Source organism: Asterias rubens, chromosome 13 (genome assembly GCF_902459465.1).
Source record: "Asterias rubens chromosome 13, eAstRub1.3, whole genome shotgun sequence".
Classification (NCBI taxonomy): Eukaryota; Metazoa; Echinodermata; class Asteroidea; order Forcipulatida; family Asteriidae; genus Asterias; species Asterias rubens.
In genome coordinates, this window is record NC_047074.1 from 7,601,408 (window position 1) to 7,745,225 (window position 143,818).

The following is a 143,818-nucleotide window of genomic DNA, read 5'->3' on the forward strand; positions in this document are numbered from 1 at the left end:
GAGTTTGCAGGTCTGCAGCACAAACAAGAAACAAATTATCATAATTAGTATAAAACAACAGTTAAATTTTGATATGTTTTCTGTACGTTTTGGCTTGGCACCATCAAGAAACAATTTACCTATCACCGTTGGAGAATTAACACTTGTTCAACTTGTACCATGTGTGGAATTTACACAATATGATTCCCGATGTTCCGACACATCTTGAGCTTCCTCCGAAGATCTTGCATCTGCCTCCCGGAGGCATTCATGGAGTCGAGCGTGTTAAAAACAGAAGCAGATTTTTTTCCAAATTCGTGGTTTGACCATCACGGCGTTCCTTCACTTTCGAGGAACGGGAGGATAGGAAGAAGCAAAATGCGGAAGAGATGGAATTTGTCAAGGTTCAATGGTCACTTGATTACGTCTTACATCGGCTCTTTCAAACTCTTGAAGGAGAATGGACCTCTGTGGGCTTATTTTCAGCAGTTCTTATATGAAGAATATATTGATCTTTCTATTGAGGATTCCTTTTAAGAGATCCTTGAGCACACCGAGCGAAAGGAACAGCGATAGGATGTCACTTCAAGAAAACGTCAACAAGTTGGATCCTCTGGCCACATGTCTAACCATCACACAGTATGGCTTCTCTTTCATCAATACCTCCACTCTTGATTCAACAAAAACTCACTATGATTAGACATCCAGGAGCATATCTTTGGCCGTACAGTTCAGAACTAGATTTTGGGGTGTTCTGGGATAAGCGAGGGGCTGAAACATACCAGAAACTTTGAATGTTCTCATTAGTTATGCCAACATATAATTTCAAATAGTCAAGTTCAAATACAGTCAACACCTTAGAATTTTTCAACTGTGCCACTCATGGTTTATTGATAACTAAGATCCAATTCAATTATAAATTATGAACAGTCGTACAATTGGCAAGAATGTGTCAGAATAACGAACACAAAATAAACCACAACAAGAACAATAATCAACATTAACCACTATTCAGAACATACACAAAAATAAACCGCGTTAATTACAATGATCAACATAATTAATCAATATTCAGAACATACAGAAAAAACAAAAAAACACAACAAGTACAATGATCAACATTGACCAATATTCAGAACATACACAAAAATAAACCGCAACAAGTACAATGATCAATATAAACCAATATTCAGAACATACTTTTGTTGTTGAATCATCACAAGGATGGCTGTCATGTGACAACACCTCGGTCTCACTGGAAGATGGAGCAACAGCTAAGGAGGAGGAGGGTAAACCCGTTTGCCACCCATGGGATTACGCGTGCAAGTACATGTAATATGCACCTTCTTAACTTTGTACTTTACTTGCTGTGCCAGTCTGTCACCTAACCCTGAATTTGTATAAAGAACAAAAGTCACTGTCATTTTCAATGGTTTGATCTCGTCCCCAAGGTGTGCAACCTATTCTGCTCTGGAAAAGAACATAGAATTTATAAGACAGAATTTAGTCTGTCCATCACTTCAATCAGCTTTACTATCATGATTTAAAACAAGGCAACAATTAACTGTTCTCAACTTGATTATTTAATATTCAGTCTTCATAAGCACATACATCCTTTTTTTAAACTGTTTTATTCACCCGTTTTTGTTAGGGTAAAGTGATCTGGGGTTTTGTATTGGAAATTCATTAAGATGCAAGGAGTTTTCCCTGTAGCGGCTTCCTTGTCTCGAATCGTTGAGGAAGGAATTGCCACTAAGTTCGCAGTTCTCCATAAATTATGTTAAACTCGCAAGGGTCTTGATAAAAGCTTTGTTGTAGATTTAGATTTAAAAGGTTTAGATTTAAAAGGCTTGTTCCAAAACAGCTATAGACTTCTATTAGCTTCAACATCTTCTAATTGTAATTTGGATTTCAAAGATGCTGCAAAAGTTGCTTTAGTTGCTCTCTGATATGAGCTTGAGCTGGTTGATCTCTGAGAAATATGAGATTGCATAGAGCGATGAGATTGTGAGATTGCATAGAGCGATGAGATTGTGAGATTGCATAGAGCGATGAGATTGTGAGATTGCATAGAGCGATGAGATTGTGAGATTGCGTAGACGTGATGTGAGTGCGTAGAGCGATGTGAGATTGCGTAGAGCGATGAGATTGTGAGATTGCGTGGAGCGATGAGATTGTGAGATTGCGTAGATCAATGAGATTGTGAGATTGCGTAGCGATGAGATTGTGAGTTTGCGTAGCGATGAGATTGTGAGATTGCGTAGAGCAATGAGATTGTGAGATTGCGTAGAGCGATGTGAGATTGCGTAGAGCGATGAGATTGTGAGATTGCGTGGAGCGATGAGATTGTGAGATTGCGTAGCAATGAGATTGTGAGATTGCATAGAGCGATGAGATTGTGAGATTGCGTACAGCGATGAGATTGTGAGATTGCGTAGAGCGATGAGATTGTGAGATTGCGTGATTGCGTAGCGATGAGATTTTGAGATTGCGTAGAGCGATGAGATTGTGAGATTGTGTAGAGTGATGAGATTGTGAGATTGCGTAGAGCAATGAGATTGTGAGATTGCGTAGAGCGATGAGATTGTATAGAGCGATGACTTCAAGTTTGTCTGTTTCAGCCTTGAGTATTCTCTGGCAGATCATCTTTGTAAGTCGGTTATGTTTCTTCCCCACCTTCTCGAATTTGATATAAAATGAACCACCTCTTGTTGTCAAAAGACAAAAAAACGTGGTCTGGTCGGTTGTAACTCTCGCATACCTTTGCAAGACAATATTTATTAAAGCTAGGATTCAATTGATCATCAACTTCTATAATTAAGTTATTATCTAAGGTTTTTGTTGTTGATGTTTTTTCAAATGAAGTTAATTGTTAGTTATTATGGCTTAAACATTGCAGGGATTCATGGTAGGTTTACAGCCAGTGCAGGTATGACGGGAGATTAATTTGGATTGTTTAAACAAAATTCCTTATGACTTTCATACACAGCACCAGACTGCACAGGGCATTTTGTAATTACTCAAACTAAAAAACTGACTTGGTAACGAACAATGTAGAGCTGTCGACAGTATAAAACATTGTGAGAAACGGCTCTCTCTGAAGTGGCATAGATTTTGAGAAAGAGGTAATTTCTCACTCAAATTACAGAAGTCTTTTATTCCTATCTGAAACTGAACCACACAAATTCGCCCAACAAGGGTGTTTTTTCTCTCATCATTTTCTCGCAACTGCGATGACCAATTGAGCTCAAATTTTCCCAACATAATCATAAAATAATATTGTATGATTATGTTGGGAAACACCAAGTGAGAAGACTGCTCTTTGACGTATACATTCATTCCCTATTGTGTCCTTTGAGAAATAATGCAATCTATTGGTGGCACTCTTTATTACAAATCGCCCTAGTTAAAACCACTGTATTACACACGTGTATGTTCATTTTATCTATACTGTATTCCCACAGTCATCTTTCTGTTTGTTACTGAATGTGTTCTGTAACTTCAGGTTTATGATTTATCTATTTTGGAAGTTCTGCATTCACATTAACCAGGCAGGCTTCTCGTGTCAATTTCACAAGGCGCTAAGATTCATCTTAAGATTTAGTTTTCAGTAAGGCCATAGTGATTTTATATTGTGATGTCAACTTTGCTTAGCAATTTACTGATTTAAATCTTAACATCAATCTTAGCTCTTTGTGATTCAAGCCTAGACAAGGCGTTTTCCGTTCTTCATTTTACACTTTAATAAAGTTTATCAAGTAATAAACCACAAGGTAAACTGACTATAAAATGTTGTAATGTTTAGGGCTTTAACAAAGACAAATTGTCTATAGCATAATTTGCAGGGAACCAAATCCTGCTCCAGAGAATTTGTCTTTGTTCAACTCCAAGTCGCATTATTGAAAAAAGGGAATATATTGGCAAAATTAATAACAAATCAATGCCTTTTTGATCCAAACATTTTATCATGTAAAAGGGTGTTTACAAATTATTATATGGGAATGTGACCGACCTGTGGCATCACATGTTTACAAAATAGCCACCAAGCCTGGACTTCCTGCAGGCACGATTTTTACACAGCCTAATGGAAGACAACTATAACATGATATTTTATGGAGATTGCACTTTCTAATTCTTATCAACTTTTGATATGTTGAAAGGGGCACGTTTTTACTTTCATAACACTTGGATTGATGTGGAAATTACGACACAAAATGTTAACTTCCCCATATGATCAGTGTAGTATCTTGCCTGCAGACAAGGCAAAGAACGCACAAGGTCACACTTATTGTAAACAAGTTCACATGGTCTCCAGCCAGCTATAATTATATTCCCTTTTTATACAAAATGTTAACTGATTTACCTCAAGTTTTTAAGAAGTAACGTTGAACAGTGAATGCTCAACTATTGATACTACTCCTTTTGACTGCAAAATGCTGGTGCAATGGCGCATTACTTTTCAAGCGAAAATAAATGAACCAGGTGTTTAACTTGATGAGTTTTTGTTGAATGCCTTCGTTTCAAGTTCGTATAAGAATCGTATCGACTTTCAGGCCGCCAATAGGAGACTTTCCAACACTAGGTGGCAGCAGACATACCGGGTAAATTTCCATTGTTTACGTAGTTCTGAACATGCGCATAATTCTGAGAACAATGGATTTACCCGGTAAGTCTGCTGCCCTCTATCGTCCCAGAAAGTCTCCCATTATCTCGGTCATCTTGGAGCCCATAATCATGTCTTGGAACTACACGGCGTTTTGCGCCTGCTGTTGCAACAACTGTTCCCCACATCGCTATACATGTATTCGATTCTGTAAATGTTCGACTTTTGGCGATCATGTATTGTTGTTAAAGGCAGTGAACATTATTGGTAATTATTCAAAATAATTATTAGCATAAAACCTTTCTTGGTGACGAGTAATGGGAAGAGGTTGATGGTATTTGAGAAACGGCTCCCTCTAAAGTGGAGTAGTTTTCGAGATAGAAGTAATTTTCCACGAATTTGATTTCGAGACCTCAAGTTTAGAACTTAAGGTCTCGAAATCAACCATCTAACCGCACACAACTTCGTGTGACTAGGGTGTTTTCTTCTTTAATTATTATCTCGCAACTTTGATGACCGATTGAGCTCAAATTTTCACAGGTTAGTTATTTTATGCATATGTTGAGATACACCAACCGTGAAGGCTAGTCTCTGACAATTACCAATAGTGTCCACTGCTTTTAAGAAGCTGTTATTTAAAATAATTGTTTTTGTGAATCTGATCCAAACTGTATATTATATAGTTTGAGTAATTATAATTATTGTAAAATGATTTGCATTGAAACGATTGAGGTTACAACTTGGAAATAAAATCTTTTACACCAGCAACCTTGTCCCCGTTTCCTACTATTTTGTCACATAAATTGTCGTATAAATGTCGTATTGGTTAACAGTTAGGCGTCACGTGGGTGTGTATAAACCTTTGTTTATGACCAGTAAAAAGTGTTGAAACATGGGCGTGACACCTGTTCTTATAAGACAGTTTCTTCATTCCTATTGGTCGAGAGCAACGGCTGAAACAGTTGTGCCACATCACGCGATACGTGCGACGCGCACAACATTCCCTTATAAGGAGTTGTTTAACCGAGGGCAGCGGAGGGCTTTACCATTTCATAGCTGGAGGGGTGTTGTGTTGAAAGAAATCATTGAACAATTAAATTTTTGCATTTTTTTTACTTTTTGACCAAAAAGTGTTGATGTTTTTGACCGAAAATGTATTTTGAATGGAATCAAAGTGTGTTGAATCGGTTTTCAACTAGTGGTTTAAACCCGCCGAGGCCTGGTTCTTGATAATATACCTCGACTTCGTCTTGGTAAAATTATCAAGAACCAGGCCTCGTTGGGATTAAACCACTAGTTGAAAACCTCTTCACCACACATTGATTCCCTTATTTAAAAAGAAAAAGCAATGAGTATATGAAAAGATGGATGCTACATAACTCAACAGTAATAAAATGTATAGAAATGTCTAAGATAATATCGATTAACGTCATAGTTAAATACACACCTATCAGATTGGAGTCGTTGTGAGGGCGTGTCCGAAACGACGACTTCGGCTACAGCTACGGCTAGATCGCGCGCGTCTGCCTATTCTTCAACACTGGTAGACGCGCTGATCTAGACGTAGCTGTAGTCGAAGTCGTCGTTTCGGACACGGCCTAAGAACAGCCCTCGCACAGCACAGCCCCCTCTCGCGTGATAGTTGCATGGGAGCTGTTTCTCTAGTAACATACATGCAACGACTTGTACAAGTCTACTGCATTGTACTCGGTCTGTGGTTGTGAAATAGGGGAATACCCGACGCACAGAAATCGTGTTTGATTTGTGACCTCGTTTTTCATGAACCACATGTGGTCGCTCCCTTTGTTGAACAGTACGGGTGTATAAATATAATCCATAACTTTACACAATGTGCTACAATAAAGCGGCAACCTACATATGGGAAGGAGGTGGTCCATGTCAATTGGTGTTTCATCAATGTATTGCGTTTTCCCATCCCAGCAATCAAGTACGTTTAACATTACTCATATTCGTAGATGTGGCACTATCTCATAGTTTGTCTCTGCTTTAGGGAACCATAGGCCCTACTCTTCACCTGCAACAGCCATCGTTAAGCTTGATAACTAAGCTGTCATTTTGTCCAGTATCATGATTTGCCTAATGTTGGAGTGTTTTTTAGAGTTTTTAGACGTTTTCAAAACAGCCATGCTATTGTGCTTTCCTTCATGGTGTCTATGGCACCTGTCATGTTTTCTTTGGAAGCGTTCAATGAGGCCATTGCTCTATCGGATCTTGAGCTCGGATCTGTTCTTCAGGTGTACCGTGATATATCATGAATACTGCCGTTGGCCCGTCACGTACCCACCTTCATCACACATGACTGTGGAAGAAACTAAGACGTTCTGTCAACAAGGTTATCTGGTAAGAGGACATCAGGGAGAAAATTTATCATTTATATTCAAATAAAGTTACAGATAAATTGTTATACCATTTAATTTTAAACAAAGTTTTATAGCTTTGTGATTAATTTTGAGGTGTGTCATGTTGCATGTGTGAGTGATTAACTTTTAATGGAGTTTACATGTAGTTATAAATACATGGCCCTATTTCATATAGCTGTTAAGCAGAAAATTCTACTAGGAAAATTTGTTCTGCTTTAGCAAGAAATGTGTGGGTTGGGTACCAGTCGCAGCAGTGTTAACTGTATGGTGTTTTGGCTGGTAACTTATTTTGTGCTAAGATTTGTTTGTGCTTACCTACATGCTAACAGGGCCCTGAGCAATACAATACATGTACCATTCAGTTACGTGCCACCTCCCTCCCCACAAAAAAAAGCCATGACTTTGCAAAATTTTGAACTGATTTATCATTCATATTTTGTATGTTTTAGAATAAGCATGGTAAAATTCAGTGTTGTTTATTGCGTAAACTTTTTTTCCCTTCAGAGCCAGGTCATAAAGATACCTGGATTCCTCAAAACACTGATCTTGAAGAAGTATGGGTACTTCAAGAATCTGCTATTTGGAGACAGGAATGAAATTGAGCAGAGAAGTCAAGCAAATTCACGGGAGAAGAGAAGTCGAGCAAATTCACGGCGGAAGAGAAGTCGAGCAAAACCACGGGAGAAGAGAAGTCGAGCAAATGAAGTTGAGCAGAGAAGTGGAGCAAATGAAGTGGAGCAGAGAAGTGGAGCAAATGAAGTGGAGCAGAGAAGTGGAGCAAATGAAGTGGAGCAGAGAAGTGGAGCAAATCCACGGGAGCAGAGAAGTCGAGCAAATTCACGGCGGAAGAGAAGTCGAGCAAAACTACGGGAGAAGAGAAGTGGAGCAAATGAAGTTGAGCAGAGAAGTGGAGCAAATGAAGTGGAGCAGAGAAGTGGAGCAAATGAAGTGGAGCAGAGAAGTGGAGCAAAAGAAGTTGAGCAGAGAAGTGGAGCAAATGTAGTTGAGCAGAGAAGTCGAGCAAATGAAGTGGAGCAGAGAAGTCGAGCAAAAGAAGTTGAACAGAGAAGTGGAGCAAATGAAGTGGAGCAGAGAAGTGGAGCAAATGTAGTTGAGCAGAGAAGTCGAGCAAATGAAGTGGAGCAGAGAAGTCGAGCAAAAGAAGTTGAGCAGAGAAGTGGAGCAAATGAAGTGGAGCAGAGAAGTCGAGCAAATGAAGTTGAGCAGAGAAGTGGAGCAAATGAAGTTGAGCAGAGAAGTGGAGCAAATGAAGTGGAGCAGAGAAGTGGAGCAATTGAAGTGGAGACGAGAAGTGGAGCAAATGAAGTTGAGCAGAGAAGTGGAGCAAATGAAGTGGAGCAGAGAAGTGGAGCAAATGAAGTGGAGCAGAGAAGTCGAGCAAATCCACGGGAGCAGAGATGTCGGGCAAATAAAGCGGAGCAGAGAAGTCAATTAAATCAATGGGAACAGAAAAGTCGATCAAATCAATGGGAGCAGAAAAGTCGATCAAATCAATGGGAGCAGAAAATTCGATCAAATGAAATCGAGCAGATAACATTCCAGTACCTACTGAACCAGCCAACTAGGGCAGCACTAGACACTCTGACGTACCGTCAAGGCTATCCGGTAATCAATATCATTATTAACTTTTCGGTTTAATTTAGAAGTGTTTTGAATCGAGACACTTTCGAGAGTCAATTTTCTCGATGTGTCATTGAGAGCATCATAAAGGTTTTTAAACTGAGGTTTGGGATTAGTGACGAATGGTGCAAGAAAGGGCGGGGTTCAACACCTCTCAGTAACTTCTAAAACAGATAGATTGCTCAATATTGGTTCCATTTCATCTCTGCAGTTTTTCACAACTTAATTATTTGATCATCTTTATTTATTGTGTTTTGTTTTGTTTTTACAGGGAAAGGAAGACAACATATATCTTTGTGAGAATTGGCTATTCTATAGCAACAACAAATGTGGGCGTAATGGTAAGTGTCTATCAGATGTTCCAGAAGGGGTGTCCAATGTTTTCCACTAAATACTAAACATGTACAGTATGAAAGGACATTTTGGTACCAGAAAAACCCAAGTGGGAGGCTAATCATCCTTACTCGCTAAGAGCTGAATTTCGAAGGACGGCATGCAAGGGTGCCTTTGACAACCAGCCACACCAACCCATTATGACCACGGAGCACAGCCAGAGATCGAAAGTGTTTTATTTGTTTTCCATGTTGGAGGAAACCGAATGGTCTGCAAAACATCTTGGCACACCATCCAACACTGCATCACAATTGAGTACGTCTTATTGTAGAAAACATTAAGACAACTCTCAACAACAAACACCTTGAATTATGTCCCAAAATGATGATCTTGTTTATTAGCTGTTGGTGTGTATTTTCATTTCGTCTCTGTTTTAGGATATGATTTTCAAGAGAGTTGAGATTTCTTTTCTAAATAATTAGACTCTTGTCATTACTAATTTTGTATTCATCCCTACCCTTCCCGAGGTATGTCTATCGATCAGGTTCATCACGTCTGGTATGGAGACTACAGTTTGCTTGAGACTTGCCATGACTTCATTCAGTGGTATGTTGGTAGTAAAGAACGGCCATGTGTGTTTGCATGAATTAAAAACTTGTTTTTCAAATATTTGTCAAAAACCACATTCAGTGATTATTAGCTGTGAAGGGGCCAAGATCTTAAAGCCATGGGACACTTTCGGTATAGAAAAAAAAAACGTTCACAGATTTACAAATAACTTACAGGGTTTACAGAAGGTAATGGTGAAATACTTCTCTTGAAATATTATTCCATGAAATGCTTTACTTTTTGAGAAAACATTAAAACAATATCGATTCTCGATATCGAGAATTACGGATTTATTTTAAACCCATGTCATGCAAGACACGGCAAAACGTGCGGAAACAAGGGTGGGTTTTCCCGTTATTTTCTCCCGACTCCGATGACCGATTGAGCCTAAATTTTCACAGGTTCGTTTTTTTTTTTTTTTTTAAAGAAGTTGTGATACACGAAGTGTGGGCCTTGGACAATACTTTCTACCGAAAGTGTCCAATGGCTTTAAAAGATGACAATGAAGAATTTTGTCAACCATATGACAGATTTACTGGCACATCATTCGTGTATCTCAGAGGGATTATTTGGGATTATGTTGAAAGATTTAACTTGTTCTTTTAGGCCTACTTACTTTTTTCAAAGCTATAGCTGGGCATTTGTTTTGAGAAATAAGATTGAGCTAATCACAGTTTTGAAGAAATCATCACTTTTCTGAGGACAATTTTTTAGATGATAACAGCAAGCAAACTAATACATTCAATCATTCACTCGATTTTATTTCTGACATTCAGACGTTTATTTCATGTTGGGATCCTCATTGACAGTAAATACAATTTAGTAAGACAATTTTAAACAGTAATTTGCAACAAACATTGGTTATGACTTGTTTTTATTTAGGTTGTTTCCAATTCGGGAATTATCGATGTACAATCATCGGGCTCAAGAGCTTCAACTTCACGAGGCAAAGGTAAGAAAGAAACAGTTTTTAGAAGATGAATATTCATTATAAATATAAATTGATTTTAAGTGTAACTTCTCTGATTTTGATCACTTGACTTTCACTTAAAGTGTTTTGATACCTATTTTAGATCAAGTTATTTGGCCATGACATGAATCCCTACTCTTTTGTGAATGGACATGATTGTATTACCTGATAGAAGTTTCAGCTTCATAAGTCGTCAACAGTTTTTGAGATAAAAAAGGTGAAAATCTCAGAACGATGTTTTCAGTAAAGACCAGTACTGTGAGAAATACTTGGTATCATGCCAAAAAAGTGTTCGTCTCCTGAGCCGAATTTGTTTTTGTGAAACTACAGCACCTAGGCAAGTAATATTTAAAGGGAAGTTTCTAACATTATCTTGGAACGGGCAATTTTAATGTAAATCTGTGGACATTGTATTTTGTGTCCTGCAAAAAATACATTATTCATTGAATCTATCTGTGCTTCTCCTTTGCATGTATTGTTGTGTTTATTTTGTATTTTGCCTTCTGTGGTTTTTGTTGTTATTTTAAATGTATCTTGTGATTTTACCTTTCTTCTTTATCAGAGTATTATGGAGAACCCTGCTGCTAGTCAACGAGTCTTGAAGTCATACCACATGATGCTTGATTTCTGGGGCATGAGTCTTGAGGATGAGAAGACTGGGGTTATTGTACGAGGAGACAACTGGGAAGAAAGGTTTAGAAATCTCAATAGGTAGGTTTAAGATCTTGAGAATAGTTATTGTAGGAGAAGACAACTGGGAAGAAAGATTAAGACATTTCAATAGGTAGGTTTTATATCTTTGAGAATAGTAATGGTAGGAGAAGACAACTGGGAAGAAAGGTTTAGATATCTCAATAGGTAGGTTTAAGATCTTTGAGAATAGTTATTGTACGGGGAGACACTGGAGTGAAAGATTAAGACATTTCAATAGGTAGGTTTTATATCTTTGAGAATAGTTACTGTAGGAGAAGACAACTGGGAAGAAAGGTTTAGACATTTCAAACGGTAGGTTTAAGATAATTATTTGAGAATCGTCATCAAATTTTGTAGTTTCATTTTGTATAAAACAATGGTTTGCTTTTGAGCCTACACCAAACTGGATGAGAAAATTATCAAACGGGCCTTAAAGGCAGTGGATATTATTGGTAACTATTCACAATAATTGTTAGCATATTAAAAACTTACTTGGTAACGAGCAAGGGAGAGCTGTTTAATGCATACATCATTGTGAGAAACGGCTCCCTCTGATGTAAAGTAGTTTTTGAGAAAGAATTAATTTCTCACTAAAATATTTGAATTCAAGCTTTTACCTGTTAGTCTGCTGCCACCCAGCGTCCTAGCGTCCTAAAAGTCCCCTTCTGCTTAGACTTGACCCAAGTCCCTATCTCGTGCCATTCGCCAGAAAACTGTTCTGTTATGCTGTGCATTTCCCAACCTGTTCCACACGCGTGAGACCACATATATATTAAGTGAGCGCGGACTGTCTGACTTGTTTGCTAGTTGTCACGATATGCTTGGGGACCTCTCACACGAGAACGGGACTTGAATCAATTTCAACAATTGCTCTGTGTTTTCTTCGGGGAAAGGTTTTTGGTACTAAACTGGGCCCAATTTCATGGCTCTGCTTGCCGTAAGCACAGAATCGGCGCTTACGGAAGCAGGGAATTATGTGCTTACGGCAAGCGTGTTTCACGGGTTAGCGGCGAATTTGGGCTTCAGCGCGTGCGTACTTAACGTTACTAGGCATTCTACGCTTTCAAGGCTAGCGCAGAAATTCGGCACTAGCACGTAAGCGGGGAATCGTGATCGTAAACGCAGAATTCGGCGGTAAGCAGAGCCATGAAATTGGGCCGTGGTCTGCATTTCTAATACTGCTCTCGTTGTTTTCCATACTAACAGATCTTCACACAACTATTTGAGGATAACTCGTATGCTGAAGTCTCTAGGAGAGCTTGGTTTTGAGCATCTGAAGTTCCCATTCTTGAGTTTCATCCTGTGTGAAGTCTTATTAGAAAAGACCTTGGCCAATGCCTCGGAAAGCTGCCGCCATTATTGGATCTACTTACTTCGAGATGAAGAAGAGAGTGGAAAGATAAGAAAAACTGCTCTGGAGTACCTTGGTTGAGCCGTAATGTGAAATATTAATGGTTGAACAGAGATACACGGCTGGAACAATTATTGCTCATGCTTATTTAGAAGAAGTTCTTGTTCTTTTACCGACTATAACCTCAAAGTTATATTTTCCCTGTGGTTAAAGGCAGTGGACACTATTGGCAATTACTCAAAATAATTATTAGCATAAAACCTTATTTGGTAAGTAGTAATGGGGAGCTGTTGATAGTATAAAACAGTGTGAGAAACGGCGCCCTCTGAAAGAAAGAAGTTTTAAGAAAGAAGTAATTTTCCACGAATTTGATTTCGAGACCTCTGATTTAGAATTTGAGGTCTCGAAATCAATCATCTGAAAGCACACAACTTCCTGTGACAAGGGTGTTTTTTTCTTCCGTTATTATCTCGCAACTTCGACGACCAATTGAGCTCAAATTTTCTCACTTGTTTTATTTGATGCATATGTTGAGATGCACCAAGTGAGAAGACTGGTCTTTGACAATTACCATTAGCGTCCAGTGTCTTTAAGCTTAAGAAATAAAACGTACATGGCTATTTCAATTACGAGCAACCTTTTAGTTTTGTAACTCGAATTTACTTAAATGTAATTATTTAGTACAATGTTTTGGGGAAATGCTTGTAATCCTTTGGATTCAGGTACTTACAAAAACACCGAATAGTGCGAGACATGCTTAGTGATAATATTAATTTGGTGCGTTTCGGCTCATCTGATTTTATCATCTATAAAGAAAACCTTAATTTACCATTCGTCTAATAATAGAAACAAAAAAAATTTACTTGGTTGAAATGTTTAAATGACGAAGTGAAACGATTAAATGTTAATTGTTCGTTGACCCCATCAATTTTGTTTAAGCATTCAACCGACCTGGCAAATAACACAATTTTGTGCGTTTGTTAAGGTTACCGTATAGTGTCTTTAATTGTGATGAACGTGTTTTAAAGTTCTTATCATTACATATTCCTCTTAACTTTTGTTATTTGTAGAAGTGTTATTATTTGTTTGCATGTAAAAGCGAATTGTATGGGGAAAAGATAATTAAACATTTTAAATTTAAAGATAAAGCCTACCTTAAATTTAAAGATAAAGCCTACCTTTGGTCTATGGAACCGTTCGTGAACTGTTGTGAAAAGTTCATTTCAAAAGGTGATAATTAAAGTCAACGGTCGACAATGCAATTGATAAACGCATAGTAATTGAGTTGTGAATAAATGCGTCTATTGTTGTGTATGAATGGTGAAGGGAATTCTCACGTACATAAATATTGCCTAATTTTCCCACCTCGCTTCGACAGATCGCATGTCATATCACTCCCTTCATTGAACAACCAGGCCTACAAAATACTGACGTAATAAACCTCAATATTATTACTCGAGGTACTTGAGGGTGTTTTTTCTTCCATTATTATCTCGCAACTTTGACGACCAATTGAGCTCAAGTTTTCACAGGTTTGTTATTTTGTGCATATGGTGAGAAGACTGGTCTTTGACGACAATTACCAAAGTGTCCAGTGTCTTTAACAGGTCGTCTGCGACTATATATGTGGCCCAGTGCTTTTAGCCTGGTTTCAAGGCTCGCTGCTCCCGTATAACACAAGAAAGACAGCTCCGCCGGTTGCATCAGTTTTTTTCGTCATACCAGTGGAAAGCCGTAGGTGATAATATGGCGGCAATTGTATCGTGTTTGTGTGTCCCCGTTGCCATGGAGCCAGTGAGAACCTCCGTTTATGCATAATAATACTGTGTTGTCAATAAACTCTAACAATGCGCACGTACCATTGAGGCTAGTCGGTCATTGCCATGTGGCGTGCATTCAAAGCCTGCAAGGTTAGCCTTCAGTTTAATACCCCGTCATATTATATACATGTACGTTGGACTGGCGTGTCGTTGCACTTAGCTTTGGTTCTTTATATAAAAACACTTCCCCATGATTCCTGGTGCGAAGCAAGATTAATTTTGAACTATGTACATGGTGGTAAGTCGGACATTTTTATTGTCCATTCCACGTCAAAGTGGGGATATATTTTTTATTATTATACTCTGTGCTTGACCTGGTTGCCAAAGCTAAGTGTTTTGTGTTGTTGGGAGGGGGGGGGGGGGCTGGTAGTAGAGAGGTAGTGTGGAATGGTTTAAAGGCACTGTACACTATCGAATCTAATCTAATAATTTGTTGTTGAAAGTGCTCCACATACAATGATCTCAGCACACTGTACACTATTGTTAATTATGCTAACAACTATTTTGAGTAATTGCCATGGCCTGGTTTAAAGGCACTGGACATTACCTAATCTTATCTAAATCATTTATTGTTGAAGTGCACCACCTTTACAATTATCTCATTACACTACCTGTAATGATGCTAGCAATTAGTTTGAGTATCAACCCTAGTGTCCAGTGCCTGTAACCCTTTGTAAATGTAGAACTTTGTGTACAATCAAATTTGTCGTCGTCTTTTAGATATCGCCGAAACTCCGGAGTGAAGAAGAGTTATGCTTATAGGAATGCACGTGCTATTAGTTGGCGCGGTAACGCAATTTTTGGGGACTATGTTTTTATGTGATTATGTTTGTTTACGCAACCGTAGGCCTAGGTCTTCGAAGTGAAATGTTTCTGAAAGCATTTAACTATCCAAAGCCGCTGTATTTAATTACCATTTGTCGGAGTCATTAAAAAACTTGTAAAAACAGACCCTTTTTAGTTAACCTTTTAACCGTAAACGCTCTGCCAAATTCAGGGTGTCAAAGATTACAGATTGATTTGTTCTTATTTGTTGTACTTTGTTGGTAAGCATGGATATTGTTGCTGTTTTGCTAAATTCACGAATATAGATTAGTCAGTCCGAGAGACCAGGCCTAAAGTAAAATAATGAAGAACAATGCAAACAGGAAAATATTCTGTATCGAATGAATGAACGAATCACCTTCGGTTTCCATCAGAGATGAGTTTAAAGTCAGTTTCTGTTTCACGAGTGTATTTCCTTAATTTCCGAATAGCGTGTAAATATAACACGCTTGTTTGTCTGACGTGTATGACCTGTTGGGGAAAGGTCACGCGAGTCAGTCTGTTATTTCGTGCCGAAACACAATTATTTTCTCAACACAACGTAAAAATAAACAATTCGCGCATTTTCCCCCTTATAAAATGACTATCTTAAAAAAGATATAGACTACATAAATCTTGCTTGTGACTAATGTTGTTTGTTTAAATTTAGAGAAGGAAATGTTTGGTGCCTGCTACAGTAAGGAGTATTTGAGTTCATGTATGAGCAAATTTTGTATTTCCGTTTACAGGCTCAAAAATAAATAGTGGAGATAAGTTTGTGGAGCGTGGAACCAGCAACTAGTGACTGATAATAAAGACTAGACTTATAAAGGAACGGAGTTCTCCCTTTTGGTTAAAACACAAAGTATTAGCAACATGACGAGCAAGAAGGAATTGGCAGAACTGGTAAAGGCAGATCCAACGGCTGTTGAGACTTACATACCACTGGTTCTTAAGGGGATAAGAAATGATGAAGACGATCTGAAGAGGAGTGATGAGTTCGGTGATGCACTTAAAGGTGCTATGCTGAATGAAGTCAAAACAAAGTAAGAAAGTTTACAACAAGAACAGTTTAATGACTTTTTCAAGTTAGAAAATAATATTTGATAATTCAAACTGCTTATGTCCAACCAACCAAAAGTATCTAACGGTCCTGTAAATATAGAGTTAATGGTGAGGCTGGTTTATACATTTTTTTGTTCGCTCTTAATAGTTTTCTATAACTATTTTATGTTATGTAGATGTTAAATTTGCATCGGGGATAATGAACAATAATTTTTGTTTTACCCATATACACCGATGTGTGTTAGCACTGTGTACTCGGTACTTATCAAAGCTCTGTGAAAAATACCACAGGTAGGCATACTCGGGAGGGCATCGAACCAATTTTATGTTAAGTTTACATCCATCATAGCTGAAAGACACATGGCGTTGTAGATTAAAAGCCATTGTGCCTTTCTTTCTGTTGTAAAGTCATTTTTGTTTCTAATAATGTTTACCCCGGTTGGGGAAGAAAAATGGATCGGAACTTGACCACAATGGATTAGGGAGTAAACTCGCAATTCTGATTTTTCAACTCTTTTTCAGGAAAAATAAATATGAGAACCAAATGGTGGATGTATGTCAAGCTTGCTTTGAGAAAAGAACAACCAAGTATTATGAGCTCGCCGCTGCGATGTTTGCAGACAAAAAGATTATAAACTGGAAGGTATGTCTGCTGGTCGAACAGGACAGGGGTGACACAAACCAAAGCAGTCAAAGCAACCCTTGACCCTTCAATAGTTATTTCAATTGAAAAACAAGATTTTAACATGTTGCAGCCCATGCTCTTGCTCATAAATGTTTCAGGGGACTGGGGGGCACTATTGGTAATTACTGATAACAATTGTTAGCATACAAAGTTACGTCATAACGAGCAATGGAGAAATGGCTCCATTCTGAAGTCACGTAGTTTTTGAGAAAGAAGTAATTCAACTCAAATAAAAGAGGCTTCAGCTTATAGGCTTTTAGTTAGGCATCTTAAAGCAATCAAATTTGTGGAACAAGGGTGTTTTTTCTTGTATTATTCTCTTGCATTTTCGATGACCAATTGAGCACAAATTTTCGCAGGTTCGTTATTTTATGCATATGTTGGGATACACCAGTGAGAGTACTGTTCTGTTTAATTTACCAAAGGTGTCCAGTGCCTTTAATAAATTACAGAGTTGCAGCGAAATTGTTTTCCTTTAATTGTCTTTTCAGGAACGCATCTCATTGGCGGAGAAGCTGATCAAAACATTGGAAGCTCCGGTGAAACTCATCAGAACTGAAAAGGATGATTGGTGGGGCAAGGACATCAAACCAAGTAGAACTGAAATCGGCAAGGCAATGATGTCATGTATCAAAAAAATGATGGAAGCATTTGAGTAAGTTAGTTCTTTTATTTCTTTGTTCTTAATAAACATCAAATAAAAACCAAAAAAATATTGGCATATGTGTGACACTAACTTTAAAAATGGTCTACATAATATGTTTGGTTTCGGGAATCTTTCGAATGTTTCAATCATTATAATAAATGTAGATGTATATAAAATAAAACTAACCCATGAACCTTTCATTTCAAAAGGTGTTCGCGTTTTTGATATCGGGGAAATCCGGAATGTTCGGCCATTTGGGAAGAATAGTCCCCGTTTTATTGTCTGTCCCCAGGCATCCCTATACATAAGCATCGGCTTCCAGATGATGCCTCAGCCTCATTAATAATAGCTTTGTTTATTGGTTATTCCTAAAAAAAGAAACATTGTTTGTACTCTGTTTTCATGAAGTATGGAAATAAATACAAGTTTGAATGAATGAATAGTCCCTAATAGGAATACACAATCTGATACACGTCTGGTAATAAAATTTTGGGAATAAGAAGTGATACATTTTAACCATAATCGCAGTAGGCCTACTTCGAAGTGAGATGTTTCTCAAAATGAATTATCCAAAGCTGTTGTATTTCTTTCCACGTAAGTTTTATTTATTGACACGAATTTTCAGAGTCATTACCAAACGTATACAACCATTTAAAGACATTGTACACTATCGGTAACTGTCAAGGACTAGCCTTCACAGTTGGTGTATCTCAACATATGCATTAAAATAACAAACCTGTGGAAAGTAAAGCTCAATCGTAATGAAAGAAAAAACACCCTTGTCACACGAAGTTGTGTCTTTCATGCTTGAATCAATTCGTGAAAAACTACTTCTTTCTCGAAAACTACATTACTTCAGAGGGAGCCTTCGGCTCGGGCCTTTATTACACGGCAATTCGTCCCTGCCGGCTTTAAACGGCCGTGTAAGAACTCGTCGCTACCCTTTTATTCCCTTATTAAATAACATTTAACTTTGTTTTCAGCCGAGACAAGATTTTGAAGAAAGTGAGCAAGTTCATTGTGGAGCTCCTTGCAGTCTTCTTCAAGGCACCAGACGATTTACAACTTGTTAAAGCATCGGCTTTTGCCTCAAATTCATCTCATCCCATTGCCTGGGAGGTTAGTAGCTAAATATCTGTAGTGAATTCCATTAACAGCTGCCAAGCATGTGTTAGCCTTTTAGTGTGTGCACTCGGGCAATTCCACTTCTGTGTGACCATTCTAGCTGGGAATGTCAGCTGCAAATGGTGAACAATGAACTCCAAAACCCCAAGTGTAGTATAAAGGCCTGTAGTAAAGTTCTTTTGTGTACGCCTGTAGAACAGGCCCTAATCCTTCTCCATAGTGTACTTAGGCACAGTAAAAACAAATGGGAGAAAATAAATCACACTCACTCTTCTCCGGCTTTTGATACAGACAGGTTGTATATCTCTAACTTGTAGGCCTAGTCGTAGTACATTTTGGGTGCGTTCGTTTAGCTTGGGTCGACCCGCCCGGTCTGCCCCCGGTGCGTTCGAATAGCTTGTACGTCATTCCATGGGCTCACCCGGGTCAGCCCCCTGTGCCCTGCTTGTGGAGTGGGTCACTTGGGGGTTGGCCCCAGGTCCATGACGTCGCTACGAGAGCGGTGAGTGATCGTTCGTTTAGCTCTTGTAATGTCAGGGGCTCACCCGAGTGAGCACCGCGGGGTAGACCCAGGGAAGCTAATCGAACGCACCTATTTTATTTACTAAGGTTCATAGCGTATGGTTATTTAAAGGTTGATTTGAAACTTAATTGATAGTCCACTACTCCTAGACAGCAACCTTTCAGCTTGAGGACACCATTCTATTTTTTTAGGATATAAAGTAATATCTCTTAATAATTAAATTTAAATAGTAGTTAAGTAATTATAATTGTGAGAACTAAAATATGTGAATGAAGACAAAGCTGACCAGCGCCACCAAATGAGGCCTAATTAGTAATTAATAGTTAAGTGTAATTAATTGGAATCGTATACCCTAAACATCAAAATAATTTTGTACATGTAATATCTTTAAAGTTAAGGAGGACTTTGGTAATTGTCAACGACAGTATTCTCACTCGGTTTGTTCGAACATATGCATATAATTTTGACTCCATTGGTAATCGAAGTTGCAAGAGAATATTTAAAGTAGATAAAAAATACTTAGGCCTATCTATTGTTTTCAGATGCCTAAAACAAGGCTTTAGGCCTGAAATCTCTGAATAATTAAGTGAGAAATTACCTCTCTCAAAAAATAAACTACATTACGTCAGGAGCCGCTTCTCACAGAGTTGTATACTATCAACAGCTCTCCATTGCTTGTTACAAGTATAAGTAAGTAAGTTTGTATGCTAACAATTATTGTGAGTAATTACCAATGGTATTGCCTTTAATCGATACTGAAATGTGGCGACCATGATGTATTTTGTCCTAAATAGGGGACAGAAAAGATCCTTGCTGAGATTTTACGTGTCATATGTGCATGGATAAAATCAGAAGATTTGGACTTGGAGTCTTCAACTGATGACAAAGCTAAAGCCATTGTTAGCACATTACAGTCGTCACTATCCGGCGCTGGGTAAGTAGATAAACTATGGAGTGTGGAAAATGGCAATGCCCTATATGTTTTTTTCTTCTAAAATTTGATGACACATCACCAACCTGTGAGCACTCTAATAATGGCATATTCAATCTTGCTCAAATTCAATTCAAGTAATCATTTTGTGACTGCACATTGCGTGTTTGCTCCCCAGACATAAAATACGGCAAAATGGCGCCTTTGTTTCATAAAGCTTAAACTTCTTTCTGCTGATTATTTTGTATATGGGCTATATCAGTGGTTTGTGTTATTGCTCCATTCTATGTGAACTTGTGAATCGTTTTGATATTCAGAGCACCATCAAAATATGCGAAAGAGTTGAGTGAAATATTCCAGTTTGTGCTGACACAGGATTTGGACGGTCAACCATTCACGGGATGGGGGCTCATAGCACAGACTATCTGCTCTGCATTCGTTATTAAGGTGAGTCAGTTACTTAGGCAATAAGACTGGTCCCCAAAAGACAGGTATTGGCTTTCCAGAACCAGTGATTTCATTTGATACAAAGATTTGATTGGATAAACGTGCATTGACGTAAAGCTTTCTATATCCGTGTTTTAATTGGTCGAAGGTGATGTTCGGCAGCTGCTCTTTCGGTCGTCTGCGCACGTCTTGTGCATTTATTTTAATATTTATACATGTACATGTACGTATGATTTGGTTGCGAATCTCCATGCGAAATGAATGTAGGTTAAAGGTGGTGGATGGGGATTAATGTAGGTCTCCCCATGCAGATCTCCCGCGTAATTCAAGAGCCTCGAAGTGTGGCGTCAGATGTTCAGGCTAGAGGCAATGTCTTGTTACATGATATCTCTCCACTGAACTCTGTCCCTCATAGCGGCTAGCAGCCCTTCTATATTCACCCAGCTGGGTGTTCAAAGCGCAGTAAAACAAAACAAAACGAAAGAAAAAGACACGACACAATTAGTCTGTGACAACCTGTGGCACAAGATCAGTTTTGAGACGAAACTTGAATTTTGTGGTACAAAGACTCCCGTTAGATTAAATGGTAGAGAGTTCCACCAGCGGAAGAAAAAGACCTGTTACCCCCGAGACTTAGGTTCAATGAGGAGAAGCATGGAATTTGATCGGACATTCCTTGACGGAGTGTGAACTTGAAGTAGGCCTACTTCAGCGCTTTACAAGAACTATGTAGTATTAATAGTACGTAAACTCAACTTATTGTTACTCCACAGCGCTGTGGCACGGCAAGATTCATCAAAGACTTCGTCCCAGGTGTGATGACGATTCTAAGAGGAGACAACGAGACATTGATCACTATGGCATCCAGTTGCGTTGCAAGCTTCTATCAACAAACAGAACTACTCGCACCCTTTGCAGATGATGTTATAGAAGTATTCTTGACCGGGAAGAGTATCAACATTGGCCGTATGTTGTCTTGATCTGACTTCAGACTAATTCAAGCTCGGTTCATACTTCCTACGAATGCAAATAAATAACATTTTTATAGCGCTTTCCACAGGCGTTCCAAAGCGCATTAACATTGTCTGAAAAATGTGTTTTAACAGAGTCTTGAATGAGCTGATCGAGGATGAGTCACGGATGTGAAGAGGGAGCTTGCACGATAAAATTTGTTAATTCACATAATTCGCAAAGAACGTTTGCATCGGTTGACTTGTGCCAAATTAGTGGGACACATTCGCTGCCAAGACAGCAATGTGTTGTCAAAGTCGTATTGCATTCGCATTCGAAATAAGAACTGGGCTTTAGTTAAGTTTGCGGTGACACCATCCTAAATCTCTATTTTCTGAGTAGTGGTGGCTCTGAGAAGAGTTATGGTAAGTGTGCTCTCACCGTCTTCTCATATATAGCAACAGGTACTCTCAAAGGAGATTTTGACTTAAAGTTTCACCGCAAACTACTTACTTATTTTCCAACTTGCACAGTCCTTAGTCTTATCTTGACTTCAAAACTTGTTACATTCACCATTTAGGAAAACTACGAACTGCTTTCAGATTATGGTAAGAATGATTGTCAATGATACTCCTACATTATTGTGTCGTGGTTGGCACATTAAACCAGATGACAATTTTGGTAGATCAACACCAAAATAAATTTCAGACTTTTAGGTGATGTTCTTGTAGCTTTTGTCTTCTCATCTGACAAACCTCTTTGAGTAATAATTGAAGTTCTGCCAAGGTATTTCAACTGTGCGTATGTTTTTTAGTACATCTTATAATAGTAATTTGACTTACTGTCAATTGCCATAGGCCTACACCAATGTACAAAGGTAAAATGACTTTTTTTTAAGCTAATGGTTTCTTGAATGTAATTAACTATGTTTATGTTACGTTGTCCTACAGTGGTTTTGAAGCCACTATATGCCGTAAGTCCAGAACCAATTCTGCGTAGTTTCGACAGATTAGCTGAGTACACGGAAGACATGAGTCAAACCAACAAAGTCTACATATATATGCTATGGGACGACATCGCAAAGGATAACGCCAAGGTATTGTAATCATTTCTAAAAGTCACTATGCTTTCTAATACCCGATCCAAACAGGCGCTCCAGAGTCATGCAGAACCAAATTCTGAATTAAGTACATGGAAAGTTCGACATCTGAAACAGTCAGGAGCGACTGGATTTTATTTACTTTCCCGATTTCAGTCAACTACATCACAGGTATATCTCGGCTGGGATTCAAAACCCACGACCTTTGTAGTTCTAGAGCAGTGTCCTACCAACTAGACCGCCGAAATTGTCCGGTAGCTATATAGAGGCAATTCGACATCTACGTCCTACCAACTAGACCGCCGAAATTGTCCGGTAGCTAGAGGCAATTCGACATCTAAATTGTCCGGTAGCTAGAGGCAATTCGACATCTAAATTGTCCGGTAGCTAGAGGCAATTCGACATCTATTTAACAAAAATTGCACCGTTGCACTGATACAGTTCAGACCTAACTCCCGTTAGTTTGTCTTTTTGTCCTAGTTATTAGTGCCTTATGTCGACCTGATGATGGATGACGCAACAAATGGCCAACTTTCTCATCAGGTTCTCACGGTCCTGGGAGGTGTGTCGATCAAATTCCCAAAACTCTTTGTCGACAAGATCGACAAGTTGCTACGAGTGTCCAAACAGACACCACACACCATCCACGCTGTAGCTAAAGTAGTTGCAAGTGTTGGTCAAATTGATGAGGTAAGTAGAGCTAGCATTATTGGTGCTTCAGTAGAACTCTTAGATTTAGGTGTGTCTTGTCATTAATATAAGCGACACTACGCTCTTGATACACCGACTGTGTTTGACAGCAAACCATACTTCAAATTGATAAAATAAGTTACTCTTTGTTTTCGGACAGAAACAAGCCGACCGTTGCCTCAAATTATTCGTAGACATATTGAAGACAATTGACGACATATGGATTAGTACCATCTTATTGGAAATGAAGAGAGTTGGTCGAAAATACGTAGACATCTTGAAGAAGTACAGAGCAGATATTGAAAAGTTTAAGACAAGCCAACAGATGGGTGTGCCTGATCTTGTACAGAGTTTGATAGACTTTATGGAAGGCCGGAGGTAAGATTCATTCATTTTTACTAACGAGGCCTTATTATATCAAATTTCCTCCAGGCCCTTTTCGAAACCACGGCTTTGGCTCAAAGTCGGCTCAGGCTAGCTTGGCTCCACGGTTGATTTAACAATTGCGAGTGCTTTGCGTAGGTGCTCAGGGCTTCGTACGAGAGAACGGAGCCTGAAGCCGAATCCAAAGCCGAAGCCGTGGATTCGAGAAAAAAAAACTCAGTAAATATAACAGATTGTTTAATCCCGTAAACATAGCCCATGGTAAACGTTTATAGTAAAATACTCCATTTTTCAAGAAGAAGCAATACAAATACATCATCTTCCACAATATCGTTTACAGCTTGGAAACTCTTGCTGATGACGTAGATGAGGTCAAAGATGACGTCAAGACCTTGGATACTCGAGTCACCGTGACAGAGGAGAATGTGGATCGACTTGATAAGACTGTTACAGAGCAAGGCCAGGAGATCGACAATGTAAAGAACGAGGTTGTGGAACAAGGCGAAAGGCTAGACGAGCTTAAAGAAGTGGTTGACGACACGGTGTTAAAAGTCGAAGAAATCGATCAGAAAGTAAGTATTGTCAAAGTCTTTCATAAGTTAATCAATCATGGCTACTTGTAAAAGTCAAGACAATCAATATCAAGTTGAATTTTAAAGGAACATAAGATAGGTTTTTGCTCAAAATAGTTGCTGGCAGTGTGAGCACTTTATGTAACCCACCATACAAAAACTGACAAACCTGTAGAAGTTTGAGATCGATCAGTCATTTGGGTCGGGAGAACAAAACAATGTTAAAAACCGATTACACATTTTGCAGAACATCGATGAAAAAAACCCCAAAAAAAACCAAACGCTTTAACTGAGTGATGAAATTAGTTTTCTTTATTTCTAAACAAATAAACATTTCAAGAGTTGTTTTCTACTGTCATTATCATTAGATCGTGTAAGTTAAATATAAATCTGTGATCTTCACGATTTTTTTCCTAACCAATTCTTTAATGCTCCTTTGAAAATAATGAAACAACATCAACAATTTGTCAACACATTGCAGTATTGAAGTAAGGTTTAGTATCACATCTTTTGAATTCAGACAATTACCAATGCACCGAAGTGGTCCCGAGACGTCTCCAAGCTTCTCAACCCCGAGCATGAACACGATTGGAGGTACCTGGCTATACGTCTCGGCTTCACTGGAGAAGATGTCCGTAACTGGGCACTGTCTCCAGACCCTACGATGTCCCTACTGGCGGAATGGTACACTGTACATAAGAGTAGTGAAGCTACGTATGCTATACTGACTGCATTACAGGATATGGGTAGAGAAGATGCGTCCGCCATAGTGGAGGAATCATTGCAAGCTGCAGGTATGATGACGTCACGGTGATGACGTAGTTTGGTATCTCCGTTTAATACTGGTTACTCTTTGATATTCTCACAGCGAACGTGTTCTTCCATACATCAACATTTTTACAACGGTAAGAATCTTAAAGGCACTAGAAACTTCTACTCAAAATGAGTCCTAGTAATAGCATAAAAACTTACTTAGAAACGAGCAATGGAGAGTTGTTGATAGTATACAACCTTGTGGGAAACGGCTCCCTCTGAAGTAACGTTTTTTGGGGGAAAGAGGTCATTCTTACTCAAAGTCTTTTGATACTTTTCGGCATCTAAAAAGCACATCAAGTTGTGCAACATGGGTGTTTTTTCTGTCATTGTTCTCTTGCAACTTCGATGACCAACTGAGTCCAAATTTAACAGATTTGTTATGTTATTCATATAATTATGGGATACACCAAGTGAGAATACTGGTCTTACCAAAATGTGTACAGTGTCTTTAAATGGATACCTTTCCAAATAAATAACAAGAGACACACGACAAGCTGTTTACCCCAGAAAACATGCATTATATCTGTATTCTGTTTTGATCCGTTGTACTAATGAAGTGATTGATTAATGTTCATTAAAATTACCGAGACTTAATCATGATATAAAAACGCTTGACACAACAAAACAATAATACATGTATATGTTAATTTTCCGTGCGTGACAGATGCTCTGGTACCCAAGGCTGCCCCCGAAATGTCAGAGAAACCCCCTCGGGTCTTCATCAGCTACCAATGGGATCACCAAGCAGAGGTGAAAGTCATCAAGGAACATCTTGAGAAAGCTGGCTTTGGTTGCTGGCTGGATATCGGTCAGATGGGAGGTGGTGATAGCCTCTTTGCTAAGATCAACGACGGCATGAGAGCTGCAAAGGTAGTCCTCTGTATGTGCACCGAGAAATACTCCAAATCAGAAAACTGTAATAAAGAGGTGAGCGCACATGATTCTATATGTCACCATCTTGGTGATGTTCCCTGTTTCATGAATGCTAACATTCATTGTGCACACATGGCACCAGACTATTATTTCATCCAGCCTCAGTTTGGTTACAACTAGTAGGAATGGAGTAAAATCAGAGATGGTCTTACCGTGATAAAGGGCTATACTGTCGACAGTCATAAATTTCACTATACAATACCATACTGACCACAGTACGCCGCACCTTTTCTTTGGATTAGTCTATCTGTGCATATTCGCCATGCTAGTTCTTTACAATGTTTTAAGCTGCTTATATGTAATCGTATATTTTACTTATTGTATATTTTATTGTTCTTCGAATGTGCTGTGAGGCTTTTTGCATTAGGCGCTTTACAAATGTCCTAACCATTACTACATTGTAGGCCTATGTTGAAGTATTCCTCACAAACTTGAAATCCCATATACCATTCAATCCATGCCAACATTGAAGCCCTTTCCTCTACAACAGGTGAATCTTGCCAACCTGTTGAACAAGCCAATCATTCCTGTACTCATTGAGAAGACAGCTTGGCCACCAGCTGGCTCTATGAGTATGTTGTTTGCTCAGCTTCTCTACATCCAGCTTTATAACGACAAGGAATACATCAGAGGAGACAAGTTTTGGGGAGACGCAAAGTTTGCTGAGTTACTTGGACAGATTAGTTACCATGCTGCTCCGGATGAAGACATGATTTCTGACGGTAAGACTTCATTAACTTCTTCATAGTTCACAAAGTAAACATAAAATAAAATAGTGGCTTCTTATAGTGCGAACAACCGTCACTCAGTGACGCTCAAGGAGCCTCAACATTCATCTTTATCCTGCAAGGTATGTGGGACCGCGTTTGAATCACGAGACCTACCGGGGCGAACCCCTTCTCTTTTCGATAGAGTACACTGCATTACACTGCATTACACACCGCACGGGCCCAAGGCATTACGTCCCATCCGAACGACGTAGCAATGGTTAAGTGTCTTGCTTAGGGACATAGGTGTTAAGACTGGGACTGGTTCACCCATACTCTGCTGATCAGAAACACAGAGTTTGAATCTGGCTCTGTATACCGCTAGGCCGTGGCCCGCCATGTTAATGTTAAACAGTTGGCAAACAAACCAACCATGAAGTCATAAAGCTGTATTCATAAATACCCAAGACAGTTTCTCTAATCCTATTAGGGGAGAGCGCGTCACGTGGGGGTGTTTAAACGGTTGATAATGACCAGTGTTTATAACCGGCTGGTTTCCGCGTGTCAGGCGCGCAAGATTATCACGCGGAACTCAATTCATAGCTATTAGAAACAGTGCGTAATCTACTTCTAAGCGCGCGCGTAGTCCAATTCTAGGCGCGCGCGCGTACTCACAACACGGCAATAGACTCTTTACAAAGTTTTTGAAAAAAATATTTAAAACCTCAAATTTTCAACTGTCGAAGTGTCTGTAATTGTATTTTTGTAACGTTTTTTTAACGAAAGGGCATTTATGAATGGGAATCAAAGAGTAGTGACTCGTTCTTATATCATGAAGGGTCGTTGCCGTCATCGGCTCGGGCCTTTATCACACGGCAATTTGACCCTGCCGGCTTTAAACGGCCGTGTAAGAACTCTTAACTACCCTTTTATTCCCTTAACAAGGTACGGAGCCAGTCGTTGAAAGTGGACATACCTGTTCTTATTGCTGTTCCTTCTTTTCTTTCCTTAATAACAGAGTATCGCAACTGGGTGCCCCAGATTGATGATCTTCCTCAAGTTGTCAAGAAAGCAGATACTCAACCATCAACCAACTCATCCACTCATAACCCAACATCACAGGATCAGGTAAAACTAAACTTTATAAATCACAGTAGATTAACGGTCATCACTACTTATTGTGTAAAACTTAAAGGAACGTTACAATTTTTGTTGCTAACAAATTTATTGGCAGTGTAAGTACTTTATGTAATCCACTATATACATAAACTGACAAACCTGTAGAAATTTGAGATCGATCGGCCACTTGGGTCACGAGAAAATAGTGAAAACCGATACACATTCTGCATGACATCGGTAAAAAAAATATATATATATATTTCAAGGGATGTTTTCTACTATTATCATCATTAGACCATGAAGCTTCATGAAAATCTGCGGTCTAAGGCGAGTTTTTATCTTGCCAATCATGTAATGTGTCTTTTTAAAACAACGTTTGTACAAAGCTAGACAAATTAAAGCCTCACAACTTTTTCCTCTGATTCCTTTCCCCTTGACAGGTGGATAAGTTGATCCCGCAGGTATTTATCTCCTACCAATGGGACAAACAAACTGAGATCAAGAGACTTTACTCTCGATTGACATCACTGGGATTCAGCTGCTGGCTTGATATCCTCCAGATGGGTGGAGGAGATCCTCTCTACTCGAAGATCGATAAAGGAATCAGGAATGCCAAGGTATCAACAAGTTCTTATAATAGCACATTTCACAACTACCGTCTCAATTCGCTTTACATTAGTGCCCTGGCCATTGGGTCAATATCCATTTCGTTGATCTTTCTCAGCTCCCTTGGGAGTACACAACCTTGCCAACCGTGGCTATTTAACAGGCTTGTTAATACACAATATCGACCTCTACCCTCGCAGGTACCCATTTATACCCCGGGTGGAGAGATGCAATAGTTAAAACCATTTGCTCAAATCATGACCGCTATTCGAACCCACACTCCGCTGACCTAACCACCATGTCTGGAATTTAATCCTCTTTACAACTCAGCCATGACACCCTACTTATTAAAAACAAACATTACATTCCTACTTGAGTAGGAAGGTAATGCCTCATAACAGTTGTGTAAAATATATGAAGTTTTTATGAAATATTTACTATTTTCCTCAACAGGTTGTGATTTCTAGTGTGACCCCAAAGTACGCCCTCTCTGCAAACTGTCGTCGAGAGGTCAGCCTTTCCGATGCTCTCAGGAAACCCGTTATCCCGATCCTCATGGAGCAGATGACATGGCCTCCAGAAGGTCCAATGAGCATGCCCTTTGCGCAGCTTCTCTACATCGACTTCACCAAAGAGTCAACCCAGAAGGAATTCACCGATAACAAATTTGATGAATTGCTGGAGAAGCTAAAAGAACACGCAACAGTTGAGGAACTCCTCATTCAGCGAAAATTATCAGCAGAGGAGGGCGAAAAAGAGGAAACACAAGCAGAACAACCTGCAACTAAGAAGCCCTGTCAGACCATGGAACGGACGGAAGACAAATCGTTGACATCTCTCCCGGATGAAAATCACCTGGAAGAAGCAGATCAACCTGAGCGGCCGAGATTAGCAAGTGACCCTCAGCATGAGGTAGTTGAACCTGAGAGACCCAAACTGGCTCTTGTAAAGTTCAAAAAATCTTCGTCCGTCATTCAGCAACCAGAACGGGGTTGTCATGAGGAACTACCCGAGGAACAACCTGTAACTAAGAAGCCAAGTCAGACCATGGAACAGACGGAAGGTAACCCATTGACACCTTTCCCGGATAAAATTCACCATGAAGAAATACTAAAGTCTATAGATAAACCTGAGCGGCCAGGATTGGCCAATGGCACTCAGCATGCTAAGGTAGTTCAAGCAGAGAGACCCAAATCTGCTCCTGAAAAGCCAAAGAAATCTTCGTCTGTTTGTGCAATTATCTAAACAATAAGACAAAGTAGAATTGAACAACTTTTAAATGCGCTTGTGTGACTATTGCCTTTATTTGAACGGTCAAAGTTGGAACAAATACTTGTTTTGAAGATATTTATTTTTGGTACTGCACGAAGAAATGTAGGAAAGAGGCGCCTTTGCGGAAATTTGTTTCAGAAATAACATTGTTTGTCTGCACGAGGCGTGGTTTCAATGGAAATGCGGTTCCATTTACAGGGCTGTGTCATTAAGCACGGGCAGCCATTTTGTTTTTCCTACTTTCGCATCAACGTATTTTGACGTCATATTATTAATACTTCTTACCTGGGCCCAATTTCATAGAGCTGCTACGCACCAAATTTGCTTAGCATTGAATTTCTTCCTTGATAAAAACAGGATTACCAACAAGTTTGTTGCATATTGCTTTTTACTGGTATTCAACTGTTGTTTGGTAAGCAAATTTTTGTGGTTAGCATCTCTATGACATTGGGCCCTGAAAACTAAAGTTCCCTGACCGCTTTTGTGGTGCTGAGTTGCGAGTGCGATTGTCTTTAGAGGGCGCACTACGTTGCGTATCGCCCGACAGGGAAAGAAGTCACGCTTAGTGAAACAATCAAGCTGGGGAAAAGGAGCAACAACACAATTGTGTCCCTTTTTAATTCTGCCTGGCACCAGCCTAAACAGTATACGGTTTAACTTTTGAAATGAACAATTGTCAAATTGTTTCGACTGTATCCGCTCCCATGAGTGTGAAGATATACATTATAAAATAACTCAAAAAACAATGCAACTCGAACAGTCTGCACTAATATTACTTGTTACTCTTTAATTCATTTCTCTTCGGTACGTTATTGTGGTCTCAATATTTGATTTTATAGTGCGTTAAATCAATAATGCCAAGTCTCGTGGGTATTCAACAAGTTTCCGGAACCGTGTGTTCCCTTTAAATACGTAGTATAATTTTTGAAAACTCGCGAGATTTGCACTTGATAAACAGGATACAGGTGATTGGTACAGTGTTTGCAAAAAACATTTAGTATATATTTACAACATTAGTTAAAGGATACTTGTATTGTTAATAGGCCGTTTCCGATCAGCTACGGCTACGTCTAAGGTATTCGTGCATCGCCATGCATGTACATGTATTGAGGTATCGGGCAGCCTTGGCAACTCCCTGAGCAACGGCCGTAGCTAAAGCTTCAGCCGCCATTTCGTTATCGTCGTCACTGCTAATGAGCAATTGGAGGGGAGGCGTGATGAATACCAAGCCCCCTTGCACCACATGACCCAATCAGTATTCACCTGGATTTACATAAGTGTTGACATAACGCTTTTTCATGCAGGTGATGGTGGAGCATCAGGAAAGTTTAACGTGTGTTAAGAAATAAAGTACTTATAAGAAGAGATCAAGCGTTTAATTAGAGGTGACGTCATTCCATACTACAGTGTGACATCATAACCTCATGGAAAGAAGTGTAACTGTTTATTAAGAAGATGACGGGGAAACGGTTCTTCACGCGTTTCGATTTCAAAAGAGGTAGGCAAGTCAGAATAAAGTGTTCATTTAATAAAGGGATTTAATATTCAGATAAGAACCGAGCAACCAAAGACAATAATCATGATTAGAGTATATTTCCTCATCAGAAACATGTGAATCCAGATAGTAGCAGCGGACACTCTCTTGAAAATATTCCCTCACGACTTGGTAGCGAGTGGCATTAATAGTGAGCTCACAAAAATGGGGCGTGGAACCAGACGAACTCCGCTTGATGATGAATGAAAGACAGTCCTGGCGCTCCATACATCGTCGTCTGCAGACGGCTTCTGTGTCAGTTGGATATATCTGTCCAGGGTGTGGCCGAAGAGACAGCGAGACACAAAGTGACCAGTAGACTAATCTATGGTCATGCAGTACACGTTCATAGCAGACTGGCTACGGCTGACTTGGCGAGGACGCTCACAGACGATGAACATAGGTCGACCTTTGCTCATATCACCCCAAAAGCCAAGTATGTCTGGATTCTTATCATCGTAAACTTGGGTTATCCTGAAGCCATAATCCTGATTTGCCTGCCATTTGTCATCATCTGGTTGGTCGGGCTCCCACTTCCGATAATCAGTCAGATATTTACCATTCTCGATGCAGTTCCATTCACCTTCAACTTCAGCATCATTACAATTGATCCAAACACCTCCGTGGTGCTGAAACGCATTCAATAGGAACTCATTTTCGCCATCTGAGCTTGGGACCATTAAAGATGCATTGTAACGATCACACTGCATTACGGCAGTGGGCTGTGTGCCATTCATGGATCCATCCAGACCCAAGAATCAGCAAAAGGCACCCATCCATAAGGGCACCCTCTCCCTGCAAAGACACCCTTGATCACCATGCCAATGACAGATAGAGAAACAACTGAGGTTGAATACATCATCAGATGAAGTAATGAGCACTATTTAACAATGTGAGTCTGCCAGATTTCTTGAGGTATTAAGAGTGGTGAAATCTTGGTGCTAAAATAGCGAGCATAAGTCAACAGTGAGTATTGCAAACCTGTGACGCAGTAGTATAGACAAGGCTTTTGCTAAGGTGTTGCGTGTACTACCGAATACGTGACCAAACAACGACTAATTTAATTTAATAATTGCAAGCATTGTTGCGAAGTAAAGCGGAATATTTTGTTTAATTATTGGTTACCTGGATACGGTCAAACCTTGATGTAATTTTATTTCGTTTGGCCAAGACGTTATATATTCAGTACGATTAGAACATGATGAACAATATGCACAAGCAAATTTAGTCAGCCCTGTTACCAGTAGCACACGATAATCAACGGCAATTGCCGAAGGTATAACTTATTCCATCAATAAAACAACATTGCTAACACTGTGAGTACAATTCATTTGAAATGACCATTCTAACCATACACGGTGTCCGCCATTTTTGATCGTTGACTTTGGAAGGTTTTTTAGGCCTTCACAACCAGCTGGTAACCAAACTGAGTGAGGCCAGTAGGCATACTGGTTCCCTCATTATCCATCATGTGGTCAACTGATGACGGCATGCACTGGTACTCGTCGCCTTTTGCTTGGGTATTGTGTATTCGTGGGCACGCCATTATACACTTTCGGGACAGAAAAGTTAACAAATAACTTAGAAATATTATTCCATGCAATACTTTAGTTTTTGATCGAGAGTTACGATTTTTTTTAAACACATGTCATGACACGGCGAAACGTGCGGAAACGGGTGAGTTTTCCTGTTATTTTCTCCCGGCTACGATGACCGATTGAGCCTAAATTTTCACAGGTTTGTTATTTCACTATATAAGTTGTGCTATACACGAAGTGTGGGCCTTTGGACAATTCTGTTTACCGAAAGTGTTCAATGGGTGAAAAAAATAAAAAGCTTAACAAATTAGTGAGCCAAACTAACTATAATTTGTCAGGCCTCAAATTAAATAGTAACATTTTGGTGGTCATGCAAAAGATACTGGTTATCGTGGCAAAATCACCTTCAATTCTAAAAGGTTAGTTGGCATGCAGCTTTTGATTTTGACAATCGCTCAGTCCCAGTGTTTTTCAGCAGACCTCGGAAAAGTACTGAGTACACAGTGCTATTACACAAATCGCTGAAGGTAAAACCTAAATTAATATTCTCAATATCCCCGATGCAACTTTAACAGCTATCGCGGTACCTGATGAAAAACCATGGAGGATGAAAATTGGATCATAAACTGCTTCCAGTCAATCTCGGTGGTCTATAGTAAAGGATAATAGTATAGAATCGACGGTTACGGAAGATTATAGAAACTAACGAAAAGTTTAAAGAATTTTAATGACGGCATTCGAGCAGGGCGCCCTCTTGCTTAGAGGTAAAAAGGAGGTTGTTCTTTAGCCTGAACATCTAACGTTACACTTCAAGGCTCGTGAATATAAACGTCAGAGACCTACCTCGAGTCCGGCGTGTATATTCACTTTTAACCTACCCTCATTTCAAATAGAGACATGCAGTTAAATTTTATTGCGGACGTGACAGCAGTGACTGTTTGGGCATCTTATGTCACTGCACGTTTGATATCATTGTATCCAATGGAATCACTAGTTGTAGCGGCAGGAAACTCTCTTTATCCTTGCGGATAAAGACAGGGGCCCAGTCTAACGGGTCAGCAGCTGTAACAGTTACTTCGAGTGGGCTTGCCAAAAACTTAAGGTGCTTTGCTCTTGGCTGGCAAACAGTAATTATTTAAACAACTCTTGAATAATTGGGCTCTTTCGGCTAAGTGTTCCGAGGCGAAAGGAGGTTGGCGAAAACTTATGTAAGGGGCTTTGCTGTGGGATGCTGGTGACAGTAATTATTTACACAACTCGTGAATAATTTGACTCTTTCTGCTAAGTGCTCTCAGGCTATATTTATTTTATTATATTGTTTGTGTTAAAAAGTGTTTGAATTAATTATTATTATTAAGGTCAATATCACTCTCATAGTCCGATCTGTACGATTACTGGATGTTTGGTGTGTAGGTCACTCAGAAAGTAAGGTTCACTATCAGTTATAATCGGTGAGATACTTTCCCAAAGCCTAGTGACTCTAACTTGAGAAAGCCGGAGACATTAATCAATGCTAGTGAGAACGACTATTATGCTAACTTAAAATTTCAGAACTATTGAGAGCGCCTCACATTAATATTGAAGAGTAAACCAAAACAATAATGGATGTGTTCGATTAGCTTCCCTGGGTCGACCCCGCAGTGATCACTGGGTGATTCCTGACAAGTGCTAATCGAACGATCACACTCGCTCTCTCGTGGTGACCCCATACACCTCAGATCGCACCCCCCCCCCCCCCAAGTGACCCACTCCACAAGCAGGGCACTGGGGGCTGACCCGGGTGAGCCCCGTAAAAACTATTCAAACATACCGGGGCAGACCGGGGTCGACCCAGGGAAGCTAAACGAACGCACCCAATGAACATGCCAGAAGTTTTCCCTTCACTCGTAGTGTTTGAAGGGCGGGCTTGTTTCAAACTATTACAAATTCATTGTCTCTGCCACAACCAACGCCCTAGTAGTAGAGACGACCATTGCACAACAAACCAAACGAGTCGTTCGATTGAGTGCGTCGATTGCGCATGTACGTTGCTGGTCAGTGGTCAATCACGGGTCGACTAAATATGCGCAGTTGAACTTGCTCATAGCTGCCTAACGACCCTCGGTCAATTCTTATAACAGAGCAATTCCATAGGATCCACTGTGTTATTTTGCGCACGTTTTTTACACAGTATCATCAAGTTTATTTATTTCCGTCTGACGCCGCCGTTTCGGTGACAAATGGGGGATATATAAACCGAGGAGAGAACAGCAGAAGTTCTATTAACAAGACCAATCGCCTTGCTGATTCGTGTCAACAATTCTACTGTAAACTAGAGTCTTTTTCACACACCTTAAAACTTAAAAGATATCAACGCAGTCAAAGTGAGCATGTGACGGGTAAACAGATACCGAGCCAGGTGTGTCACGAAATGGCCTATCGAGTTATTGAAAAGATTTGTTACAGTTTGGTGTCACTGTCTGTCATCAGCATGGTGATCAAGGGTGTCTTTGCTGCAAGAGGGTGCCTTTCTGGATGGGTGCCTTTTGGTGATTCTTGCTACTTGGGTCTGGATGGATCCATGGAGGGGCCACTGGTCCACTGCCGTGATGCAGTGTAACCTTCACAACGCATATATAATGGTCCCAAGCTCAGATTGGGAAACCAGATTCGTTATCAATTCATTCAGCTCCACGACGATCTAATTGGCGTTTGGATCAATTGTAATGATGAACAAGTTGAAGGCGAGTGGATCTGCTACGAGAATGGAAATCCGACTGAATATCGGAAGTGGGATTATGATCAACCGGATGATGATACGCGCTCTTCTGATCAGGATTATGCCATGATGATAACCAAGGGCAACCCAGCCAGTCTTGGCCGTTGGCGCGATCTGCATAACGAATTCTCCCAGTCATCAGTCTGTGAGCGTCCCCGTCAGCAAGATGTGGTTAAATCAACCATCTCGCTGTCTCTTCGGCCACACCCTGGACAAATATCAATCGGATGGAGCGCAAAGACTGTCTCCCATTCAATACCAATCGGAGTTAGCCGCTACTATTCTGATTGCAAACGTGACTAAAAACTAACGTAACCAGTACATCGTCTGTGAGCGTCCCCGTCAAGCCAGATGTGGTTTATCAACTATCTCGCTGTCTCTTCGTCCACCTTGGACAGCTATCCTATGGACACAGTAGTCGCCTGCAGACGACGATGTATGGAGCGCCGAGAATGTCTCTCATTCAATAACAATCGGAGTTAGCTGCCACTATTCTGATTTCAAACGTGAATAACAAATAACTTAAGCAGTACATCGTCTGTGAGCGATACGCCAAGCAAGATGTGGTAAAATCATCTCGCTGCATGTCTCTTCGGCCACACCCTGGACAAAATTAAATAGACACAGTAGCCGTCTGCAGACGACGATGTTTGGAGTGCCAAGACTGTCTCTCATTCAAAAGAAACTTTTCAAACTTTCAAAAGAAAATTTTCTGTAACCATGTTCTGAATCTGGAGCAATATCGGAACTTTCAAGATCGCCAAACTATGTTAGTCGATACAAACGTCTTACTTTTCGACTACATTGTAAGCGGAGAACAAACCTGTCATAACTACAGACAGTTCAAATACCTTGACTTCGACAGTTGGGGGACATTTTTACTGAGCAAACTGTAGTTTTTTACTTGTCAGTATTATAGACAAATTCTGCCTTTGCTACCTCATGGAAAATTGTGGTAAAATATTTGCTCGCCGTGTACACTTAAACTTCGCGCCAGATGTCACTTGTTGTTGTATTTTAATATTGTATTTTTCATGTTATCGATTTGCCTTAACCTGATTATCATATGTGCTGTATTGGTGTCTAAAGTAATGGAAATAAAACAATGCACTCTTAGATGTTACTTAGTGATACACGTAAACTGATAGAGGCGCCATTTCAGGTATTCTAATTCATCAATTCAAGAGAAGTATTTTACCATTACCTTCTGTAAACCCTGTAAGTTATTTGTAAATCTGTGAACTTTTGTTTTTTTATCCGAAAGTGTATAATGGCTTTAACAACAGTGCTATAACAACTCGGTATAGTAAGCCCACATTCGAGCAATTGCGCGCAGGAATCATTGAACCATTGTTGTGCTCGACTCTTGCAACAAAGTTTGCACAAAAACAGTATGATCTTTTACAAACAAATAGATCACTTCGTAGTACGAGCCACAATATTATGACGTAAATTTATTTAAAGGAAACGTTGCCTTGGATCGGACGAGTTGGTTTACAAAAAGCGTTTGTAACCATTTTTTTAATAAAATGCATATGGTTGGAAAGATGTTTTAAAAGTAGAATACAATGATCCACACACATTTGCCTCGAAATTGCGTGGTTTCCCTTTTACTGTGCGAACTAACACGGTCGGCCATTTATGGGAGTGAACAATTTGACTCCCATAAATAGCCGACCGTGTTAGTCGACGAGGTAAAAGGAAAACCGTGCAATTTCGAGGTATGTTTGTGTGAATCATTGTATTCTACTTTTACAACATCTTATACCCATATATATTTTATAACAAACGGTTACAAACGCTTTTCAAAGACCAACTCGACCGATCCAAGGCAACGTGTTCCTTTAAGTAACCATAATTAATTCAAGGTGCATGAAAGACAAACTTTTACAATGTTTATGAAAAAGTACTTCCTGCGAAAAATAAAGCTCATTACAAATTTATTTCATTGTTGATGTACATGGTTAGAAAGGGGCATTTTGGTTAATAGGGTTTAACAACACACTTGACTGACTGTTATTAAACCGCCAATAAAGGATGATCGCAAATATATAGATATTACAGTTTGTCGTTCTAGTAAAGATTATGTCTTTTGTGTCGGTTGTCTTTCTTGTCCTGTATGGCATTCCCAAATCAAGCAAACACTTACCGGGTTTCACTAAGTCTACCCCATCCATACTATAATATACCATAAATGTATGATTAGCAAATGTGAAGTTGAAAAAAAAACTGGTGAAAACCCTTTTAATGCATAGCATGGCACGGTATACACAGTCCGTCCAGCTACCATATCAGACACCATGACGAACATGACGGTGGCCATAATAAGTCTGCTGCCACCTAGCGTTCCAAAGTCTCCCATTCGATCTATGGACTTTTCTTGAGTTATGGGTGAGCTAGTGTTGCGTTAACATAGCACGGCACGGTAAACACAGTCCGTCCAGCTACCATCTCAGACACCGTAACGTACAGGACGGTGGCCATTATAAGCGGTGTGAGCCCCATGATCAACCAGCAGACGAATGTTTCCAGTAAAAATAGTTTCCTAAAAGATAAAAACAAAAATGTTCCACCATGGAAAGAAGTACAAGGTTCATACATTAAAATGTTTCGGAGGGATGCACAGAAGAGCATAAATGGTTAAATAAATTAGGAATCGGCCAACTGGCGCTTAAAAACGTATAATTTCTCCCTCCCAGATCCTTGAAAAAGCATGTAAAGATATTAGGCAAATCAGGGCTTAGTCATACAAAAAAAAGAAGATAAAAAGAACCATAGGCCTAACAAAATGCCTTAGAATAGGAGAGCAAAATGATACAAAGGAGTCTATACAAAAGATACATACTTTGTACACACCAATTGAAACACGTATAGGTTTTCGTATTATGATAGAGAGGTTTCGCAGAGTCACCAATACTCTTACGTGAACGGATACGTCATAATACGTCATCAGTTTTTGAGGTCCATGTGACGTATAACCGTTGTACACAAGTTAGAAAAGTCGCTCAAAACGGGAATCTGTCGCCATACACGTAAGTAAACAACAAGTATATTTTGTTCATGTTTATGTAGCGGATTTGCACCAGGTTTTCACCATGTCTATTAGAGGTATCATACATGGATGTAGTGGACATTTTGTTAACCACCATGCTTCAGAAAAAGAGAAATGGACTAAAAAGTTAGGAGACGGATGTCAGTTTAGCCTGTGGAGTTTTTATGTACTGTACATTTGGTTAATAGCGCCCTCTTGAGCCTCAAGTTGACGGCATTCGTTCGAATTTTGCGAAACAACTACACAGCTCACTTGACGCGAACGCGTACGGTTCGACATCTGTATGCGTTTTCGCATCCGCGACTCTGCGAAACATCTGTTTGTACACGAACATAGAATGAGGTGCATGCTGGTCTACTTAGTGTTTTGTGATCATGTCTATGGGATTTACATTGGGACCACCCGAACAGACCTAAATGCACTGTATTTTAAAAGTGAAAGAGGCGAAAGTCTTTTGACAGAGCCTTGGGTTCAATTCGCTCGTCCCCAGCGCCTTGCTTTAACCAAAGGCGCTGGGATGGGCAAACGTATCATGCACTGTCATTGGTTTAATAATGCGCAGTCCCATCATGCATCACACTCACACTGCACCATATTTCTATGCACTGTACGCATGACGTACTTCCTGAGCAAGAATCTGTGCAAGCGATTAGCCCATCCCAGCGGTCCTGGATAGACTGGCCGCTGGGGCCGAGCGAAATTTTTTTTATAAAAATGCGGGACTTTAGAGAGGATTGGTGGAAGCAGACTTTCCAGGTAAGTTCCACAGTTTCCGGTAATGTGCACATGCGCAGAATTACGCAAACAATGAACGTGTACCCGGTATGTCTGCTGCCACCTAGCGTTTGAAATTCACCCATTGACATGTGCCACTTACGGTGTTTTACTGATCCCGTTTTCTTGAAGCTGTATTCGCTTGAGGCGTGTATAGCACAATGCTGGTAGGAAAAGCCCAACAGATGGCAAGAAACAACCTCCAACTATTGCAAAATACAGGTTGACTTGAGGAACCGTTTCTAGCAAGAAAATCTGGAGGAGTATAACCAAGGGGCGTAGAACTAGTCGTTTCCAGCTGAAATCTGTCCGTTGATAAAGTAAGAAATGAACATGAGCTTGGACATGAACATGTTGTTGCATTAATGAGCTTGGAGCATTGGTGGTAGGCGGTAATTATAGGGTATTATGTTCCTCTGTCCTTTTGTTTACATGTATGTCTGTCTGTTTTGTTTCTTTGTCTCTTTCTGGCTGTTTTTGCAAGCTTCTGCTTATCAAAACCATACTCGTTATTCTTACATTTTGTTTAATGTTACTTAAAATGTTTTTTTTTTGCTTTACTACAAAGCTAAGAAAGGTCACAACTTACCACCCGATGGTATATCAAGTTTCTCCTCCAAGAACTGATACAAGGGATTGTTGCAGAGAAGTATAACCTGTATAAGATGCACCATGATCAATGACGAGCCAATGGTCTTGAAGGCACCATCGGGGAGCAACGTCAAAGCAGAGGCATTCCCGGTTGCGCTTCTAGTCGACCCGTAGATAATGAAAACCGTAATGATAATAGGCAAGAATGCGACCGTGTTTACTGCAGAAATTATACAAAAATGAAATTAAAGAAATTTGGAGACGAGTAGAGTTTACTGTTCAAAACGTCGAGAACAAAACGTTTACAGCGAACACTCCCTCAAAAAAAGATTTTAAACATGTTTGTCTGATTTTCCCGCATACCTGCTATTCATTTTTATATTAATTTGTATAGTTACTCAAATTTGGAGACCGTCAAAACACTACACTTCCGGTCAAAATGCTTGGACCACCAATTCGCATCATTAAAAACATTCTCTCACGCTTCCCAAACTCAATGTTAATGGCAGCGCAGACCGCGAAATGAGAGCCAACATTAAAAGGAGGCAATGGGGCGGGGGAGGTGGGGGTGGTAACGAGATATGGCTTGGATTGTAGGTCGCTAAACTATCCAGGAATCTTCAGGAGAAATTTTAAGTACTACCAACGATGATTATTACCAGTGTTGCTTAAAGCCATTGGACCCATTCGGTTAAAAAAAAAATAAAAGTTCACAGATTTACAAATAACTTACAGGGTTTACAGAAGGCAATGGTGAAAGACTTCTCTTGAAATATTATTCCATGAAATGCTTTACTTTTTGAGAAAACAGCAAAACAATATAACGAGAATTACAGATTTATTTTAAACACATGTCATGACACGGCGAAACGCGCGAAACAGGGTTTTTCCGTTGTTTTCTCCCGACTCCGATGACCGATTGAGCCTAAATTTTCACAGGTTTGTTATTTGATATAGAAGTTGTGGTATATCTCTACATATACATGTTGATGAAACAAAGCACAGTACGACCTACCACAAGCCGATATAATAACAACCTTTCCAGCATCCGACGGTTCTTTCATGTCCTGTTGTATCGTTGGGAGTATGTAGTGGACACCGGTTATATATATCAGTACCCCAATAATTTCTGCAAGATGGAGAAGAGGGGTCTCGTCATCCGGAGTGTCATCGTTGGTTGCACTGCTCGATTCCCCATCATTCGATAAAATCATTCCAAAGAGAACGACCGTGGCTGCAGCAATGTTACATGAAAAGGACAGCAACGAAACCAGCCTGTTACAGAAGATAACAATAACAATAACAATAACAATAACAATAACAATAACAATAACAATAACAATAACACTAACACTAACAATAACAATAACAAAAACAAAAACAAAAACAAAAACAAAAACAAAAACAATAAACAGAAACAGAAACAGAAACACAAAAACAAAACAGAAACAGAAACAGAAACAAAAACAAAAACAGAAACAGAAACAGAAACAGAAACAGAAACAGAAACAGAAACAGAAACAGAAACGAAAACGAAAACGAAAACGAAAACGAAAACGAAAACGAAAACGAAAACGAAAACGAAAACGAAAACGAAAACGAAAACGAAAACGAAAACGAAAACGAAAACGAAAACGAAAACGAAAACGAAAACGAAAACGAAAACGAAAACGAAAACGAAACAAAAACAAAACAAAACAAAACAAAAACACAAACAGGACAGCAACGAAACCAGCCTGTTACAGAAGATAACATTAACAATGACAATGACAATGACAATGACAATGACAATGACAATGACAATGACAATGACAATGGCAATGGCAATGGCAATGGCAATGGCAATGGCAATGGCAATGGCAATGGCAATGGCAATGGCAATGGCAATGACAATGACAATGACAATGACAATAATAATAATAATAATAATAATAATAAATAAATTACATTTGTATAGCGCTTTCCACAGGCGTTTCAAAGCGCTTTAACATTGTCTGAAAAGATGTGTTTTTAGTTGAGTGTTGAATGAGTTGATCGAGGATGTGTCACGGATGGGAAGAGGGAGCTTGTGTCAGCAAGTTGCTGGAGCAACTGAGAATACTCTATCACCATAGCGGGTATTCGTGCGTGGACCATTGGAAAGTTGAAGATGTATGTTGGATGTTGATCGAAGGCTCATGGATGAATAAGAACAAGAAATGTCTCAACCCTCAAGTGCACAAGAGTAAATTATTTGTCAACTGGCAATGATGATCTTAAGATACTATAGTCATAATACTGTTTGTTGTTTGTTGTTTGAATGATCTTCCCATCAAGGGAACTCGGCAAACTCCCTAATGGGATATGCAATACCAAGCTGGAAACAGCCAATCGCTCGCATACAAACATTGGTTTAACGTCTTTGATTATGAATTACCCAAACCATGAAATTGTGACGACAATATTTCTTGTCACTGAGGAATATACTTACTGATAGCAATCAAACAGTTTTCCAGGTTTCACCATTCCAGAGCAGCAGGACAGGTGAATATTTGCATGGGTTGGGGTTTATGTGTTAATTGATAAAGGACAGAATAAGGCTCATATTTTTGTGCACGAGCCTCAGACAGCGGACTGGTCTATGTTGTTAAAAACTCGGCGGGGAAACGAACTTGCCCTGGTCACTCTAACTTTTAATTATGTTACTCTTGCGTATTCTCTGTTAAGTCTGAGAAAATGGGATTTTTAACTCAATTTGTAGGCCGAGTTATTGGTGTTTCTGATAAGCTGAGTATGGGTTCAAGTCCTCGTCGTTTTGTCCCTGACCAACATACTAAAGGTGTGACTGTAATACTGCTTTTGTTCTTCGACTCGATCAAAAGAACACAGATAACTCGTCGTGGAAGAGCAAAGAGTAAACATGTATAAAGTCTTGTTTAAATTTCATATGTCCATTGTGAACTTTTGACCCCTTGACGTCACAAGTGGCATGGATTCATCAGTTTCACTCACCAAATATTTTTGGGTGTCTTCAGAATCGTTAGCAGGCAGGCAACGATGCCTATCGCAACGGGGAAATAGCAGAAGTAACCCCGGAGTACCGGAACACCGAGGAGCATTATTAGTTCGGAACCGGCCAGAGGTATAGCTGCACCGGACAAGAAACATACACAGACCAGGAGAATATTCACGACAGTTCTGCGTGATATAAAAATTACAATAAATAACTGAATTAAAACAAACACTAGTTTTAGAAAGTGTAAAATACATTTCCAGCACGGAGCTTGGAACAATGATATAAAAAACAAAAAAAAGAAGAAAAAAAGCATAGAACCGGTTGACATTACCCTGCTCGGCTACCAAGGGCCTCAGAGCTAATCGCCCCATACGGATGACGCTCTGTTGGATATTTCTCGCGAACCATGTTCCAGCAGCGTGCTAGGAGCACCATGGTAAAAACAACAGCGGAATAAACGAGACCACCGGTGACAAGCCCAAGCCATCCTGTAAAAAATAAAACAGTCTTAAAAAGTCCAGAGATATTTTACCGATACCTATACACCGGGATTGGTGATGTTTTCTCAAAACAAACAAACAAATGGCACTCAAAGGTACAGCGTTAAGCATGTATTTAAAAAGCAACCTCTCCTGCTTATCATAAGAAAAACAAGAATTTACCCAGTCAGATTCCCTTGTGGTTTATATTGATGTCTGAAACAAAAAGTTGCATCCCCTTAAGGTGATCCCCTGGCTGCCGCTTCCGGGGTTGTATCGTAATTTGGCTGTTGACGCTTGTATGGCTTCTGACTCGCAACCCGAACAAAGATATTGACAAAATAGGGACACCGCCAATATTGGGCTAGATAGCTCAGTTGGTAGAGCTCCGGCACGTTAATCCGTTGGTTCGAATTTCACTCTAGTCGATTCTTTGTTCAACCCAAAAATCATTTCAAAATTTACCCAGTAAGTTTCCCTTGTGGTTTATATTGATAAAAGAAAAACAATTAATGAAATTGAGGAGTTATGTCTATTTTTATCAAAAAGGTAATCATTATTTTCGCAAGCTGTACAGGGAATACTTGACAAAACAAAATAATTACTTTTTCATACCCTTTGCTTCTGCAACTCCATGGTTAGATTACACAACAATGAGTGCTTTAAGTAAAACAGGCATAACTTCTCTTAAAAATTATCAATTTGTTTAATTATGTTTTTCTTCTTCAGAAAGCAAGAAAGAATGATTTGTTAATAATATGTGCATCACTTGGGTTTTGAGTGTCAGTTAAAAAAAAAAAAATATTTCGGCCAACCTCTTGTTGACAAGAGCAATTGAAATAGTTGTATGTTAATAATCAAAAATACTTTAAAGTCACCTGGAAATAGAATTTTTTTCTTTCAAACATAAGAGTGTATGCTTACAACAATAAAACAATTGTTTTAGTAATTGTTTGTCACGATTTATATGTTTAAAAAATATATAAAGTTGTTTGGGGGCTGACTCCGCCTACCCCTTTTGTGACGTCAATCGAGGCAGACTTTGCCTGCAATGCTTATAGTAAACACACGTGTAAAGTACATGTACGTCCAAGCCGTGAGTTGGTACATTTCAAAAAGTGTTTTTCTGCATTCAGCAGCAATACACCTGGTCGGCATTGCCGGAAAAAAACTTTTTGTTGTTCAAACTTACAAACTCACGACTTGGTCCGTACATGTACTTTGCAACTGTGTTTACCCTACGCATTACAGGCAAAGTCTGCCTCGATTGGCGTCACGAACAGCGCTCTCTCGGGTCGGGGTCTACTCTTAAATTTGTAAATAACATAAGAACTGATTTTTGTAAAACCTTAGTTAAAGGCCGGGTACAGGTCTGGTTTTTACTAACAAAACAGTTGCTGGCAGTGTAAGCACTTAATGTAAGCCACCATATACATAAACTGACAAACCTGTAGAAGTTTGAAATCGATCAGCCATCTGGGTCCCGAGAAAATAGTGAAAAACCGATTACACATTTTGCATGAAATCATTGAATAGCCACGCACGGTCCAGGCTTGCAAAATTTCCCTGTATAGATTTTTGAATATCGCCCTCATGCGTCTCAGCGCCGTTGGTACACTCATTCCCATTCAGGCTTTAGGGCGGAGGTGGCCGGCCGTTTGCGGTCGTCTACTGAAAGGCCACTGAAGGGTCATCCGCATATATAATGAGCTCTTTCACGTACGGCCATGCAACTGCACGTCGTGTGTGTGTGGAAATGTGTATGTATTGCAAACTGCGTGTAGGTGTACGTGTATAGACCATGTTACCCTTGTACAGTCAGTCGGATGCATGACCGTTATCAATAAATAATAAGCTTGGAGAACATGTTTTCAAAAATTCATTTCGGGAAAATAAAACACTGTAACGAAAAAAAAACATCACACAACGAAGCGATAATGTTTTATTGTACCTAGAAAATTAATAACACGATTTTTTGTGTTAAAAATACAGAAATATGAGACCAAAAACATCACGGATTTTGTGCAGAAATAAGGGTCTCCGTAAGTCGTTTTTATAATATTTAAAACACAGCTATTCGCTGCGTATCTTATGAGCTTCTGCTTGGAGGGCACGTTTTCAAAAATTCATTTCGGGAAAATTAAACACTGTAACGAAAAAAAACATCACACAACGAAGCGATAATGTTTTATTGTACCTAGAAAATTAATAACACGATTTTTTGTGCTAAAAATACAGAAATATGAGACCAAAAGCATCACGGATTTTGAGAAGAAATAAGGGTCTCCGTAAAAGTCATTTTCATAATATTTAACTAAATTGGGCAGAATAATTTTCCTTAATGAGTGTTAGATACACTATTCATCTAGTATTTTACTATGTTCGTTTTTCCTAAGGAACCCCAAAACAGTCAAAAACCTTTACAGAATATGTCTTCGTCAGCGTAATCGTTTGAATCAAAATGTCCAGCATGGCTAAAAAATGAGAGCCCGATTGTGATTGGTCAGACTGTACTACGTTGCCTTCTTGACTAATCAGCTGCTGCGTAAGAAAACGCTAGGCAAGTTGATTGTGTGCGGCTTCCTACTTACTACGAGAAATCTGAAAGCTGTGTTTGGTAAACAGTGAGGTACCAGACTATTTAGCGTCTCGTGGTTTCGTTGTGAAGAAAAACTTGTTTGTTTGTTTGTTTGTTTGTTTATTAGACAATCTCCACAGAATTCTTTAAAATACAACAATTGGACAAAAACAGATAAAAAATACAAGGGAAAAGACATTTGAATCTGAGGAATTGTCGAGGATAACACAAAAAAGCTAAAATAAGCTTATTTCCATTGTGGTCCTCTATACAAAATAAAAATGCAGAAACACTGAAGACACATTAAAATACAAGTATACAACTATGACTAGAAAATTGCACATGAAATAAAACAAATGGAATAGGCGACCAAGACACCCAACAACAAACAAATTGATTCGTGTCACCTGGCCCGGCCACTGTGTCACCACGAGTACTGTTCTAATGAAAAAAAAGAATAAATTAACCGACTACAAACAATGCATCCTCCTGTACCCCATTGCCAGTCAGCTACTGGGAAAACAGTTTTGTTTTTCTTACATTTGGTCTCACAAACTTTTCACTTTAACTTTTCACTCAACAAATAACAATTTTAAAGCATTTTTCAGATGCTAAAAAAATCTCATTGGTTTATACTCTTATTTCAGATGCACTATTTTCTTGTAAGGCATCACCGTCACGAGCCCAATCCCACATATTCATTTATTTATTTATTTATTTGCACCTCTTGTGGGGGTTCAGTAGTCAAATTAATAGTTTTTAATACCAACAAAATGAAAACTCTGTCACACTTTTTCCTGTTTTATGGAAACATTTATTTGTTTTCGGTTTCTTCTTTCAGCAGCATGAATGTCTCACACAGTTACCAACATTTCCATGTACACACAATTATATAAAACAGAAAAAATACAATTATATAAAAGATTTACACACAAGTATTGTGGCAGTACAATTAAAAGTAATTGCAGGGACACCCAAGTAATTAGGAGACCTGTTAATTACCCAAGTTAAAATACTTTCCACTTGATACTTATTTTCTTGCTTTTTGTAGTATCACATCCAACTTGTAATACAACTGTTAGGACATTTTGGAATGTTTAGTATTGCATAAAATAAGTTAAATATTAATAATGAAAACCCTGTAAAGCAATCATATGAACATTGCTTTTTACCTTCAAGGTACATTTTTGTATTACACAGAATCGGTAAGGATACAAAAATGTTGCTTTATTTCAGTTTTGACAATGAAATTCATACCAGAGACATTCTTTTCTGTGAAAAACTTCCCTCTGAAATTAAGTCATGTTCGACAAAACTGAATCTGAAAACCTCAAGAAAAAAGAAAAAAAGGCATTAGCTGATCCCATCACATTCACTACTACTATTTTGTCAGCTCTACCAATCCTGTATAGTACCTTAAACACAAAAATCAGACACCTAAGTCCATGTACCTTGCTATAATAAATAACAAATAACATTAAGGGACACAGATTGGTTTTTGTCTATGTGACAGCCAAACCAAATTTTAAAAAATATCACCATAATATGTTCACATAAACATAGAGTTCATCCATGTTTAGCGCTGCCAACCACATATCTGGCAACAGCGGAACGATTCATACATGAATCAAATTGTTTCTCAGCTTCACATATTTTCTGATGACCAATTGTCCAAACCATATCATTTCGAAAATAATCTTTTCTCAAAACTATCAACAGCTGCAGTGTTTCCTACAAAGTATCAAGTAACTTTTTTATGGTCATTATTTGTTGAAGTATTTACATATCTATGACACTACATTTCAAGGAAAATTTTTCCGATTTTGCAAGAAATATGTTACTCCTGGCTGGGTTACAACATCAGGAAGAAACCAGTCACTGTTTAAGTTCCTCGGCAAGTACCTCGTGAAGGAATCGCCCAATACTTTAACTTGAAAAAACGGTAGGTCATCAAGAGTGCTAGGCCTGAAATTGGAGGGAAATAGAAACAATAAGATAAAATTTTCATTTTATTAAACTGTTGTTTTAACCAAGCCACATTAGAAAAAAGAAAAAACTAACCTTTTCTCCCCAACCAAACTTACCATGATTCAATTTTCTTCAAACAAATTTACAATACAAAATAAGCATGACCAGGGCCTAATTTCATGGCTCTGCTTACCGCAGTATTTTGTGCTTGCGATCACCATTACTTCGCTTACTGTGCAAGCGCAGAATTTTTGCGCTAGCGGTGTAAGCGAATAATGACTAGTATTTTAGTAACGTCGCGTACACGCGTGCACATGCAAAAATTCACTGTTAACCTGTTAAATACGCTTGACATACGCGCAGAATTCCCTGCTTAAGTAAGCGCTGATTCTTTGCTTACGTTACGGTAAGCAGAGCCATGAAATTGGGCCCAGATAACGAGCCAAAAATTTCATAAAATCTAAGTAAACTACTGTCTGATCTGATAAAACTGAACGCTGAAATTTACTTGCATTTTTACACATCAATTTCAATAAAAAAGAAAACAAAGAAGGCTTAATCAGATTGGAGTACCTCGAGGTGAATTACTGAAACAAACTCTGACTAAAAAGGCTTTAAGTAGTGACATCTTTCATCATAAGACTGCGGCAAAACAAAACAAAAATCAGTTACATGTATGTTTTTTTTTTTATTTATTTGTTTTCACCTAAAAAAGCTACTTTCAACATGCATAAATTGTTTAAAGTGCACAAAACATTGTTCTACCTAAAGTATTGTAAAGCCCGGTTCATACTTCCTGCGAATGCGAATGCGAAGCGAATGTTGACGTCACAAATTCGCAACAAATATTCGCGGAAGTTGGCCTGTGCTCGACTCTTGCAAATATTCGCAGCGAAAACGGAGTTGTGACGTCAAATTCACGACATAGTCGCTTCGCTTTCGCGTTCGTAGGAAGTATGAACCGGGCTTAACGTACTCTAGCACTAGCAGGATGGCTGTTATAAAAAGGTCAAGGTTAATTTCAACTGAAAAATGTCAGCCATTTTTTATTTTTAGGTACAAAGTGGCCACTTTAGGAAGAAATAAAACTATTTTAAAAATTGCAAAGACTTATTTATTAGTCAATTTTATTATTTTTGCAATGCAAAAACAGAGAAGCATACTGAACTTACAATCCAGAGGAAATCGAGTCACTGTCTTCAAAGAATTCATCTTTACCGTTGGTAGTTCCCACAGGGTTGCTGAAGAAGAGAAAGCCACACCAATAAATTTCTTTAAAAAAAACTTTTTATAGTCTCGTCTTGTCATGTTAGATGCCTTGCAAATAAACTGCATTTACTCTGCCACATAACTATCTTTTGTTTTCCTTTTGTGATTGAGCTTTCACCTCAACCATCACAAAACCTTTTAAAATAAATCAACACCTTTGAGTTTGACTTGTGTTTGATGAACCACCCTCGATAACCAATTAAAAAACATTCCTGGTTTCATCCATTTGATAGAGAAAATGTTTATCACAACTTGTTTTTTTGATACAAACATTACTTATCTTGGAAAGTCTAACACAAATTTGATAACTTACATTTTAATTAAAACAGAGGGAAGGGTTTGTTGTTCATGGAACTCCTTATCCACAGGTGTTGAAACAGCATGGTAGAGTAGGCCTATCTAGATGCACTGCCACCACTAGGACTAAAATGTAGGAATAAAAAAATAGTTTATTTTCAGTGACTGACTGAACAAATTCACAGAGACAGAGGCCAGTCTCAGTTTTTGTCTGGCTTTTTTTTCAAGGCCCTAAAATTTTAACAAGGTGAAAGAGAAATAATTTCGTAAAACTGTCAAAATCATAAGTTCACAGAGATTTCAGAGTGCTTTTGACGTAGCTAAACTGTGACCAACGATACTATTATTAGTGGTATCGTTGGAATGCCACACGAAGATTTTCCGATTTGACGGTGAAGATTTTCTTATTGAAAAAAAAAAAAAAAATCAGATGATGAAATGACAAGTTTGTTGGATTCTAAATTAAACAAAATACTCACTTCATTGGGCTTGAACTGGCCATAGTGCTGGTCTCAGGCATGACTTAGCTTACGTGTGTGTGTTCGTGCGTGTGTCTAGAGCAGCAACGTGGCCAACCCATCGACGTGAATAACACTACAACCTCATATGCTTGGCTCATCTCCACGGAGGGTTAATTTGGTGCGCTTTGCGCGGCGAGATCGATCATCCTTGAGAACGACGTTTGCTGCGAACCAGTAACCGACCGTTCGCGAATTATTTACGCGTGCCGAATTGAGAAAACAAAATAACTATTATTGGTCGTGTGAGGGCAGTATCTACGAAATTGATTAAAAAAATTAATAAAACGCTACCGGAGCGATAAAGTCCGAGCGGAAAATTACTTTTCTTTCTTTCTCATCAAATATGGCATTATGGACGGAAATATTTCAAGGGATGTTTTCTACTATCATTATCATTAGACCGTGTAAGTATTATGTAAATCTGTGATCTTAGGAATTTTTTACGAGGTTTTTTCTTACCAATTCTGTACCCCCCCTTTAACTGTTTATTCACATTCCACTCATCAAAACACATATATTAGTGACAAAAGCTTTTTTTGAAAAAATACCACTTCCAGGTGACTTTAAAGTACTTGGGAATGAGCTGTTACTGAAAGTCTTTAGCATTAAATCTCACTTGGTAGCGTGCAATGTAGAGTTGTTTATTTCAGGCTAGGCATCTGAGCGCAACACGGTGTTTTTTGTTTCTTACATTACTCTCTTGCAGTTAGCTTCGATGGCTAGGTTGGATATAGCCAAGAGAGAATACTGGTCGTTTGGCAATTCCCAAAGGTGTCCAGTGCCCAATATTTAAGATTAGTGCAAACGAAATTACAAGTTGTAGTTGACTAGAATCTGCCCCTTTGATGCGCCCTCTGGGGTTCCTCGTAAGAGTCACCCCGGTGTCGTTTTTTTTTTTAAAAGGTTGTGGACTGGGTTCGAATCCCCAAACTAACCGCTGATTTCACAATGACTAGAATAAATATGGTTGATTAGTAAACGAATCACAATTTCTTAATTTGTGCAATCTAACGTTATACCAATATTTGTATATGGCAGACATTGGCTGTTTAGTTGCCAGCTCGGAGTTTGTATCCCCCTTTGGGAGTTTGCTGAGTGTTGCAGATCCCCCGATGGGAAGATCATCTGAACAATATGTTTGTCTTACCTGTACTGACCACTAGCACTGACGTCACCATAGAGCCATATCCACAGGTACATGCACTCAGCGATAAAACCGTCTGGATAACACTCAACCCCTCACCCTGACGAAAGAATAAGTAAAACGTCAAAAACTTAAAGACTCTGTCACGTTTCAAGTCTCACTTGGTGTCGTATCCCATACATAAAGTAACACATCTGTGAAAATTTTGGAATCAATTGGTCATCGAAGGTGCAAGATTATAATAAAGTTGCACAAATTATGCGTTTCGGATGCTGCCTAATAAAAGGCTTCAGGCCGGAAGTATTTTAATATTTGAGTGGGATTACATCTGTCTGAAAAACTACGTTAGTTTAGAGGGGAGCCGTTTCTCACAATGTTTGTACTATCATCAGCTCTCCATTGCTCGTATACCAAGTAAGTTGTCATATGCCAGCAATTATTTTGAGTGATTAAGCAATAATAAGTGCCTAGTACCTTTAATGTGCGGCGATCTTTACTTGGAAGAGTAAACCCCTTTTGTCTCAGGTTGTATAATTTGTTGGTTCGTCCCTGCTCTTACCTTTGCCGATAGATCTCGTATACTGTCTTCATCCTGTTCTTGGTACAGACGAGTTCGAGAAGATTTCAGTAGGTGTAACTCCTGCCCGTGCTCCGTAGCCTTGTCGGCCATGATTGGTATACGGGGAGTTAACTGTGTGAGTGTTTTGACCCAGACTTTGGTTCTTACAATGAAGTGTTTACGCCTTTCAACATTTCACAGTGGAGAACGATTCAGACCTGACTGCCAAAACAAATTCACAAAAGAAAAACACATAAAGCTGTGATACGCTCTGTGAATAAATAGTTATTTCAAAACCACTGACGCATTTACCGGTACGTGGTGTGTACATTGCTTGCAAGAAACGCTACTGCAAAAAATCATTTATGAATTGTACGTAAGCAGCCATCTGACCCTTGCCTTCAGGGCCCATTTTCACAATGCATGTATTAGGCACAAGTTGCATGGGTCTGTAGCAGAGAATTGGCGCTCACAAATTACAAAAAGAAGAAGCAGTTTTCTATCTGGGCTTTTCATGGGTAAGCAGGGAATGTTGGCCTGTGCGCGTGCTTAAACGACATTTGAAATTTTAGTCCACATGATTGTATTAAGGGACTAAACCACTTTTAGATTTAAATTAAATCGTTTGAGATTTAAATGTTAAATGCTTTATAATAAGTTTGATGAGTCAAGTGGATTGGTCCTTGACTACAATCCTTTGGATTAACTTTAAAATTCCTCAACTTTAGAGTAGTATTTTATTAAAGGGTCTATGTACTTTTTGTAGGATAAAAAACACAATGTCCACAAAATTGCACTAAACTTACACAGTTGCATGATAATGATAGTAGAAAGCTTCCCTGAAAACATTACTTGCCGAGGTGCTGTAGTTTTTGATTACATAAGTAAAACAATGTAATGAAAATAATTTTCGTCTCAGTGATCATGATACGAAAATTGTTTTAGCATGTCAAAACGTATTTTCACGACATTGTTTTACTCATTTCTCAAAAACTACAGCACCTTAGCAACTAATATTTCAAGGTATGCTTCTGCTATCATTATCTTCAAACGGTGTAAGATTTAATGTGAATCTATGGACATTGTGTTTTGTATTAACAAATCTCGTCTGCACTAGCTGGGCATGTAAGCCCCCTAAGCACTTACACAGCTAGTACAGTAATTCTGCACTTGCCCTGGGATGAGAGCGGCAAGCATGAGAGCGGCAAAATTTCATGGGGCTGCTTAAGCACAAAATAATTGCTTAAGCACGAAAATAGCTTGCTTATGTTACACACTTGCCAAAATGTAATACCATAATTACATTGGTTGTGACTGGTGCTTAGCTGATTTTACTTAGCATAACAATTGAGTGGAGTGTTGGCCGGTGGTCCAATTTTACCAAAGGCCCTGCTGAACGTATACCAACGTATGCACAAAATAGTTCGAACATTTTCAAAGTCCAAGAACGTCCAACTTCCCAACGAATTGCATCGAAAAAGTCGACATCGGTGTTGGAAATGTGTGTTTGAGCAGCCCGATGATTAACATCGTCTGACAACAAAGATTAATTTTAAATTTCCGAACATGAGATTCCATTCATCAGCTGTCCACAAATTCGCTCAGTTTTCTAAATGCGCCAGACTAATAATACTAGACAGAATAATTATGCTCCCTTTTTTTAGGGTTAAGTGGTTAGGAATACGTAGGAATCCATTAGGAATACGTTAGGAATGTGTTTCTATTGTTATTATTATGTTTAGTAGTATAGTAGTCGTAGTATAGTTAGTTATATTTCATTATGCCATTTCAACGATAAAGAACAGTACTTTCAGATGGGCTATGGAATAAACAAAAGCATAGTAGTTTACTTTGATCCGTAGACCCGCCTCCCCACATATGGTTGTAAAACAAGTAATACAACGAATAATAAAATATAATTATAATGTATATTTAATACAGCAAAGACGGAGAGGTAAATAAACTATAAATAGAACATTTGCATGTACATCAATTGATTATATGAAACAATGTGAAACATTAGGCCTACGGCAAACAAAACTTGTCTAGTGAAATGTTACAGAGATACTTTATCGTACTGGAAAATTAATTAATAGAAGTTCCAAGCTTGCATCATGTGATTCCATGCTATCTTTCGCTGTGTAGCAACGTAAAAACCTATATAGTTTTACGATTTTCGTATGTCAATTTAGAAATAGTCTAGTTCGTCAAACCGATAATTCCTAGCTGTGTATACAGTGCTCAGTCTTGTAACGTCTTGCGAGGTAACCAGACTTCTGCAAAAGAAAATTTATTCTCTATGTTTATCTCATGATAAAATTAACGAATTTTCTCAGAACGCACCATAAAGAACTTACCTACATGTTCGTTTTTGTTTCCCACGAAAATCATCATACGTCGTCCTCAGAACGAGAAAAACTCCTCCATCTGTCGGTTGGTGGCGCTGTTTAATGGACTATGCAAAGTTGTACAAAATAAACACTACAAGAAAGAGCAGTGTTGTATTCAAGACCGTTACACCCGAGACCAAGACAAAGACCAAGATCAGCATGTCCAAGAGCAAGACCAAAGAAAGTGGAGACCAAAGGGTAAACTGTTTGTTTATGTTTCCCACGAAATTCATTATTAGTAGTCCTCAGAACGAGAAAAACGCCTCCATCTGTCGGTTGGTGGCGCTGTTTAATGAACTATGCAAACTTGTACGAAATAAACACTACAAGAAAGAGCAGTGTTGTATTCAAGACCGTTACAACCGAGGCCAAGACAAAGACCAAGATCAGCATGTCCAAGGGGGAGACCGAGACAAACACCAAGAAAGTCGAGACCCAAGGGAAGACCAGGGTGCCGAGGGGAACCGGTCTCGAAGACAGGTACTTGCTTTTCAGATTCAGTGATTCTCTTGGACACGATATCATTGGATACACGTGCAGTTACATGAGCTTTTCATAGTCGGTTTTGATTAGTTAGGAGGATGTTGGTGCAATCACCTCGGACCAATCAAAACACAAATGATGGAAAGCTTACTTTCGGTCGTCTACATGCTGTGTTCACGTCCGTTTACAAGGAGCGACCAAATTAACAAGTAATTTCTCTTTCTGTAATTTAAAATTATTTGCTTATAACTGCGCAAAATGCAATCACTTCTTGGGACCATATATGCAATGCCGCGGTAAAAGACTGGTCATAAGTGCGTCACAAATTTTCAACACAAGATCATCTCCCAGAGTTAATGCCGTAATTTGGTAACAACTTGTTATTTGATCCCACTGTCTGTTATCATCATGGCTTGACGAAATGATAACAAACAACATGTGTTTAGCGTATCCCAGCAACGGCTAAGATTAAATAGACAAAATATTCCTCTTTTCCGCACAACACTGCATCAAATGCAATCGCTTCTTGATCTGCACCTTAAAATGCAGTGCTGCAGAAAAAAAGACTAGTTGCCACCTCGTCACAAAATTTGTAAGACTCACTGCAGATTTTTGCATGCACAGCATCACCTCAAAGATCCATCAACTTGCAAAATACCTTCTAGAAATCTTCCAGTCTCTAAAATATTAAAGTGCTCATTGTGTCTGCTGATGACTTCAATGACAGTTATTACTCTATCCGTTATCATCTTGGTAACCAATGGTGTCTTTGCAGCGAGAGGGTGACTTTCTGGATGGGTGCCTTTTGGTGATTCTTGCTACTTGGGTCTGGATGGATCCATGGAGGGCGACTGGTCAACTGCCGTGATGCAGTGGGGTCGTAAAAACGCATCTATAATGGTACCAAGCTCAGATTGGGAAATTAAATTCATAACTACTTCGTTTCAGCACCATGGTAATCTGAAAGGTGTTTGGATCAATTGTTATGATGCACAGGTTGAAGGTGACTGGAACTGCAACGAGGGTGGTACCAATCCGACTGATTATCTGGAGTGGGAGCCAGATCAACCAGATGATGAGAAACACCTCACTGATCAGGATTATGGCTTCATGATAACCCGTGATTACAAGAATAATCCAGACATACTTGGAATTGCGGTGACATGTATGCAACGTACGAGATGTTCGTTGTGTGCGAGCGTCCCCGTCAAGCCAGATGTGGTTAATAATCCACTACGAATGTGCAAGGTCTTTTGGTCACTTTGTGTGTCGCTGTCTCTTCGGCCACACCCTAGATGTCGAACGGACACAGAAGTCGCCTGGAGACGTCAGTGTTTGGAGCGCAAAGACATTCATATCAAGCCGAGTTTGCTGCTACTATTTGGATGTCACATGTTTCTAATCCTAAAGTAAAGTGACCATTACGACTATTATCGTTTTCTGTTTTATTTATCACTCAATAGACCTCCGGAGCAAGATGGGAACTTTTAAGATCACCGAATATTGTAAGTCGATAGAAATTTATCATTTCAGAAAAACTCTGCTTGGGTCGATCCACAAGGCCTTTTACTATATAGTTATGCATCGATAAAAAAAATATGCTTTTTCGATTACCTATTGAAAGCAGAGCAAGAGAACAAAGCTATGTGATTACACCGATGAAAGAACCACTACTAAGGAACAGTGTTTCTTGGAGAAAACGTTTTGCCTCGGTTCTATTTTAAGATTTCTTTGTTCTGCCTTTTAGCCACTATAAAAGATAAAGACAAAGTGGGGAAAACAGTGCAGGTACTTAAATTAACTTTAATCCGTGAACAATTACTTAACTTGGTGCCAGATGCCGGTTTTTGTGTGTGTAATGTTTTAATTGTTCATGTTGGTTATTAATTTCACTGGACATTTATCTGATTCATGTGTGCTTTATATCGTAAGCAACATAACGAGGGGTCACTGCAACTAAAATTTTATGTTTGAGAAAACAGTTAAGAAAGTAGATGATTTTGCGACATATTCGTAAATAAGGGAATAAAAGGGTAGCGACGAGTTCTTACACGACCGTTTGAAGCCGGCAGGGTCGAGTTGCAGTGCCCGAGGCCCGATAAAGGCCCGAGCCGATGGCGAGGGCCTTTAGCGCACGGCAACGACCTTGCAAGGTTTTAAACGGACGTTTAAGAGTGAGTCACTACTGATTTATTCCTATTCATAAATGCCCTTTTGTTAAAAAACGTTGAAGTCACCTGGAAGTGGTATTTTTCAAAATAAAGCTGTTGTCACTAATATATGTGTTTTGATGAGTGGAATGTGAATAAACAGTTAACTAAGGTTTTAAAAAATCAGTACTTACGTTATTTACAAATTTAAGAGTAGAATCCGACCCGAGAGGGCGTTGTTCGTGGCGTCAATCGAGGCAGACTTTGCCTGTAATGCGTAGATTTATTTATTTTTTTTCTGGTAATGTCGACCAGGTGTATTGCTGCTGAATGCAGAAAAACACTTTTTGAAATGTACCAACTCACGACTTGGACGCACATGTACTTTGCACGTGTGTTTACTATGTGCATTGCAGGCAAAGTCTGCCTCGATTCACGTCACAAAAGGAGTAGGCGGAGTCAGCCCCCAAACAACTTTATATATTTTTTAACATATAAATCGTGACAAATAATTACTAAAAAAATTGTTTTATGGTTCGTGAGCATATACTCTTATGTTTGAAAGAAAAAAATATATTTCCAGGTGACTTGAAACAATACAATTAATGACACGTTGACAGTTGAAAATTCGAGGTTTGAAATATTGTTTTCAAAAACTTTGTGAAGAGTCTGTTGCACGTGGGTTGTATGACGCGCGCTCGCTTAAAAATAGATTACGCGCGCGCGCTTAGCAGTAGACTACGCGTTGTTACTAATAACTATGAATTGCGAAATTACTGTCGATGTACAGCATAAAGTTAAGAAAAGAACAAGTGGTCTCAACTGTGGTGTACGCTAGCTGGTCATTGCATATACTTATTGCTCTAATTTACGTGTGTATGATTCCTTATGAATGATTGGATCACAAACATCCCCATGACACATCGGGCCAAATATGAATTCGAACCGTTTACCTACCCCCCCCCCCCCCCCCCAAACAAAAAAAAAGAAGAAGAAGAAAAAAGAAGAAGCAACCGGTTCAAAACAGTTTATAAAAGTTAAAATACTTACGTTGTTACGTAGCCTGGCCTAAATTCGTCACCATAATTATTTAAGATCTGTAATTTTAAAAGCACTTATAGGCGTACGATTAGTGGGGGAAGTTTGTATATTTAATGTACTTTCATCTTTTTATCTTCCCCATTTTTCGAAGCTATGAGGAAATAAATAAGTTAAGACATAAGTAGCACAGTACTAAGATATTAAATTATTTTTTGTTAGAAAGGGGGATTATTACTAATGGTATTTATAAACACTAAAAGGGTTAGCTGGTACGCAAGAGGGTTTTTCATTACATTTTCGTCGGCAGCCAGGAAAATTTGCATACAATGCTTGACAGAGTCTTTTGAGGATGATAAAGTACAGGGAATTTAAAACAGCTAAACGTATTCACTGGTGTTTTAACACTATATACGAAGTGTGGACCCAAAAAATAACATAGGGTCACAACATGTAGGAACTTTAAACACTTTGTGGACTAACTATGTACTGTTCCTTAAAGGCCAAGGGCTGGTACCACTACAAGAAAAATGGTAGAGGCCGATACAAAACACTGTACGATCACTCTGACCCAACCCATTTAATATTTTATAGATATCTTTTAAGATATTAATATTAAACTGCGCGCTGCAGAAGCACTTTACGATCTCGGTTTTGTCATCGTAAAAATGTTTTTAGTTGTCGCGCTTAGTATGGAGTCCCCAAAATATATTTATTCCTTCTTGCTCATAATTTTGCTCCCCGATTTATTATTTCGTTCCCTCAAAAGACAATTGTTCGTCAAATAAAAAAAATTGTTCCCTAAGAACATGTTTTTGGTTCCTCGAGATTTTGTTTCCCTAATTATATTGTTTTGTTTCCTCGAAATAATATTCCGTTCCCTCAAAAAAAAAATTTATTGTTGTTTTCCTCGAAATATGATTTTATCCCCCGAAATATATTTGTTCCCTAATGAGCGGAATTCAGTTTCGGGGGGGACGAAATAATATTTATAGAAACAAAATTATCATTATTATTATGGTCAGAGTTCTAGTTTAAAGCAACGTAACTTTATTTCGAGGGAGCCAACTAATAGGCCAAAGGAGAGAAAAACATTATTCGAAGAAACAAAAGAGTATTCGAGGAAGCATATAATTTTTACCGGTATTCCCTTTTTCCCGTAGAAAAGCTTGCCGGTATTCCCTTTTGGGCTCCGTAGAAAAGCGTGCTTTGTGTTTGTCTTGTTGTACATTAAGGGGCGTCATTAAGGCAGCACCATGACCTTGCATTTTCTGCACGCTATCCTTTCTGTGACAATGATTAATTTAAAGCACTCCAATATTCTAAGTAGGAATCTTTGGAAAGACCACTCGCCTCAAGAGAGGTAGAGTTGAGGCCATACCGATTGGCAGACCTGACTGAAATCGCTGGTAGAGACGTACATGTGAGCAATTCAGTGGCACAAGATGGCCTGTCGAGTTATTGCGGCAACTTTTAACATAGTTTCTTTTACTGTCATCATGGTCAGCAATGGTCTCTTTGCATCGAGAGGATGCCCTTATGGATGGGTGCCTTTTGCTGATTCTTGCTACTTGGGTCTGGATGGATCCCTGCAGGGCTACTGGTCCACTGCCGTGATGCAGTGTGATCGTAACAACGCATCTATAATGGTCCCGAGCTCAGACGGCGAAAATGAGTTCATATTCAATTCGTTTGAGCACCACGGAAATCTGAGAGGTGTTTGGATCAATTGTAATGATGCTGAAGTTGAAGGTGAATGGAACTGCATCGAGAATGGTAAATATCTGACTGATTATCGGAAGTGGGAGCCCGACCAACCAGATGATGACAAATGGCAGGTAAATCAGGATTATGGCTTCATGATAACCCAAGTTTTCGCTGATAAGAATCCAGACATACTTGGCTTTTGGGGTGATGTGAGCAAAGGTCGACCTATGTTCATCGTCTGTGAGCGTCCTCGCCAAGTCAGCCGTAGCCAGTCTGCTATGAACGTCTACTGCATGACCATAGATTAGTCTACTGGTCACTTTGTGTCTCGCTGTCTCTTCGGCCACACCCTGGACAGATATCCAACTGACACAGTAGCCGTCTGCAGACGACGATGTATGGAGCGCCAAGACTGTCTCTCATTCAACATCAAGCGGAGTTCGTCTGGTTCCACGCCCCATGTTTGTGAGCTCAATAACGCCACTCGCTACCAAGTCTTGAAGGAGTATTTTCGAGAGAGTGTCACATGTTTCTGAAAAAAGGATACCCGAGCACTGTATTATAATTTCGAGATTTTCGAGCATTTTATTGAAACTTTTTGTATTTTTCCGTGTGGACCGAGCGACAGACAATTCAAAGGAATATGTTCATTTGTGTGTTACTTTCTTCGGACTGAAAGAGAACAAATCAATGAAAAGTGATAACAGACAAACACTGCCCTTTGCACTCAAACACAACACTTTATTTTTGCTGCTGTTGTTTCCCCGTCATTTAATTTTAATACACAACAAGTTTTTTAACCGGAGGTATTGGTGTTACATTAATGGTACGAGATGACTTTTACCTCTATATAACATGTTGATCTATTCTAAGTACTCTATTGCAATGAACGTAAAACTGCCTGATGCTCCACCTGCATTGAATGGAACATAAACATTTGGTTTTTGAATCATCCGATTGTTTTCATCCTACATCAGATATGTAGATATATATACATCAAAACTAACCTTTGAAAATTGCATTTCCAAAGGTGATAGCGTTTTTGACACATCGCCGAAAATCCTTTGCGGTTTAGTCCATGCAGGAAAAGGAATACACAATCTGGGAAACGTTTCAGACAGTAACGTTTCTCAAACTCACATTTTCGGGTAAACAAACCATTGTCTGTCTTTATAACCACATCACTTCGAAGTGAATTTATTCTCAAATTGCTTCATGCTCTCGAACGTTGACGTGGGCCTATTTCTTCTAAAGTAAGTTGTCATAACATCTCTGTGGTACCCGCTGCTTAACATGATTCGAATTGCCTCTAGCTACCGGGCAATATCATTGGTCTAGTAGGTATGACTGCTATTAAAGACACTGGACACTTTTGGTAAAGGTCAAAGACCAGTCTTCTCACTCGGTGTATCTCAACATATATGCATAAAATAACAAGCCTGTGGAAATTTGAGCTTGATTGGTCGTCTGAGTTGCGAGATAAATATGAAAGAAAAAACACCATGGTCACACGAAGTTGTGTGCTTTCAGATACCTGATTTTGAGACTTCAAGTTCTAAATCTGAGGTCTCGAAATCAAATTCGTGGAAAATTACTTCTTTCTCGAAAACTATGTCGCTTCAGAGGGAGCCGTTTCTCACAATGTTTTATACTACCAACCTCTCCCCATTACTCGCCACCAAGTAAGGTTTTATGCTAATAATTATTTTGAGTAATTATCAATAGTGTCCGCTGCCTTTAAACATTGGTGTATATGGGTAAAACCAAAACTACTTTTCTTTATCCCCGAAGCAAATTTAACATCCATAAAGTTGTCACTAATTTTCAAGAGTGATCATCAAACATTTACCTTCCCTTTAGAATTATTACCACCGGGTTTTTCAGCACTTATGTAAATCCAGGTGAATACTAATGGGGTCATGCGATGCAAGGGGGCGTGGTGTTCATCACACCTCCTCTCCAATTGCTCATCAGCAGTGACAATGAATAAAATGGCGGCTAAGGCTATGGCTACGGCTACGGTAGATGCTTAATGGATTGCTTACAACCCCCAATTCTTCAACGCATGATGATGCGTCAGTCCAGCTTAAGACGTAGCCATAGCCGCCATTTCGGACACGGCCTGGTACTAACTCCCATAGGCCCCTTTCGAAACAACGGCTTCGGCTTTGGATTCGGCTTCAGGCCGTGTGAAGCCCTGATCACGTATACGCAAAGCACGCTCAAAATGTCAAAACAGTCGCGGGGCCAATCTAGCCTGAGCCGAATCTGGAGCCGAAGCCGTGGTTTCGAAAAGGGCCTTAGAAACAGAAGTTCCATTATCAATGCCGTTAGTTTGTTGTATACACGTGGGATGGATCTTTGAGCTTACCTTTCATTTCAAACGCATTCAAAGCCATAATTCAAAATTGTGAAAGCAAATCCGTACCCGCCCTCCCTTCCCCTTCACCTGAACTGAGTTATTAAGTCACTGGAATTCTCATGTTCAATTATCGTGTTACACCTGGTTTATCAATAAGTGTGTACTTGGGAAAGTACAAAAATAAGGCAATGCAATTCTCGCGTGATTTTAAAAGTTTATTGCATAAAGGTGGAAAATGGAAAATGTCATAATCCAACAAAATGCAGAGATAACCTTATGCAGTTAACGATATTTTCAATTAGTTCATTAGACAAGCAAATATTGCTTGGAACATCGACGAACGATTTTGTTTTACTTTAATTCCATAATAGTACACCAAGTATGAGCTTACAATAGCCTACAAATTTTAGCTGACACTAGGTTGCATTATTACTAACTACTGAACATTATTTTGCTCTCATGTCTTAAGAAGCGTCTTGTCTGTAGGTGGCGACATAGCATTTCAGCTGTTTCCCAAGGAATTAGTAATAAAAATGACATATATTTTTCGGAATATAAAATGATATGATATCAAAGAATGATATCAACTGTTACTTTCAATCGTTAAATAAAGTTAGTTATCAGGTAAATATGATTCTTTTAAATGCACTGGACACTATTGGTAATTACTCAAAATAATTATTAGCATAGCAACTTACGTGGTAACGAGCAACGGGGAGCTGTTAAAAGTATAAAACATTGTGAAAAAGGACTCCCTCAGAAGTAACGTAGTTTTTGAGAAAGAGGTAATTTTTCACGAATTTGATTTCGAGACCTCAGAATTAGATGTTGAGGTCCCGAAATCAAGTATCTGAAAACACAAAACTTCGTGTGACAAGTGTGTTTTTTTCTTCCATTATTATCTTGCAACTTCGACGACTAATGGAGTTCAAATTTTCACAGGTTTGTTATTATATGCGTATGCTGAGATACACCAAGTGAGAAGACTGGTCTTTGACAATTATCAAAGGTGTCCACTGTTTTTTAATTAAAACGTGACATGACTATAGTAAAAAAAGAAAAATAAAACCTAATCGAATGAATCAATATTTATGAGTAAATAGTTTGTTAAGTTTTATAATGGTTTATCTACCATTAATTTTATCAAATCGACGAAACAAATTTAGAGGGTTTTGTCGTGCCCCTTCTATCTTAACACTGCCCTCTGTTGATTGAAACACCTCTCTTTAGGAAGTGGCATGGTCCAACTTATAGGGTATCCTGGCATATGAGCTGGCCGGTGTGCACGGTGTGGTTAAGGGCACTGGACACTATTGGTAATTGCTAAAAATATTTGTTAGCAAAAAAAAGTACTTAATAACGAGCATTGGTGTTGATAAGAAACAAAGACCCCCAAAACGATTTTTTGTTTGAAACAGCTCCCTCTATAAGTAAGGTAGTTTTTGAGAAAGGGGTTATTTTTCATCCAAAATAATAAAAGGATCAGGACCCAATTTCATAGAGCTGCTAAGCACAAAAATTTGCTTAGTATGAAATTTCATCCTTGATAAAAACGGGATTACCAACCAAGATTGCATTTGTTTCATGTTGCTTGTTACTGGTATTCAGCTGTTGTTTGCTTATCCTAAAAGTCACGTAGAAAATTGGTTGGTAATAAAGGGAGAAATTTCATGCTAAGCAATTTTTTTTGCTTAGCAGCGCTATGATATTGGGCCCAGACCTAAAGCCTTTTATGAGGCATCTGACAGCACATGTAGTTTGTGCAACAACAGTGGTTTTTCTTCCATTGTTCTCTTGCAACTTCGATTAACAGTTGAGGCAACATTTCCACAGATTTGTTATTTTATGCATATGTTGGGACACATCAAGTTAGAAGACTGGTCTTTGACAATTACCAGAGGGGTCCAGTGCCTTTAAGACAATGGACGTAATTATTTTAATGATGACAGTATGAGCTCACAAAATTCACAGCATCGAAACAACTTAAAAACGGAGCGATTTTACATCTCCACCTACCTCCTTCAATTTGGTTAACCGGCTCAGCGAACAACGATATACGCGAAAGTTGATCATTTTTAACTTTCGAACAGATTGGTACTTTTTGTCCACAATAAAGTTTGCGTGGATTTGTCCGAGTGATAGAAGTATCACAATCTATTCTAAAGGCTGGATTGACATTGTTAACTTCGTAAGTTGCAAATTAGCTAAATATTCAATTATTTACCACCGGGACGGCATTCACACTCACACGCGACGCAAAATCTTGACCGAGTTGTGATCAGCCACGATGAGGTCACCGGTAGGAGTAAACGTCATGCCTAGAGGATTGTGCAAGCCACGAGCTACACAGCCGATGTGCTCACCTGATGCATCGTAATGATGTATCTCACAGGTTCCCTCTACATGTATATCGTAGACGTAAATGAAAGACGCGTAGATGTCTCCAGCATCGTCGCAGCACACACCAAGAGGTTTTACCGGCTTGCCGTCAATGGTGCTGATATTGAACACCTCGTTTCCCGTAAAATCCAGACAAACTAGTTTCTTCTTATAGAAGTTTCGAAAGATAAGTCGCTCCTTGCTGCTTACAGAAAGACGACAGATATCACTAACGTCACCATAATATATTGTAGAAATGATGGATCCATCCATATTATGGAGAGATATTATCTTTCTCTTCCAGTCAACCACTGCAAGCCGATCTTTCTTGTCCACTGCGATTCCACGGAGATTCCCTGACTGCCCCTCGACCTCATTATGTGAGGGTCTGAACTGACGAACATATCGCAGTTCTCTATCATAAACCTTCACAGCATGTCCATCAGTAGCCAGAAGCAGGTCATCGGAGGTCACGGCAATTCGATAAGGTTCTTTTAGTTGACCATCCTCTGTTTCACTGTGAACACCAGTAGATTTGTAACTACCCTTTGATGTAAATGTGGATATTAGATCCCTCCCTCTATCAGTGACGACAATGTCACCATTGCTAAAGCAAGCAACGTCTGACGCAAACTTGAACTCCCCCTCACCTTCCCCTTCTTTACCAAACTCTGTCATCACCTCCCACTTCTCTTCCTCTAGTATTTCACCGATATCCGCATCAGTGACGACAATATGACCTTTGAACCCTATGAATGACTTGCTATGCTGCAATGCTTGAAACTGGAGCTCTTTGTGGAATGTTAAGTTGTGCATGATTTTTGATTTGAGGTCCAGCAGCTCAAAGTCATCAGCTTGTTGCATCAAGTCCTTGACTGACGCTACGATCTGCTCTGCACGGCTCATCTTATCGTGATTGCTACTCAGTTTGCTTTCGAATTCCTCACCTCTTTCTTGACCGATTTGAGTGACTCTTTCTTGAAGGAGGCGAGATGCATTTCTTATTTTAGTGATTTCCTCTTCCTCCTTAGCCACAATATCTCGAAGAGCCCGGTCGACCATGAGTTGTAATCTATGCTGTGAGTGTTTGATAGAATCATCAACTTTTTGAAAATGCTTACGACATTCATCGAACTTCATTAATTCCGCTTCAACAGCCTGACGGTGGGATTGAACGCAAGCAGTGATTTCTGTTAGAATATGATTCTGTGCTCGGTGATCAAATGCCACACATTTGAGACACACAAGTAAGTCACACGTGTCGCAATAAAAACACAGTTCCTGGTCAGTGTGTTTCCGGCATTTTGGTGATTCCAGTTTGCCCTTGTTCTCGGGTCGCTGATTTGACGAGCCGACAGCATTAACGATTTGATGATGCCTGTTCATTTTTAATTTCGCGTGGTTTTCCAGACATATATCGCACAAATTCGCATCACAGTCAACACACCGTGAGACGGCTTCAAGACCTTCGTCGCATCCTTCGCAAGTCAAGACAGGAGGGTTGATGTCCTCCTCCGGACCTTCAAGATGGATGACGTCATCAATAAGCGAGCTCAAGAAAAAACAGTTAAAAAGAGCCGACACTCCCTTTTCTGGGATTGAAGTTTTCTCTCTACACACTGGACAAATTATACAATCCTCTTTTTGGTCATATTTGGCTACAAGTTCCTGAAGACATTTCAGGCAGAAGCTGTGATGACAGTCCAGTATTTTCGGATCGGTAAACCGATTCAGGCAGATTGGGCATTCGATGTGTATATGTCTAATCTTGCAAGTGGTCTCAGTGGGTGGTGCAGCTTCGGCCATCTCGGTGAGAACGCACAATCCTGTAACCTGAAGTAAAACGAATCTCATTCCCATTAGTAACTACAACCAGTGAGTGAAATAATTGATGGATATTGTAAGACACTAGGTGGCAGCAGACTCACAGGGGAAACTCGTTTGCACTCGAAAAAAGGTGCGCATGTCCAGAATTTTGTAAGCAATCGACTGATTACTAAGGAATTTGTGCTAGTTGCTTGACAGACGAACAACAGGTTTCTTGACTTCAACTTTCATATTTCGAAGTTGCCTTCAAAGTATTACAATTATTATGCTATTTTTCTTTATTAAAAGAAATAACAAAATAAGAAATTGTTTAACCTCTTTAATTATTTTAACCAGTTTTTTTTAATTACATCTGAAAAAAGGAACCACTTATGGATGGAGTAGTGTTACCTTTCTGTGTTAATACCCACGGCAACATGTGCGTTATTTTTGCTCACAAATAACTGGATTTTATGCATGTTTAAATTGTAAACTTATAGCAATTCTGTTTGAATTTTGACCTTTAGCAAACTAACCAGTTGATCTTAGTCAGATCATGTTTTGTGTATTGCAACATACAACTTGGGTTAGTGTGCAAGAATGCAGCATGCCACGCCCCAGATGAGTCATGGTTTGTTAGGTCTTCTTTTGTTAGTAAGCTACTTCCATTCACTAGCTCAGCCTTTAGTGCTCTTTCTTATACATGTACATTGTGTTTACCCGGGTCTAAGAAAGTTTAAAGAGCCTCTGACCTCTTTTAATTCCTACTGCTTTGTGATTTATATTAGTGCTTTTGAATGCATTATCAGCTGACTTTAGTTTTGGTATAAAATCACTGTGCTCAGTTTCATCTTGAGGACTTGTGGCTCGGGAACCAGAGTGAGAGTATCGTGGCTAAATTCAGTGTCAGTGTTTTTATGGCTGGGGTTTCTGATCCCATGTGGTGACACATGCTTGCCTCTACTTGGTGATGATGTGTAGTGTAGCCAAGCCTTGTTTCTGTAAGTTTACATTTGTATTTCTTATACCCCGAGCCCGTTTCAGTTCCATTTTGTAGTGCCTTATTCACATTTTTGTAGTATAGGGCCCTTGGTTTCGACAGTGTTTTTCTTTGTGCGTACATGCGGCAGGGTAACATTTTGGGGTTTAATTCTGGGGAAAGTTGTTGTTGTGTGTTACAGCCTTCTTTATTATGCCCTCCAAATTCAACAGCCGATTCGGCCTACTTTTAACCCAAATTTAATTATTAAAACATTGCTGCATGTACAGGGGACACATTGGGCGGAATTTGGGGTTCCTTTCCTGTTTATTCTGTAAGGTTCAATGGTTTGGTCATAATAGCGACATTCATTGACTTTTAGTCTATACTGCCTTCAGTGACGACAACTGGAAACTTTTGAATCGATTGCTAGTCCAAAGATTATTGGCTTAATTGTTAATTTTTCTTTTGGTAGTGATCTGGTCATTTCTTTCCGGGGGGGGGGGGGGGGGTTCGTTACAATTTACTGTCAATAATAACTGAATTTCCTGAAGGCAACCAATATAAATTCCAGAACATCGAACATTTTTGGTTCCCGTAGCTTTCGTACAACTTGTCAGATGAGGTTTAATCACAAGGTTTCATTGTCTATTCATAAACAAAACACTAGCCTACAGCTTGCGTGAACCAAAATGATAATTTTCACAATGTTCAAGGCACAGTGTCGGTTATAACAATAATTTGTCTTAACGTTCATTGGGAAAAACATAGGCCTACATAGACCCTAGTAAAAGTGCAGTGACGTACCTGAATCTGTAGACGTTACTATCTTTACTCACGACGTACAGTTGAATCTAATGGCCGTCAACATTAATGGATTATTGACGATAAACAACGTTAAAATTTATCAAAAACGGTGCAGGTTTTCGCATACCCTACTTCCGCATACTAATGTAAAATTATAGGTATCGACTATAACGAACATGCGCAACGGGAGTTTCTCACTACTGGAAAAACCCACACGTATTAGCGTTGAATGGTAGACCTACGTACTCGTCGGGTAACGGTAATATTATTGCACTCAACCATTGCGATAGTGCGCGCTGTATGGTGGATTCCAGATGTCATGAAACATTGATGTGTTCAGTGCTTGAGCTATTGACCCCCAACAAAACACCATAACTTGGAAATTGAGAACTGATGCAAATGAAAGACCATTAAAGGAACACGTTGCCTTGGATCGGACGAGTTGGTCTATAAAAAGCGTTTGAAACCGTTTGTTATGAAATGCATATTAGTGCAGCTGCTAAGGTGAACAATTGTGCACTTTGTGGTAAAAGCATGAAATTTGCTATGATGGTTGGTATTGGGCTAATAATCAATTTTAGACTTGGACCCATCTTGGGTCTCTCCTATTTGGGGGCGGAGCCTCATTTGCATAAAAAGGGGGGTCTTTGATATTAATATTGGGCAAAATCATACTTAGAATAAATTTTTTTTTGTTCTTTTGACCAGAAATATAAACTTGAAAATCATAATTATAAGTTAAAACATAAATTAGTAAAAAAAAATGCCCTTTTGTGGGCGGAGTTTCAATATTTCTAAAAGTGGGCGTTTTTAAAACAAAGTGTTATCTTTAGTGAACTATTACTGTTTTTTTAATTGTTTTTTTAAGCTGATTTATGTTATTCGAATAGAAATACTATAAAAGAATATATTTCTTCCATGAGTTTAAATAGTTTCTTTATTTATCCCCTCTTTTGTGGGCGGGGCCAGAGTAGTAAACGAGGGTTCGCTAAATTACACATGTGTAATACAGCCAAGAATGCACAAGCAGCCAACAATCTCATCAACAATACAGGAATAAAAGTATGTCCTGGGCCGGCAAAATCTGATACTCTGTCATAGAAATGACATCAGACATACATGTACTGTAAAATCGTCGGTTATGTATACTATGGCTATGGCAAACTCAAGCTCTCAAATCACGCCATTATACCCGCACAGTGTGATCTGGCACCATGCCATGCAGGCCAGAACAATAAGTAACATTTATATTAGCAGTTTTTTTTTTGCAATTTTGAGACAGGTTTGCAGTTAAACATATGGCGAAGAATCCACTCATCCAGTGTAGTTATTCGGTTGGGATGTGTTGGAATGATCACTGAGCTGTAGCATACATGTCGGAATACTGAAATAGGTAACATGTACGGGGAAAAGGAAAAGTGGTGAGTTGGTATTTGATGAGGCCATTTAAGAGGCCAATGAAATCTACCAGTACGACCCAAGTTAATGGGGGTTTAGGAAACGTGCTGTGGATAGAGGGTCGATATCCATTGGTCAGGAAGAGTAGGAGCCAAATGTCACTTAGCTGGAGGCTAATGTTTTGAAGAAGGGTGTCGTGCTGGTAACTTCAATGTCCTCTAATGCATTCGCGGTGCCAAGGCTTCTTGTTCTTCTTATCGTGTCCACCCACACTATATATTGTGTTTCAGCCAGAACTGGACACAGTTCCTAGCAAGATCGTTGTACTCTGCAAGGTCCTCTGTTCTGTATTCCTGCTCCATAGTTTGTGGCTCTGTCTTACATATGCAGGTAACGTCTTCAGAGTCTAGATATCCCCACTTCTTGAGAGACACGTTGCACCGGCCAGTTGATGTTCCAAGTCTGTTGAGGGACTTCTATTCAGCCCAACCTGAGTCAGCATCAGGGGGGAGTTCTTCCGAAGCACGTATGTCCATGGATGTTCTAGGTGGAAGTTTACCAAGTCTCTCATGTCACATGGCAGTTCGAAGAGCCCCGGCTTCTGCACTTGGTTTGACTTTGTTGAGGAAGCTTTTCCTGGACCGAGTCTATTCTTAGCAGGTGTGTGGCTGAATGGAGGGATTCGCTCGTCGTCTGGCTATACCAGAAAGTTTGTACAGGCTATCAGTTGGTGTTGGTCTGCGGCATCCAGTGATGAGTCGGCATGTAGCATTGATGGCTGGATCAATCTTCTTAGCGTGGGTAGATCTTTCCCAGACTGGGCACACATACTCTGCAGATGAAAAACAAAGGGCTAAGGCTGTTGATCGAAGAGTGTCTGGGCTGGCACTCCATCTTGTTCCAGTAAGTTTGCTGACAATGTTGTTTCTTGCACAGACTTTGGCTTTGGTCTTCGCAACATGGGTCTTAAAGGAGAGGCAGCGGTCTAGGGTGACACCTAGATACACTGTATGGTCACAGTTTTCAAGAAGAGCCCCAGACCAGGAGACGTTCAGTTGGCATTTGGCTTCTCGATTACAAAGATAAAAGGCTGAATGAGAGTGATGAGCTCTGCAGCACTATAGTCAATTCGGTGGTCGGTTAAAGAATCCCTCGTTTTATGATGAAGTTTCTTGTGAGCGGAGGGTATATTGGCCTTATGCCTGCTTGATGGAACATACACGGAAGAAAGTGAGTAGTGGTATGTGGTTGACCTTGGGTATGGGAACATATAGTTAAGTTTGGGGCGGCTTGGTGGTGTTAATCTGGTTGAAACTGTAGCTGTCCATACCATTGCTGTGACCCTACAATTGCCTTTAAAACTCCTCTGCAGAAGGTGACTGTCAAAATTGGGACCAGAAACAATATGATCCACAATCTCACTGGTAAATTCTTGGTAGCAAATGCCGAAACACTTTGCTCATCGGTGCTATAGCTATCTGCCACTGGGGGCTGAGTATTGTGATCCAGTTTGGAGAAACTCTCAAGCCTACTCGATATTCAATTGAACAGCACCATGAGGACCATCGCTGGTGCTGTTAGCTGCACAAAGACTGATTGGCTACCAGTCCTGAGTAAGGCAAATTTCCCTATTCAGATGATCCAAAGAGAGTGTGCCATATCAGTGATGGTTCTCTAAAGCTAAAGCAGAAGAGCGGCGCACGCAGTGGCAAGGTCCAGACGGCACAAGTTCCTGATGAAAAAGGATCGCACCATCCAGTTCCCGGGGATAGACCTTCCCAATGGCAAAATGTACCTCCTGAACCGGTTCCGCACTATTAAACTCGTCACTCCAACTAGCCAATTCTCTTCACTCTGACTCAATTAATCAACTGCAGAGACAGCAAAGGTCAGTCGCACCGATCTCCTGTGTCCACGTCCTATAGAGCTTTGTGGTCGATTTCACTAGGCCAGGCAGTTGTTTACCCCAAGATGATCTTGGACGGCCTCTGGATATTTTCCAGCCAGGAGCTGGTGCTAGGCCTCCCCTGGAGTTGCTGGCGATGCAAAGAGCGTTTTTAGCTGGGGTGTTGTCAGCCAGGCGAGCGACATGACAAAAGAAAGCAGAACGGCGGCATTGAATCACTCAGACTGGCAAACCCACAACTCCAACAAAGGCTATCCTGTCCTATATACTGAACACCATAGACACAAGTTTTAGGAACCTTGAACAAGAGGGTGTGTTTAGATGCTAGGGTAATGAAAGAAGAACTGGTGTACAACGGTCAATGTTGGTTATTTTTCATTGGAAACTGTGGTGGAGGGTGTTGTCTTGTTTCTTTGTGGTGGGGATCAGGCATAGACAGCTATTGCCAGACTGCCCTTGTCCCATGGTGAACACGGTGAACTTGATGCTTGGGTGTTGCTGGTTGAGGTATCTGTATAGCATTTTGGGGGCTGATGGGTAGAGTCGGGCCACATCATCAGTTCGAATGAGCTCTTGTGGGAATTTGGAGAGGCAAAAACTGTATAAGAATACTCAACATTAAGGCATCACTGCTGGTTCGATTTGTTTAGCACCCAACCAATCGTTTACTCTCAAGAGGGAGCGAAGAAGTGCTGTGAGTAAATTGTAAACGCTGTTACTGCAAACAACTATGTAGTGCATACTGAAAATGTAGAAATATTGTAATTAAATGTCTATACATGTATTTACACGGTTTTGCATGTATCAGTACAACAATCAAGGGGCTGGAATAGCATGTTTTATTTTATCCCCACTTTAACAAAATGTGACTGCCCCCACAAAAGGGGCAGGAATAAAGACAGTTATTAATTTTTAAATAATTATTTTACTGTTATTATGTGTTTTAGTCTAGAAGCTAAAAGAATGAGCAGAGAAAAGCAAATTTAGTCAAAATTAACATATTACATTTTTTACCCCCCACTTTCTTAAAAATACGACTCCGCCCACTAAGGGGCAGAATTCAAGACAGTTATTAGTTTTTAAATAATTGTTAAACTGTTATTATGTATTTTAGTCTAAAAAAAATGAGCAGAGAAAAGCAAATTTAGTCAAAATTAACATTATTACATTTTTTACCCCCTTCTTTCTTAAAAATACGACTCCGCCCACAAAATGGGCAGAATTCAAGACAGTTATTAATTTTCAAATAATTATTGAACTGTTATCATGTATTTTAGTCTAAAAAAATTAGCAGAATTGTTTTTCAAATAGTCAAACTGACATATTAAATTTGTTACCCCCCACTTTCTTAAAACGTAGCCCCACCCCTAAAATGGGTGAGATCCAAGATGGGTCCAAGTCTTAAAATGATCTTTAGGGTGTATATAACAACTGCAGGAAGTTTCATGCTTTTACCACAAAGTGCACAATTTGTCCACATATGGGCCTTAGCAGCTGGACTATATGGTTAGAAAGATGTTTTAAAAGTACAATATAATGATCCACACAAGTATCACTCAAAATTGCGCGGTTTTCTTTTACGTCGCAAACTATCATGGTTAGCCATTTATGGGAGCCAAAATTTTGACTTCCATAAATGGCCGACCGTGTTATTGGATGAGGTAAAAGAAAACCACGCAATTTCGAGGCATGTGTAGATCATTGTATTCTACTTTTACAACATCTTTCTAACTATATGCATTTTATAACAAACGGTTACAAAACGCTTTTCAAAGACCAACTCGACCGATCCAAGGCAACGTGTTCCTTTAAATGTGCGTTGGTACTAGTCGGAACATTGTATCTACAACGTATGTACACCCAACGTCACCAATACATGACCCTGTTGACATTCCCCCATTGACAAAAGGATATTTTTGTATCAACATTGTTATTATGCAAATACAGCCGGCAATGTGAACCACTTGACTGATATGATAAACACAGTCCCGCTGTATTTGATTTTATTCGGTTCGTGTTATCCCGTTATTGTAACCCGCTCTCGCTGTGTGTGCAGTATCCGTTCAGTACGAGTGTTTTGCTGCGATGAGCTGTATGCGTATTACTCTGTCGGCCTTACGGCCTCCGCATGCGGGAAGCGAAAGTGGTACAAGTGCCGATGACCTGTGCATAGTAGTTGTACGAGCGTCGTTCATGTTAGTCGTGCGCTGTGATCATACACACACGTCCAGATTGTTTCAGGAATATTTCGGCTAAATGAAAACTGGGGTTGTATGTAGGGCACTGTTTAAAGTGTAAGGGGGGGGGGGGGCTATCTATGCCTATACAAGTTTTCACCTTTAAAATATGTATGCGTTCAATCCGTTTCTTTTGTTTATGTTTTAAAATAGGACAGATATATTTGTTGTTTCCGGTGAAGACATGTCCACAAAGCCAAAGCTCCCATCGTACATTTAAAAATAATCGGACCATGTTGCTCTCTCTGCCTCAAAATACAAGAAATACAAGATGGCTTCCAGTGTTTTCTTTTTGTCGTGCCTACATGTAGCCAGGAGGAGCGGTTGCTTGTTATTTCATACAGCCCGTCAACTGTTTACACGGGTCCATTATTTAATAATAAATAGGGATGCTTTTCAATCTGTGAACATTTCATTTCAAAAAGTGATTAAGTTTGTGATAATCGGCAGTAGTTATGTCCATGTAATGAAAACGACTAACGATTCGGAGACCCGGTTTTAGGGTGTGTGTGTGTGTGGGGCGGGGGGGGGGGGGTAACAGTTGCGTAATCATAGTAAGATTGCGTACACTTTCATAGCTGGCTGCCAAAACACAAAGGTTTTGCCCGGCGGTATGCGGGCGAATCATGTTATGGTTTTCGTGTGACGTCAGAGGTCACATCGTCTATACCACTTTCTACTAACTACCAAACACAATTAATATGTATATTAAACCAAACAATAATACAATTGCTTTCATCATTAATTGAGAAATTTAGGTTGAATAATAAATCTATGATGTGACAGCCAAGAAACTTGCGGTGACCAGCCAAAATAATAAGTCACAAGAAAAAGCTGTGACTGCCCCCTGGGCATGTTTGGTTCAGGGGAAGTATTTAGGCAACAGTTTAGGGTTAAAGTTAATACAAAAATTGTTTTTAAGAAGTAAAATGTGAAAACAGCTTTGGGGAATTAGTGCAATTTACCGTTTATTACTAATCATTTCTGTAAATTTAATTTACACCATGCTATATAATTTTACGGTTAAATTCAATACAAAAACATCCAATATCTAAATACCAACCACAAAAACAGAGTATGCAGTTATCTATATGATGTTATATGTATATTTTTTTTAAGTTATTGAATAAAACAACAGAAATAGAACCCGGAGAATGCTGAGGTCGACCGCCCCGTGTGTCGTCAGTGGACGCGGCACATCGCAGCGCGTGAACACGCGTTTATGGCAAAATGATCATCACGTGACATGTACATAGACCGTTTAACGTGTTTTTATTGGTCAATGTTCATGACGTCTACTGTTGCAAAAAAGGCAAATGCGCATCAATAAAATATGTTCTTTTTTACAACGAAGTAATTAATAAATTTGCGTTCTCCGGGTATTCCTGTAGTCAACACAAAGAATTTTAACTACTTTTATCATCAACTAAAGTGATAGAGTTTTTATAATAAATCTAAAACAGTATAGTCAAGAAAATTGATTTTACAAGCCCTAGATATTAAAATAGAGTTACCAGAGTTTACGATACCCTTAAAGCCATTGGACCCTTTCGGTACAGAAAAAAAAAAAGTTCACAGATTTATATATAATTTACAGGGTGTACAGAAGGTAATGGTGACAGACTTCTCTTGAAATATTATTCCATGAAATGCTTGACTTTTTGAGAAAACATCAAAACATTATCAATTCTCGATATTCTCGATATCGAGAATAACGGATTTATTATAAACACATGTCATGACACGGCAAGACGTGCGGAAACAAGGGTGGGGTTTCCCGTTATTTTCTCCTGACTCCGATGACCGATTGAGCCTAAATTTCCACAGGTTTGTTATTTTATATATAAGTTGTGGTACACGAAGTGTGGGCCGTGGACAATACTGATTACCGAAAGTGTCCAATGGCTTTAACAGGTTTTCCAATCAGAAGGTATGAACATTATGTTACATAATTATTTTAATTGGAATATACAAACAACATGACCAGCAGCAGTAGCTGAAAGGGGTCACTTTACAATGGTAAAAAAAAAACAGTCTAAAAGATTTAAATAATTACATTTTCAAAAGGCAACAACAAGAAAAACTTTTTTACAAAACCCTTCATAAAAGCTTATAACATCAGACCAATTGTGGAATAAAAGATTGCAAAACTCACTGATGCAATTTTAACTGTAAGAACATGTAAGAAATACGAACAATAACTAGACACGTACGAGGGACATGTAGTAAAATACGAGAAAAACAAAACCAGTGATAAACTATTACAACAAGTTGGCAAGTGGAGTGGTAGATTTCCCGTATCTCTGATTTGCATTGAATTGAGTTTAAACCAGACTGGGAAGATGGAAGCAACTGTCGGGGGTGTGACAGTCTAATTTCAAAAGATTAGTCCAAACAACAGTTAATCAATGTCTATAGGTGGCGCCCTGTTCCCCTGCAATGCATAAAGAAAGGACGTCAAGGCACAAGCGACCGGTGTGTACGATGTGGTTATAAGACAATGGCAATATTTAAATTATAATTTGTAGTCTCAAAAGCTCGTTTTCCTATCAATTTGAATACCAGACCTTAAAGTTTGTTTTCTACAATTTTAGTCTGGTTGTGATGTACCTCATTTTTTGTTTAATTTTGCGTTCCCAACTCCCATTTGTTTGAATAAGTTTACCGGCCCAGCAAGAATTAATCCAAAAGTGACTCGTTTTAAAGGATTTGGGTACTTTTTGTAACACACAACACAATGTCCACATATTTACATTAAACTTTACACCGTTTGAAGTTAATGATAGTAGAAAGCATGCTGTAGTTTTTGAGAGATGAGTTTTAAAAACAATGTTATGAAAATACGTTTTTACATGCAAAAATAATTTTCGTCTCATGATCACTGAGACAAATTTTTTTTCATGACATTGTTTTACTAATTTCTCAAAAACTACAGCACCTCAGCAAGTAATATTTTCAGGGAAGCTTTCTACTATACCATTATCTTCAAACTGTGTAAGTTTAGTGTAATTCTGTGGACGTGTTTTTTCCTACAAAAAGTACATAGACCCTTTAAACACAAATTAAAACGAATATTTTAAGATTTAGAGAAGTGATTGTTACGTCCCAAATAATAAACTGCAGTTTGTGGTTTTCTCCATTTCTCCGGTTTTCTCCAAATGACATATATTCTGTCACATATGGAGCACCTTAGTTTCGTGACCTGTGACCTGAGTGTCATAATAAACCACTCTCTTGATTCCCGACATGGTGTCAGTCTATTACACATTCTTGAGTATGACCGAGTCTCTCATTTAATTATTAGTATTTAATTATTAGTATCTGCTTTTATTAACATTTTCTACACATTTTCTACACGAAATCGGTTTCGTAATTGGAACTCGCACGCAGTGCAAGATCTTGACCGAGTGAAAACTAGCTATGATTAGTTCACCGGCAGGAGTAAACGTCATGGATATAGCAAACAAGCCACGAGCTACACGGCCGATGTGCTCACCCGATGCATCGTAATGATGAATCTCACAGGCTCCCAATGTACCGTAATGAAGAGACACATATATGTCTCCAGCATCGTCGCAGCACACACCGACAGGTTTTACAGGTTTGCCGCCAATAGTGGTCCTGATATTGAACACCTCGTTTCCCATGAAATCCACACAAACCAGTTTCATCTTGTGGTAGTTTGTAAATATTAGTCGCTCTTTGCTGCTTACAGATATCCTGCATGGATTGCTTATATCGCCATGATGTGTAGTATTAATGGTAGATCCGTCCATATTATGGAAAGATATAATCTTTCTTATACAGTCAGCCACTGCAATTCGATCTTTCTTATCCACTGCGATTCCACTGAGTAGACTCTCTGACTGCCCATCGAATTCATTCTGCGAGGGTCTGAACTGACGAATGTATCTCAGTTCTCTGTCATAAACCTTTACGTCCTGTCCATCAGTAACCAGAAGCAGGTCATCAGAGGTCACGGCAACACCGTAAGGATGTTTTAGTTTACCATCCTCTGTTCCGCATTGAACGCCTGTGGATTTGGGACAACCCTTTGCTGTAAATGTGCTTAATAGCTTTCTCTCTGTATCAGTAACAACCAAGTATCCAGTGTTAAAACAAGCAACGTCTGCTGCCAACTTGAACTCCCCCTCACCTTCCCCTTTTCTACCAAACTCTGTCTTCACCTCCCACTTCTCTTCCTCTAGTATTTCACCGATATCCGCATCAGTGACGACACCATGACCTTTGAACATGATGAATGACTTGCTACGCTGCACTGATCGAAACTGGAGCTCTTTGAGGAAAGTCAAGTTGTGCATAACCTTTGCCTTGAGGTCCAGCAGCTCAAAGTCATCAGCATATTGCATCAAGTTGTTGACTGAAGCTACGATTTGCTCTCCACGGCTCATCTTGTTGCAATTGCTGCTCCTGATGCTGCCAAATTTCTCACCTCTTTCTTGACCGATTTGAGTGACTCTTTTTTGTAGGAGGCGAGATGCATTTCTTATTTTAGCGATTTCCACTTTCTCCTTAGCCGCAATATCTCGAAGAGCCCGGTCGACCATGAGCTGTAATCTACGCTGCGAGTGTTTAACGGAGTCATCCACTTTTTGAAATTGCTTGCGACATTCATCGAAATTCATCAATTCCGCTGCGACAGCTTCACGAAAAACTCGAATGAAATCTTTGATTTCAAAGATTTTGTGTTTTGACGCTCGGTGATCATACACAACACAAACAGGGCACGCATGTACATCACAATTTTCGCAGTAAAAACGCAACTCCTGGTCAGTGTGTTTCCAGCACTTTGGAGATTTAGATTTGTCCTTGTCTTTGGGTCGCCCATTTGACGAGCCGACAGCATCATTGATCCGATGATGCCTGTGTCTTTTCGCGTGGTGTTCCAGACATGCAGTGCAAAAACTCATGTCACAGTCAACACACCATGAAACGGCTTTCAGACCTTCGTCGCATCCTTGGCAAGTTGAGCTACGAGGGTTGGTGTCTTCTTTTAGACCTTCAAGATTTATGACGTCGTCAATAAGTGAGCTCAAGAAAAAGCAGTTAAGAAGAGCCGACACTCCCTTTTCTGGGATTAAAGTGTTTTCTCTACAGACGGGACATATAATAATATTCGTTTTCGGATCCTGTTTGTCTGTAAGATCATGAAGGCATTTTAGGCAGAAGCTGTGCTGACAGTCCAGGATTTTTGGATCCGTGAACCGAGTCAGACAGATTGGGCATTCGATGTGTATATGTCTAATCTTGCAAGTGGTCTCAGTGGGTGGTGCAGATTCGGCCATTTTGATGAGAATGGGCAATCCTGTAACCTGAAATAAAACGAATTTCATTTCGGTTAGTTTAAAGAATCAATGGCTGCGTTCGATTATGACGTAGAAGCTATTCTAACAGAGGGTTGTGTCGACCTTGGTCAACCCGGAAAGGCTAATTAAACGCACCCATTGAGTGGAGCAATCAGATGAGTGGATACTTTTAGAAAGTGCAGAACCGATTAATGGGATAGGCGCGACAACTTGCGGTTAGAATCTAGTTTTGGTCCAACAAATGCATTGATGAACACATGAAGTGCCAGACGGTTCTGCATATTTGGCAAAACTGTATTTTGACTCAGAATGGTGTCGACCAACGACGTGACCAAAGCAAACTGCATGGTCTCGCTTTGTAGCAACTCTTTCGATCAAAAACAATACATGGTCTTACCACCTAAAATACCGCTAAAAAGGACTGGTGTCATTTCATGCCAAAATGAACATACTTATAGGTTCAAAACTATTCTCAGTGCTTTTCCCCTACAGTTGTTTTACCAAAACGTTTAACTAAGGACAATCACACAAACAATTTTGTTCTGTAAACCATGTGCATTTTAGCTTTTGCCTGTGATACAAGTTCTTTATAATTGCCCGATTTCCAAATCGATGGCTTTTGAAACCACTATGTTAACTCATTTTAATGTGGGTTCTGTATTTTGCATTTCTGCATTTTTAGCTGATTTTTACCGTGTTTATGATTTTTTCAAAACTGTAAACCATGTGCGATTCAGACTTTGCCTGCAATGCAAGATCGAGTCAGCATAAACTTGTCAGATCGAGTTTCATTAAAGGATTTGGTACTTTTCATAAACAAAGTACTGATTTGTGTGAGCCATCGTGCTCATGTTTTAGAGTGTCCGATCTGTGTCGGTTATTGGACAGCATGAACTCCAAATGAAAGTTAAGTCCTACCTGAAGCTGTTGTTGCTTTGACTTCACTCTCTGCGTAGAGTTGATCCCTTTTGCTGAACTTCGGGAAGAGGCTAATGGCCGGCAGAAATTGGATCCTGAAAGACAAACCCAAATAATATAGTGAACTTAGGCGAATGAATGTACGGTACATGTATCGGCTATACTAACACCCACGCGCAAAGGTAGTTTCTCACAACTGGAAAAACCCACAAGTATTTATAGCGTTCAATGGTGCCTGGATTGGTACTGCATTATAATGTAGCCTACCATTGCTAAAGAATCCAGCTATAGACCTTTCTTTTGTTGATAACCAAACAAACCGCCTTGGTTGGCATGGCCGGCCGAATCTTAGTAAAACACTTAATCGTAAAAACATATGTTTAAGCAAAATTCAACATTTTCTGCAAGTTTTCAACAATAAGTAAAATACCCCTGTAATAAGTTGTTATGTATTAAACAAAATCAACAAATTTTGCTACATTGTTACCAAAAGTAGCGATCTTTTCTTGATTTGCACCTATGGCTTTCAATAGTTTTCCAATCTGGGTTGGCAAAAACTCGGGCTGTGACGTTGCTAAAGAAAGGTCTATACGATGATTTACACAATTCGCCTATGTGTTTAAGGAACTTGATTATTTCAGTCATTTACCTGGTGACCCCAACATAAACAATAACACAAAAATTATGCCAATACAACCTGTTTATGTTTGGTAGATGCATGACAGTTCGTCTGCGTACCCACATCGCAACGTCATCAAGTAGGCCCTGACCTTCACATTCCCTTAAAGACGCTGGACACTCAGTGGTAATTGTAAAAGACCAGTCTCCTCACTTGGTGTGTCTCAACATGTGCATAAAATAATAAACCTGTGAAAATTTGAGCTCAATTGGTGGTCGAAGTTGCGAGATAAATCTGAGGTCTCGAAATAAAATTTGTGGAAAATTGCTTCTTTCTCGAAAGCTATGTTAATTCAGAGGGAGCCGTTTCTCACAATATTTTATACTATCGACCTCTCCATTATTCGATACCAAGTAATGTTTTATGCTAATAATTATTTTGAGTATTTACCAATAGTGTCCACACTGCCTTTAAGGAAAAAGAGGCGTTTTGGTAACAGCATAATTATTGTTATGCAAACTAAGCCAACAATGTGAACCACTTGGCTGCTGATGACACAAACAGTCCTGCTGTAATTGCTGTTTACGGTGTTCATGTAGCTGTAACCGCTGTGAAATGTGCCGTACAGTCCTGCCATTGGGATTCGTTACCTGCCTTGTTAACTTTTGAAAGAATTTTTATTCGAAAACGGAGGATCCGTTTTACTGTTGCTTCCATCACAAAAGCACCAATGGACCACAGCACTGTGGAATGTAGATCTAATTTAGCAAACATCCCTCGTCGAAAAAACCGGGACTCGAAAAGCATGTTGTTCTATCGACTTTTTATTTCAACAGAAAAAAATTACACGAATAGATTTATATAGAGAAAAAAATCAGAATAGAGACACCTATCAGCATTTATTAAGTCTAAGCTTTAGGTATGAAACTTCTATGTATGGTATCATCTTCCTCAAGACAATCTACTTCATTTACCAATTTCAAAAGAAATACAAATGATATAAAAATGATATAAAATTTGCTGCATTACGTATATGGACATCAGACGATTCAGACGAAGGCTTTGGCACCACCAGACTTGACTCAAATCCCAATCCCTTTGCCATTCTCGGAAAAACAGTAGCTACATTTTGACGGTGAGGGCGCACTGCTACACGGTTGGCACGGTTATTCCTAAGGGACGTCTCACACGAGAACGGGACTTGAATCAAGTCTAACACCACTCAGGTGGGGAAGCCACAATGGCATTTAGCGGTTTCTAATGGTTAATATTTTTACCAAACGTTAAGGGTATTTAAACACTGCTAAACACCCAACGTTAATCTGTTCGATACTTGGCCGCCCAATGTATATTCATCAATTATTTAATGTACCCAAAGCGACAATTATCAACTTGTAATATATACTCAAAAAGATATACAACTCGCGGGCTGAAACACAATACACACATGGATGCCACAAGCAGGAAGTAGCTCTTTCGATGCACCAATCAGACAATGACCATTTTATTTTTATTTTTTTTAAAATTTATTTATTGACATCCAACAGCGGAAAGCCGCCACTTACAGGAATCGTTAAAACTATGTAAAAATATAAATTTAAATATGAATATAAATATAACAATATATCACATTAAAAATTACACAATATTATAAGTAGACAAAAATAGCAATGCATTAAATGATTTTGTTTTATTATTAAAAATTTAAATTCGAATTCAAATACACGTGTACTTTCATACTTTCATAAACACAATTGACGACAAGTTCATGTATTACGGAGTAAGTAAGGCAAACAGATCATTTTAGTAAACATAAATGTAATAAATAGAGTATGGGCCAATACGTCTATCTGGTATGTAAAGACGTAGCTTTACTGACCGCTAGTTTAAGGGCGGTATCAATTCTTAATTTTCCTCCTGTGGTGTGGAGATTTGGGCAGTCTTGTTACTAGTACTAATTCGAGCTTGTATTTCAATTAAGGTCGTTATAATATTATTCCTGAGCATGGATTACATTCCTTTAATGCGAAGGTGTAACCAGCATGCAGGGGACAGGGGTAGGAGTCACCCCTCCACCCATTAGACCCCTCCCCTTCTTGGCTTCAATATGAGATCGGGAGTAATAATATGCACGAACGATAATTTCAATAAGTTTAATAATATCAGCACTTACATATAGCGCCTTTAATCATGTCGATATGCTCGAGGGTGCAAGTACAGATGGTTTGCCTTCCTCCCAATCATTGTTATAGCCTACCTGCACCCCCCCCCCTCCGCACCATAACTAATGTCTAGTTACGCCACTGCTTACAAGCAAAGCATAAACTGTGTCCATGTTGAATGGATGGAGTGTTAAAGACACTGGGCACTTTTGGTAATATTGTCAAAGACTAGTCTTGACAGTTGGTGTATCTCAACATATGCACAAAATAATAAACCTGTGAAAATTTGAGCTCAATCGGTTGTCGAAATTGCAAGATATTAATGAAAGAAAAAAAACCACCCTTGTCGCACCATGGTCACAGGAAGTTGTGTGCTTTTAGATGCTTGATTTCGAGACCTCAAATTCTAAATCTGAGGTCTTCAAATCAAATTCTTGGAAAATTACTTCTTTCTCGAGAACTACGTAACTTCAGAGGCAAATGTTTCTCACAAACTTTGCTGCTATCAACCTCTCCACATTACTCGTTACCAAGTAAGGTTTTGTGCTAATAATTATTTTGAGTAATTACCAATAGTGTCCACAGCCTTTAAGCCGGTTATGGCCTGTAAAAACCAATGACTTTTATCCAGATGAATTTTACTACAGCAATTTATTGGTTGTTGTTTGTTCATAATACGAGCACTTGGTATTGTGTGATATATTATGGATCTCTTACTCAAGGACTCTAAGTACGTCTCTGCATGACAAGATGACTATACCAACAATCCTGTGCAAAAGCATTTAATTAAATTTGCTCGTAAGGTCTACATTATGCTACCTTTTATTGTTTTCTTTCTTCTTATAAACGTATCGACAAACAAGAAATTCTATAGACAAAATCAGAATAGGATCACCATAGTAGTATTGACGCAGATACTTGAAAACATCAGACGTTTACTATTAATAACCAATTGTTACCTGATGGTACCAAAGTAGGCTAAGCTTTTTTCATGCAAGTAACAATTTTCTAGCGTAGCTGGTCAGACTTTGTAATTTTATCTCCACCAGAGAGTCTTGTACATCTTTCTTGTATTCATTTCAATGTCAACCATGAAGACTTTAGTTTTACTATTCGCAGTTGCCCTTTATTTTGTGGTGTCGAGCTGCAATGAAGGTTTGATCTGCCCCACTGAGTGGGTGTTATATGGCGAGTCATGCTACAAGTCAGTAATGGAGAAAATGGCTTTTGATACCGCAGTCATCACCTGTGCTGTTATGAGTGGCCACGTTGCAGTGCCTACGTCACTCTCAGAGCACCAGTTTATCTGGGACATGGTCAGTGAAGTCGCAGAAGGTCCTGTCTGGGTTGGCTGCACTGATAGGGAAGAAGAAGGCAAGTGGGTGCAGGTTGATGAGGTAGAGTGCAGTTTCTTCAACTGGGGTCCAGGAGAACCCAATAATGCTGGAGGTGAAAATTGTGTGTTAATGAATCCTCCTTTTGATGGTAGCTGGAATGATGGTCCATGTACCTGGCCGACCTACGTGGTCTGTCAGCGCCCTGCCGTCGCACCAACCATCCCGCCAGTCGGCCTGCACTGCCTGCAAGCAGACACCAACGGCCGCTTCGCATCCCACTGCCTGACCGGTCATGTCATCAAGGAGTTACCGATCAAAGGCGTCGTCGGGTGTGGTTCAGCGTGCCGGGATGAGCCTCGATGCCGCTCCTTCAATGTACGACTTAGACGCAGAAGCAACGAGAAGATCTGCCAGCTCAACAACGTCACTCGTGAGGAAGCTGATAACGAGGATATTGACATGGACAATGCTTGTTACTATTTCAACATCTGACAACATACATCCAAGCTTGTCCGTGGACCTCCTATTGTCCCTCTTTCGTTTATACTAAACTTTTTTGCAACAGCCCCATTGGTTTTGTACACATTTTCCAACTGTGGACCTTTCCCAAACATTTGACTGTATTGTCCTCATTTGAATATGTGTACCTACTCATACGATTATTAATCAGTTATTGATATAACCTTTCAGGAAGTTACAGTTTTTGAGTTTGTTTGTTTGAACATAAAGTGCCACCTGCAAAATCAATGGAAGCTTCATTCTATGGCGTCACATACTGTAAAATTAACGGTCAAGCTGTGACATTTTTGAGGATTTACCCTTTCAATAAACACAGTTATGGACGTGGTTCGAGACAAAACAAAAGATGCCATAATCTTTATTTTCCATTTTTGGTGTTCACCTCACAAATTTTTACCGCTGAATACTTGAAATATTCGTAAGATATTGGTAAGGAGAGTGCAAATGACCTATCGACCACCACTAATCATAGAGAAAAGAACTTGATCTTTCAATAGTATACAAAATGTATAAAACCAAAACCAACAATCTTCTGAAATATTTGTTGTTCAATATTTCACTCATGTAAACACATCAAAGGGTCATCCTGGTGCTGCAGCTTTGGTCAAGCTAGCTGTGCACCTCATTTACGTTTAAATCGAGAATTAGGCTACTGATAACAACGAAATTAATAAATGTCAGTAATTATGAATTACCATTATAGGTTTCCTTTGTCATTCTTATGCAAAAATCAGCCTTTTTCACTTTCATTATTTTCTATTCAACCGAAATCGTCTCTTCAGTGATGGAAAAAGTAATTCGGTTTTCACTTGAAGACCGTACATAAAAAACAACATTATATTTAAATAAACCGATGAGGCATTTTGGCCAAATGAAGTCACCTTTAATTCAATAGAGATAGGCGCAACTATTAAGGCTTCTTCTGCCTAAAGTTGTTGCGAATTTGACTGCAGATTTGCAAAACAACTTATTTTTATTTTCTCGCATAACGCATATTCGTATAAACTGGCCGATTTGTTGACCGGTAACCTATAGTAATTTGACAGACACAAATACTTTTTTTAAGTGGGAATTATGGTCATTCTCGTCCTCCATATCTACTATACAAAAACAAATACACACATATTCTACGAACTGCTTGTGCCAATAAACATTAAAAAGCTAAATTACAAACTAAAACAGCTATAATCAAGAATTTTTTTACAATTTTGGCCAAAACGATGAAAATTACAAATTTGGTCATACCTCACTAATGGACTCACAGTAGACCTAAGATGCATTTAGTTATAAACCAGATTCCCAAAATACTGCCCTCATCGTGAGGTACAGCCATGAAATTCGGCCCATGTCGTACTGTCGAAACTTATCTTAGGTCACAGGTTTTCAACTAATTTAGTTGTGTCTGTTTTCCTCCGTTTGTTATGGTTTTGAATCATTTTTCAAAATTACAGCTCCCATCAAATAACATTTTACGGGAAGCTTTCTACCATCTTCAAACTGTGTAAGTTTAATGTAAACCTATGGACCAAAAGTTCCAACACCCTTTAATATCTCCTTTTTTTTTTAAATTTACCTCTTTTAAACACAGCGATCACTATGCAGTTTTGGTCAAAATATGCACTTCCAATATCTATAATAAACAAGGCCACTGTTCTTACATCGAAATTTGATAGATCAATAAAAACGCCAAATTGTTATAGGTTTCCCTTGTCATTCTTAGGCACAAAAAACCAAATTAATTTCAATAATTGTTTATTTGAAACCGAAATCGTCTTTTCAGTGGAAAGGTTTATTCAGTTTTCCTTTAAAGACTGTACATTTAAACAGCATTTATTTACAAGGCGTTTTAGCCATGACTTCAGTTTTAGTCGATTAATAATTTGGATTATAAAGCATTTCCTTAAATGGCCTTAAATCGATTTTTTTTCTTTCTGGCGGAAATAGAATAATGCGGCGTTTAAATTGGCCACTTATTTGACTTGGAAACCTACATTAGTTCGACGGATAAAATACAATTTACAATTTAAGGATTTTTTTTTCTGATGTGGAGTACTTAGGATAAGGGAACCATTGGTGGTGAAGAGGTTTTCAACTAGTGGTTTAATCCCAACGAGGCCTGGTTCTTGATAATTTTACCGAGACGAAGTCGAGGTAAATTATAAAGAACCAGGGGTCGATTTCACGAAGAGTAAGGACTAGTCCTAACTTAGGTATAGTCCTAGAAGATATACAAATTGCATGAATAGTCCTAAGTTAGGACGAGTAACTGGTCCTAACTCGAGATAAGACTAGTCCTAACTCTTTGTGAAATCCAGCCCTACCTCGGTGGATTTAAACCACTAATTGAAAACTGATTCAACACACTTTGATTCCCATTCATAAATACCTTTTCGGTCAACAACATCATCACTTGTTTGTTAAAAAGTAAAAAAATTATAATTGTTAAATGATTTCTTTTATTACACAACACCCCTCCAGCTATGAAATGGTAGAGCCCTCCGCTGCCCTGGCGTAATCAACTCCTTATAAGGGAATGCTGTGGGCGTCGCGCGTATCGCGTGATGTGGCACAACCATTATATATGGAATAGAATAACTATATCGGCCGCGCGTACATACGCGGGTTCTGGCATGGGGGCTGTCATTGCCTATCTCCCGTGTACATTTTCTGTGCGTTGCCGTCAGCACGTGAGGCTTTGCCGTCAGCACGTGACATTTAGCGCGTCAAAGGCCTATCTCCCGTGTTCATTTCCGCGCGTCGCCTTTCGAACGTGAAATTTTTACCGCGTCCATGGCGAACAAAAACTTTTTCTACACAGGCAATGGCGCGTATGTACGCGCGGCCGATCCATTTATTTTAATTATATATCTATGGGCACAACTGTTTCAGCCGTTGCTCTCGACCAATAGGAATAAAGAAACTGTTTTATAAGAACAGATGCAAGGTCGCGTGTCACATCCATGAATTAACATTTTTTACCGGTCATTAACAAAAGGTTTATGCACGCCCACGTGACGCGCTCTCCACCAATAGGAGTAGAGAAGCTGTCTGAGGTATTTATGAATACCTCTTAAGGCCTATCTATATTAAGCTAAAACAAAATTTAACTCATATTATTCTATGAACTGTTATGAAATGCAAATTATAGAAACAAGCTAAATGCAAACTCAAACGGTTTCATGTACTCTAAAAGTTTCCAAGCATTATATTTGCCCTAAAAATGCGTCCTGGATGGTGGTTAATTGAGACTCACTGACGATTTTTATCAGTAAATACAGGAACTATCATGGGTCATGTTGTGTTCGAAGGAATCAGTTGTACCTCATAAATCTTGTTTTTCACACGAAATCTCTTTTTACCGAAATTTGATAACAATGCAGGACTTGACCCTTTCAATTAATAGTTCAAATTTATGTGCACAATTTAAAATTTGCCATCTCCAAGACCAGTGTGGTTAGCCTCGTACCGTGCTGAAATTTTTAAAGTTAACGCCATTTTGCATTGCGTGCTATTATAGACCTTTCTTTTGTTGATAAACAAACCGCCTTGGTTGGCATGGTCGGCTGAATGTTAGTAAAACACTAAATCTTGTTTTAACCAAATTCAGCATTTTCTGCAAATTTTCAATTAAATAAAATACCTTTCACAATTATTTGTTTTGGTTTTAACAAAATCAACAAATTTGGTTACATTGTTACAAAAAATAGCGATCTTTTCTTAATTTGCACTTACGGCTTTCCATAGTTTTCCAATCTGGGTTGGCAAAAACTCGAGCTGTGACGTTGCAAAAGAAAGGTCCATTGATCGGGAAAAGACTTAACGCACGGGTGATCACGTGAAAGTAATACGTCACCGTTTGGACTTTGCTTTGTTTTTATTTGTTGAATGCTCGTCCTTAATTAATCGTAAGTTTAGTCGTGATTTTTGGGGTGAATGTTGGTGAATCGAAGTAAATTTTCACATCTTCGGTCACAAGCTGAGATCATTACTGTTATCACCAATAAACATAAACTTTAAAATACTGGCACTGACTAGTGTCTATACAAATCCAGTTTGTTTTACTTTCTCTGTTAAAAAGGTCTTTATATTTGACCTCACCTAACCCGAACTCAGTGACTTGAAGGCACTGGACACTATTTGTAATTACTCCAAATAATTGTTAGCATAAAAAAAACCATGTAAAAACGTACTTGGTAACAAGCAGTGGGGAGCTGTTGAAAGAATAAAACATTGTAAGAAATGGCTCCCTCTGAAGTAACGTAGTTCTCGAGAAAGAAGTAATTTTCCAGTAAATTAATATTTGATTTGGATATCGAAACCTCATAATAAGATTTTGAGGTCCCAAAATCAAGTATCTGAAAGCACACAACTTCGTGTGACAAGTTTTTTCTTCTTCTTTAATCCATTATTATCTCGCATCTTCGACGACCAATTGAGTTCAAATTTTCACAGGTTTGTTATTGCATGCATGATGTTGAGATGCACCAAGTGAGCTGAGAAGACTGGTCTTTGACAATTACCAAAGGTGTCCAGTGCCATTTTGACACCCAGTTACTTTACCGACATCCTAACACTTCGAAGCGCATACAGCTCTGGTACTGTTCTGGATACCATGAGACCGGGATGATACGCAGATACTGGGCGTTCAATCTTGACGAGAACCGGGTAGTCACATGAGTATGTCTATCAGAATTACCGGGGAACTGTCAATAAAACGATACCAAGGCTTATAATTATTAACATGACGATTGACTATCTCGGTGCTGTATATTGAGAGAGCTGCGACTCCTTTACGCCTCTCTTAATATGTAAGCATGATCACCTCACAACTCTAGCCCAAAAACGACGCCATAGGTGCAGTCACTACAAGTTCGGTGGACGTGTGCGCCTATGGCCTCATTTTGGGTAAGATGACGTCATGCATGAATATTAAGAGAGGCGTATTATTCACTATGTGAAGCCATTTTCGGTCACAAAATACTAATAATAAGCGCACTAAGGGTCCCAGACACATTAGGCAGAACTACAGTGGACCTAAAAATGGCGTCCAGCGACCACGTCGTGATCCGATCTCTCAACACACATAGTCTCACCATACGGTGACTATTATGGGATACCAATCCTTAATGGCAAAGCCTATAATGAGCTCAATGCTGCCTTTTAATACAATTCCTCTCATCATCAAAACGAGGGCGTATGAATCGATGTCAGGTCAGCGCTGTATATTAATTATGACAGTTTGCACTTCGAATCATGACAATTTGCACTTCTTGCACTTAAGGTTGGTTGTCAACAACAACTGTTAATTTGGACAAAAAGTTATGTCCATTAACCACGTGAAAAAAAATATTCAAAACTTAAAATAAAAAGGTCCCTTGACGTCGCAATTTTATCACTACAAAGCTTTGTGTAAACAGGCGGAGATCTCTTAACAATTGCCCCAAAGACCCCGAAACCAAATACGTTAAATAATCAGCCCTCGAGAAAGGCTGTGCTATGGTCGATACGTAAAGTCATTTTAAAATGAGCACATTTTTTTTTGGAGTTTGGAGGTAAAATTCTACCTCCATGGTCGGGGACACGAAAACGAAATGCCCCAGAGATGTCCTGCTGAAGATACTTTAAAAAGAGTTTGGTTAACAGTGGAGGGGCGGGGTATATTGTTATTGGGATTAACATGTTGACTGTATTTTTATAAGTATTTTCTATTTGACAGTACATACCAGTTGGATAATTCCAGTGGGAGCTCTAACGTAGTTCAATGAATTTGTAGAGTCACCGTACTTAACGTTGTATGTCGTAGTCCAGAAGAAGTTGTTACTGTGTCCCCGTGTGATCAGACCATTAATGGACACTCTAGCGTTGAAGTTGACTTGTAGCCATGGAGTCATGTCAGTGTCTGCTGCGCACCAGCCTATTGATGATGAAAGAGGTGAAGATCACGATATTAAAATATATATACAGATGTTTGTGTTAAACAGCCGAGGGTATTCCGTTCTTTAATATTTTGACTGTGGTGTTGCTACTATGGGTTTCGTTTTGATTGTTTAACTGGGGGGGGGGGAGGGGGAGGGGGGGTGTTCATCATTTATGTCCTAATTTTTTTTTTCAGAATGAACACAAAGTAAAGGAACGGAAAAGTTTGGTCAGTTTCACCCCCTCCCCACTCACACCAACATTCCCCCCTCTTCTTATTTAAAGCAATTTCAATAGTATGTACTTGACCATAATTGTCAAGTCTTGGGTGATACACGTAGAAAGTCGACGATTCGCTAAGATCACTGTCAGGAATGTCTCCATTCTCCATACCAAGAGGTACGCCAAGTTCTGCGGGGCAAACTACAAGAGAAAGGAAACCAAAAAAGGACAACAATGTTACCTCCGGTCCTACATGGATTTGGGCTACAGTCATCGATGTTTGAGATAAAAGAATAGCATATCAAAGGTTATTAGGGAGTATTTCTTTGAAAAAAAAACAACCACAACACATTCTTAGTCGACAAGTTTTGCGAAAGCCTGGCACTCACTTGTAGCACAGGTACTTCCCATGTAGCCCGTAACACACGTACACGTGAAGCTGTTAACGCCATCCACGCAGCTACCTCCGTTCAGACATGGATTGGGGCTACAGTCATCGATATCTGAAATAAAAGAACGGAGTATGAAAGATAAATAGTGTTGTTTCCTCGAGAGAGAGAAAACAAAACAAAAACTCCCCAGTCGAAAAGTTTTGATAAACCATAACTCACTTGTAGCACAGGTACTTCCCTCATAGCCTGAGGTACACCTACACGTAAATCGGTTCACGCCATCTACGCAGTAACCTCTGTTCAAACATGGATTGGAACTACATTCAAATATATCTGAAGAAAACAAAGAAAAGGGTTTAAAAGGAAAGTAGTTTTAATAAAAGGTCATCCATCGGTTTCTAGACAGTCATCGTTTAATGAACCATTGGAACTTACTTGTAGCACAGGTACTTCCCTCGTAGCCTGGAGCACACGTACACGTAAATCGGTTCACGCCATCCTCGCAGTTACCTCCGTTCCTACATGGATTGGGGCTACAGTCATCGATATCTAAGATAAACGAATAGCACATCAAAGGTCATTAGTGATTTCTTCGGAAAAAAAACCAGGTTTTGCCAAACCCTCTCAATTGTAGCACAGTTCAACACTCGAAGCACATACACGTAAACAGATTCACACCATCCTCGCAGTTACCTCCGTTCAGACATGGATTGGAGGTACATTCATAGATAAAAGCGTATAAAAGGTAAATAGTTTTAATACTAGGTCTTCCATCGGTTTCTATATAAGAAGACAGTCATCGTGTAATGAACCATTGGAACTTACTTGTAGCACAGGTACTTCCCTCGTAGCCTGGAGCACACGTACACGTAAATCGGTTCACGCCATCCTCGCAGTTACCTCCGTTCCTACATGGATTGGGGCTACAGTCATCGATATCTAAGATAAACGAATAGCACATCAAAGGTCATTAGTGATTTCTTCGGAAAAAAAAACAGGTTTTGCCAAACCCTCTCAATTGTAGCACAGTTCAACACTCGAAGCACATACACGTAAACAGATTCACACCATCCTCGCAGTTACCTCCGTTCAGACATGGATTGGAGGTACATTCATAGATAAAAGCGTATAAAAGGTAAATAGTTTTAATACTAGGTCATCCATCGGTTTCTATATAAGAAGACAGTCATCGTATAATGAACCATTGGAACTTACTTGTAGCACAGGTACTTCCCTCGTAGCCTGGAGCACACGTACACGTAAATCGGTTCACGCCATCCTCGCAGTTACCTCCGTTCCTACATGGATTGGGGCTACAGTCATCGATATCTAAGATAAACGAATAGCACATCAAAGGTCATTAGTGATTTCTTCGGAAAAAAAAAACAGGTTTTGCCAAACCCTCTCAATTGTAGCACAGTTCAACACTCGAAGCACATACACGTAAACAGATTCACACCATCCTCGCAGTTACCTCCGTTCAGACATGGATTGGAGGTACATTCATAGATAAAAGCGTATAAAAGGTAAATAGTTTTAATACTAGGTCTTCCATCGGTTTCTATATAAGAAGACAGTCATCGTGTAATGAACCATTGGAACTTACTTGTAGCACAGGTACTTCCCTCGTAGCCTGGAGCACACGTACACGTAAATCGGTTCACGCCATCCTCGCAGTTACCTCCGTTCCTACATGGATTGGGGCTACAGTCATCGATATCTAAGATAAACGAATAGCACATCAAAGGTCATTAGTGATTTCTTCGGAAAAAAAAACAGGTTTTGCCAAACCCTCTCAATTGTAGCACAGTTCAACACTCGAAGCACATACACGTAAACAGATTCACACCATCCTCGCAGTTACCTCCGTTCAGACATGGATTGGAGGTACATTCATAGATAAAAGCGTATAAAAGGTAAATAGTTTTAATACTAGGTCTTCCATCGGTTTCTATATAAGAAGACAGTCATCGTGTAATGAACCATTGGAACTTACTTGTAGCACAGGTACTTCCCTCGTAGCCTGGAGCACACGTACACGTAAATCGGTTCACGCCATCCTCGCAGTTACCTCCGTTCCTACATGGATTGGGGCTACAGTCATCGATATCTAAGATAAACGAATAGCACATCAAAGGTCATTAGTGATTTCTTCGACAAAAAAACCCAGGTTTTGCCAAACCCTCTCAATTGTAGCACAGTTCAACACTCGAAGCCTGAAGCACACATACACGTAAACAGATTCACACCATCCTCGCAGTTACCTCCGTTTAGACATGGATTGGGGCTACAGTCATCAAAATCTATTTAAAAAAGGGGGAAAAACGCCAGTCTAAAATCCTTTGATGAACAACATTATGCACAATCTAGTAGACTTTACACTTGAAGTCTTGAAATCTGTTTTGCCAAAGAAGCGTAATTTTTCTATTAATTTGCCATGTTCATAAATATTTATAAACGAGAAGCGATTTTAATCACAACCCATCATCTTCGTTAATCCTAAAAAAAAAATCAATAAATAATACGCCATGGAAACATGTATTAAATCGTCACCGTTTTTACGAAGTAGCACTTTAAGGATTTTTTTTTACACATTTTTATTTTTTTTGAAGACCTACAATTCCATAATGTTTCGAAGCTCAGACAGCTTTACTTTTTTAATTAATCTAATTAGTGTTTTCAATTTTGGCACAAACGTGGCATTTTTTGTTTTCACGAAGTAGCACCCGAACCTCTGTTTACCGTTGTATGCACGGCACGCACTCGAGTCAAAGTGTGGTAAAAACGTTTTCACGAAGTAAGTAGCACGCAAGTTGTGTGAGCGCGCGCGCGCTGACCTAGTTTCAAAAATCAATTCAAAATGCTGTGTTGTAGTTTTTTTATAGCATAGGCGAGTGCTACTTCGTGAAAACGCAAAAAGACATATTTTGCACTTTTTGGGTTTCACGAAGTAGCACGCATCTTCTCTTGTGTCTAGTTTCATAATTAATTAAGCAAATGAGTCAAAATAAGATTAATTGATAAGTTCAAGTCATCAAGTATCTACATTGAACAATTTAAATGTAAATACTTTGAAGTTTTGAAGGGAGGCGGGTTTCTAAAAAGTGTTCAACTTCAGAGGCCGTTTTCTTTGATTGTTGTTTTTTGCTGGTATAGCAGTGAGTGCTACTTCGTGAAACCGCTGACGAAATGCTTAATATTATAGTTTGACAATTTCAACCGTAATTTCTTGTATGTACTTTTTCAAGAATAATTCTTTAAGAGTTAGTTCCTTGTAAAAGTTGTACAATCCTGTTTATGCCGTCAGAACATCTTGTAAGTCTAGAACTGATACTGCATCCTGGATAGGCCTACCTTCAAGCATCCGTTTCGAAGTTTCTCCATGGCTGATTTCACCCAGTGGTATTTGTTATAAGGCTGATCGGGATCCGGCTCGGGTACCGGACCGTAATAAGACGACATCTGACAACTCTCGGCAATGCAAATGCTCACTGAAATTCAAAAATTAAAACGAAAAACAACATTGAAACTCAAACGACTGTGTCTTGTGTATGTTTTATCGAAGTCGTCAAGACCGTGGACTTTGATTCTGTGTGGATTCATGACAAATCATCACGCCATCCGGGGTCGATCTTTATGCAACTCTCACACTGTTCCAAATACTCAAATTACGATTGGATAGTGAATTATTATCGGTAGTCCCTCGACCTCTCCTTGCCAATACCTAACGAACAGTCTGCACGCTTTACCAACGTTTCTAATGGCCAATTACCGTATTTAAACCCTTCATACTTCAAGATTTATGCAGTGTACACACTATTATATTGTAAAAATATCAACGGCTTCGAGTGCTATGTTGAAAACTATTATACCACCGAGGGTGTCATAGTTTTAACCGTAGCACAAGTAAAAATCAGTCAATATTTGTTTTATAACACCCCCTTCCATATCCCGAACCGAAGATTTTCCGCACTCATCAATTTACAGGAATTTACAACATTGCAGATTGAGCAAACTACAAACTAATAGAATATTGCACAGTATTCTATCTAAAAGGGTGCCAGACTATTGTATCCTCGCTCACGCGCGCATTTTCCCTATTGATACACGGACTACCCCTACCTCGTCTCCATGGTTTATAGTTCCATTGGTTTTGCTCTTTTCAGCGCTTTGATATTGGTGTAAAGGCGCTTTATAAATATTTAGTTGTAATGTATGTTTACTTTATTTTCAACCATGCTTACAATAGTAAACTCTGGCATGGAAGCACGTTACTTGGACCCTGATTGAACAACGAATTACAAAATTAGAATACGATGGGGACGAGTTTTGTACTACACTGGTTGCTAATGGGATAGTATACGTGTCGCCGTTGGTGCGCCTTTAGTAAAACTAAGACATATCATGTGACGCGCTTTAAACCAATCACAACGCAGAATATTTATCAAGGCGTGTTTCAAAAAATTACTAATACTCCTATACTCTTTTAGGCAAAACAGTTGCTAGTTTGAAATAGATAGAGGTGTAAACTTGTAGACAACCGCCATAGTAGTGTGAACTAGTGATATTTAACCAAGCTAATTAAGAAATAATTTATTCATGGTCAAACCGAGCAGACGAATTAGGGAAATATTATCAAATTTGTCTCCAGTATCGCCACCATGCCTCCAAGAAGTCGCCAGAACTGAGATATTGATTCTGCAAAACCAGCATGACGAGACGTGCTTGTTTTGTATAATTATTTCAGTGGATGTGGTTTCAGTTGCCTGAAAACGAGAGTGCGGTGCCTATGACAACAGCAATTTTAATAATTGTAGTTTTCTCTCTTGAACTGCGACGCAATTTGATTACGTGGTTCTTGCATAAGTCACGACCACGCATTTCGTAACAAGGTTTTGAAATTGTGATAAAAACTAAACAAAAAATTGTTGTTATTGATATTATTAATATTTATTTATTCGGCATTCCAACCTACAAAACAGTACATAAGACAACATTGAAAACGACACGGGAACAAACAATAAAGCTAGCAACACATGCCTTTGCTTCCTATGCATCTGACTTATAAAGAAAGAATGGATAGAAGTTAAAATTATACTGTTTTATATATACAACAGAAAAGGGGATAATTACTATGAAAAAATGCACAAGGAAACATAGAAGCACATGGTTGGGACCTACTGCACTTAGGACATCAAACAATCGCTAAGTGAAAACAAAACAGAAAACACAGGAGAGTAGCCCTATTCATGGAGGGGCTTGGACACATACTAGTTCATTGGAATGAAAAAAATAATACACAGAAAGAAAATATTAAAATACGACTAAATAAACAGTCATCAAAAATGCTAGAAAACAATGAAAGAAGAAACAATCTTTCCTTGCACAAACTAACATAAAAGGCTTCGCGGAAATATTTTAATAATAGTGAGAATTTGTCTCTTTCTCAAAAACTACGTTACTTCAGAGGGAGTCGTTTCTCACGATGTTTTATACTACCAACAGCTCTCCATTACACTATTGGGAATTGTCAAAATCCAGTCTTCTCACTTGGTGTATCTCAACATAGGCGTTAAATAACAAACCTGTGAAAATTTGAGCTCGATTGGTCATCGGAGTTGCGAGATAATTATGAAAGAAAAAACACCCTTGTCACACGAAGCTGTGTGTGTTTAGATGCTTGATTTCGAGACCTCAAGTTCTAAACTTGAGGTCTCGAAATCAAATTCATGGTAAATTAATTCTTTCTCGAAAACTACGTCACTTCAGAGGGAGCCGTTTCTCACAATGTGTTGTACTATCAACCTCTCCCCATTACTCGTTACCAAGTGAGGTTTTTATGCCGATAATTATTTTGAGTAATTACCAATAGTGTCCACTGCCTTTTAACTATAAAAAATACATGTGAAAATATTCGTTGAATATCTTCGGGCTGTTGGTTTTTATCACCATCTTAGACGGAATGTGGTTACACGGTAAACGGGAAGATAGAAATAAACAAGGGAAATGCTTGATAGGGGGGTTTAGGCCACCAGAAGAAACCAAAGTGACTTACGTTTTAGTAATCCAGTTTAATATGCCGTTTTAAGCTTCGTATACAATACTCACGAAGCGATTGTGATTAGATAGTCATTTATTTTTGATTAATATTTACACTGCCACCGAAAATACAACTGAATGAAATAAGCTGTGGATAGCGAATATTTGCCGTGTTCTAAACATAATGAGAACGACACTGAATGTATTTATAATTGCAGTAATAGTCTTATTATACTTAATAAATGTTTTATTATCGTGCACGTATCTACCAAACAAAATCAAGGCGCCAAAAATATACATTACATACAGAAGTATTGGTTATTGAATGTTGAGACCCAATCATGTAGCACCTTAAAGGGTTTTACAAGGTGCTATATGGCGCATACAACAGCCACAGCCACTCAGGAAAACCAGGGCGAACCCATTCTCTTTACGAATGAGTGCACTTTACATGCGTTACACATTGGACCAACGGCTTTTCGTCTCATCCGAAGGACGAAGCAACGGTTACAAAGTGTCTTTCTTAAGGACACAAGTGTCATGGCTGGGGATTCGAACACACACTCTGCTGATCAGAAACGGTGCTTTTATTAACCGTTCTGCTACGACACTTCCATTTGGCACTTCAAGATAATAAATACAGAGAGGGTCACTTACCGAAAATCAGCGGAGCCAACACATGGCTGATGTGGTGAAGGGTGATCATGATAGCAGACAGCTTACTCTTTTCAACACGCTATATTGATACCATGATTTCTTTGATCAAAAAACAAGTTTTAATACGTGTCTAGTGGTGTGAAAACAACGCAGCTTCAATGGACATCTGACGCTTATAGACGACGTGGTCGGAGCACTCGATCACGTGATTGACACACCCTATTTATCTGCTTGACGTCATTGGTATATTATCCAACCATGAAGAAGAACTTCTTTTGTTTTCTCAGTTGAATCATGTCCTTAACAAATACAATACCCATTTTTAGGCTAGCCAGATAGTGAAAAGCATCCCTATTTAATATGAAACATGGATTTAAAAAAAAGTTGACGGGCTGTATGAAATAACTAGCTACCGCTCCCCCTGGCCATTTTCTTATTCAGCCCAGCGTAACCAAAGGGAGGCTGAGATGGCAACGACCATCAGAACACTCTCATCTGCTCACAACCGGACTTTCTCCTTTGTTGCTCCCAAATATGGAACAACCTCCCAGTACGCATACACAAATATTGTAACTCTTTGACACTAATCAAAAAATCTCTATAAACTCCTTTGCATCAGACGTTATAATATTACATTGTAGTTACAGTTCCATTGGTTTTGCTATTTTCAGCGCTTTGATCTTGATGTAAATGCGCTTTACACATATATTTAGTTGTATGTGTATGGCTAAGATGGTCATGTCTCCACCTTAATAGTATTTAAGAAAACAACAGAATATCTGCCCTGTGTTAAAACATTAACAGAGTGAACGCATACATATTATAAAGGTGAAAACTTTAGGCATACGTTTTTAAAAAGTGCCTTGCTTTCTCATATCCTTGTTTTCAAAGAGCAGAAACATTCCTGAAACCATCGCTAGTCTTCCAGAGTCGTCGTCTTGCCTGTTTCACCCCACTGCAGGAGGAAAGCCTCTTCACCAATTCTGCGTCTCATTCTATCCTGCGCTGTCTGTTGCAAAGCAATGCTTCTGTAGGTACTTAGTTTGTCTCTCCGTCTTCTGATTGTCGCCCTCTTTTTCTTGTCCAGTGTCTTGGGGTCCAGTTGGTTGCTTTGCATGCCCATTGTCGTGCCTCCTTGCTAGATGGCCTGACCATCTCCACTCCTTTGATTTGATCGTCTTCCCTGCACTCTTGTCCTCATTTTGTCATCGTGTCCTTCTTTGTTACTCCTATCATAATCCTTCCCATAGCCCTTTCTGTCGTCCATGTCTCAGAGTACGCAGCACCAAATGGATGCTACCTTGCCTATCATTCACGCTATCGAGCAGTACATTACTCCTGGGTGTTGAGAAACAATTAAAGCAGGCATAAAGCGTCTCGCCATGTACTACACGTGTTACACCCATACAGATGCTTTAGCACAAAACAGCTAAGCACAAACACGATAACGATGAAAACCAGAATTAGGTATAACTTTGCAGCTTAAATACCGAGCCATATGTACCATTATTTGATGACTTGCTGGCATCCTGCATATAGTTTTGCAAATCAAAGTGTTATTAAGTACAAACTTCTGCTTCAAGAGCTCATTGAAACTATATGCTCTCATGGAAAGCCCAACACATCGGACAACTCTTGGACAAAACTTGCTAATAGGCTAACATACACTGCCAGCACACAACCTGCAGGTAACCGTGTCCCGCCCTTTTTAATCACTACAGAAATATGCTTCACAAAAAATGTATCACTTAGCTAGAAAACAAAAATCATTTTGCTACTTTTGCATTTTGTTTCATGTTATCATAAATCGAAAGGCTTGAAATTATTTACTGACATCGTGGTAAAGGGCATTTTTCACATAGAATAAAAAGTCGATAAATTAGCATGCTTTTTCGAGTACTGCAGCCGATTTCACGAAACTTTACGCAACTGCGTAAGTCCGATTGCGCAACGTTTATGGCGCAGCTTACGCCATAAACGTTGCGCAAGTGGACTAAAGGCCGAGTTTTAGTCCGTCGCGCGATTAAATACAAAGACACGGTTTTTAGGCCTCAGTCTTAGGATTGCGCGCAAGATTTCCGTCGCGCGACCATCGTGCGACCGACTATAAACCGGCCTTTACGCAGTTGCGTAAAGTTGCGTAAAGTTTGGTTTGTATTTATTCAGGTTTATTCTACAAATGATAGAGTCGTTATAGTTTTCAAAGAACTTTCCTTCAACATTTTATAAAGGAACTACGTGACAAATCACAATGGCAAAACGGTATGCCCTACGCCACACTTAACTTGAGATAGGGTTACACTTATACATGAACATGAACCGTTACAAGCAAATACAGTGGGACTGTGTTTGTCATATCATCGGTCAAGTGGTTCACATTGCCGGCTTTATTTGCATAAAATAACAACGTTGATACCAAATAAACATTTTGTCAATTGGGGATGTCAACAAGGTCATGTATACAGTTGGTGACGTTGTGTGTACATAGCAGACGCTGTCGTAATGTACAATGTTCCACTTCTACCAACACACGTTATATGGTTTTCCATTTGCATCAATTCCCAATTTCCCATGTCATGTTATGGTTTGTGTTTGGGGTCAACAGCTCAAGGACTGAACAAATCAAGTTTCATATACACAGCCTTTCTGTGACATGTAGACTTAACGACAAGTCGTTATATAAGGCGCTGCCTAGCTGTTACAAACACACATTCTGCCGTCCATGCAACAGTCACAGTGCGATTATACATTCATGCAACGGTCATAGGTAGCGCGTGGCAGCTGTTGCCACTGCTGATTCGCACACCTACTGGGATCGAGGATGTTTGTGAGTCCCCGTTACTACACAGCGCTTAACAAATTACCGACTTGATTTCAAGACTATGTGACATGTGACATGTGGAAATCACCATACCACTGTCGCTATGGTTGAATGCAATACCAATCCCGATTGAACGTTATAAATAGTGTGGGTTTTTCCAGTTGTGAGAAACTACAATTGCGTATGTTTGTATTAGCCGATGCGTACTTTACCGTTGCACGCGGGCAGTGTTTGCGAATAAACCTGCACCGTTTTTGATCAATTTCAACGTTTTTTTTGTCGTTAATAATCCATGAATTTCACCTACCATAAGATTCAACTGTACGCATTGAGTTAAAGCTACGTCTTCAGCTTCAGGTAGGACTTTACTTTTACTAGTGTTTTCTATTAAAAATGCAGATGACAAATTATAATAACCGACACACTTGTGAAAATGGTCTTGTTGGTTGTTTATGAGCAGACAAGCTTTTGGAATGAAACCTGATCTGAGAAGTTGTACAAAAGCTTTACGGAAACTGAATATTATCGACGTTTTGGAAGAAATAACTGTTGTTTTAGGAAACCCAATTATTGACATGTAAATACTGCAACCATCATGAAGTCCCGGTGGGGCAGGACATTCTGTCCCCCATACGGTGAACTTTGAACAAAATAATTCTGATAGCGCCCATGTTTGATGTAACTTTCCCATTATTATTATTATTATCATATGGGGGAGAGAATCTCTGGCTGACAGACCTTGGGACACTGGTCCTTTTGGCGCAGTATAACTGCCATTTAAGGGCCAATGTAATGAATTTTCTAGTTTTTATCACTAATTTTACTCAAATGTAGGGCCTACTATACACATATTGACTGGCAATGAGGTAACTAGTGTACGTCTATTCCCCCGAGGGACTTTGAGTGACCAGAAGAGCGACTTATTTCCCGAGGCCGAAGGTCGAGGGAAATGGGCCCTTCTTCTGGTCACTCACAGGCCCGAGGGGCAATAGACGTACACTAGTTACCTCATTGCCAGTCAATATGTGTTTTATAACACAGCTCGGTCTTAAATGTCAAATGAGAACAGAAATCTGGAAAAGAAAGGAAGTTTTGTAGTTGCAGTTCACGGTTCAAGTCACAAGAGGGCGCTGTAACCGGGCACTATTTTCAAAGACTTGTGCCCGCTCGGGTACTAGTTCCCGCAAACACGCGCGCGCGAGCACTAGACTATATTAGTTAATCCCACGTGACCGTGTTTCAGCCAACCAGAATACAGAGCAAGCAAGTGGTGTGTTATAAAGTATAATAGTAGCTGGTCAGTTTGAATCAGAAAACAAACCATGCTGACCCAGTGTATGTATAGAGTATGGATGCTAATTGGAATTGCCTGTTGGCAATGGTCTAACTCGGTATGAAAGGGGAAACATACAATGAAGAAAATATAAATGTACGCCTTAACCGGTTCATTGGTAACTGCATTCTTTTTTTTCCCTTTTTTGATGGGGGGGGGGGGGGGGTTACAGCTTTTAACTAACATTTACAGCTTTAAATTATGGTCACAACAAGTTTCTAAAGCAACACATTTGTCTTTCAACCACAAAATGGTAAAAAAAGGGGGAAAAACATGCTGTTTTCAATTTATAAATTTATAAAATCCTGTTATAATAACGCACAAAACGTGGGTATTAACTCAGAAAATTATCACTATTCCATCCACAAATAGTCTCCTTTAAATAGTTCAAATTGTAAATAATAATATTAATATTAATATTTTGAGTTTATATAGCACCTTTTTACTCCCGAATGGGTGTTTCAAAGCGCTTCAAATTATTACCCCTGGTCACTGAGCCTTAATTTACTCCTTAAACCATCTCAGCTCTCTCAGCATCGTGCAACAAATGCGCTACTCGGCTAAATCAATCACAAGAACCATCTCTGCCCCCATTTACCCCTGGGTGGAGAGAAGCAATAATAGTTCAGTGTCTTGCTCAGGGACACATGTGTCAAGACCGTGATTCGAACCCACTCACTGCTGAACAGAATCAGCAGAGCTTGAATTCGGTGCTCTTAACCGATCGGCCACGACACCCCACAATGGGTGCGTTCGTTTAGCTTCCCTGGGTCGACCCCGGTGTGTGACGGGTTTTTTTTTCCAGGACAAACGTCGGTAATTATCTGCACACGTTCGACCTGGAAAAAAACGGCCGCACACCGCGGTCGACCCAGATGAGCTAAACGAACGCACTCAATATTTTGAAAGGTTAAACAATAATATCTTGCTTTGTTTTTCCAGTTTTTCTTATCGAGAAAAACAACATAATATTTATTATATTTTGAAGGCAACTTCAAAACATCAAAATTGTACTTCAGAAACCTGTTGTTCGTGTGGCAAACAAATGACAGAAAGTTATCCAGTAATCAGTCGATTGTTTACAAAATTCTGGGCATGCGCACCTTTGTTTAGTACTAAGCCCGGGAAGGGACAGTGGTAAGAAAAAAATATGCAGGGGCTAATTCGTTCGCACGGTTAAGTAATCCGTTCGAACGAATTAATAATCCGTTCGAACGAATTAATAATCCGTTCGCACGGTTTAGTAATCCGTTCGCACGGTTTAGTAATCCGTTCGAACGAATTAGTAATCCGTTCAAACGAATTAATAATCCGTTCGCACGGTTTAGTTATCCGTTCGAACGAATTAGCAATCCGTTTGAACGAATTAGTAATCCGTTCGCACGGTTTAATAATCCGTTCGAACGAATTAGTAATCCGTTCGAACGAATTAGCAATCCGTTCGAACGAATTAGTAATCCGTTCGCACGGTTTAACTAAGGCATAAAATGGCGCTGCACGCATGCGTAAGCAATCCCCTCACAACAACACTTTGCTTCAAGATGTCCACCCTCGTCTTTTCAATTAGCAATGCATCTATTGACAAACTTATCAACACGGTCATCATCAGAGTCAGAACTTGTGTTGCGGCCCTCTGCCATCTTGAAGCAAAAAGTTGTTGTGAGGGGATTGCTTACGCATGCGTGCAGCGCCATTTCATGCCTTAGTTAAACCACTGAACGGATTACTAATTCGTTCGAACGGATTGCTAATTCGTTCGAACGGATTACTAAATCGTTCGAACGGATTATTAAACCGTGCGAACGGATTACTAATTCGTTCAAACGGATCGCTAATTCGTTCGAACGGATAACTAAACCGTGCGAACGGATTATTAATTCGTTGGAACAGATTACTAATTCGTTCGAACGGATTATTAGACCGTGCAAACGGATTGTTAATTCGTTCGAACGGATTACTAAACCGTGCGAACGGATTACTAAACCGTGCGAACGGATTACTAATTCGTTCAAACGGATTGCTAATTCGTTCGAACGGATAACTAAACCGTGCGAACAGATTATTAATTCGTTTGAACGGATTACTAATTCGTTCGAACGGATTACTAAACCGTGCGAACGGATTATTAATTCGTTCGAACGGATTACTAAACCGTGCGAACGAATTAGCCCCTGCATATTTTTTTCTTACCACTGTCCCTTCCCGGGCTTAGTAGTTTAGCCTTGCTCAAGGCAGTCGCATTATTCGCTCCGAAAAGACGCCGCTGCAAACCCACCCGTATACCTTGTGCGTGGTGCGTAAGATCACACCGCATGACCCACCCGTATACACACTGTCACATCGTACGAATACTGTGCACACAAGTCATCCGCACTCGTACCACTAACCGCATGCGGAGGCCGTCAGGCCGACAGCCTTGTTGGGTCTGTAACTTCCGGGTTTAATGTGTTGTATTGAAAAATGTCCACTAGGGGAAAAAATGGGGGGGGGGGGGCTCTCGGATATGCTAGTATGCAGCTCATGAATATGTATATCTTTCGTCAGACATCAGACAACACAGGATGTGAGGCAAATGAATTATTCATTTTGACGTCCAAACACGCACTTCCCTTATCATGACCTTTGGACCCTATCATGCTCGCTGAGCGTCCGTGGTGGTGATGTAAACATGTCTCGTCTTTTGCGGGCATTATGGTAACGAGCTGACCGTGGGAACTCTTCGCTTATTATAGTAATGAGGTCAGTGGCTTCAACACAGACCCTACAAGGCTGTCGGCCTGAACGCCTCCGCATGCGGATAGTGTACGGGGGCATCGTGTCGTGCGATGCTACGCACAGTGAATACGGGTGGGTTTTTATACAGCGGCGGTCTTTTTTCGGAGTGAATAATTCGACTGCCTTGAGCAAGGCTAACCTGTGTTCGAGTGCAAACGAGTTTCCCATGTGAGTCTGCTGCCACCTAGTGTCTTAAAATATCCATCAATTATTGCACTCACTAATTGTAGGAACTAACAGAAATGACATTCGTTTTACATGTGAGTCTGCTGCCACCTAGTGTCTTAAAATATCCATCAATTATTGCACTCACTGATTGTAGGAACTAACAGAAATGACATTCGTTTTACTTCAGGTTACAGGATTGTGCGTTCTCATCAAAATGGCCGAAGCTGCACCACCCACTGAGACCACTTGCAAGATTAGACATATACACATCGAATGCCCAATCTGCCTGAGTCGGTTTACCGATCCGAAAATACTGGACTGTCAGCACAGCTTCTGCCTGAAATGTCTTCAGGAACTTGTAGCCAAATATGACCAAAAAGTGGATTGTATAAATTGTCCAGTGTGTAGAGAGAAAACTTCAATCCCAGAAAAGGGAGTGTCGGCTCTTTTTAACTGTTTTTTCTTGAGCTCGCTTATTGATGACGTCATCCATCTTGAAGGTCCGGAGGAGGACATCAACCCTCCTGTCTCGACTTGCGAAGGATGCGACGAAGGTCTTGAACCCGTCTCTCGGTGTGTTGACTGTGATGCAAACTTGTGCAAGACATGTCAGGAATACCACGCGAAATTAAAAATGAACAGGCATCATCAAATCGTGAATGCTGTCGGCTCGTCAAATGAGCGACCCGAGAACAAGGACAAAACTCAATCTCCAAAGTGCCGGAAACACACTGACCAGGAACTGCGTTTTTACTGCGAAACTTGCGATTTACTTGCGTGCCATGCTTGTGTGGTGTTTGATCACAGAGCGTCGAACCACAATCTCTCTGAAATCAATGATTCCATTACATCTTACCGTCAAGCTGTTGAAGAGGCACTGATGAAATTTGATGAATGTCGCAAGCAATTCCAAAAAGTGGATGACTCTATCAAACACTCTCAGCGTAGATTGCAACTCATGGTCGATCAGGCTCTTCAAGATATTTTGGTTAAGGAGGAAGAGGAAATCACCAAGATTAGAAGTGCATCTCGCCTCCTTCAAGAAAGAGTCACTCAAATCGGTCAAGAAAGAGGTGAGGAATTTGGCAGCATACGGAGCAGCAATAACGTTAAGATGAGCCGTGCAGAGCAGATCGTAGCTTCAGTCAATGACTTGATGCAGAAAGCTGATGACTTTGAGCTGCTGGACCTCAAGTCAAAAGTCATGCACAACTTGACATTCCACAAAGAGCTCCAGTTTCAAACAGTGCAGCATAGTAAGTCATTCATCAGGTTCAAAGGTCATGATGTCGTCACTGATGCGGATATCGGTGAAATACTAGAGGAAGAGAAGTGGAAGGTGAAGACAGAGTTTGGTAAAGAAGGGGAAGGTGAGGGGGAGTTCAAGATGGCAGTTGAAGTTGCTTGTTTTAGCAACGGTGACATTGTAGTTACTGACGCAAAAAGGTATCTATTATCCACATTTACATCAAAGGGTTTTTTCAAATATACAGGTGTTCAGAGTGGTACAGAGGATGGTCAACTAAAACACCCTTCCGGTGTTGCCGTGACCTCTGATGACCTGCTTCTGGTTACTGACGGACTGGATGTAAAGGTTTATGATAGAGAACTGCGATATATCCGTCAGTTCAGACCCTCACAGAATGAAGTCGATGGGCAGTCAGAAAGTAAACTCGGTGGAATCGCTTTGGACGAGAAAGATCGGATTGCAGTGGTTGACTGTACGAGAAAAGTAATATCTCTCCATAATATGGATGGATCCACCATTTCTACAATACATCATGCCGAAATAGACCATATGTGCAGGCTATATGTAAGCAGCAAGGAGCGAGTGATCTTCACAAACTACAACAAGATGAAATTAGTTTGTCTGGATTTCATGGGAAACGAGGTGTTCAATATCAGCACCACTATTTGCGGCACACCTGTAAAACCTGCTGGTGTTTTCTGCGACGATGCTGGAGACATCTATGTGTCCTTTCATGAAGACGTTTATCTTGGAATCTTTGAGATACATCATTACGATGCATCAGGTGAACACATCGGCTGTGTAGCTCGTGGCTTGTACAATCCTCTAGGCATGACGTTTACTCCTACCGGTGACGTCATCGTGGCTGATAGGCACTCGGTCAAGATCATGCATCGCGTGTGAGTGTCAATGAAGTAATGGTCGAGAATGAAACATGTTCAAGACAATTACAAGTTACAAAGTTAGACAATAGTAATTATTGGAGAGACTCAATCATACCCAAGATTGTGAATAAGTTATCATTCGAACAAATCCATGAACAACCCTCTCATTCAAAACCGGCCAATCGTTCCGTGAAATTTTAATAATTGACTTTCGCGTTGACATTGATGAATCATTAATTAATTAATTAATTACAGTGCGACCACACATCGGTGTTTGGGTAAAAAAATAAAAAACTATTCTTTTCCCCGATGCAAATTTAACATCTATTATACATTAATTAATTTCTGCTAAGCCGTTTAACCAATCAAAAGGAGGTGGGATGTGAGGTCGCTAAGAGTAGAGGGAACTCAGAGCTCCATTGTTCAGTTATTTTGAGACTACAAACTCTGTCAGCACGTACTGACATTGAGTTACGGTCATTGTCTTAACCACTCCATACACACCGGTCAGCTCATATAGGCATTGCTATCTTAAGTTGGACCATACCACACGTCCTATAGGGGTTTCAATCAAGGGGCAGTGATTCGGTTAGAAAGGGCCAGGACTAATCTCTTCTTGCCTTCTTTGTGTACAAATGCATCAATTGTCAACGGTAGATGAAGCCATTACAAAACCTACTTAACTTATATTGATCAACATTGAATCCGTTGATTACTTTCATATGTTTACAGAAAAATCATGCAACGATTTATTTAAAAGAAACATAGTCACCTGATAAATAATTATAAGCAATTGAATGAACTGCTAATAATTATTCCGAAAAGTCGATAAAATCATGCTTAATAATGTAGGATTTTAGTTGAAACGTGCCAATAGACCTTATCGCAAATACTCGGTACGCGCACAACAGACGTGGAATGAAGTGCATGCTGGTCTAGCTAACCATCAAATTTGGGTACTAGCTAGACCAGCATGCACCTCATTCGACAGTTGGCGCTTGCGCAATGGTATTTGCGAAAAGGTCTATGGAAACAGCGGAAACGCTAGTGCGCCACCTATTGACATGACATACCTACAGACATGGCAGTGCGTACATAACTGTTCAGTATGCATATACTAGCCCTGGCGGCCTTACACTTTCGTATTATACTACATTGACATCCTGGACATCGGGGCCCATTTCTGGGGCGGAAAATTTTAAAAGCTTCATATCTCAAATCTTACCTGCAAGAAAGCACTAGTTTCAACAGATTCACATTCACTGATCGTCAGTTATTCTTCACAAATCCGTCATTGTCACGAAATAATGCAGCTCCCAACGTTAAGGAATTCCCATTTTTGTTCGTACTCTCACAGTCTGCCGAGTGTACGCAAGACGCACGACGCACAAATCTTGCGTAGCGTTAACGCTGTGCGGTCAAGATACGGTGACCAAGGAATTCATGCGTCTAAGCTTGCATCATGCGTCTTGCACGCGAATGTATACGCGTACGCACGGCAACAGAAAACACTGAGAAAACGATCAAAACGGGAATTTTTTAACGTTGGGAGCCGCATTATTCACGAAAATGACGGATTCGTGAGGAATATAATGAGGACCAAAACCCACCGCAGAAAAAATGTATGCCGCCATAGAATGTGAATCTGTTGAAATTAGTGGCTTGTTGCAGGTAAGATTTGAGTTATGAAGCTTTGAAAATGTTCCGCCCCAGAAACGGGCCTTAATAGTTAGGACTCTGTATCTGTGTACAGAGGATTGAGTCCTAAATAGGGCTCTGCCATAAAGCTATATATACTGACTAGAGCGCTAACACCCCGTTATACACGCACAAGGTTTTGAAGCCGTGCGGGCGCATCCATGTTTATGTACAAACCAATACAAAAGCTTGAAATTGTGTACGGCAATTGTACGGCTATTTGCATGATAGTGCGTTTTTCCTTTTTATGTGTCATCGAAGCAAAAAATGCAGCAAATGTGAAAGCACAATCTGCTGATCAGCGTCACAAACTGCGAGCGTCATGTGTTTAAGAGGCGCGTATACTTTTTTTAGTACGTCAATCAAGTCGAAGTTACGGTTTTCGTAGCGCGTACGTTAAGCGCACACGCCGAACATTAAACAAATCGCTGCAATGTGTGTTCTCTTAAAATTAAAATCGTTCCGAATTCACGCAACACATCAAACATGTCTGCGCCTAGGGTGGCTTCAAAACGCAGAGCAAGTTAGCACCCTAGTCAATATATATAGCTCTATGGGCTCTGCATATACGTACTATTAGTTAAAATTTGTATAAAACGGAAAGCTTGTCGACTACTGTAAACTCTAATAACTATATTATTAATAGCAAAGCTTGTAAATGTTGCGGGGCCTACCCTTATGGAATTATCATAGAAACTCAATCGATGTAAGTAATTTTAACTTCTTTGGTGAATAAAACAAAATAACATCTTTAAAAATAGTTGCATACTCTAGATTTAAAAGATAGTAGATAATTTAACATTTTAACTTTAAATCTACCGTGAAATTATTGAGCATAATTAAAATGTCAGAAATTATTAGGAACCTCTGGCAACTGCAACGCACGACACTCAATCATGTGTTTACACTGGACTTGATGAACTCTAAACAGAGCCTAATTTAAATGGAGCTGCTTGACCATTGCTAAAGGCAGTGGACACTATTGGTAATTACTCAAAATAATTATTAGTATAAAACCTTACTTGGTAACGAGTAATGGGGAGAGGTTGATTGCTATAACATTGTAAGAAATGGCTCCTTCTGAAGTGACATAGTTTTCGAGAAAGAAGTAATTTTCCACGAATTTGATTTCGAGACCTCACATTTAGAATTTGAGGCCTCGAAATCAAGCATCTGAAAGCACACAACTGTGTCACAAGGTTGTTTTTTCTTTCATTATTATCTCGCGAATTCGACGACCACTTGAGCTCAAATTTTCACAGGTTTGTTATTTGATGCATATTATGTTGTGATACACCAAGTGAGAAGACTGGTCTTCGACAATTACCGAAAGTGTTCAGTGGCTTTGCTTAACATGCTAACCAAACAATAAGCATTAAACCAGACACATGTTTTACATCTGAGGTATTTTGGCTGGTCACCATAAACATTGTAAGCATAATTTTGTTGTGCTGTAGTAGTTTCTTTTACAAGTTCTTTAAATTTGGGTCAATATCTGCAGAGGGCGCTCTCTTTAGTGCAGTAACTTGGTTAGAGTTCACCCGCATCACTGCGGCTAGCACCACGTGAGAAAGTATAGGTAAAACACGCCACTTGATGCTAGTGGCCTTATCTTCTCTGGGAAAAAAAAAATACGATTATAATTTGTTACCGTCTCCTCGGCCCTCCCGCCGCCTTACGAAAGCTCCATAGTGTGGTAAAAATTATTTGGAATCATCCTCCAACCCATGCTCAACCCAAGATAATTTCCCATGTGGGGACAGATTTTCCTGCCCTTCTCTGCCCTTTCTTATACCTCTGCTGCAGCCGATTTCACGAAATGCTAGGATTAATGCTTTCTCGTAGGACGAGTACGTAACTCGTTCTAACTTAGGATGGGTTCTTCCTAAAGTCTATGGATACGTAACATAACTCATCCAAAGTCCTAAAATTAATCTCGGTTAATAGGATAAAGAGTTTGGGGAACGACGGCATGTCCCCACCCCACCTATGGCAAGCTGAATAAAGTAAGAGTGACTTTTGGTGGGCCTTTCGACCTTAAAAAAGTTGGCCCTGCCTCCCGGATTTACAATTGCACATACAAATTCAACATGAATAGTCATAGATCAAGGATGTATTGCCAGACTTCCAACAACAGAAACTTTGCTTTATACAAGAACCGTGCAAATACTCCACACGGCGATTGTGTACTGATAATCACCCACCCGGAAAGTATGCCCTCGGTGTAGCGCAGCAACAACATTGGGCTTTCTACCTCTTACCATTATGATTTGTTGTGTATAGTGAGTACACACGTACACAGTGTCACACTACTGTAAACTGCTACTTGACAACCGTAAATCAGCGCGGACGTGATAACTGTATTTCAAGGGGCTTTCCAGCGAATTTTCCCGGCCCGCTGTTCCTGGTAACAGTACAGTGGAGTTGACTGCTCTGGAAGTACGACAGGGTACTTGACATGCAAGATACGGAGACACATGGTTGTTTTATAGGTAAGATTGGATTACCCTTAACTTGTGTTAACCTCAACGGTTTACTTTAGTCTGTTTAAAGGCAGTGGACACTATTGGTAATAACTCAATATATTTATTAGCAAAAACCCTTCCTCATTACGAGGAATGGGGAGAGGTTGATAGTACCATAATGACTTGGGTAAGAAGTGACTTGGGTACGAAGTGACTTGGGTACGAAGTGACTTGGGTACGAAGTGACTTGAGTACGAAGTGACTTGGGTATGAAGTGACCAACATCGATACAACATTGTGATAAACGGCACCCTCTGAAGTGACATTTCGAGAAAGAAGTAATTTTCCACAAATTTGATTTCGAGACCTCAAGTTTAGAATTTGAGGTTTCGAAATCAAGCATCTGAAAGCACACAACTTTGTGTGACCAGGGTGTTTTTTCTTTCATTATTATCTCGCAACTTCGATGAGCTCAAATTTTAACAAGTTTATTATTTTATGCATATGTTGAGATACACCAAGTGGGAAGACTAGTCTCTGACAAATACCAATAGTGTCCACTGTCTTTAAGTATCATGTACAGCATGCTGATGTTTTCCCATTTCAAAGATTTAACTTGCTTCCGGAAGCTATTAAGAATGAGTTTTACCCCCATAATTTAAGCTTGAAAGTTTGATAGACCGCATTTTTTAAGAACAGTAACACAGCTTGAGAACCGGCCTCTGAAGTTCAAATACTTTAAAACTTACTTTTAAAACACAAAGTTCATTGACAAACTTAATAGTACGAGAGGAAATGCCATCTGAAGTAAAACAAGTACTATGAGAAAATGTTAGAAAAGTAGACACCTATCACCTGATAGTCCTACGGGTAGATTGATTAATGGTTTTCGTTGTTATCTGTTACAATCTTTAATAACTTACTTGTAAGAAATTGAATATGGGGTTAAAACGGTTAATTCCCATCAACCTATTCCACTCAACCTAAGTTTACTTAAGTTGATGGGAATAACCTTTTTAACCACATATTCAATTTCTTTCCAATATACATCCATTTGGTTCTTAAACAATCGGTGAATGTTGAGCAAGAACAAACTTCACTTGCCTGAGTTCAAGATCCTTCATCACTCGTTTGACCACAGTTTTGTACAACTAATTAAGGTATACATTGTACATGTATACTATGTCAACTTATAGATAAGAGAAAAAGGGGGATGCTTAGACCTAGTTAGTACATAATTTAAATAACGGTAATTTAAATAAAACGGTAATTTAAATAAAAAAACCAAAAGTACATGTATTGGTTTTTTTATGACTATCCACAAAAAGTTAGTTCAATTATGTTAATTAGGTCTAAATTATGTTAATTAGGTCTAAGTATCTGATATATTTTTTCTCTTCCAAACTCATGAAAAAGCATCGTACTCAAACTATTAATATTGTGCTTTGGACAGGGCCGTGATACAAAGTCGAATTCACCCATCACCCACTGGCTACCTATAACAGTGATTGTAGTATAGGGCCTAGACATGTAGTACGGTGTACTGTTATTTCGGTGCATTGTCTTTTTATTTGCTCTACAAACTCGCCCTATTCATAACATCAGCAACATATACGTAGGTAAATTTACACTTCAAACTTAACAGTGTAACTGAGGTAAACAAAGTGTTCAGCAGCAGCCATGCATTACGTCACGTTCCTCGTATTAGTTTGTGTAGAATGAATGGATTATTTAGATTTCTTCAATTCACAGTCACGGGGAAAAGGCCACCCCCACCCTCGGCTATTTTCCCCAGTAATTGCCGCCAACAAAAGACAATAGACATCATCAGTAATCGTCATAAATCAGTCATCACACTTAGTGTATTTCAACATAAACACATATAAACGACATAACAAACCTGTGAAAAGTTGGTCGTCAAAGTGGCGAGAGTGGAAAGGAAGAAAATACAACCTTGTCACACGAAGTTGTGTGCTTTCATCAGATGCTTGAATTCGAGACCTCAAAGACCCCTTCGAGGTCTCGAAATTAAGTTCAAATATTTTTTTAGTGGAAAGTTACTTCTTACTTCAGAGGGAGCCGGTTTAACACAGTGTTTTATACTACCCACTGCTCGTTACGAATTAAGTTTTTATTTTAACAATTACTTTGAGTAATTACCAATAGTATCCATTGCCTTTAAAGACACTGGACACTATTGGTAATTGCCAAAGATTAGCCTTCACGGTTAGTGTATCTCAACATATGCATAAAATAACAAACCTGTGAAAATTTGAGCTCAATCGGTCGTCGAAGTTGCGAGATAAAAATGAAAGAAAAACACCTTGTCACACGAAGTTGTGTGCTTCGAGACCTCCAATTCTTAATGTGAGGTCTCGAAATCAAATTCGTGGAAAATTACTTCTTTCTCGAAAAGTACATTACTTCAGATGGAGCTGTTTCTCACAATGTTTTATACTACCAACCTCCCCACATTACTCGTTACCAAGTAAGGTTTTATGCTAATAATTATTTTTGGGGGTAATTACCAATAGTTTCCAGTGCCTTTAAGTTTTATCATGGTTTTATCTATAGTCAGGCACTCGACTATGAACCACTTGGTCATCACGAAGTACCAAAAGTGAAGAGCGTTGTCAGAAGCTGTTGACAATGATGGTGATCGACATCAGATAAAAAAGGGCTGATGCTTATTGCCCAAGCTGCTGCTTATTAAATGAAACAAAAACAAAAGCGGCCAACTCTATATGACGACATATAGGCCTATTACTTTTAAATGTTTAGTACCATGATCAAGTCATAAAGACAAGGTGTGGTTAGATTGTGTGAAAATGTGCCTGTGGATTTATTTTGCAAATAAAAACCATCATCAATAACTCACCAAAACATTAAGATCAACGACTATTGGTTATTATTGCACGCCTCAAGTTATACAGGATTAGAGCGCTAATTTGATCATGACTCACAAAAGCGCTTTTCACATGACAGCAATTTAAACTGGGGTCCCTGCTTAATTTAAGCATGATTGTAAGTAGCAATGTTTGAAAAGAATTTGCAAGACAACTTATGCAGTTCAAAATCGTTGTCCTTTCACACGAAGTACAATTTGTTACAATCTTACAACCATGCTACAATCTAGCAACAACCCTTGCTAAATATTGCTCTCGTGTGAAACGGGCTATCTTAGCAACTCCTACAGTGTCTTACAAAAGACACAATACAGAATACTCCTGCATTGCCAACTGTTAACACTTGATTGCTAACTCTCAAATGGGGCCCACTTTTGGTTGCTACAAAGGGATGAAGGTGGATAGGTCGATATTCAGTGTAATTGTACCCGTGACGTATACAATGGTGAATGGGATTATTGCCTTTTTAAGATAACTGCTACAACTTGTTCAGGAATTCAGTCCACAGGTGTCTGAGCATGGAGGTAGAAAGAAATCTATTTCTACCTCCAAATCCATGGTCTGAGCGACAATAACCCCAAGTAAACGAACATTGTTTCACGCAGGATTATGGCTTTATTTGATCGATTTAACATTAACTGTTCATTGATTATAACACCTGAACGGCGGAATTGAATGCTCTAGGGGTATTTTCCAATAATCATCATTGTGACAACACTCTCTACCTGGTTTTACGTAACCATTGCAGTCTTCGTGTTGGTGTTCATGAGGACTAGACTCGTGGTGGTTTTTATTCATTGTGAGCAGCCATAGATGTGCAAGGTCGACACACATTTTGGGTGTTGCCTATAGTCAACCAGTTTCTTCTATGTGACAGTTCTTTTCTGTTGGACTTCTGGTGCTTTTACATCACATCACTCGAGGGAGTCAGACGCTGAATGTTTTTGCATGAACAGTAGAAGAATCCGTATTATAAACGCCTTTGAAAGCAAAAGCTGTCAAATTATTCAGGATATGTGATTGCTCAAAATGCCCTAATGGTAAAATACACGATTAGTAAAGGTAAGAGGAAGCCAGTGTAATTTTCTTGTAGGACATGTACAGTGTATACGCAAACTGGTAGCTTGTTCAAAAGTGTATGGCTTCAAACTCATCACTCGTTTGGATCATTATATTTTGATGAGAATAATTATTTCACAGGAAAGCATTGTACATGGTGTTTGCTGTTGTACATTTATAAGTATTTCATATTATGTATTCTTGGTGGGCTAGTTGGTATGACATCGGTCTAGAATTGCAAAGGTCGAATCCCACACGGTCGAGTAATTATGCCTGTGAATTTCTTTTGCAGCGTGCAATAGACTGTGCAAGTCTCGCGCGCACCGGAGCGAGAAAACACGACAACTGAAGAACCTAATTTTTTTATGAATCAAATCTTCGCTTAAATTTGTTCTTAATGCCGAATCTGAACAACAAAAATACCCATTAGAGCTTGTTTAAATTAGTTTTAGCTTTTTAAACAAATACACAATTATCGGTTAAAGTCTATGTATAGACAAAAGTAAAACTCTGGGACAAGGATGTTTGTTTGATCTTATGTTTTGAAATCCCTTTTGTCAATCTACGCCCGAATGTGAAACTACTGAAAGCTGATTTATACGCGGACGCACGATGGCCGCAAGGGCGTTAGATAAACGCGTGACGCAGTTTAAAGAGGAAGCCGACGCCTAAGCGACCAATGAAAAGGCTTTCCACCTCGCACGGCAAAAACAAGCGTCTGCGTAAGTTTCGTGATCGGAGATGGGCACAAATTCTTAATTTTTTACAAGTAACCTGACCTGAGGTCAAGTTTAAATATTGGTTTTTCTTCGTTATTGTGTTGACTTTATTTTTACTTATATATATGTTGTTAATTAGTATTACACTTTTAACAACATATGTCATTTTTATGGTCATAAACTATTCTAAACTAAAGTAATGGACGAAACAAAATCTCCCCAACGTAAAACTCCATAAGGTTGGGACCACAATGGTCCCGGAAGTTCAAATCTGCGCGAGACTTGCACAGTCTATAGTACTTTTCGGATGGAACGAAAAAGCTGAGTAAAACATCACTGAGTGCGCGTGTCTAATTGGTAACGCGGTGTTACTGCAACGCAGTGTTACTGCAAGGCATATCAGTAAAATTACTAGCATTCGGCTTCTGTGTGTCTCAAAATAGCTGTACAGAACGAGAGAGAAACGGGTGTAATTTCACAATTAAAAATTGTAGGTCTACGCTTTGTTTGTTTTAAAAGTTGTATCTTCTAATCAAAACGATAAAGATCTACTTGGATGTTGTTATATAAAACAAATAATGAATGTTTTTCATTCGTGCAATAGTGCAAATATGTTAATTCGTTGAAAGCTGGAGTGTTCCATTCAGCTCGGCTCTGCCTCGTTGAATAGAACATTCCATCTTTCAACTCATGAACATATTCGCACCATTGCCTTCATAAACATTCATTATGTGTATAAAATTATAGATCATGCTTTACTTCATGAAAAGGGGCACATCCATAATGCTTCACCTTTGGTCAAAATGTGTTCAGGTGCTTCTCTAATGCAGTGGAATGACAAACTGAGTGTAATGATGACAGCAAACTTTTTTATGCAAATCGACTCGGTGTTAGACTCTGGAAAATAACCCCACGTTAGCATTGTCAAGTCTTATCAACGCGTGGCCTTATTGAACCCGGAACTGATAAGATCCATGCCAGAAAATAAGTACAGCCTATAGAATCGTAAATTATCTCATACTTTGTTATCATGATCCAGAACATTTTTTATGTTGTGTGTCGTTAGTTTGCTCAATATAACGATGAGTGAAAGAAGAGACTAAACATTGCTCTGTCACACCGTTGACGCAGGCACATCGGAACGCGTTTGAAACCATATAGCGGTACATTGGAGTAAGGTATGTGATAACATGCAGTTTCATTTCAACAACCAGTGGAATATCATGTGGCCGGGGGCGTGGCCGGGAGGAAACAGTGGGGGTAGGGAAGGGGGGGTTAGGATGAGGGGGGGGGGGTGCTCATAACAAGCACATTACCTGATTACACCTGCCTGTTTAAATTATGATGATACTTTAAAGATTTATATTATGCTGACAGTATCTTTGTTAAACAGTCTTAAAACAAATCCATTCATTTTTGTCGCGCTACCCCACCAGGGCCCGATTTCATAGAGCTGCTTAAGCACAAAATATTGCTTACATATATCGAGTCCAACATCAAACCCGAGTCATGCATGTGGATTTGGGTTTTTAGTCCCCTTGGGGTTTTCCACCCTCATCATCTGAACAGAACATTAACCAATTCTTCTCGTTTCCTATTCATACCTGTTTTGGGCGATAGTTATTCTAACTTATCCCTTTCTTCTTTTGTATTTTTCACTGCCCCACCATTTCAATATAATCCAGAAAGCTAACATAACTACTATAAGACTGGTTATGTTGATGGATGTTAGATTTGGTCAGTTCTTTAAACATGACAGTTCTGTCAATATGTGCTCTTTGTGATTTTAATAAATCATATTTGTTTAACCACGGCGAGGAAGCTGCTTGAAGTATCCTCATAGGGAAATGTCAATAAATGTACATTAGTCTTATGTGTCTAACCGAACGGAGATTCCATTATAGACTATGTATGTCTCGCTAGTTGGGACCCGTTAAAGTTCGCGAGATTGTTTTACAGATACATGCGTTAAAGGCACTAGACACTCTTGGTGAATTAATACTTTAAAAAGATTAACCTTAGCATAAAAACGTACTTGGTAACGAGCAATGGAGAGCTATTGATAGTATAAAACATTGTGAGAAACGGCTCTAACTGTTTTATGGTGGTAACGTAGATTTTGAGGGAGAGGTAATTTCTCACTGAAATAATTGAACTGAATTCGACACCTCAGCGCATCTGAAAGTACACAACTTGTGCGACAAGGGTGTTTTTTCTTTCTTTCTCGTAACTTCGACGACCAAATGAGTTCAAGTTTTCCAAGTGTATTTTATGCATATTTCAGTTAATACCCAGGTAACTTTTAAACATGAGTACACCATAGATAACTGTTATGTTATTTTTTGTGTTCTATAGTTTTATCTTTCTTGCATTAATTTACACAAGAGTAACATAAATGTGATATTTTGACCACCGTGAGTACTTAGTCTTATGCTGGCCGATATACGAGTAGGTCTATGGGTGCTATTTCGTAATACTCGACGACATCAAGTACCAATGACGAGTAGTAACACTGCCACAAGCCTGATCATGTACTTCAAGGAGGCAGCGGTTGCAATTGCCTTGATGCCCTCTGGTCACAACAGTGTAAATTTACAAATTTTTCATAGGATGCCCTTCCCTTTCAAAAACAAAGCATTCTGGCCTGCTGTCAGAAAATCGTTTTGATGTTTTTTTTTTTTTTTTTTTCGAACTGCCTCTAGACACCAGGCAATCACAGGGTCTAGATTGTATGACACTGCTTTAGAACTGCAAAGGTCGTGGGTTCGAATCCCACCCGCGTAATATGCCTGGTATATTTTTCCACAGATCTCGGGTAATTACTGAGTACACAGTGTTAACACACATCGGTGTGTATGGGTAAAAACCAAACTCAATTTTATCTTTTTATTTCGCAGCCTAAAACAACATTTTGAATAAGATGGACGCCAACGAGAATGCAGCCTCTTTGCTGGTGTTTCACAGGGACCGTCTCAACAAACTCAGGGACGGCATATCCCGGGTACTTAATGCCTTTTCTGAAGTCTTGGTAGCGAACGGGCCGATCGTGGCTACAGAACCAGCTGAATTGAACAGAAAACTTCAAGAAATAGTAAGAAAACATTATAATATTCATTGATATACATGCTATAACCAAAATTTGTACTTACCGAAATATCACCCATCATGCCGTACATTATGGAAATAGATAGATCCCAGTGGCATTCTTGCACAGCTCTACACTTTTTGCCAGTGTACTTGCAATGCGGGACTTAAATTTTATTTATTACCTGGTGTTTTATACAAACAAAATTACATGCAGCAGTAGCTGAAAGGGCCACTTAAAAATGGGAAAACAAATTTGAGTACATGTAAACAAAAACAAAAAAACAGCCGGGTAATAGAGTGAAATTACTTAAAGGAACACGTTGCCTTGGATCGGTCGAGTTGGTTTTTGAAAAGTGTTTGTAACCGTTTGTTATGAAATGCATACGGTTAGGAAGATGCTTTAAAAGTAGAACACAATGATCCACACAAGCTTGCCTCGAATTTGCGTGGTTTTCATTTTACTTTTGCGAACTACACGGTCGGCCATTTATGGCTCCCATAAATGGCTGACCGTGTTAGTCGACGAGGTAAAAGGTAAACCACGCAATGGGAGACTTTCTGGGACGATAGAGGGCAGCAGACTTACCGGGTAAATCCATTGTTCTCAGAATTATGCGCATGTTCAGAACTACGTAAACAATGGAAATTTACCCGGTATGTCTGCTGCCGCCTAGCGTTGGAAAGTCTCCTATTCCGAGTAATACTAATTATGTTGATCATTATATTGTACTTTTAAAATATCTTTTTAAAGGCAGTGGACACTATTGGTAATTGTCAAAGACAAGCCTTCACAGTTGGTGTATCTCAACATATGCATAAAATAACAAACATGTGAAAATTTGAGCTCAATCGGTCATCGAAGTTGCGAGATAATAATGAAAGAAAAGTAACCCTTGTCATACGAAGTTGTGTGCGTTTAGATGCTTGATTTCGAGACCTCAACTTCTAAACTTGAGGTCTCGAAATCAAATTCGTAGAAAACTACTTCTTTCTCGAAAACTATGGCACTTCAGATGGAGCCGTTTCTCACAATGTTTTATACCATCAACCTCTCCCCGTTACTCGTCACCAAGAAAGGTTTTATGCCAATAATTATTTTGGGTAATTACCAATAGTGTTCACGGCCTTTAATCATATGCATTTTGTAACAAACAGGTACAAACGCTTTTCAAAGACCAACTCGACCGATCCAAGGCAACGTGTTCTTTTAACTTACAAACCCTACATGAAAACTTGTTACATTTGAGCTGCAATTGTGGATCGATAGATTTTTTGTAACTCACTAGCTCCATGGCTACATGTATACGTTTTTTTTTGTTTCGTTTTTTTTTTTACAAAGGGTGTACATCAAATCACACCTGGGACAACCCCCTCTTTATTTCTACTATCTATAATCTATGATCCTTTATTATGGGCCCTCGGTGAACTAAGGTTTATTGTCAGTGTGGATTTGATAACTTGGTTTCTTAATAGGCTTAATATTTGTGTGAGAGGTTTAGATATAGGCTGACCTGAATGATAAAGTCATGCCAATTTGTACATTGTAAACACTGCTAATGTTTATCCTAAACGATGTCAATGCGTAACTGAATGCAAACAGAGAACTGTGAACTTCTTGTTTGTTCAAACACAAGGATTGGTTAATAAAGTTGCCCTTTCACACGAGGTACTTTTTTTTTTTCAATGTTACAACAATGCCATAACTTTAAAAATAAGTGGGACAGACCAATGTAAAAGAACAGAAAAAACAGACATAAAACATTGGTATACTGGTGAAACGCCTACAGTGGTTGCGCATATAAATCAGATGAAACGGTGCATATGTCTAATATAAACCTGGACTGGTATTTCCTTTTCATTCAACCCGGGTTGTGTATTCATTAGTATTAATTTTGTTATTAATGACATAAAGGAGCAGACTTCTTGGAGTCGGATTCGGGAGCATTTTCTGGATAGCCACGTACCATCAGATGGATTGGAAACTAGCAGAAATGTTGCCAGTATCCTACTGGACTTCACTAACAAACTGGACGATGTAAAGGAGGCACTGGAGGACAGGCTTAGGGTAAGAGAAACAATATTATTGGAGATAGGTTCTGTCGATCAATCACTCACTGTTGATTGTAGTCTTACCGTTTGAACATTATTATAGTAGAAACCTTCCCTTTAAATGTTATTCACTGATGTGCTGATATGTTTTTGAGAAATGAGTAAAATAAATAATGTTAGTCTTAGTTTTAGCACGTACACACGTGTTAACCAGTTATGCTATGGTTATGGTATAATATCAAAACTGGTTAATTGGATTTTACATGCTAACATGATTTTGTGACTTGTTTTACTATTTCTAAAAAACTACACAACCTCAGTTAGTAATGTTGAAGGGAAGCTTTCCACTATAATTATCTTCAAACCATGTAAGTTTAATGTAAATCTATAGGCATTTGGAAAAGTACTTGGATCCTTTAAAAGCCAGCCACTTACAGTAACATTGTTGCTCCACTAACACGAAGAAGTAGTATACTGTAACATCGGCCCATTTAAAAATGTGTATTTTCATTGTAAAGTTCCCAACCTCTTCCCATGTAGTATGTTACACTGCATGTTAGCAACTTATTAAGCTCGATTTACTCTTCGTTTGAATTCATTTAAAATAACCCTTTTCCTGGCTTCTTCAAGAAGCAAGGGCAAGGCCAGGGCAAGGTCGTGTAGCCGCTAGACTTTTTTTCCAACACAGGTCCGCTGTCTCAGGAGGAAATTCCCGCTTACCCGTAAACGAGCCTTAGTTTGTTGTGTAAGATTCTATGTAATTTATGGTTGTTTATAACAGTTGTATTGTGTAATTTGAACTCTTGAAAATTATTGTCCTGTGTCTGTTTTACGCAAAATGGTTGATGTTCTTTGTTTGTTCCTATGTTTGCTTCAGGTTCTGCAAAAGCAACAAGATGACAAAATACAGAAAGATATTAAAAGCCTTCAGAGTAAGTTGAAGTGTATAATTTAATGACATTATTGCTTGCTGTATGTTTAAATTGGGCATATGTCTCCACCTCCGCAGAATAGAGCAGTATAGAGCGAGTGTAGTATTCCACATCCTGTTTGACAAACTGGATGCAGAATAAAGCGATATACAAGTGCTTTATTTTACATCCTCTGCTTGACAAATGGGCTGCAGAATAGAGTAGTTCACAACTGTATTATTCTACACCTCTGCTTCACGACTGAGCTGCAGAATAAACTGAGATAGAGCAGTGTACAAGAGTGTATTATTCTACACCTCTGCTTGACGAATAAGCTGCAGAATAGAGTAATGTGCAGGTGCATTATTATACATCCTCTGCTTGACAAATGGGCTGCAGAATAGAGCAGTGTACGAGTGTATTATTCTAGACCTCTGCTTGACGAATGTGCTGCAGAATAGAGTAATGTACAAGTGTATTATTCTACATCCTCTGCTTGAACAAATGGGCTGCAGAATAGAGCAGTGTACGAGTGTATTATTCTACACCTCTGCTTGACGAATGTGCTGCAGAATAGAGTAATGTGCAGGTGCATTATTATACACCTCAGCTTGACAAATGGGCTGCAGAATAGAGCAGTGTACGAGTGTATTATTCTACACCTCTGCTTGACGAATGTGCTGCAGAATAGAGTAATGTGCAGGTGCATTATTATACACCTCAGCTTGACAAATGGGCTGCAGAATAGAGTAATGTACAAGTGTATTATTTTACACCTCCGCTTGACAAATGGGCTGCAGAATAGAGCAGTGTACAAGAGTGTATTATTCTACACCTCTGCTTGACGAATAAGCTGCAGAATAGAGTAATGTGCAGGTGCATTATTATACACCTCTGCTTGACGAATGTGCTGCAGAATAGAGCAGTGTACAAATGTATTATTCTAGACCTCTGCTTGACGAATGTGCTACAGAATAGAGTAATGTACAAGTTTATTATTTTACATCCTCTGCTTGACAAATGGGCTGCAGAATAGAGCAGTGTGCGAGTGTATTATTCTAGACCTCTGCTTGACGAATGTGCTGCAGAATAGAGTAATGTACAAGTGTATTATTCTACATCCTCTGCTTGAACAAATGGGCTGCAGAATAGAGCAGTGTACAAGAGTGTATTATTTTACACCTCTGCTTGACAAACGGGCTGCAGAATAGAGCAGTGTACGAGTGTATTATTCTACACCTCTGCTTGACGAATGTGCTGCAGAATAGAGTAATGTGCAGGTGCATTATTATACACCTCAGCTTGACAAATGGGCTGCAGAATAGAGTAATGTACAAGTGTATTATTTTACACCTCCGCTTGACAAATGGGCTGCAGAATAGAGCAGTGTACAATAGTGTATTATTCTACACCTCTGCTTGGCAAAAAAAAAATGGGCTGCAGAATAGAGCATATGAGAGATGTATTTTTCTGAAGAATGAATGAGATTGAAAAGTTATCCCAAAAATTATGACACACAATATTTATCTTTAATTCCACAGAAAAGCTTGCGGATGAAAAGGAAAATGCTTCTAATTTAAAATGGAGGCACCAGGAGCTGAGCGAGACATCCAGCTCAGAAAAACACTTCAAGACTATCTTGCATCAACAGCTGAAGGAAAAACAAGACATTATCGCTCAGTAAGTAACTACAACGCTTGCTAACCGCCCCTACGTTCACTAGGTAGCTGTGTATTTCAATTTAATTCAAGATTACATTTATTTCCATACTCTCATAAAAGAGTAGCAACAGTTACATGTATTCCTAGAGTAAAGCAAAACATATCTTCAAGTAAGAGTAAACATAAATAAATAAATAAATAGAGTACGGGCCGTTTTAGTAAGCATGAGCTTGAAAAAAAAAACAGCCAGACAGACAAGAAAACGAGACAGACAGACAGACAGATGAACAAATTACACGACACAACGAGTTCGTAATAAAAGCGACAAGATGACCTTATATAGAACGTAACTTGCGTAACACAAAACAAAAACAACGATTTATCCGCTTGTGTAAAGCCCCATACCTGAATCATACTTTTTGGAAATAGCTCACGGAGCCCAAGCCCATGTTCTGGTAGTTACGAAAACTGACCAATAGTTTTTGTAATTTACTGAAGTTCATCTTTAAGTAAAAAAACGAAAGCATCTCAGACATTAAACTGCTAGAAGTCCAATTTGGATTAAAATTTTAAAGAAAATTTCTATAGATTTGAGAAAAATATAGGCCTATATCTGTGTATACGCTTTTATTATAACACAAAACAAAATTTCGCCAGTGTCAGTTAATGACTGAAAGTTTACTTATTTCTGGGGATGTCCATCGGTCATGTTCGAACAACTTCGCATTTTACATGCATTTACAACCTTTTCTAGGTTGCAAAGAAACGGAACAGTTCAACTATGGGAGAAAGAAAAGACGAAACTGCTTGAAGGTAGCAAACAGCGTGAGGAAAACCTTACACGAGAACTGAAGGAACTTCGTGAAGCACATGAAGATATGAAAGAGCGCCTCCAACGAAGAATAAAGGTAACACATTGAAAAAGTATCTTTTTCAAATAAGAGTAAGCCTAACTCTGTATTGGAATTTGTTTCATCATTATCCATTTTATTTTATTTATCTTGTGTTTTTGCAGTCTTTATTCAAAATAGTGTTACCTAGTTGCATGTGTTACTCAATGCATAATTCTTGTAACTTGCATGCATTGTTATAGTTCTTTCATTTTGTATAATGTGTTGTATATGGTCAACGCAATTGTGTGGAGTGGAGAGGGACAATTCGTGGAGCAAACGTCCAGCGGTATATGGTGCAACATTGAAACGCAATTTAGGGTGACGTTTCTTTCTGTAATGACAGACTTTTACAGCCAATCTAATGTGCATTCTGATTGTATTATTCTTTATTATAAACTGTAGTCATATGAAGTGAAGTTGTTTATTTTGGTTCCTTTTCCCTGTGCTTCATTTCCATTTTTTAGTTTTACGTTTATTGCTTTGTGTTATGTTGAATTCACATTGTATTGTAATTTTGTGCTTGATGAAGTACCCTCACGCCATTGATAATTACTGGAATTGCAACACCTGTTTTGGACAGTCATCATCATTTTAGGCTGTGTTCGTCCAGTGTAAAGCCCGGTTCATACTTCCTGCAAATGCGAATGCGATACGAATGTTGACGTCACAAATTCGCAACTAATAATTCGCAGCAGTTCAACTCTGGGCAACTCACTTGCGAATAATGCTGAGAAAGGAGGGTTGTGACGTCTGAACCGAATGAGAATCGGGCAAAAGATGTAGCCAGCCCTCCTCATGTAGACGCCATTCATTTGTATTTCTTGCAGTTCTGGTCCATGTTGTTCCTGCGAAAACCCTGATGTCATCTCTCCATCTTCTTCTCTGTCTACCTATTTTCCTTTTCCCCATTGGTTGCAAATCCATCTGTTGCCATTGCTTCAATCAGTGTGTCCAGCCCATCTCCACTTTTTTCTATTATCCTCATGACGTTTCTTACTCCAGTTTTATTTCGTATTTCTGTGCATTTAATCCTGTCTCTTTTTGAGATATGTATAGTTATTGCCTCTTACAAACAAAGATACACAACAAACCCATTTTTAGAATAGGTTTTTAATTGCATTTCTTCTTTTTGTGCAGGATTTGGAAGACAAAGTGAAGCTGGAACGGATGCGTGATGTTGTAAACAAGATTACTCCGATGTCTGGTACGGTTATTAAAGGAGTCAATACAGTTCCCTTGATGTTGTTATTTTATCCTCGTACTTTGACGTTGTGTGGTTGGCTATTTGAGTGTTGGTTACGAACATTCCTTCGTGTAGTCTTTGGGTGAATGTTTTTCCCCTTTTCCAATTTCTGTCACCTCATATAGCTTCGTCTTTTCTTGTGTTGTTATATTTGATAAAACAAATAATGTGTTTGGGTGCTAAATGATGTGCCGGAAGGGTTACCCTCGTGAAATATTTTAAATAAAGTTTAAAGACACTGGACACTATTGGTAATACTGTTAAAAAGACCAGTCTTCTCACTTGGTGTATCTCAACATAATGCATAAAATAACCAACCTGTGAAAATTTGAGCTTGATTGGTCGTCGGAGTTGCGAGATAACTATGAAAGAAAAAAAACACCCTTGTCACACGAAGTTGTGTGCTTTCATATACTTGATTTAGATCTGAGGTTTCGAAATCAAATTCGTGGAAAATTATTTCTTTCTCGAAAACTACGTCACTTCAGAGGGAACCGTTTCTCACAATGTTTTATATACTATTAACCTCTCCCCATTACTCGTTATCAAGTGAGGTTTTATGTTGATAATTATTTTGAGTAATCACCAATAGTGTCCACTGCCTTTAAATGATAGATTTCCGTATTATAGTTGTACATTTATGTTGTGTTCCTCTTCATAAAGCAAATAAAAGGAGAGTTACTTAAATAGCGTGATGAATTATAGCTTGTCAATTAACCACAAGGGGAACGTTGGTAGTCTACCAATGTTAAATATTTGATAGGTTGTCGTAAACTATTTCCATTCTTAAGTATTCAAAGCTCAGTCATTAAAAATTTGATTTTGTATTACCCATGATAAAGAAACGTAACGGCATATTTGTAATCGTCCCCAGATGCTGAAGCTGAATCCGAGTCCTTAAAGCGTCAACTGTACTCAAAAGACGTCGATCTCTCCAGGTTTGAGCAAGAGGTTGTCAATCAGCAAAGACTCACTGTTGGATGCATTAAAGGAATACAGCGTGATTTCAGGTAAGGCACAGATTTGTGTGTATTAACTCGTTATCAATCTCGTCACATCAAATTCGTTTTGTGTTCTCTAGTTTACCAACTGTGATTTCTTTATTTAATACAAAGGAGCTGTTTATCAGTCCTAATAATAGTAATTACTGTAACAACAATGGCATTATTGGATTTACAAAAGGTTGCCCCCCCCCCCCCCCATTTCATTCTCTTTGGTAATATAGTATTTTTTATTATTGTGTAAACTGTACATTTCGGCTTGTAGTCGCTGTATTGTGGTGTTTTATAAACCATAACTAATAACATAACAACATCAATAAACGTCTTGGTCATGTTCCCTGTTTCCATAACAGTAATAAATGCTTAACATTCATTGCCATGCATGGCACCAGACTATTCTTTCGTCCAGCCTCAGTTTGGTTACAATGAGTTGGAATGGAGTAAAACCTTTAAGTTTTACTGCTACCAATAATTACTTTTGTACAGAGCCATGGAGAACAGGCAGGAAGGCCGCAAACTACGGAAGGACGATTTGAGGAAGATGAATGCCATTTTGGACGCCATCTTGCAGGGGGCAAGAGAAGGGAGGCTGGATATCCTTAAAGCAGACTTACCTCTTCACTATATTGCACTACCCGAGGTTAGTCAATACTGGATTTATCACTAGTTAGGTGCAGTTTGCGGAAGCACGTTCTGAAAAGAACTGGTGGTTAACAACTCGACGTTTCGATCAGTATGCTTTTTTGTCTCTTGCTTTGAAACTATCAACTTCATTTTTCAACACAAATAGCCACAAAACAAACAATAATACATAGATTTCACAAGTTTAAGGTCCACATTATAATGCTATTGAAAATAAACTGATTACAACCACAACAAAATAAATAAATACAGATACAAGAACAATGTAAAGACGATTGTGACCTATGTTTACATTCTAACCGCCCTCTGTTGACAAAACACTATATGCACCATGTTTCGCCTGGCAAAAATGGGCGTAGTCATGGTGAAATTGCACACACTGTCTAGCTGGCTGCCAAAACACAAAGGTTTTGCCCGGCGGTATGCACGCGAATCGTGTTGTGGTTTTCGAGTGACGTCAAAAGTCACATCGTCTCTACACAACAACCCCAAACAACACAAAATAACCAAAACTATAATATAAACAAAATATAAAAATACAAATAATGTAGTCTTAAGTTGCCGTTTATACATGTTCAGTTAACAATTAGTGAACCTCCTTGCCGATTTGTAATCGAGTTCTACAACTCCGAAAAAAAAGCCTATAAAAACCTTCACATCTCCTAATGAAACAAAATATATTTTTATGGTTATGTTTTTTTTTTCTTTTTCTCAAACCTCCATCAGGACATCATCGCTCATCCTGGCAAAAGAATGACCAAACCCAGGTAAGTTCAAGTTTTTCTAAATAAAAAATGCAAAAAAAGGAGCCCGTAGTCTGTCTGAACGAAATTAAAGAAGAATTGGCATATTAGTTATCACATGGGATGAAACTTTTGTCTTTAAGACAAATCAAAATAGGCTTCATTTGAGGACAATTGATTTTGGTATCATCCCATGTTAGGTTATTTCACTTCTCTGGTGATTAGGCAATCATTGAGATCAACTTCTGCATCATTAGTTTCAAACTGACATTCATCAGAATGACACAAACAAAATAATGTGTACCCATAATTGTGGCTGAACATGAATGAGTTTTCAGATCTACTCATAAGCACCATCTATCGTACACTTCGATCATCATCACAACACTTCTTCCCTTAAATCGAAAGTCAGTATTTTTAGTATCATTATCATTAATATTAAGAATGCCAAATCAAAATCGGATTATAATTTATTTATCGCCTTTCAGCGTTCTAGCTCCAGTAGTCAACCGACATCTTGAATTAATAGGGGACTCCCCGCAAGCATCACCAGCTTCCAGTCCCCCTGGTAGCCCAAAGATGTCCCCACGCCGCATGCCACCACTAGAGTTGTCTCACTCGGTGTCTTCCCCGTCAATCCGGTCCTCATCCTCCACTCCAGTACCCTCCATAGACATCCCACCAGAGCCTGTGACCGTCTGGAAACCAACCTCAGTGAAAAACAAGATCTCCGTAGATGAGGTTAATTTTGTTACTAAGTCGCCCCGTAGCCTCGGGCCCAAAGCACCGCCAAACCCCAACACTAATCCCTCTGGAAGGAGTCCGAGCCTCGGGCGAAAGAGCCGCGGTCCGACCCACGCTCCCGAAGCACCAAGGAGCCCTTCGTTAATGAAGAGACGGACTTGGTCGTCACCGGTGCCGCCGAACCTCGCTGCATTGAACCCACCGGAAAGGAGGCGGGCCGGTACGGTCACAGGAGTAGCAGGGAACTACCGCTCGGTAAGCCCCAGTCCCGTATCAAGAAACGGCATGGCTTCGGCGAGGAAACTGAGAGGTTCAAGTAAGAGCCAAGCTGGCAATGGTGTGGAACTCCGGAAGGAAGAGGGGACTGGGAATGGCAAGAAACCACGACCGAGGAGTGTGGTTTCTAATCCAGGAGAAGTTGCCCTTGATTCAGGTACGATCTTTCAATGTCAATCCGTCTATAGAACATTCAAACATAATCTCACCCACCTTTCGTTCTTTGACAGTACTACACTGTTAATCCCTTTGTTGTATGCTTTGCTGTGCATGTAACTACATACTGCCATATTTTGGATTGATGGGTTGTTATCCTTTATATACTTTGAATTTAAATTGATCTTTGTTTGCTTTCGTGCATTAGCCATCTGTCTTGTTCCCCTGTCGTCAATTCGCTTGCTTCACACACTACCAATCTTCATAATAAAGTATAATACCAACGATTTTGTACGTTAACATCCTTAAAATAAACACTCCCATTTGATTTTATATGTGACGGTTTGAAATGGTTTGTTCACAATTCAAAATGTATTCGCGACAAGAGGCTGAATTCAAACAGTTGTACGTGCACACAATCATTTAAAAAACTTAAAATACAAAAATAGTGAATGAATTTAATGGAGAAAGACAATTGATCTGTAGATAACCAAAAATTAAAAAGCAGAAAGTACAGTTACAAAGAAACCTTCACCATTAACGACTGCTGCCCATCATAATACAAACGACAGGTAATTTAATTCACTTATATGCGTTGAATAACATATGTATGTTTGCCTTTAGGCGAAAACTGCTATTGTGCCACATTTATTTGTTTCCAGTATCGTCATAAAAAACGGCTATTGTGCCCATTTATTTGTTTCCAGTATCGTCATATTTATATAAAATAAGCCTTGTAGTTGTAATGTGCAAAATTAAGTAAGTTTTAATGGAATATACAATAATTTGCTGAAACATCGAAATCAGATGTATACACCCTGACGCCCACTCTCTGATGAAATATGCATAATATTCCATCATCAAAACATATTTCTGGCTAGAACAAAAAACAACACACAAACAAACACTGCTTTCCCACCACATTTAATTGTTTCATGTATGGCCTTGTTATATAAACATATGAAATTAAGTCGTTTTTGTTATTAAACATATCAAATCACGTTTTTTTTAATAGCTAAGTCGCATGTTCTCCCTAACGCCCACTAATATGTATATTATTACGTCTTTATAAAATAAAAATCTGAATTTTAATGTGACCATGGACCACCTGGCAATATAATTATGTAAAATCCTCTATTATAAACAGTTCATTTGTTGTTTTCCTCTGTCCCACTTCCTATGGCTTTTCCCCTGGTAATCTGTGACTGGTTCAAAGGAATATTCATGATTGTTACTATGATTTGATTATAATGCTACTTCAATGCATAATTGTTTCCTAGTCTATTTGGAGAAAGGCTGCATGTGATATAAACATTGCAGTGGTTGTGCAGAAAGCCGGGGGATATAGAATATGATTATTATATGCTGTAAATTTACCCCTTTTCCTCCTACTTTTGAAACTGGTACCAATTTCCCTCGAAAATAATAATGTCTGACATTGTTGTCACACAATAATTATATATTTATATTTATTTTCTTTCTCGGGTAGATAAAAAGTACAATAATGCAAATTAGTTATGTGAGCATATTTTAAAATACAGCAATGAGCAATTTAAATACAGGAAGGAAAATGAATAACGCTTGTTGGTGTTGATTGATAAATAATTTTGTATAACCGAGTGAATGTTTTTTTTTTTTTTTTTTTTTTTTTTGCTGCAGTTATTCACGTGTTTTTTTGTCTGCTTTTGTTTTACATTTTGCTGTTTCCATGTATGTCAATGTTTTATATACTAACATGCAGGGAGCCAACGAAGAAAGAACGGCTGTGTTTTAACTGAGGGTCATCTGTCTGTTTTGCCAGGTTTGGAATCTACATAGCTTTATCATCATTCATCATTATCAATTGTTTGCATCACATATTGTTGACCCCTTTCTAAAATGTATTCCCTGAGAGTGACCGAGGGGAATGAAACAATGGGACAACGATTTGTTTAACCATAGAGAAAGATACAACTAATTATAGCCACTTCCCATTGTTACTCACACGTTTTGCATCACTGCGTTACCTATTCCTTATTCACACCTGTTATACTCATGTACACGTAAGTAACTCACACGTTTTGCATCACGGCGTTACCTATTCCTTATTCACATCTGTTATACCCATTTACACGTAAATTAATGGAGGGAATCGCCCTGTAGAGCCGTTTCTCGTTCAAACTTGAAGTTAGTTTGATGGACATGGTTGTATTCATGGTAAAAGTATCGTGTTTGTTTACTTCAAACTGAATTCCCCCAGCTACTTTTACACTTACAGATGGATATACACCCAAGCTTGTTGACGCTTGCAACCGTGGACCTCCTGATGTCCCTCTTATGTCTATACTCTTACTTTTTGGCAACAGCTCCCACTGGTGTTTTACATGTTTTCCAACTGTGAATGTTTCCCAAACCGTGGACTCGATTTGCTCTTTCGTTATAGGTCCCCGGTTTGAACGTGTATTGTACATGTATTAGAAAACGTGAATAAGGAATAAAGAAGAACATTCATTGTCATCATCTTGTTTTGTGCTTTTAGCTGACAGCATATTCACCCCAAACTGATCTTAAATTCTGATAACACAACTCAACTCACCTTAAATTTAACAATTTGTATTTACTACGTTTAATGCATATGACTTTTAAGCTGACTGAAACTAAATTCTTGTGCAATATTAAGTGTATTTTTGTTTTAATCTATTTGTTGTTTTTCCATTGTGCTTTCTACGTTTAAATTTATAATGGATGTTAAATTTGCATCGGGGACAAAGAATATTATTTTTAGTTTGCTTTACCCGTACACCGATGTGTGTATTTAGCACTGTGACGTGTTTTCACATGACTCGGGGGGGGGGGGGGGGGGTGGATGGGTACAAAAAACATTGGTGTATGGGTAAAAGCCAAACCAAAAAGTATCGCCACTCGGGAAAGTACTAAGTATACAGTGCTTACACACATCGGTGTATGTGTAAAAACCAAAACATTTGTGTAGGTTTAAATACTTGTATACAAATTGCAGTCTGTGGTTGTTTAAAGACTTGTAGACAATTTGCAGTTTGCATGCAGTTGTTTAAAGACTTGTAGACAATTTGCAGTTTGCAGTTGTTTAAAGACTGGTGTACAATTTGCAGTTTGTAGTTAAAGACACCATTAGATAAATAAAAGATGAACTGTGCATTACATCCGCATCATGTTTGAGGTATTTAATTAGAACGTAGAGTCTCTCCATTGGGTAGAGTGCAAAATAACTAATAGTTTAGATTAGCCGCAGTTTTCCCGATTATTTTAGCGAAGTAGCAAAAAGCTTTGTGGTTATTATTCAGTTACAATCGGCTTAGCGGGTATTGTAAACAGAGTTTTAAAAAATGGTTGTAATATTACAGTATGGCACATAATTATTTTATTATTTCATTTAAGAATAATACATACAACTATTGTTTATTATTTAAGTTGACTGATTAACAAACAAAATGCTCGCACGACGCTACTTTGGCTTCACTTAAACTGTTCTCCATGTTTAGGCCTACTGTTTTGAAAGAGCTCTAAGGAAAGATTGATAGTGTTTCTAAAATCAAATCAGCTTATAGTTCTATGCAAATCAAATTAGCTTAGGTCTATATGAACAATAATGTGTTTTTCATGATTAAAGGCAGTGGACATTGTTGGTAATCGTCAAAGACTAGCCTTCACAGTTAGTGTATCTGAACATATGCATAAAATAACAAACCTGTGACAATTTGAGCTCAATCGGTCATCAAACTTGCGCGATAATAATGAAAGAAAAAAACAACCTTGTCACACAAAGCTGTGTGCGTTTACATGGTTGATTTCGAGACCTCAAGTTCTAAATCTGAGGTCTCGAAATCAAATCCGTGGAAAGTTACTTCTTTCTCGATGACTATGGCACTTCAGAGGGAGCCGTTTCGCACAATGTTTTATACCATCAACCATTACTCGTCACCAAGAAAGTTTTTATGCTAATAATTATTTTGAGTAATTACCAATAGTGTCCACTGCCTTTAACATTAGCTGCCCATTAGAAAAGTAGTAACGTTTTGTATTTTGGTTCTTTTCCTTTAGAGCACCCAGACTTGATAGACGCAGAAACTGGACTGGTGGATGTAGTCACAGCTCGCGTATGCTTCCCGCACTTTTCGGAAGAACAAGTAAGCCTCCAAATTGTAATAATATGCAGACCGTTAAAGACTAAGAAATGGAAATGATTATTTGCAATGGATTTACACACAAGAGCTACATTGATGTTGATATTCGAATCTTTCCTAGACGCAGGGGTCGGGGATGCTGGTGCAGCCGATCCCCAAACGTTTGGATGAATAGCAGGGACCGAGCGAAAAGAGTAATTACAATGATCTACACTACCTGAATCTCTTTCGCATAGTTTCAAAAATTACACACCCACTTCTCTTTAAAGGGTTTATGTACTTTTTGTAGGACAAAAAACACAATGTCCACAGATTTACATTAAAGGCAGTGGATACTGTTGGTAATTACTCAAAATAATTATTAGCATAAAACCTCACTTGGTAACGAGTGATTGGGAGAGGTTAATAGTATAAAACATTGTGAGAAATGGCTCCCTCTGAAGTGAGGTAGTTTTCGAGAAGGAAGTAATTTTCCACGAATTTGATTTCGAGACCTCAAGTTTAGAATTTGAGGTCTCGAAATCAAGCATCTGAAATCACACAACTTCGTGTGACAAGGGTGTTTTTTTCTTTCATAGTTATCTCGCAACTCCGACAACCAATCGAGTTAAAATTTTCACAGGTTTATTATTTTATGCATATGTTAAGATACACTAAGTAAGAAGACTGGATTTTGACAATTGCCAATAGTGTCCACTGTCTTTAAACGTAAACAGTTTGAAGACAATGATAGTAGAAAGCGTACTTTAAAGTATTAGTTGCTGGGGTGCTGTAGTTTATGAGAAATGAGTAAAACAATGTCATGAAAATACGTTTTTAAATGCTAAAATAATGTTCGCCTCGGTGAGCACGAGACGAAAATTATTTTAGCATTTAAAAACTCATTTTCATGACATTGTTTTACTCATTTATCATAAACTACAGCACCCCAGCAACTAATACTTTAAAGTACGCTTTCTACTATCATTATCTTCAAAAGGTGTAAGTTTAATGTCAATCTGTAGACATTGTGTTTTGTTTTACAAAAAGTACCCACATCCTTTTAAAATAATCATTGACATTAATGCTCACATATAGTGCAGACGACTTTTATGACTTGCTTCTTTTTCTGCATGGTTAGATACGGGAACATTTACAGCAATTCAAGAAATACGACACGAATGCAGACTACAGCTTGGACTTCATGGAGATGACGCAGGCAATTCAGTCAACGGTTTCTGATTATTACAAACCAAGACAAATAAAGGTAAATTAATACAACTTCAGCTCTCTCTCTTATCTCTCAACCATAAAAATGCATACATTAAAGATATGGTGTGCGGAAATGGCAGTAACATATCATTTAAAAAAGGCACTGCCGTCGATTTCACCAAACTCATTCTTACTTAGGATTAATTTTAGGACTTGGGACGAGTTAAGCTCCCTATCTGAAGACGTATGACGCATTGAACCCATCCTAAAGTTAGGACGAGTTACTTGTACTAAATCGAGATAGGATTAATCCTAGCGTTTCGTAAAATCGGCCGCTGGACACTATTGGTAATTACCCAAAATAACTGTGAGTAGAAAAACTTACTTGGTAACGAGCAGTTGGGGGATGTCATGTACTACACCACATTGTGAGAAACGGCTCTCTCTAAAGGAAAGTAGTTTTTAGTTGTAGTTTCTCATTCCGATACTAAAAGACTTCAGGCCTGTACGAGACATCTGAAAGCACGTAATTAGGCATCTGAAAGCACAAGAAATTTGTTCAACAAGGGTGCTGTTTTCTTGTCCAATATTTTCTTACCAGTTCTGGTCGACGTTGTGCCTGCACAAACTCTGTTGTCATCTCTCCATCTTCCTCTCTGTCCACCTCTTTTCCTTTTCACTGTCCTTGGTTGTCAAAGCATTTTATTGTTGTCCATCTGTTACCAATTATATATCTATGTATGTATATTTGGTTTGCGGTAACACCATGTTAAAAAGCAGGACAGTTCTTTTCAGAACTGAGAAGTCTCCCGAACATCAACTCCGCGGTAGTAGAATTAAGAAAGGCAGTTCTCTTAGAACAAACTCTAACAAAACCTGGCGAGTAGATACACACATGGTGATACCGCAAACCAAATATATATTGATACCTCTCCATGCAATGCCTCAACTCCTATAGCTATGTGTAATTATGTTTCTTGTTAGTATTTGTATTTTTGTTTTATTCGCAGGAAGCAATGGTAGAAATCGACGTTGACCAGTCGGATTCAGTTGATTTCTATGAGTATCTTGGTATCTCAACGATGCTCATGATGAAAGTGGGAAAGTCCGAGATATTCCGCAGTAGCATGGTCAAACATGCCGGCGGATCCATATCCAAAGTTTGCTCCATACAGTGAAGTGTTGTCGAGAAATAATGAAGTTGGAAATTTGACTCAAATTCAGGTGAGAGAATCAAGTTCATGGTTGAGTGAACAGAGCATTGTCTGTTGTTCATCTTATCAGGCGTGAGCTATTTAAAGTAAATTGGTTGAGGTATCGATTCAGATTGAAATGAACTATTAAATCGTCAGCTCAGTTCTATAAATTCATCAATGGCAATTTCATACTTGTAATTATTAAAAGGTCATAATTATTAAATAAAAAATTTGAGGAAAACAGTCGAAATGTTTTTCTTAAAAAAAACCAATGTTTGTTTGTTGCCAAACAGCTACTTTTGAAGACGACTCTTGATCATTACACCAAAACGGCGATCCATTAAGCCCCGCCCCATAACGTATTGACCAATCACAACCCATTGCGCAACCAAAAGTCAGACATGCATGCGCGTATGCTTGGTGCGTAGCAGAATATTGTGCAGAATGGCATTGGAGAGGCCCACGTGTTTTTGCTCACACGTGCGCCGTGGGCGGAGCCTAATGGATCGGTCTAGTTACCGGTAGCTCCAAAATATTCAGTAGCAATTTCGGGAAAATCCATGAAAGGGTTGCACTATTAAATGACCTTTTATAATTGTGTGACAATGTCATGAGAATTCGACAGATCTACGTTTGTATTCATAATTATGAACTTGTGTGGCTTATTTACTTTATGGTCAATACAATACTCAGTTAAACAAAGGGTGAAAAGTTGCACTTTCAATGACCCTGAATGTATACTCTCTATAAATGTAAAAGAGTGAAAAGGCAATCTTTGAAGAGCCATATGAGGGACAACTCTTTTTTGAGTGGTAGTCCACTCTTTTAGATTGAAGTTTTCATCTTTTTCAGTGATTTTTCACTCTGTCCTGGAGTGAAACCCCTCTAAAAGAGTGACAGAACCACAATGTGAGGGACAACTCGAAAAGTAAAGAGTGGTGTTTTTCACTCATTTACATTTAGAGAGTACTCAGAACTCACTGAAACTTGTGAAATCATGTAAGTTCAAGTTGAGTGAAATATTCAACTCGGTTGAAATAATATAAGCTCTGCTCTTTGTGTAAAACGAGTAACTTGGGTGTAGATAACTTGATTACAAAATTGGTTTGGGTGCCCTTTTTCTACATCAAGAGACACTTTCATTTTTTTTTCTTTCAGTATCGTATTCTCCGCCGAACTATTTTAATAAAAGCAGAAGTTCTATATTTACAAGTTTTATTGTTAACACAGAATACCAAGTACTCAGATAATGACAATCAGTTTATACATTTAATTAATTTCAACTGTTCACAAAGATGTTCAACTTTAATTCAAAATAGTGTTTCATAGGTGTAACGCTTGTATTCCAAAATGTTTTCATGTGTTTATTCCCCATTTAAAGAAATTACTCAAATTAAATATTTTATTTCGAAATATTCAGAAATTTTAAGAGTATTGTATATTTCTGGTTATATCATGTCATTAATAAATACAGTTTTTAAGATTGGGAAGAAAGAAATAACCGTGGACCGATTTGTTGTTTCCGATAGAAGCACAGTAGTCTTACAAATAATACAGATGTCGCAAACAAAATCAATATAACAATTTTACGCTTGTAATTATAAGCAAACGGGTGATTGGCTATACACCACTTATTTACATAGTCGTACATATCACGCATTAATATGCGTGAAATGCAAAAGGGTCACAACAGACCGATCCAGTAGGCTCCGCCCACGACGCACGTGTGAGCAAGAACACGTGGGGCTCTCCAATGCCTTTCTGCACAACTCTGCCGCGCGCGCCAAGATACGCGCACGCATGTCGGACCTTATTTGTCGGACCTTCGTTGCTTTGTGATTGGTCAATGCACAATAGATTAATGTACCCCACAGGGGAATTCTTTGTCTAAAGCCCCGCAAGTTAATTCTTTATCAAAGGGAATAATATAACAACAGTAGCATAACAGTTTGCACTGGCCATTCTCGTCATGGCAATCTGTCAAGTAAACGAAGTGTGACATTGAATGCTCCTTAATTGAAATTGTCCCAGCTTATACGTAGTTAAACTAATTAGTTCATCAATTTTCATGGCTACTCTAAATGGCTTTTCTAACGATGAGTTTTCTGCTTGTATATTTTGTTGATATATTCTAATCTATAGTTAAATAGATTATAATCTATAGTTAAATAGATTATAATCTATAGTTAAATAGATTATAATCTACAGTTAACTATAACAATTGTACGCAGGTGGGTACAGTTTTTCCGCAATTTAAAGGAATGTTAAACGTACAGCAATAATAAAGGATTTGGATACTTTGAACACAATGTTCACAGATTTACATTAAACTTACACCGTTTGAAGATAATGATAGTACAAAGCTTCCCTGAAAATATTTGATGCTGAGGTGCTGTAGTTTTTTGAGAAATGAGCAAAACAATGTCATGAAAATACGTTTTTACATGCTTAAATAATTTTCTTCTCATGATCAGTGAGACGAAAATTATTTTCATGGCAATGTTTACTCATTTCTCAAAAACTACAGCACCTCAGCAAGAAATATTTTCGGGGAAGCTTTCTACTATCATTATCTTCAAACTGTGTAAGTTTAGTGTAAATCAGTGGACATTGTGTTTTTTGTCCTACAAAAAGAACATTTACCCTTTAAACGTAGTCTACAATAGGAACTCTACGCAGATGTACATCTGTTTACCAACAGCAGCAGCAACAACAACAACAACAACACAAACAACAGCAACAGCACTAATATCAAAACACTTTCTCGAAGACAACATCAATTGGCGGAATTATGTATTGGAAATGTTTATTTTAGTTCCATACCATATTTCCGTGTTTTGGTTTTGTTATCCGGTCTTTAAACGATCAAATTAATATTGTTATTGACCTTGTGGGAGTAACATGGATTTTAATACAAGTCCCCTAGAATGTGCCCTTGGAATTTCTTGTCAATGTCGTTACATTTAAATTGTTGCCCAGCATTAATTATACCATACGGTGGAATACAACATTAATTGTATAAATTGTCTCACAATATATTAACAAATCATTATATAAACAATGGCAGTACGAATACTTGGCCTCTTTATAACGAAAAAAAACAACCGGGTGGATTTCACAAAGAGTTCCCCGAGTTAGGACGAGTTTAAATCCTGACCGAGTATTAACCCTGTGGGTGAAGAGTTAGAATCTACACTACAACCCCTTTTTCACATGTGGCCAGCCTCTCTCTGTTTTAAAGACATTTCCATGGTAAATGTTCCAGCAGTCTATCCAATCTTGTTCCGTTCTGTCAGGGTGTTTGAGCGCGAGACCAGGCCTCCTGCTTGTTCCCATCCTTATGGTGGTGCCAAGTATAGAACAAAGAGCTACCCCAGTAGCTTTTTCCCTCGTATTGCATCTCTTTGGAACTCCTTGCCTGGTGCATGTTTCCCTTCATCATATGATCTTTCATCTGTCAAGAGGAATATCAATTCCTACCTTCAGCTCCTCCGTTTCTGCATTTCAATGTTTTCTCCCAAGTAGCCCTTTACCTAGAGTGGCCTTGTTTTTAACTAGGTTTTCTGGACAAACGTATAGTTTTTATTGTGGCTTCACAATAACTAAATAGTTGGTATGACACTGTCTAGAATTGCAAAGGTCGTTGATTGGAATCCCGTCGTCCGAGTAACATGCCTGTGGTTTGTTTTCAAAAATTATGGAAAGTACTGAGTATCAGTGTAACACACATCGGTGTATTTGGTTAAAACCAAAGCGAATAATGATATATGTATTAGAAAAACAATTATACAAAAAGATACATGATTTACAAATAATTTGTGTTTACACAATTACAGCGACGTCTTCTCGAGTGTTGAGCCGTAGTTGACTGAATATCTCTCAGGAAGATTTTCTCTCATTGCTTGCACTGTACTCCATTCAACCAGGAGCTCGTCTACAATCTCCGCCATTTTGTTGCTTAAGCATCCCGGGCTGTCGTATTTAGATTCGTGAACGGCTTGTAGCGCATCTAAGATCTCATTTAGAGAGTCTCTTATAATATTAATATTAGTTTCCATTGTGAAACGGTGCTCTTTGTCTGATGAAAATGTCTGGGAGACCTGCAACACCGTCTTAGATTCCTGTGAAACAGAGAAAGAAGTTTTTAACTGATTTTCTCTTGTGTCTACTGATGTATTTTTAGGGGCTCCGTATTACCCCCCCCCCCCCCCGATCTCTGCCCATTGGTTGTATCCTTAGAGAGCGGGAACAGTGGCCTATACTTTTGATTCAGTACATTAAGTTTTTTTTCTTCCTCAGGTTAAAGGCAGTGGACACTATTGGTAATGACTCAAAATAATTATTAGCACGAAATCTCCCTTCACGAGTAATGAGGAGAGGTTGATAGTACAAAACATTGTGAGAAACGGCTCCCTCTGAGAAAGAGTTCATTTTACACGAATTGGATTTTGAGACCTCAGATTAAAAATTTGAGGTCTCGAAATCAAGCATCTGAAAGCACACAACTTCGTGTGACAAGGGTGTTTCTTCTATCATTATTATCTCGCAACTTTGACGACCGATTATGCTCAAATTTTCGCAGGTTTGTTATTTTATGCATATGTTGAGATACACCAACTATGAAGGCTAGTCTTTGACAATCCAATAGTGCCCAGTGTCTTTAACTTAAAGAAAACTAGTTTTAATTCATACTTACATCTTCAAGTATTTGAAACAAACTCGGAAACGATCTCTTAGCTAGTTCATCGATGTTTGGTCGCTTTTCAAGCCGCTGATAAAGCCGCTCCTGTAGAACAACGAGTGGAGCAATAACCTTCAGCAGCTGCCCCAGCCTGTAATGACGTGCCAGTGCAGCTAATGTAGGCGTCTCTCCAGTCGTTCCATTGTGTGTGGACTCATTTTTGCAGTGATCTGTACACTGTGCTTCTCGATGAGAGTTTAAGCATGACGTCAGACACACGGATGACTCGTACAGACGCCATGTACTTGGTTTCATCGACCGGACAAGTCCATTTTGTGACATCTAGGAGTAACAAATAAAACAGATGGAACTTAAGCCCGGATTGAATGATACGTATCTTATTTTTAGTGTTATCAAACCAAAGAACAGTTCCAAAATGATACTATGTGAGCATTGTTTTCACAATGGATAAAACAAAAATGTTTAATAGAACTTCAAACGAGCTACCAGTTTATAATTTTCAGTAACAATGCAATACAAATTTAGCAATTTTGCTTGAACTCCATTGACCTTGACGGTCAACGATAAAATGTTTATTTATAGTGACTTTTCAAACTTATACATATAATTTGTTTAAGGGGAGTCAACCTGATAAACGCTTGTGGTTTGTAGGCCTTTGTATTATAGATGACCTAGATACATTTTGGGAGGATTTATAACATGATGTGTTGATCGGATGTGGGGTCAGAGGCCTAAAAGAGGTTACGGGCAAAATATGGTAGGGGACGCCCCGCCCCCTCCCTCCAGTCTTTACATTGTTAAACAGACATACGGAGCTCTAAGGTTAAATCAGTTTACTAAATGACCCCTTTCAAAGTAAAGATTCCATTTAAACGTGGAAAAAGTTATATACAATCTTAACCAGCCATTGTGTTTGATACTCTCTATAGGGAAATGGTTGAAATTGACGTCATTCTAATACCGCCATTAGTGTTGGGACCCATTATTTTGAATGGGTCCGTACAGTCGACACACGTTGTTTTCATTTCGGCAATTTCAATTCGGTAAATATCACGGAAACCGCCCCAGGCAGGAAGTAAAAAAAAAACCATGTCATTTGAAGTGTGACGTCATTCAATGTTTATGGAAGTTTACACATTCTTTTGTATATTGAAACGGGTAACAAACATAACGCCACTTGAACCACTTTGACGTTTACCATATAATACCTATAACTCTTTTGTTTTTCACAACTAAATTTGAACTTAGAGCGCCGATTAGTTTTAATGTCTCAAATAATAATATACGTATATTCCATAAGCACCGATTCTTTGCAACCACTGATGTAATTAGTTCAATAATCTATAAAACTTGATTTTTGGTAATTGTCAAACACCAGTCTTCCCAATTGGTGTATCTCAACATAATTATGCACACAATAACAAATAATAATGTGAAAATTAGAACTCAATTGTTCGTCGAAGTGCAGTGCGAGAGACCAGAACAAAAACACCGTTTTCGCACAAGTTGTGTGCTTTCAGATGCCTTGAATTCGAGACCTCAGCTAGGGCTTTGAGTTCAATTGAAACATTTTAGTGACAAATTACTTCTTTCTCAAAAACTACGTCACTTCAGAGATAGCCATTTCCCACAATGTTTTATTCTATCAGCAGCTCACCATAGCTCATTACCAAGTAAATTTGTATGCTTACAATTATTTTGAGTAACTACCAATAGTGCCCCAGTGACTTTAATGATGAATTTCTACTCGAAGATGTCGCTGCATATTTAATTTAATATTTTCCCGAATGTGATTATCAAAGTGAAGCTAAAGGAGAATCAACTATGGGTTTTGTCTTCCCATGGAGCTCAGACACTGTTACAGAACCCGCTAGATCCTACATTATGTTCACCTATTGTTTGAGGATCACATTAGTACATTGAGGAAACAACACCAGCAATGTCAAAACCGACATTATGAAACACAATCCAAACTATGTTACATATTCAAGGGGAGTCGTCCGGTGCCACATCATGCGATGTATTTTTGAGGATAAAACAATGCAACGTCAATAAAAACTGGTTGGACTCATTCGGTGATGACCTCCCTATGATTGTAAGCGCTTATAATTGCGTATATAAGTCAATGCAACCGTCGCACACATATCATGTTTCTTGTTTCTTTATTTACACCGTTCTTCTCTATCTTCTTTAAGTAACAACTACAACAAAAACAACAACAACAACAGCAGCAGCAGCAACAACAAACAACAACAACAACACAGACATTGTTGGCTAATTTAAATATTGTTGTTATTTATCTTACCAATATTGTTTCCCCCCCCCTCATTGTTGTACTTATTTATTTATGTATTTCTTTTTATTTCAAACACTTGCATGTATTTTTTTTAATGTGGATACTTAACAATCATTTGTTGTTTATGTTTCCATCTCGATAGAGAGATTTAATTTTGCATTTCTGCCAATGATTTAAATTTTTCACGTGAATAATATTATGTTAAATAATACCAAAAATAATAAACATAATTATAACCATAATACTTACAGCGTCATTTTAATCCTCAGAATTGTTAGTAGTAGAGTCCGATCTAATGCAGAGACAATGCAAAGTTGCTGGTGGATTATATACGAGCGTTCAATGATATTGGCTGGAGAATAAAAGCACTTACCTTCATTCACAAACAATGGTCTCTCTCTCTCTCTCTCTCTCTCTCTCTCTCTCTCTCTCTCTCTCCACGATGTTGCACAGCTTGCAATATGAAGACAGGCCTTGATGGCAACGGGCTCCACTGCACACGCCGCAAAGACACTTGCCTCTCAAGCTAATTATGACAAGCTGTCAGGCAGTGTGCGCCGTCATCAAGCGAAGCGAATAAATTATGCTAAATCTAAACTGGGCGTCAATTATTATCATACGCACTACCCGAAACGGTTACGGAACGTTAATGTATAAATCGAGGGATGTTTTTTCGCTTTGACTCCTTATTGCAGACGCACGCCCCCAGTAATATCACATGCAGTGTTTTAGGTCTCAAGACTGGCTTGGTCTCCGTACGCTGGTCTTGATCTCCACTTGCTTGGTCTCCCCTTGGTCTTGGATGTGCTAGTCTTGGTCTTTGTCTCGTGTGTAGGCCTACCGGTCTTGACTAACACTGATCATAATGCGTTTTCCATACCTTGTCCAAGAACACACAATAAGAGAACAATAATTGTATCAAGCAGCTGTTTTCAACGCAAAAAATGATAACACGGTAAATATAAATCGCAAAGTTCAATTATTGATATGCAAATCTCTTGTTTTGCAAGTAAACACGTTTTGCATTGCAAGCTCATCAAAGTGTTTACATTAGGAGTGAACGTTTGTAGTGGTAGTTTACAACACGCGATCACTATCGAACGGGGGGATATTAAGAGAAATACCCAATGCTTTGTATGTTATTTAATGGCAGTGGACACTAATGGTAATTACTCAAAATATTTATTAGCATAAAACCTTACTTTGTAACAAGTAACGGGGAGAGGTTGATAGTAGTAAAAAAGGA

General features: G+C 39.0%; 12 protein-coding genes and 1 long non-coding RNA gene across 18 annotated transcripts; 6 read left to right on the top strand and 7 right to left on the bottom strand.

Moving 5' to 3' along the window:
• The first annotated feature begins 6,400 nt into the window (after positions 1-6,400).
• On the top strand, positions 6,401-12,838 carry LOC117298991. Of its 2 annotated transcripts, XM_033782393.1 has the most exons (8): positions 6,401-6,943; positions 7,468-7,771; positions 7,853-8,589; positions 8,876-8,945; positions 9,465-9,543; positions 10,429-10,498; positions 11,079-11,227; positions 12,416-12,838. In XM_033782393.1, the coding sequence occupies exons 1-8, from the start codon at positions 6,671-6,673 to the stop codon at positions 12,639-12,641; spliced, it is 1,908 nt and encodes a 635-aa protein (XP_033638284.1). In that variant the 5' UTR covers positions 6,401-6,670; the 3' UTR covers positions 12,642-12,838. The 2 variants fall into 2 exon arrangements, with proteins under 2 accessions (XP_033638284.1, XP_033638283.1); XM_033782392.1 differs by having other exon boundaries at positions 7,468-8,589.
• Positions 12,839-14,413: 1,575 nt separating this feature from the next.
• LOC117298346 lies at positions 14,414-30,102 on the top strand. The gene is made up of 18 exons (XM_033781551.1): positions 14,414-14,618; positions 15,934-16,230; positions 16,772-16,892; positions 17,426-17,589; positions 18,564-18,699; positions 20,023-20,162; positions 20,477-20,606; positions 21,380-21,572; positions 22,508-22,653; positions 23,137-23,346; positions 23,507-23,724; positions 24,071-24,302; positions 24,823-25,096; positions 25,783-26,045; positions 26,542-26,773; positions 27,777-27,886; positions 28,318-28,494; positions 28,937-30,102. The coding sequence occupies exons 2-18, from the start codon at positions 16,061-16,063 to the stop codon at positions 29,726-29,728; spliced, it is 3,708 nt and encodes a 1,235-aa protein (XP_033637442.1). The 5' UTR covers positions 14,414-14,618; positions 15,934-16,060; the 3' UTR covers positions 29,729-30,102.
• A 1,507-nt stretch (positions 30,103-31,609) lies between these two features.
• LOC117298681 (C-type lectin domain family 10 member A-like) lies at positions 31,610-32,026 on the bottom strand. The gene has a single exon (XM_033782000.1). The coding sequence runs from the start codon at positions 32,024-32,026 to the stop codon at positions 31,610-31,612; it is 417 nt and encodes a 138-aa protein (XP_033637891.1).
• A 5,344-nt stretch (positions 32,027-37,370) lies between these two features.
• LOC117298467 (amino acid transporter AVT1A-like) lies at positions 37,371-52,022 on the bottom strand. Its single transcript, XM_033781744.1, has 8 exons — positions 51,813-52,022; positions 51,257-51,353; positions 43,329-43,485; positions 42,994-43,179; positions 41,018-41,277; positions 40,001-40,222; positions 39,515-39,716; positions 37,371-38,130 (listed from the first exon to the last, which is right to left on the bottom strand). The coding sequence occupies exons 1-8, from the start codon at positions 51,921-51,923 to the stop codon at positions 37,971-37,973; spliced, it is 1,395 nt and encodes a 464-aa protein (XP_033637635.1). The 5' UTR covers positions 51,924-52,022; the 3' UTR covers positions 37,371-37,970.
• Positions 46,846-50,156, bottom strand: LOC117298468. The gene is made up of 4 exons (XR_004519972.1): positions 50,068-50,156; positions 49,605-49,714; positions 49,195-49,263; positions 46,846-48,019 (listed from the first exon to the last, which is right to left on the bottom strand). It is a non-coding gene; the product is annotated as an uncharacterized LOC117298468 (long non-coding RNA).
• A 7,296-nt stretch (positions 52,023-59,318) lies between the features above and the next one.
• On the top strand, positions 59,319-59,888 carry LOC117298683 (C-type lectin domain family 10 member A-like). The gene has a single exon (XM_033782002.1). The coding sequence runs from the start codon at positions 59,319-59,321 to the stop codon at positions 59,886-59,888; it is 570 nt and encodes a 189-aa protein (XP_033637893.1).
• Positions 59,889-64,186: 4,298 nt separating this feature from the next.
• Positions 64,187-68,186, bottom strand: LOC117298684 (tripartite motif-containing protein 2-like). The gene is made up of 2 exons (XM_033782003.1): positions 67,914-68,186; positions 64,187-66,154 (listed from the first exon to the last, which is right to left on the bottom strand). Exon 2 carries the CDS (start codon positions 66,125-66,127, stop codon positions 64,187-64,189), a length of 1,941 nt encoding a protein of 646 aa, XP_033637894.1. The 5' UTR covers positions 66,128-66,154; positions 67,914-68,186.
• An 8,262-nt stretch (positions 68,187-76,448) lies between these two features.
• LOC117298279 (E3 ubiquitin-protein ligase TRIM56-like) lies at positions 76,449-79,861 on the bottom strand. The gene is made up of 2 exons (XM_033781428.1): positions 79,700-79,861; positions 76,449-78,787 (listed from the first exon to the last, which is right to left on the bottom strand). The coding sequence occupies exon 2, from the start codon at positions 78,758-78,760 to the stop codon at positions 76,769-76,771; it is 1,992 nt and encodes a 663-aa protein (XP_033637319.1). The 5' UTR covers positions 78,761-78,787; positions 79,700-79,861; the 3' UTR covers positions 76,449-76,768.
• A 3,839-nt stretch (positions 79,862-83,700) lies between these two features.
• On the top strand, positions 83,701-84,309 carry LOC117298685 (mannose-binding protein C-like). The gene has a single exon (XM_033782004.1). It carries the CDS (start codon positions 83,701-83,703, stop codon positions 84,307-84,309), a length of 609 nt encoding a protein of 202 aa, XP_033637895.1.
• Positions 84,310-90,223: 5,914 nt separating this feature from the next.
• LOC117298686 (fibropellin-1-like) lies at positions 90,224-98,685 on the bottom strand. The gene is made up of 11 exons (XM_033782005.1): positions 98,505-98,685; positions 93,098-93,169; positions 92,863-92,976; positions 92,473-92,586; positions 92,082-92,195; positions 91,692-91,805; positions 91,302-91,415; positions 91,086-91,199; positions 90,864-90,977; positions 90,557-90,675; positions 90,224-90,250 (listed from the first exon to the last, which is right to left on the bottom strand). Exons 1-11 carry the CDS (start codon positions 98,683-98,685, stop codon positions 90,224-90,226), a joined length of 1,197 nt encoding a protein of 398 aa, XP_033637896.1.
• Positions 98,686-100,581: 1,896 nt separating this feature from the next.
• LOC117298858 (E3 ubiquitin-protein ligase TRIM56-like) lies at positions 100,582-107,659 on the top strand. The gene is made up of 2 exons (XM_033782214.1): positions 100,582-100,740; positions 104,847-107,659. Exon 2 carries the CDS (start codon positions 104,874-104,876, stop codon positions 106,809-106,811), a length of 1,938 nt encoding a protein of 645 aa, XP_033638105.1. The 5' UTR covers positions 100,582-100,740; positions 104,847-104,873; the 3' UTR covers positions 106,812-107,659.
• Positions 107,660-110,762: 3,103 nt separating this feature from the next.
• Positions 110,763-136,008, top strand: LOC117298551. Of its 3 annotated transcripts, none has more exons than XM_033781867.1 (15): positions 110,763-110,982; positions 118,537-118,730; positions 120,639-120,791; positions 121,653-121,707; positions 123,228-123,366; positions 124,102-124,255; positions 125,378-125,444; positions 126,358-126,493; positions 126,971-127,124; positions 127,853-127,893; positions 128,358-129,046; positions 130,787-130,846; positions 133,105-133,190; positions 134,308-134,433; positions 135,389-136,008. In XM_033781867.1, exons 2-15 carry the CDS (start codon positions 118,560-118,562, stop codon positions 135,554-135,556), a joined length of 2,199 nt encoding a protein of 732 aa, XP_033637758.1. In that variant the 5' UTR covers positions 110,763-110,982; positions 118,537-118,559; the 3' UTR covers positions 135,557-136,008. The 3 variants fall into 3 exon arrangements, with proteins under 3 accessions (XP_033637758.1, XP_033637757.1, XP_033637759.1); XM_033781866.1 differs by lacking the exon at positions 110,763-110,982 and adding an exon at positions 114,448-114,923; XM_033781868.1 differs by lacking the exons at positions 110,763-110,982; positions 130,787-130,846 and adding an exon at positions 114,449-114,923.
• Positions 136,009-139,056: 3,048 nt separating this feature from the next.
• Positions 139,057-143,298, bottom strand: LOC117298724. Of its 3 annotated transcripts, XM_033782041.1 has the most exons (4): positions 142,946-143,298; positions 140,271-140,597; positions 139,401-139,695; positions 139,057-139,249 (listed from the first exon to the last, which is right to left on the bottom strand). In XM_033782041.1, the coding sequence occupies exons 1-3, from the start codon at positions 142,949-142,951 to the stop codon at positions 139,405-139,407; spliced, it is 624 nt and encodes a 207-aa protein (XP_033637932.1). In that variant the 5' UTR covers positions 142,952-143,298; the 3' UTR covers positions 139,057-139,249; positions 139,401-139,404. The 3 variants fall into 3 exon arrangements, with proteins under 3 accessions (XP_033637932.1, XP_033637931.1, XP_033637933.1); XM_033782040.1 differs by having other exon boundaries at positions 139,057-139,695; XM_033782042.1 differs by lacking the exon at positions 142,946-143,298 and adding an exon at positions 142,822-142,935 and having other exon boundaries at positions 139,057-139,695.
• Between the last annotated feature and the right edge of the window lie 520 nt (positions 143,299-143,818).

Coding starts and splice junctions, on each gene's coding strand:
- LOC117298991 (XM_033782392.1), top strand. CDS start 6,671: ATGATTTGCCTAATGTTGGAGTGTTTTTTAGAGTTTTTAGACGTTTTC. Junction 8,590..8,875: donor CGTACCGTCAAGGCTATCCG/GTAATCAATATC, acceptor TTGTTTTTACAG/GGAAAGGAAGACAACATATA. Junction 9,544..10,428: donor TGCCATGACTTCATTCAGTG/GTATGTTGGTAG, acceptor GTTTTTATTTAG/GTTGTTTCCAATTCGGGAAT.
- LOC117298346 (XM_033781551.1), top strand. CDS start 16,061: ATGACGAGCAAGAAGGAATTGGCAGAACTGGTAAAGGCAGATCCAACG. Junction 16,231..16,771: donor CTGAATGAAGTCAAAACAAA/GTAAGAAAGTTT, acceptor ACTCTTTTTCAG/GAAAAATAAATATGAGAACC. Junction 23,347..23,506: donor GTGTTGGTCAAATTGATGAG/GTAAGTAGAGCT, acceptor GTTTTCGGACAG/AAACAAGCCGACCGTTGCCT.
- LOC117298681 (XM_033782000.1), bottom strand. CDS start 32,026: ATGAATGGCACACAGCCCACTGCCGTAATGCAGTGTGATCGTTACAAT.
- LOC117298467 (XM_033781744.1), bottom strand. CDS start 51,923: ATGGCCGACAAGGCTACGGAGCACGGGCAGGAGTTACACCTACTGAAA. Junction 43,486..51,256: donor AGTGCTAGTGGTCAGTACAG/GTAAGACAAACA, acceptor TATTTTTTACAG/GATGGCTTGGGCTTGTCACC. Junction 40,223..41,017: donor TGTTATTATATCGGCTTGTG/GTAGGTCGTACT, acceptor TAATTTCTGCAG/TAAACACGGTCGCATTCTTG.
- LOC117298683 (XM_033782002.1), top strand. CDS start 59,319: ATGGCCTGTCGAGTTATTGCGGCAACTTTTAACATAGTTTCTTTTACT.
- LOC117298684 (XM_033782003.1), bottom strand. CDS start 66,127: ATGGCCGAAGCTGCACCACCCACTGAGACCACTTGCAAGATTAGACAT.
- LOC117298279 (XM_033781428.1), bottom strand. CDS start 78,760: ATGGCCGAATCTGCACCACCCACTGAGACCACTTGCAAGATTAGACAT.
- LOC117298685 (XM_033782004.1), top strand. CDS start 83,701: ATGGCTTTTGATACCGCAGTCATCACCTGTGCTGTTATGAGTGGCCAC.
- LOC117298686 (XM_033782005.1), bottom strand. CDS start 98,685: ATGGGCATGCAAAGCAACCAACTGGACCCCAAGACACTGGACAAGAAA. Junction 91,200..91,301: donor GGGAAGTACCTGTGCTACAA/GTAAGTTCCAAT, acceptor TGTTTTCTTCAG/ATATATTTGAATGTAGTTCC. Junction 90,251..90,556: donor GACTTGACAATTATGGTCAA/GTACATACTATT, acceptor CATCATCAATAG/GCTGGTGCGCAGCAGACACT.
- LOC117298858 (XM_033782214.1), top strand. CDS start 104,874: ATGGCCGAAGCTGCACCACCCACTGAGACCACTTGCAAGATTAGACAT.
- LOC117298551 (XM_033781867.1), top strand. CDS start 118,560: ATGGACGCCAACGAGAATGCAGCCTCTTTGCTGGTGTTTCACAGGGAC. Junction 124,256..125,377: donor GCCTCCAACGAAGAATAAAG/GTAACACATTGA, acceptor CTTTTTGTGCAG/GATTTGGAAGACAAAGTGAA. Junction 133,191..134,307: donor CGCACTTTTCGGAAGAACAA/GTAAGCCTCCAA, acceptor CTGCATGGTTAG/ATACGGGAACATTTACAGCA.
- LOC117298724 (XM_033782041.1), bottom strand. Junction 139,696..140,270: donor TGTTTCAAATACTTGAAGAT/GTAAGTATGAAT, acceptor TCTGTTTCACAG/GAATCTAAGACGGTGTTGCA.